General features: G+C 36.1%; 10 protein-coding genes, 1 long non-coding RNA gene and 1 pseudogene across 11 annotated transcripts; 7 read left to right on the top strand and 5 right to left on the bottom strand.

Moving 5' to 3' along the window:
* Positions 1–15,119: 15,119 nt before the first annotated feature.
* Positions 15,120–17,412, top strand: LOC137725542 (L-galactose dehydrogenase-like). The gene is made up of 5 exons (XM_068464268.1): positions 15,120–15,379; positions 15,873–16,101; positions 16,277–16,576; positions 16,688–16,816; positions 17,066–17,412. The coding sequence occupies exons 1-5, from the start codon at positions 15,195–15,197 to the stop codon at positions 17,195–17,197; spliced, it is 975 nt and encodes a 324-aa protein (XP_068320369.1). The 5' UTR covers positions 15,120–15,194; the 3' UTR covers positions 17,198–17,412.
* A 4,101-nt stretch (positions 17,413–21,513) lies between these two features.
* LOC137725547 (auxin-induced protein 15A-like) lies at positions 21,514–22,385 on the bottom strand. The gene has a single exon (XM_068464273.1). It carries the CDS (start codon positions 22,136–22,138, stop codon positions 21,857–21,859), a length of 282 nt encoding a protein of 93 aa, XP_068320374.1. The 5' UTR covers positions 22,139–22,385; the 3' UTR covers positions 21,514–21,856.
* A 3,021-nt stretch (positions 22,386–25,406) lies between these two features.
* LOC137725548 (uncharacterized) lies at positions 25,407–27,285 on the top strand. Its single transcript, XR_011067532.1, has 2 exons — positions 25,407–25,942; positions 26,975–27,285. It is a non-coding gene; the product is annotated as an uncharacterized lncRNA (long non-coding RNA).
* Positions 27,286–41,067: 13,782 nt separating this feature from the next.
* On the top strand, positions 41,068–41,520 carry LOC137726996 (auxin-induced protein 15A-like). Its single transcript, XM_068465949.1, has one exon. It carries the CDS (start codon positions 41,212–41,214, stop codon positions 41,518–41,520), a length of 309 nt encoding a protein of 102 aa, XP_068322050.1. The 5' UTR covers positions 41,068–41,211.
* Positions 41,521–48,482: 6,962 nt separating this feature from the next.
* Positions 48,483–48,916, top strand: LOC137722442 (auxin-responsive protein SAUR21-like). Its single transcript, XM_068461450.1, has one exon. The coding sequence runs from the start codon at positions 48,573–48,575 to the stop codon at positions 48,846–48,848; it is 276 nt and encodes a 91-aa protein (XP_068317551.1). The 5' UTR covers positions 48,483–48,572; the 3' UTR covers positions 48,849–48,916.
* Positions 48,917–51,118: 2,202 nt separating this feature from the next.
* LOC137725711 (pentatricopeptide repeat-containing protein MRL1, chloroplastic) lies at positions 51,119–60,808 on the bottom strand. The gene is made up of 18 exons (XM_068464479.1): positions 59,824–60,808; positions 59,471–59,675; positions 59,021–59,084; positions 58,802–58,946; positions 58,605–58,720; positions 57,939–58,067; positions 57,627–57,800; positions 57,335–57,499; positions 56,775–56,915; positions 55,558–55,657; positions 55,276–55,384; positions 55,077–55,168; positions 53,949–54,033; positions 53,351–53,591; positions 53,163–53,255; positions 52,753–52,801; positions 52,442–52,532; positions 51,119–51,799 (listed from the first exon to the last, which is right to left on the bottom strand). The coding sequence occupies exons 1-18, from the start codon at positions 60,722–60,724 to the stop codon at positions 51,568–51,570; spliced, it is 3,132 nt and encodes a 1,043-aa protein (XP_068320580.1). The 5' UTR covers positions 60,725–60,808; the 3' UTR covers positions 51,119–51,567.
* Positions 60,809–63,352: 2,544 nt separating this feature from the next.
* On the bottom strand, positions 63,353–64,075 carry LOC137724887 (agamous-like MADS-box protein AGL62). The gene has a single exon (XM_068463539.1). It carries the CDS (start codon positions 64,073–64,075, stop codon positions 63,353–63,355), a length of 723 nt encoding a protein of 240 aa, XP_068319640.1.
* Positions 64,076–65,088: 1,013 nt separating this feature from the next.
* Positions 65,089–66,722, top strand: LOC137724886 (putative HVA22-like protein g). The gene is made up of 6 exons (XM_068463538.1): positions 65,089–65,120; positions 65,229–65,327; positions 65,442–65,498; positions 65,900–65,963; positions 66,107–66,316; positions 66,525–66,722. Exons 1-6 carry the CDS (start codon positions 65,089–65,091, stop codon positions 66,720–66,722), a joined length of 660 nt encoding a protein of 219 aa, XP_068319639.1.
* Positions 66,723–78,614: 11,892 nt separating this feature from the next.
* LOC137725327 (uncharacterized) lies at positions 78,615–82,175 on the top strand. Its single transcript, XM_068463975.1, has 5 exons — positions 78,615–79,004; positions 80,469–80,765; positions 80,902–81,120; positions 81,272–81,400; positions 81,516–82,175. Exons 1-5 carry the CDS (start codon positions 78,759–78,761, stop codon positions 81,726–81,728), a joined length of 1,104 nt encoding a protein of 367 aa, XP_068320076.1. The 5' UTR covers positions 78,615–78,758; the 3' UTR covers positions 81,729–82,175.
* A 712-nt stretch (positions 82,176–82,887) lies between these two features.
* On the bottom strand, positions 82,888–84,068 carry LOC137724884 (aquaporin PIP-type-like). Its single transcript, XM_068463537.1, has 2 exons — positions 84,030–84,068; positions 82,888–83,655 (listed from the first exon to the last, which is right to left on the bottom strand). The coding sequence occupies exon 2, from the start codon at positions 83,653–83,655 to the stop codon at positions 82,888–82,890; it is 768 nt and encodes a 255-aa protein (XP_068319638.1). The 5' UTR covers positions 84,030–84,068.
* Positions 84,069–85,459: 1,391 nt separating this feature from the next.
* Positions 85,460–90,903, bottom strand: LOC137724883 (uncharacterized; annotated as a pseudogene).
* A 15,250-nt stretch (positions 90,904–106,153) lies between these two features.
* LOC137724882 (COBRA-like protein 1) lies at positions 106,154–109,267 on the top strand. Its single transcript, XM_068463536.1, has 6 exons — positions 106,154–106,292; positions 106,339–106,418; positions 106,691–107,147; positions 107,942–108,104; positions 108,237–108,484; positions 108,966–109,267. The coding sequence occupies exons 1-6, from the start codon at positions 106,154–106,156 to the stop codon at positions 109,265–109,267; spliced, it is 1,389 nt and encodes a 462-aa protein (XP_068319637.1).
* The last annotated feature ends 16,536 nt before the right edge of the window (positions 109,268–125,803 follow it).

Below are 125,803 nucleotides of genomic sequence, written 5' to 3'. Positions count from 1 at the left end.
TTTGATGTAGTGGGAGGTCACACATGGTACTTCCTCAGATTGTAGGCGCTCTACTGCTTTTCGATCTTTTTGTCGTTTCATGGTGGCAAGAATGTAATTACTCTTGCCGCATACTCTACTGATCTTGTATGGACCTTCCTAGATGAGATCCTTCTTTTTGGAGCATTCTCTGTGGGCAATGATAAATGTTTTTCTTAGGACTAGATCTTCGGGTTGGAACTGTCGGATCTTGGCCCTTTTGTTGTAGCTGGAGAGGAGCTACTGCTAGTAGGCTGCGATGCAGGTGATGATCTACTCGCACTTCTTCTCTGTCAGATCTAAGCTTGTGGCCATCTCCTTACTGTTCTGCTTAATGCTTGGTAGTAGAACGATGATAATTGGCTTGATGACATTGCGATGAATGATTGCTTTTGAGCCAAATGCCAAAGAGAAATGAGTCTCACTGGTTGCTTGTCTTTTGGTGGTGCAATATGCCTATAGACATCCAGGGAGTTCGTCTGGCCATTCTTCCTTTTTGTTGGTGAGGGATTTCTTGAGACAGTCAAGGATCATCTTGTTGGATGTTTCGGCTTGCCTATTGCCTTAAGGATATCTCGGTGTGGACGTGTGCTGCTTGATGCCATACTTTTGGAAGAACTTCGCCATATCTTTGCCCACGAATTACGGGCTATTGTCGGTGACTATGGACTGAGAGATGCCAAATCGACAAATGATGTTCCTCCATATGAAGTGTTCTATGTCCGTGTGAGTCGTGGTCGTCTTGGGCTCTGCTTCTACCCATTTGGTGAAGTAGTCGGTTGCAACGATCATTATGCCTCTGCCCCTAGTAGTAGGCAACATAAGTCCTACCAAGTCGATTTCCCACTGCATGAACGACCAAGGACTCGTATGCGGGTGTAGCTCGCTGACAGGCAGTGCTAGTATCGGTTTGTAGCGTTGGCAACGATCACACTTTTTTATTAACTCCTTAGCATCTTGGTGCATGGTAGGCCAATAGTAGCCTGCGTTAATAGCCTTCTGTGTTAAGGATCGACCTCCAGAGTGATTTCCACAAACACCTTCGTGCATTAAGCTTAGAACTTTCAAGTCATCGTGAAGCATTAGACAGCGGAGATGTGGTCTAGTGTACGATCGTTGGATGAGAATGTTGTTCCACATGTAGTAGCGTGCTACCTTGATTTGGAGCTTCCTAGACTCCAATCTTTCTATGGGGAATGTGTCATTGACCAGGTATTCTACAATAGAATCTTGCTAGTTTGGAGTTGTACTAACCTGTGACACCTCAGCTGCTGGCTTCGCCTCTATGCTTGGCTTGTCTAGATATTCCTCCGGGATAGAACGCTTGAATTGGTGGTCGAAGGCAGAGCCTAGGCCAGCTAGTGCATCCACGTGAGTGTTGTTCGCCGTCAAGTCTTTTGCCATTCGGAAGCCTACCAATAGGGTCTCGTACTCTGTTTCGTGGTTGGGTACTCTGAAGCCTAGAGTGATCGCATGTTTGGGTATCGAATTGTCTGGGGTGACAAGGACTACGCATGTTCTCGAACCTTTCTAGTTGGATGAGCCGTCGACATGCAAATGCCAGAAGTTTCCATTAGGTAGAGTAGGCGCGACTAGGGCGTGCTCGGCCACTTTCCGGGCCTCATTAGGCTGCTCTATTGCGTTGAGAATGCATGGTAAGGAATCGTGGAGCTAGGGCCATGTTACATGTAGCAGTGATGTTCAACTGTCGGTATTGGACCATTTTAGAGCTAAATTATGGAGCAAGGGTCGGCTATGGCCGTGTGACGCGCAGCAGGAGGTAGTGCTCAACTGCTGTACATGTTGCTCCTATATAGAATCTTTTGGGGCGACAAGGACAAAACTTGCTTCCGAGTGTGTCATTCCAATGTTCATCTGCCCTTGGTGTGTCTTTTAGGCCGAGTTGTTGCGTTCGTCAGAAAACTTTGCATCCGTCAAGGTCTACGCCTTTATTGTCGTGCGTCTAGATTGGGCGGACTAATGCATCATAAGGATGACTGCGTGCGTTTAAAGTTAAAACTTGAGCTTTCAGGTTGCAACAACTATCGTCAAAATTAGCTTTTAAATTTCTGATAGCATCAATGAGAGTTTTTGAACTGTGGAATACAGATAGTCGGGCCCTTAGCTCTTCTCGTATGATGGTAGAGCTTATGCTGCTTCAGATACCGTCAAACATATGAATAAGTTCTCCTTTACTTTCGGTTTGGATAGTAGGGAGGTGATGTCGGGTATTTCTTCAAGTCTTTGAATGTGCATTGGCGAGCCTCGTCCCAAAATGCATGTTTCTCTGCCAGAGCAAAAAAATATACTAGAGTTAAATTTTTTTTTTTACGATCAATTTTCCGAATAGCAGATAGTCTATTGGAAGTCTTTTTTGGAAGACGACTCTAGCTATCGAGTCATTGCATCCGACTATCCTTGCCTTCTCTGCTTTGAACCTCTTCACATAGTCACGAAACAACTCTTTTGGGTTCTTCTTGACGTTGAACAAATGGTCGGACTTCTTTTTGATCGAGCGATATGATGAACATTCTTTGGTGAAAACCAAAGAAAGTTCATCGAAACTCCGGATAGATTGTGGCGGCATGGTGAAGAACCAATCTTGCGTATCGCCTTATAGAGTGGTGGCGAATATCTTGCACATGAGATCGTTGTTGTTTCGATAGAGGATCATTACGCTTTGCTAGTGCTTTAAATGTCTCTTCGAGTCTTCATCCCCTTTGAAATATATGAAATGTAGCATGCTGAACTTGCGTCGAAGCTCTACTTACTCAATCTCGTCTGTGAAGGGTGACCTGTTTATGTTGGTCATATTTCGTTGTAGTGCCTCATCAGCGACCTCGTTGCGTTGAAAGTTAAGAAATCGCTTGGTCAAAAGTCTCTTTACTTCTTCCTAAATTTACCTTTGTTAGGGGTAGTGGAGCTCTCGATTCCCCCAACCGTGACTTGATGGTCTAGGCTACTTTTTCATGTGTTTGGCTTGTCTATGCCATGGATACGGTGCGTTCCTAGCAGGCGAGCGAGTGCTTCACAAGCTGCCGGTTGAGCTTGAGCTGGATTGAGTGACTGGTTTTCTCCACTCATCGTGCTGCCTACTCTGATTTAAGGTGAAAGATGTTTCTTGTGGGCTTAGCCGCGAATGAACACTTTACCTAGAAAGTTGCTCATGTTGACTATCTGAGTATGACCCCAATTATGAATGTACACTTGTCCGTGGACCTAGTCGAGAGTGCACGCTCATCCGCACGCTAAGAAGGGAGTATACGCTATCTTGGGGGCCCAATTGGGAGTGTAGACTGCCCGAATGCTCGGTTTATGGCTGGTCAAGTGGCTGCTTGCCAGGACGCTGCTAGAAAGGTTCTTTGTCTGCTCTTGTCCTACTTCGGGACACCTCGTCTGGGGCATGTTGCATCTCGGTGTGCTATAAGAGCTGGTTCACCAAGGTCATTTGCTGCGCGAGGGCGCTATGACTTGTCGAGACAAGACTTGTTCTCCATTTAGGTTGGAATAGCTTGGAAGAAATGCACCTCTTTGAGCAGTGGAAGTGTGGTAGACTCCAGGCGCGAGATTTGAGTTAGGAAATGTCAAATCTGCAGAAAAATGTGGTGAAAATGCTCCCAGTTTGATAGTCGGTTCAGAAATTTGGAGCCGGGACAATTAAACCAATCTTAGATCGATTTGGGTTGCTTGGAAGGCCATTGGAGCAGACTGGGCCAGAGGAGCAGGTTGGGCCTCGGTAGCAGGTTGGGCCACGAAAATAGGCTGCTCGGCAGGCTTGACAGGAGCAGGTCGAGCCACGAGAGCAGGCTGCTCAGCGGGAACATGCTGGGCCACGGGAGTGGGCTGTTCGGCGTGTGATGCACGTGGGTGTGAGGCTAGGGCTCGGCTTGGAAACGTGTTGGGCTTGAAGTGACATGGCTTGGGTCGTGGTTTTGGTGACGTATGCCTTGAATGGCATGACTCGGGCCGTGGTAGTGATGCCAAGGACCTCGCCGCAGGTTATGGCCGTGGTGGTTACTGCGGTGGTTGCCATGGTAGAGCCTCGTAGCGGTGGTACCGCTCCACCTATGATCACATTTAGTCTCGTGGATCACCGTAGTCCCATTTATTGAATATTGGAATTTTCACTTGTGGAATTTTCTAAATTTCTAGCCATTGTATTTCTCTTTTACGTTTTATCAAAGAATCTTTGCAAATAAAAAAATTCTAATAATAAGAACGTGTGAAAAAATACAAGTGGATTAGAAAATAGAGAAAAAACCTTTTTATGCAAGAGTCTTCTGCGAGTGTGGATTTCAGCTCTCAATGAAAGCACCAATTTGTGAATGCAAATTTCCGCCTCCTTCTTCTTGGACAAAATTGCACCTACAAAACAATTAGCACCTTAGGGTCAAGACCAAAAGCCTCACGCGCCCATGATGAATTGGGAGGGGGCTTTGGCCGAAGAACCTCCGATGCCAAAGTTAGAATTTACATAGAAAAGTGTTTAGAGAGTTTTTGGAGTTTTGCAAGAGTATGTCCTTAGGTTTATAGAGAAAATGGGGTTCAATATATAGAGCATGGCCGGTCCTCCTTTGGAGAAAAGGTGGCCGGCCCTTTGGGGTATTTTTTGTGTGAGATGGGTGATTTAATTCGTAATTAATGGATTAATGAGGAATAAATCCATTAATTAGCCAATTAACTCAATTTATATGGAATGTTTTGAAGTTTATGAAATAATTACCTTGTGGAAAATATAGGATGAGGATAGATGAAATAACTTTGAATTTGTTACCTATTTTGGGCACTTTTGACTTGATTGTGGGATGTTTGTCCACTCCTCGCGCATAGGAATTCCGGTGCTCATCAAGGGTAATTTTGTCCTTTTTGCCCAAAAATTCACGTGTCACCTCTTGATTATTTTTGGCTCCATAACCATCCACCAATAAAAAAAATTTGTTTTTCTCTATGAGAACTATTAGAGTTTTAGCCAGAATGAACGTAGTATAAACAAAGAGTAATCGTAGGGTTTAATTATAGTGTTTGGATTTATTGATAAATTTGAGTTTTATTATTAATTTCATTTTATACTTCATAGTAATCATGTAATAGGGTAAAATAGACAATTAACATTTAAAATTTAAGTTGGATGTAAAAATAAGTTACATGGATTTAAATAAAATTTCCCTATAAATTTTTGCTTGCATGAGTACACATATTTTCTCTTTATCACTCACATTCAATGCTATTATTTTTTTTTTTTTTTTGTAAAGTTCTTTTATCAAGGAATTCTCTTTGCCTTTCAATTTTTCAAATGTCACTTGTATGTTGGGTCATATTGGGAAAAGAAAAACTTGGAATGCAAATCAAAAGTGGGATTCTTTGATTAATGATTAATTAATTTGGATTATGGATTAAGGAGAAAATTTTCCAAGTACCTATCACACATGTTGACTTGTAGTTCCCCATTAATAGGCATCTAACACCTATTCTTCTACTTCTTAAGTGACACGAAAATACCTATTTTACCCTCATATTCATTTCACAAAATAATTAAATAATTAAAAAAAAAAACTGAAGGCTAGATTTCATCCGTCGTCAACCCCCCAATCTCCATCGCACATCCCTCATCCCTCCACGGCTCCACCCATCCTGCCTTTCCGCATCACCTCTCTCCCTTTCTCTTTCTTTGTTTCTCTCTTCCCCTTTTTATTTCTTTTGTTTCCTATTCCAGAGTAAGAACAAAAAGGATGTCAGTGAACTGGAGTTGCCGCTGACAATCTCTGGGTTCCATGTAGATGTAAGAGCGGGAAAGAGAGGGGAAATGAAAGAAAGAGAAAGTCGAACAGAGACAAGGGATGATGATGCCAGAAAAATTGCCGACCGGTGATGATATAGAATACCACGTTCAAATTGGTAAAACAAAACGATTCCATCACTAATAAGTACAAAACAGCTCATCTACCACGGTGGATGTTCGTGATAAATTGCAATCTACCACATATATCGTGCCCATTAGTATTCTGGATATGATTAAAAGTCTCTATTTCTACCACGGGCTATGCCCGTTGTCAAATGCAATGTAACCATAGATTGTGCCCATGGTATATTAGAATCTAATACCAAGTGTTTTGGTCATTGTGGATTACAAATTGATCACGGCTATTGCCCGTTGTATAAAAATTTCTGAAAATTAAAAAAAAAATTAATCAATAAACAAATATATATATATATATATATATTTACAAAATTGCTTATTTACTTTATAAAAATTCACATATTCAAATATTACACTAAAAGCTAACAACAAAATGAGTAGTTATATTAAGAATATCAAATCACTGAGTTATGCTACAGTTGTGTACCAAAACATGTAGACTTTGTTTCACTCTAAAACAAACTCAAGTCCTAGTTCCAACCTTGGTCCTCCAATGATATTCATCTTCTCTGCAATCCTTTCTTAAAGAAAACACACATCTCAAGCAAGCCAATCATATTCAAATTTGCAAGTGCCCAAACGTAGTAGTTGATATTTGAATTATAAACCCTCATAAATTAGAACCACCAACAACCTATGAGACAAACAAGGAAAAATATAAAGCTTAGAAATCAAAACTCATCACTTAAGGACATCATATACAAAACAATTCAAATTCACAAAGTCAATTAGACAAAAGGCAAGTAATCATGATCCAAGTGAGTACACGTTGCATGTCAAAAATGTACCTAAGACACCTCATGTATTAGTATCCAGCACATGAAGATCAATGTGCATGTCTTCCTCGATGTGTGTGTGAGAGAGAGTGAGAGTGGAGAGAGGATAATTTTTCACGGGGCTTAAATTATAGTAATTAAGTAGTGGCCATTTACCATACTATGTTCTTAGAGGTCAAGACAACGGTTCACCAAACCTTGCAATCAAAATTTTCAGTCCTCGACATCGGTTGAAGGACCGTGAACCTTCAGTGTGTATTGCAGAGCGAACCTCACTCTTCCATTGATTTAGCATAGTTGTAACTGGTAAGTAATCTCTAGTAGCACCTGAAATTATAAGGACCAAAGAGTCAAGGAACATTGAAACTTCATTTAGCATCAGATACAGTACATACCAACTTTTGTTCAACATCCAGCAAAGGAATCATCTTTAATTCTTCTTTTCCATATAACACTTAGGTAGTCAACTTGTCCTGTATGCCATGATAGAAATATCATTTACTACAGTTCAAACAAGAAAGATAGCAATACCTTATGACACAACTTTTCCAACCAAAACCTTTCTCTGCAACATGATCCTGGAATTCAATGTGGCAGTATAATAAAACATAAAGAAACTTACACCATGTGTAGCAGACTCTCGTGTTTGTTCTTTTACTCTCATAACTCAAACAGAATTATGCAGGAACACTAAACTCCCATTATGCAATTTGTTTAAATCAATGCACGAAAATTAATTCCATCACAATTCATTAGACAATGATAAATTAATCCCACCTAATTTAGGAACCCAACAATTTTCTTCATCATTTCAACAAGTTACCATAACTAGAGACTTAAAAAAAGAAAAAAGAAAAAAAAGATGAAGCTTAATTACCCCAAGTGAAAAGCAACCCATCTGAGGTAGTAGAGATGGTGTGCTTATGATCACAAGCAATGTCTAGCCGCCACCAATTAGCCCTCGCCGTGCACCCAAAAAGCTCCGGAGAGCTGCTTCGGGATCCTTAACTGCTGCTCCTTCCTATTTCGACCCGTTTACTTGGACTTGCAATATCCTCACATGGAAATCGCCTTCTTCGTCGAAATGCTCACCGGCCGGTTGCGACCTAGAAGCTCATCAATGTCAATTTCCATAAATTCCCTTCACAAACTGAACCACAAAGTTGCAAGTCAACGAATTTGACAAAAAATTAACAAAATTTAATCTAATTGAAGGAGAAAGTTGGGAGCTTTACAAAATAGGTTATTTATTTGGTTACCGAGGAAATGGAATAATGGTGAATTGGAATTTATAGGTAGCCAAACAAGAGAGAGAGAGAGAGAGAGAGAGAGAGAGAGAGAGAGAGAGAGAGAGAGAGAGAGAGTAGCGGAGATACCTGAGGACTCAAGGTGGATGAAGAAGAAAGGAGAAAACTGAAAAATGATTGTTGTTGGTGAAATGTTAAGAGAGAGGAGAGTGACAGAGATCAGTTTAACTCCTCATGATTTCGGGAAAGGGAGTTTTGCGGTTACTGGCTGATGGGATGAGATAAACCAATAAATGAAATTTGAGAAGTGTGCGGGAGTGTTGCGAAATTATCAAATTTCAAAGATGTTTGAAATTTTGCAAAATTCTTGTCCCGCCTCCTCCAAATTTTTTAGTCAAGTGTGTGATTCCACCATATATTATGTCCGTGATAGATAAAAAATAAAAAAAAATAAAAAAAAAACCCAATGTTGGGGTTAACAATAATAACCACAAGCATTGTCCGTGGTGGTTTTAGTATATTTATAACGTACAATTTTGCGCGTGGTCATTCATTGTTATTTTACAATAAGCTAAGATTTGTCTGTGATAAAACATTGTTATTACTACGTACTTATTATGCACGTGGTAAATTTGTACTTTTTATAATGAGCTCATAAAGTCCGTGATAAAATTATCGTGGTAGATGAGCTGTTGTGTTGTAGTATATTGAGACATTTTTTTTGTTGAAACCCTTCCACACCTGTTAGCAACCAAGTGCTTAACCTTATACTTTTGTTCTCTTAGGCCATCTCCAACTGAGAGCTGGCCAAATGGCTCATTTTGCCCTCTGGCCCTCTAGGATATTAATATTTTAATGAATAGTACATGGCTATATTTGCCTCCATCGCCAACTGAGGACCCAAGGGTCATATGGCTCGTTTTAGCCATGTAAAAAAAAAACTTGTCTCCAACCGAGGGCTAAAGGGCCATAAGGCCAAACATAATTTATTATTTAAAAATTACAACTTAAATTCAAATCCAACGACTAAGTGACGTCAGCTAGCCATTGGATTTGAATTCCTTTTTGCTATAAATAGGGTGGATATTGGGCTATAATTCACACAACTTTGAATTCAATCTATTTCAATTCAGTCTCTTTCAATTCAATCTCTTTCAATTCAATCTATTTCAATTCAATCTCTTTCAATTCAATCTTTTTTAATTCAAGTTTGCAATGAATTCCAACTTTGGATCATCTTCAAATTCCAAATTGGAAGAAAAATGGGCGCAAATGAGTTGAGAAAATAAAGTCTGATGAAGAAGTTCAAGTAAGGCACAACAAAGAAAACAGAGTAGCAGCCATGGCTGCGGCCATGATGTGTTAGCCAACTGAGGAACAATCTCAATGGGGTGGCTCTATTGCTGGTCGCTCTTACAAACCACGAAACAGAGTGATGACGCATGCCAATCTGATGAACAACTACTTTAACCCAACTCGATATACATAGAAGAGGATTTCAGACGTCGCTTCCAGATGAGGCATCTTGTCTTCAAGCGTTTACTTCGTGATACCATACTTTCGACAGAAGCGGGACATAGTAGGTCGTCCTGGTTTCTCACCTTATCAGAAGGTTACTGTTGCACTTCGAATGGTGGCCTATGGCTCCCCAGCTAATTCGATGGATGAAACCCATGGTATGTCTGAGTCGACATGCCTTGATACTCTTGAACAATTCTGTGACACAATTGTTCAGGTTTACAAAGACGAGTACCTCCGCGAGACAAATCAAGAAGATCTGAATCGGCTCATTCGCAAAGCTGAAGACCGTGGGTTTCCGCGCATGATAGAGTTATTAGACTGCATGCATTGAGATTGGAAGAACTGTCCCACATGATGGCAATGAGGCTTTAACGAAAGGTCGAGAAAGCCAATTGTTATGTTAGAAGTGGTTGCCTTATATGACACATAGATCTGGCATGCTTTCTTCGGAGTCCCTAGATCCCAAAATGACATTACAGTTCTTGGGCGTTCACCCCTCTTCAATCACCTAATGGAAGGTAAAGCACCTCAACTTGACTACTACATCAACAGCCGTCAATACAATATGGGGTAATACTTGGCAGATGGCATCTACCCAAAGTGGGCGACACTTGTCCAAGCAATTCCAAACCCTAGGAATGATGCGGAAAAGTTGTTTACCTTACACCAAAAAGCATACCGGAAAGATGTTGAGAGAGTTTTCGGTATTTTACAAGTACGGTGGAAGATCATCAACGAACCGACAAGAGGGTGGAGTCGAGAAAATTTAGACTCCATCATGATTTCTTGCATCATATTACACAATATGATAGTGAAGGATGAGCAAGATGGGTATATTGATGGAAAGTCCGATGACAACCAAGAAGATCCAAATAGGTCAAGAAAGGCTCGTGCAAAAATATATGATGGGCCTAATTTGCCTTTCAATCCAAGAACTGGTAGTATCTTTATAAATGAGTACATAAGGCGTTATAGAATGATACGTTCTCATGCCACAAATAAGTACCTACAACAGGATCTTGTTGCACATCTTTGGGCCAAAAGAAGCATGGAGTAGGCGCTCAAGTTTTATGTTGTTAAATGTTTTTAAAAATATTGTTTAAGTTTCATGTTGTTAAATATTTTTTTTATGTTGTATAATTTTTATGTTGGTTAATGTTATTTAATATTGTTTCATATTGTTTAATGTTGTTTCATGTTACTTAATTTAATTTAATGTTTTATAATGGCTTAGGAAGTTATAGGAAAAAAATAGAATTTAAAAAAAATATGAAACAAATTTTGTAAAATAGAAGTTATGGGAAAAAAAAATAGAATTAAAAAAAATATGAAACAAATTTTGTAAAATAGAAGTTATAGGAAAAAAAACAATAGAATTTAAAAAATATATGTAAGAAACAAATTTTGTAAAATAGAAGTTATAGGAAAAAAAATAGAATTAAAAAAAAATATGAAACAAATTTTGTGAAATAGAAGTTATAGGAAAAAAAAATAGAATTAAAAAAATATATGAAACAAATTTTGTGAAATAGAAGTTATAGGAAAAAATAAAATTTAAAAAAAATATGAAACAAATTTTGTAAAATAGAAGTTATAGGAAGTTATAGAGAGAAAAAAAAAAGTTATAGGAAAAATTTTGTAAATAAAAATAAATAAATAAAACTATAAAAAAAAAAAATTCAAAAATAACGGTTAGCTGATGTCAGCTAGCCGTTATATTCAAAATTTTTCATACTATTCGTGTCGGTTATAACCGACACTATTGCTCTTAATCCTGTCGGTTATATCCAACGGGAAATCCGACATAGAAGCCAACCCGGGCTGGCTTCCTGCGGCCAGCCCTTTGGCCCTTTCAGATTCTGTGGGGCCCACAAGCCCTCTGGCCTAGCCCTTGGTTGGAGACAGTTTTCGAGCTATTTTCGACCATCTGACCCTCTGAACCCTTCAGTTGGAGATGGTCTTAACCCACGCAATGCTTGATATGAAAACTGCATACATAACGAGGTTCATGACGTTGTAAAACCAACCATACCCTAAAACTCAATGTGCTATTAATGTATAACATTGCTTCGACCGGTCGGACTTGAGCTCATTCCGAGTCACTTACGCCGGCCTGATTAAAGAACTCCGGTAAGATTTTATTGTTTTTGACAAAGGCGATCTCCTAAGTTTAAGATCCGACAAAATGAGGGTCAATGCATGGGATATCAAAAGGCTTTTCTATTGACAAAAATAAGAGTAAACATGTCAATGCATGGTGTTTGCAAATGATTTCTCATATGCATAGCAACTTTTTGGGTGCTGGAAACCAACTCAAAGGTACACAGAAGAGAATAATAGCGTTGAAAAGATAGTACTAAACCGTGTGGTGACAATATATAACAACACTACTTGCAGCGTATACTTTAAAACTTTACAGGATGCACCTTGATGTCAAGCACTTAGAAATCAAATTCAAATATACATGCATCTAGAAGAATATGGAGATTCCTAAGCTGTGTTGCTTGTGAATTGTGATTGTAGCCGGCCAGCTTGATGAGCTAATAAACCAACAAAATAATGGATATTAAACGAGTAAATGACCTTTAAATCTTGATTGTAGCAAATTTTAAGGAGAATTTGATTGAGATACATATGACCAAAACTACATGAATTTGATTGAGATACATATGACCAAAACTACATTTGAACAAAGAATTGTGTCTTTAGAAGTAAACTATGGGCACAAATAATATATTAGAGTCCATTTTTTTTCAATAAAGCTATCAGATAATGTATTTGTGCCTTTTTTTTTTTTTACAATAGGCACAATCAATGGTGCCCTCTATGGAATGAGAACTGTTTCAGTCTTTTGGTGGTCAAACAAACACAAAATTCTCAATTGTATTTTTTATTTTGTACCCAAAGCTCATTTTTCTTGTAGTGTGGACTAAAGTTGTCATCATCCTTAAAATTTTCATGCACATGGTATAAATTTTTCATTATATATTCATATTGTTCAACCTTGTCACAAGATCTCCATGTTTGTATATTCCTCCTTCCTTCCCCCACCCCCACCCCCACCCCCCCACCCCCCCCCCCCCCCCCCCCCCCCCCCCCCCCCCCCGGGGCCCCTCCTCCCTTCCCCCCTCTAAAAAAGAAAAAAAACACTTGTACAAAGATGGCAATTTTCTCCATGAGCTTTGATTTTAACCAATTACTCACTTGAATTCTTACAATTGGCTAATTTTCTCTATAAAATTTAATTTTTGCCGAATACCTCATGAGCTTTTATGATTAGCTAATTTCCCCTAGCGTTTTAGATTTTGGAATTTTTATCCAATTTTCTATCCATCTTGGTCACATGCAGGTCACATGGCAATTGTTTGAACGAAAAAACGTAATTTTATCCCTAATGTGGACAACATATATATATATATATATATATATATTTTTTTTTTTTTTCTTCTTCTTCTTCTTCTCTTTCACTAGTTCACTTTTGTACACCTTTTTGTTTGGACTTTGTTCCTAATGTGTGCAACTACGCATCTTCTCAATGGTCTTGCTTTTTTAGCAACATGTTGGAGTTGTGATGTAGCCTTCATTATGACTTGATTCACATGATCGTCTCAGTTCACCTATTTCGGTTCAAGACCCAAATTCAAATAAGGGGTAATCGGTTCAATTAAGTTATGAAACATATGAATTAATAACTACATGCTCTCTTGTTCTCTTTTTTGGGGGAGGGGAGGGGTGTTATATACCAACATATTAAATAAGATAGGAGACAAAGAAGGAGGATTCTCTTCCCTCATAATCTCTCTCCCCTTCTCTCCCCCCCTCCTATTTGAATGATTACGGTTAAGCCACATTAACATCTTATATTGATTTTCTTATAAAGACTATAAGACAAAAAGTAAAATGTGAAAGGATGGGAGGGAAGAGGATGAGAATAGGAGGGAAGAGAATCCTACTCCAATAAGATATGCCATTACTAGCAAACAAAAATGAAAGCGGTGAAGCGTTGCATGTTGGCAAGGGAGGACAAAAATTCAATGGAGGTATCTTTGCAGGGAAGTTTCCTACCTAATTTGTTGCACAAGTTTCCTGCAATTTAGTTGTACAAATCGTGTCAATCGACTATAGCACATTTCTTTGTGATCATCTTTTGTAGGTTTTCAAGCTGTACAAGTACATCATCTCTAACCTTAGACCAAAATTATGCATGACCAAGAGGACCAAAATTTCGTTATCAACAAACTCTCTCTCTCTCTCTCTCATTTCTTGCTAACCACACAATTGAATAGCAAACGTTTGATAAGTTTTGGTCACTCACTCTCTTCGAGAAATATTTTGTTCTCACAAAAGATGAAATGAACGTTACAAACCTAACAGGTCAAATCTTGGTCTAAGAAAAATTACGCTTAAAAGTTTACTAAGTCAAATATATGAATGAAGATACTTGTGCCCTATTTGATTTTTTTTTTCTTTTTTTTTTGATGCAGTGAGTAATAGCTCTGGTTGTTCATTGTTCAAGAATTCTTGTTTAGGCAGTTCATACCATCCATACATAATGTTTTGATCTAAACTTTCAATTCTTCCAAGTTTCGCAATAGATAGTATATTGTTCCATAGAGGGATAATGTCCAAAATATGAATAAACAGGTGTTTCTATAACTCTATCACCCAATTAATTATGTTCCACTTAATCTCTGTTTCATGACCACATATTATGAACCGAATACCAAAGTGTTTAAGGTCGGCTCGATAAATATTATTTGAGCTGAAGCTCAGCACAACCTCGAACAAAGCTCCTAGAGCTGAAGCATGATTTAAATTTTTTTGAGTTCCAGCTCAGTTGGCTTTCAAATGACCTGATTTTTCTAGTTTGGCTCGGGTGAATAGAGAAGGCAAAGTAGAGTATTTTGAAGCGCTAATAGCAAGAAGTTTTAGCATTTATGCTAATTTAATTTAGTATCGCTTTGTATTTTCTTCCATAATGATATATTGACATTAAAAGATGGGGTCAATAAATTGGTTTTGAAATCATCATTTACAAGTTTCAAATCTTAGACCTTTTATTTACGAATAAAATTGAATTCTATTGGATCGTAGTACTAAAGGCATTTCAAACTAGTTTGAGTGAGTGTTATACCTATATATAGGAATCAGGCATCCTGATTTTAATACGTAATACCCTATTGTTATACTATTATTAAATTCAATAACTGTGAAAGTCATACTTTAGAACCTATTATTTTCTAAGTATCACACGCATGAGTTTAATATATTGAACTCATGAGTTCAATTTGAAAATCACCTTTGTAAAAAGTCATTCGAATCGGAGATCATTTAATCATCCAAATGTATCATATCAAATAAATCAATCATATAAGTATCAAGTAATATATAAATAATAAACCATTCATTTATTTGATACAAACAATTTTTAATTCGAATAATTTTTTTTAAGAATATTGTTCAATGAAAATTGAAATATTAAACGGTTTCATCGTGAAAATTTTATTTTCCAAGTGGGAATGTAAAATTCGTTCAAAAAAAAAAAAAAAAAAAAAAAAAAAAAAAAAAGTGGGAATGCAAAAAACATAAATTTCAGTTTTCAGTTATTTTACCCGATTGGGACGTATTCTCACTTCACTTCACTTCCACTTCGGTCCTTCCCAGCATTCTTGAATCAAACCTCTCTACAACAACATCGAACAGAACAACAAAACAATGGCTTCACAACCGCTGCCAAAGGTTGAACTCCGAGAGCTTGGCAATACAGGCCTCAAGCTCAGCTGCGTCGGCTTCGGTGCCTCCCCTCTCGGCAACGTCTTCGGTCCCGTCTCCGATGACGAAGCCATCGGCTCTGTTCGCGAAGCCTTCCGCCGAGGCATCAACTTCTTTGACACCTCTCCGTATGTAACTTTTGATTCTCTCTCAAGTTTTAAGTTTTGTGGGTAATCCTTATTCTTGTTCTGTATGGATACCAAGAAAATTTGAGGAATTTAAGGAAATTTTCGTAAAATTGAGCATGTTTTCTCATGATTAGATTAAAGAGTAAACTTAATTTATAATGCAGCCAGAAAGATTGAAACTTTGTAAATTGTAATGGGGTGTTTGGTTGGAGATGATTATCGGGAATTTAAAGGGAATTACTGTTCTGATGCTTCCGTTTGGTTGCTGAGAAAATGCAGAGTTGGGATTAATATGACTGATGATCAAAAGGAAAATTTTGGTACTTTTAGAGTTCCCATTGTTTGTGATCCAGAAAAACCTGTTTGGTTGGAGAGATGAGATGTAAATAGACATTAAAATTTGATGATCAAATATGATCTTGTATTTGTTCTAAGGCAGAAGTCATAGAACTTTTTATATGTTCATTTTACCCTTGTTCTTCCAAATTTTTAGGTATTATGGAGGGACTTTGTCAGAAAAGGTGCTTGGTAAAACGCTAAAAGCTCTAGGTGTGCCGAGAAGCGAGTACGTTGTGGCAACCAAGTGTGGACGCTATGCTGACGGTTTTGATTTCAGTGCTGATAGAGTGACTAAGAGCATTGATGAGAGCTTGGAGAGATTGCAGCTAGATTACGTCGATATACTGCAATGCCATGACATTGAATTTGGGTCTCTGGACCAGGTGCTTTGGCATTTCTTGTTTGCATTCTGCAATTTATGTTGGTTTATTTGCTTTAATTCACAGTGTGACATGTAGAGTTGTTCTTTTTTTCCCTTCCTGTCTGTTAGGAAATATCATCTCAATTGATACGTCGTAATGATCAAGCTTGTGTGTTCCCGTTTATTTTGGTTAACAGATTGTAAACGAGACAATCCCTGCCCTAAAGAAACTGAAAGAAGCAGGGAAGATTCGTTTCATTGGTATCACAGGACTTCCATTGGGAATTTTCACATATGTTCTTGATCGCGTACCAGCTGGCACAGTGGACGTGGTCCTGTCATATTGCCACTACGGTATTAATGATTCAACATTGGAGGAGCTACTACCATACCTCAAGAGCAAAGGTGTTGGAATCATTAGTGCTTCTCCACTTGCAATGGGTCTGCTTACTGAGAGTGGTCCTCCAGAATGGCACCCCGCATCTGCTGAACTGAAGGTTAACATTCTCGATGCATGAATTCCAGCTGGTGCTATATTCATGCAATCCTGTCTTCTTTAATGTGATTTGGAAATCATAACTGATTTAATGTGTTTTATGTTCTTACAGTCTGCCTGCCGAGCTGCTGCTGTCTATTGTAAAGAGAGAGGGAATAATATTTCAAAGTTAGCTCTGCAATACAGCTTGTCCAATAAGGATATCTCATCAGTGCTGGTCGGCATGAACTCTATTAAACAGGTTCCCATCCATCATTTGCATTTAATTTGCTCATTCTGTTTGGATTTTAGAGTCGGGGAATATAGATTCCACCCAGCTCTATAGTTTTATAGTAGCACAAACTTGTGATCATGTCAAGTAAATGAACACCTACTTGGTCCTGTCACATTGGCATCACATAGAAAACCCTTTTTATTATGTTATAAAATGCCTACGTTCATAAAGATCATTCATCCGTCTTAAGTTCTACATGATTGTTTAAATAATCAGGTTGAGGAAAATGTCACTGCTGCTGTGGAGCTCGCGACTGTTGGCAAGAATGAGAAAACTCTAGCAGAGGTTGAAGCTATTCTGAAACCGGTGAAGAATCAGACATGGCCTAGCGGAATCCAGCAGAGCTGACAACTTTTCTCTTGTATGTAACCATCTGTATCCTGTACTTATTTTAATTGCTTTTCAGTCGCCTGTTAAGGTTTGTCAAAAATAAATAAAAGACTGTGAATTTGTCATTTGGGTGAGATGTAGAGGCTAAGAGAATCATGAGCCAGATTAATTAGATCCCCAAAAGTATGTTTCAGTATAAGTAGTCAACAGTCAAATTATCATTTATGTAGATCGATGATTGTGTTTCTGTGCATCCATTATTTGTCAGAAAAACAGGTTAAAGATAAACAATAAACATCAATGGAAAAGGAACAAAAATTCAATAAATCTGATTAAGATGAAGTTTACAACAGTAGTTATGTTTCATACATTAATAATTGGCTCATAATCTTGTCACTTATTTAGAGAGGTCCCCGGACAAAAAAAATATGGATTAGAAAAATCCGAATTTCGGATACATGGGTAAGCATCCTTCTGAATATCTGTTACCCTAGCTGTACTTAAATCCATATTGTTAGCCTCCGGCTCTCCTCCGCTTTGGCAAAAATCGATTTCAAGAAGTTATCATTCAGCTGTCCTTGATGTCAAAACTGTATGTTAGCATCCACTGGAGTTAGTAATGAGGTGAAGGAATCTGTCTTCACTGCAAGGGATTGTGATTCCACCCATTGGATGATCATATCCAAATTCTTCTTCAGCCTGACTCAGCAAGTCTTGGAATGAATGGTTGTTCAAGTATGATATTGGAATCACAAACCGCTTTCTTTGGCTTTCCCCAACATAGACTGCAAAGTAGCCCTTGGGAACATCGACGGCTCTTGAAGCAGCCTGGTTTGAGATCGAGTGTCGATGATTTTTCTTTCCAGGCAAACGAAAACCCATGGTGGTCTAGAGGAAGAACAAGCAAAAGAGTGCAAAGAAATTGTAGAACAATGGAAGTGGATAAATGGTGAAGAACTAATGTGAGACTTGTGTTGGTTGTGTAACCAATTGAGTTTATATAGATGAAAAGGGTGGGATATTGGCCATGAGGATTCACATGGTTTGGTCTGTCCACTTTTTGGTTTTTGTGGCGTTTCATCTGGTATTGGCCAAACCTGTAACCTTCCAGACAAGCATCTTGCCCTACCTCATTTAGATAAAACCAAAGTAGCCTATAGATGATATCATGATACAAATTCAAAAACAAAGAAAATAAAATAAAAATCCTACAAAGTTAAACAAAAAATAGTAAATACTAGTAATGCTTTGTGTATAGAAATGTTTCAACACAGGGCCCGCCTTGGGGCGATGCAGGTGGAGCGTTTGCACAGGGCCGGCTATGGGGCGATGTAGGTGGAGCGTTTGCACAGGGCCCTCATGTATAAAGCCCCCTAAAATCTCAAGACCGGCTACGTTTTAGCATGTTTACAATACTTTTAACTTGTTAGCTCTACACCACTTGTCTCGTTTTCTGTCACTTGGAGCTTGAATGTATGTTGAAGGCGGGTAGATTAACACCACGGGGCTATGTGAGCATAGTTCCAATTTCTCTCGGTGGTTTGAACATATGGGTACAATTTTGTTAAGATGGTTTTGTAAGGATAGGTTCTAACCGTGAATTTAACACCGAAATCCATAGAGAATCCATACGGAAACTTTACTTTAGAGTACCTGAATGTTATCCATGCATTATTCGGATTTGTTTCTGGACATATTTCATGAGGAATCATATGGCATTGTCTCCCAACTAATGATATAAGACATGACAGATTTCATTCAACTTCACAATTATATGATATATCATGGCCTACTACCAATGAACACATACTGGCTGCAGAAATTATTCCACCTTGTATATACCACCAGCTGAATACAACATATAACCTAGAGAACACGGGAACTAGGGACTCTAATAAGATAGATAATTGCTTCCAGCAAACAGAAGTTCTCAGCCCCGGGTTTTCGAAATGTCAACCGGATCGACAAGGGACAAGCTAGGTTATCGCCCCATGTGATGTGTACTGTGACAAAAACATGGCGATTAAACTTGGGGCCAGAATTGAAGTTGATGGTAAGGTTGATGGGAAGCACAGAACCAACTTAAGCTGACATGATATCTTTCTGTGATATGTAATGCATTGAAAGATACAGTTTTCTTTTTTCTTTTCTTGTTTTTTTCTTCTCTCCATTTAGTCAAGTTTGATAAGCCAAGGGAAGCGATTTTCACACCCTGCGTATTATGATTTATTGGCCATACATGGAAGATTAGGCTTATCCAAGAAGATCAGGTACTTTAGTCTATAAGACATTTGAATTAGGGTTTGACAGAGAAATGCGAGGGGTAGGGTAGGGTAGGGTTGGGTAGGCATGATTTTGCAACTTGCTACCTTTATACATCAGATTAATTGACCGATCAACTTTTGATAAATTAGTGAGAGGACCGAAGGATCTGATTACTATATATCATCCGTATTATTTCCATCCCTATCTATGCTGCAAAGTAGATACACAAATCTTCACCCCAAGTTTTCACATCCTCTATTATCACATAAATTTCTCATTAAAAATCTCTCAATTATTGAAGGCATATCATTATTCCACATAAAACATGAGTTTGAGCTTGCTATCAATCATCCGGCGATCTTTCTTGACGGGTAAGCAATCGAGGATGAGTACAGCGAATGTCCCAAAAGGCCACTTTGCTGTATATGTGGGAGAGGAACAGAAGAAGAGACTTGTAGTACCAATATCATACTTGAACCACTAGTGGTTCAAAGACTTGCTAAGCTGCAGTGAAGCAAAGTTTGGATTCACTCATCCGATGGGTGGCATCACTATTCCGTGCACTGAAGAGGCCGTCACTGGTCGCAGTTCTTGTTTGCATTCCTTCTAATGTCATGGCCAACATCACTAAACAAAACTCTTCAATTTTGTTTCCTGAAGGGTTGACAATACTCCCATTGTAAATATCCCCATTGTATTCTGATACTGAGAAAATAATTTAACTTTAATATTTCTTTATATTAGCTCTCTTTCATTAGTTCCTTGCCTATTGTATGTATTTTAGCTAAATAGTAATTTTTAGGTTCTTATTCACATACTGCAGAGACAACTGAGAAACATTTGTATAGACTACAATGATCTAGTCCTCATAATCCACTAGTGACACAACTTCAGGCGATATACTTAATTGGTATTGTTAGGGTGACTAAATCTGTAGACTAAATTTTGTAAACTAAATAACATGAAAGTTGATGGTTGAATTATTATTTAAGTTTTGATTAACGTGCTTATTTTTTATTAGTAACACATCTTTAGTTTGCAATTTTAGTCTTTTCGTCTACCTAGCATTACTCTAATTAATTATATTACTGCATTTTGGTGGTCTATATATATATATATACACACATATATATATATATATATATATATATATATATATATATGAAGAGGCACCCCTAGCCAGCTCACCAAGTTTTATATATGATTTACACATCCTTTGAATTGTCTCTCATTTAATTAGGTAACTTATATTGCTTCTGGGGGTAGCTATAGAGGCTAAGAGGAATATGGGACTACAAGTTACTGATATCATCATGTTATATTGTACCGGTTGATTTTTTTTCCTTGATTTCCATTGCCTAAGATGACGGTACATTACGAGGCTGCTACTTTTTAGAGGTAGGCAATGAAAACCAAGGAAAATAACTTACACATTCTATTAGGATTGAAGAGTTAAGGACATTAGATTTCACCCGGCTCTATGGTTTTTTACTGGAATTAACACATGATCATGTCAAGTAAATGAATTACCTATATTCACTCCTGTCACATAGGCATCACATACAAAACCCCTTTTTTTTTAATTTTTTATTATGTTATAAATTGTCTACGTTTATAAAGATCATTCTTCCGTCTTAAGTTTTACATGATCATTTAAGTAATCAGGTTAAGGAAAATGTTGCTGCTGCTGTGCAGCTTGGGACCAATGGCAACGATGAGACGACTCTAGCAGAAATTGAAGATATTCTGAGACCGGTGAAGAATCAGACATGGTGGAATCCAGCAGAGCTGACAGTATTGCTCTTGTATGTAACCATCTGTATCTTGTACTTACATTTTATTGCTTTTCAGTTGCCTGTTAAGGCTCGGCAAAAATAAATAAAAGATTGTGAGTGTGTATACTTTTGGCTAAGAGAAACATAAGCTGGGTTAATTTGATCCCCAAAAGTATCTTTTAGTATATAAGTAGTCAACAATTAAATGAGTTATCTAGATCAATATTGGTTTGTATTTCTGGGCATCCATAAAATAAATATGTGAGAAATAGGCATTAAAGCGAAACATCAATGGAAAGGGAAGAAAAATTCAATCAATCTGATTAAGATGAAGTTTACTACAGTTGCTGTGTCTCTTATACAATCATGGTTGGCTCATAATCCCAGCTCTTTCTGATTAGTGAGTTACGGGTAAAAAAAAATATGGACCAGAAAATCCGAAATTTCAGATACATTGGTAATGTAGGCATATCCTTCTGAATATCTGCTACCGTAGCTGTACTCAAGTCCATATTGTTAACCTCCGCTTCTCCTCCACTTCAGCAAAAGGAACCTCCTTTTCGGCAAAAAATTGATGTCAAGAAGTTATCTTGCAGCTGTCCTTGATGTCAAAACGTTAGCATCCACTCTCATGATCTCATCCACTGGAGCTAGAAATGAGGTGAAGGAATCTGTCTTCACTGCAAGGGATTGTGATTCCACCCATAGGATGATCATATCCAAATTCCTCTTCAGCCTGACTTAGCAAGTCTTGGAATGAAGGCTCGTTCAAGTACGATATCGGAATCACAAACCGCTTCCTTTGACTTTCCCCAACATAGACCGCAAAATAGCCCTTCGGAATAATGTTGGCTTTTGAAGCATCCCGGTTCATTGTTGAGTGTCGATGATTTTTCTTTCCGCGCAAATGGAAACCCATGGTTTTTTTATTTGTCTAGAGGAAGAATAAGAAAAAGATTTCAAAGAAATTGCAGAACTATAGAAGTGGATAAAATGGTGAAGAATGTGAGACTTGTGTTGCTTGTGAAACCAAGTGAGTTTATATATATGAAAAAGGCTATGAGTTAAATTCTCTATTACAGAAGTGAATGGAGCTGTCCTCTTAAGACAATTCACATGGTTTGGTCTGTCCTCTATCGTTATGTGGACTTCATTTGATATTGGCCAAACTTGTAAGGCTGTACGTTCCAGAGAACATATTTGCCCTACCTCATTTACAAAAATATATGAACTTAAGATTGGAGACCTGATTGAGACATCTAGCTATCTGGTATGACAACTTATAACAAAAGCATTAAATAGGAGATGGTGTTGCTGCAAGCAAACCATGGGCAACTAGTCAATTAGTGTGGCTCCATTGAGAACAGTTAATGCCGACAAGAATCAAATTATAGAAGAAATTCTGTTACCTATCAACTGTTAGTGTCGGATGCAATAATAGTTAGATCAAGAGGTGCTTTTTCTTCCAAACAGCAGTGCTTTGGCTTTCAGGATTGAAATGGATTGGAAAAGTCCCTAGATGTATCTTGAATGAAGAAGTGGATGTTAACCTTCAATTTTTGTCCTAGTTAAAGGTACAAGCTGGATTAACAATAAATAAAACTTCGCCTTTCCAACCCCCTCAAAATGGAAGGGAAATGTTTTCTTCATATCTAGTCAGTCATCTATCTTCATATAATACAAATAGGAGAATGACGTACGACTTCTTCATTCAAGATACATGGAATCTAGGGAGTTATCCGATCAATTCCATTTCCACACACCAAACGAGACCTAAGTGATTTTGAATATAAAAGCAAGTATATTGTTTGGTAAATATGAAAGAAAGTTTGAGAGACTTATTTGTGAAGATATTTAGCAGATTGTTAGAGGAGGCGGCACATGTCCAAAGTCATGGAATTACGAACAAAAACATAGAAAACTGTCTTTAGTTCTAGATTCATCAAGTTGTAAACCATGCTTCTTGAAAGTCACATGAAGCATGCCCTACTACTCATCATTCTCATCCCATCACTGCACATACACCAACTTGAGCAACACAAACATGGAAACACACTTGCAATGCCAGATGCTTCAGCACTTGGTTTTTTAATTGTTAAGCTTCTAACAAAACTGCTTCCAGAAAAATACTTACGGTCGAGAAATGCTTCATAGAGAAGCATTCACAAACGGAAACGGACCTGCAGTATAGGAGCATATAAGCAAATGAGTATATGTAGTGTATATGTGAGCATATATAGGCACCCTCTTCCTTGTGAGCCGGTTTTGCAAGGACAAGTTCTACCCACGAGTTTAACACCTAAATCAACTGGGTATACAAATGGAAACTTTAGGTACCTGAGTGAACCCTTTATATTATTAGGATTTGTCTTACGACATATATCATGAGAAATCACATGGTTTTGTCTGCTAACTAATGGTATGAGACTTGACAGATTTCATACTCCTTAAAAGTTATTTCATGGCCTACCATCAATGAACACATTATGGTTGCAGAATTTAATCCATTTCCTATGTACCACGTGCTGAATACAACATATTACCCAGAGAACTCAGGAACTAGAGACTTAATAGGGTGATCAAACTGTGGGTATTTTTCTAGCAAATAGAAGTTCTCCATTCAGTCCCAGGTTTTTGAATTTGTCGATCGAACAAGGAACAAGATCATCACCCCATGTGTGGTGTATTGTGACTAAAACATGATATAAAGTCGGGCTAAAACTGAAGTGGATTGTAAGGTTGATGGAAGCACAGAACCAACCTAGTTGGCATGATATCTTTCTGTGATATATAATGCATTGAAAGATATGGGTTTCTTCTTTCTTTTCTTTTTTTGTTCTCCTTTCATTTGGTCAAGTTTGATATCCCAATATATTGGCCATATATGAAAGATCAAACTTATCCATAGTCTAGAAGCCAGTGGAATTTGACATGGAAATGTGAGGGATAGGTTTGCAAAAGGACTTACGTACACCCTCTGGGATACCACAATGGCAATTCCGGGACAATAATACAATGTCATGTCTCATACGGCACCGCATGATTAATTGGTCTGGGACCAACGTCCATGGAAGTCCTCATAGAGTAGGGCATGATTTTGCAAGTTGCAACCTTTTTACAACTGATTAATTGGCTAATCAACTTTTAGAAAATTAGTAAGAGGACAGAAGCGTCTACCCTCTTACATATGCCATCCCTTTATATCAACGAACCTATACAAATCCATCACCCCAAGTCACATCCTCTTCCTTTGTCACAACTTTTTCTCATCCAATATCTCCTCAAGTCTTAAGCATAACAATATTCCACAGAAACCATGGGTCTGAGCTTGCTATCGATCATCCGGCGATCTATCTTGACGTCTAAGCAATCGAGCATGGCTTCAACGAATGTCCCAAAAGGCCACTTTGCTGTTTATGTCGGAGAGGAACAGAAAAGGAGACTTGTAGTTCCTATATCATACTTGAACCACCAGTGGTTCCAAGACTTCTTACGTTGCAGTGAGGAAAAGTTTGGATTCACTCATCCGATGGGCGGCATCACCATTCCATGCACCGAAGAGGCCTTCACATGTCACAGTTCTTCTTTACAATCCTTCTAATGACATGACTAAAATAAACTCTTCAATGTTGTAGCCTGAAGAATTGACAAATTCACTTTGTAAATATCCACGTTTGTACATAGATACTGAAAAAATTAATTTAATCCAGTTCTTATATTAATTCTCTTTCATAATTATTGTACCGCTCGTGTTTTTATCATATAGATTTAACTTTGTCTAGATGTTAAATCATTAGATATAATTTTGCCTAGATGTTAAAACTACTTTGCTCATTCCCAGTAAATCTAATCTCTACAATCCATTAATAAAAGAACTGCAGAGTAGACATAAACAATACGATTTGTTTTAAATTTGTTTGTATATAAAAATATTGATAATAATACATTTAAAATTAATTTACTACGGCACCATTCCTTTCCCTTGTTATTTCTTCACGTGAACATTTCATTGGAAGACTCTTCCCTTGGTTATTTTCTTCACGTAATCATCATTTATCTCTTTAATATTTTTTATTAAATATTTATTAAATAAATAATTTATTTATTTGTAGACGTTTCCTTTCCTTTCCCCTTGTTATTTCTTCTAGATAGGAATTAAAATTAAAATGACTCGGATACCAAAGACTTATCACTTTCCTTGGTTATTTCTTCACGTAATCATCAATTATCTCTTTAATATTTTTTATTAAATATTCATTAAACAAATAATTTATTTATTTGCAGACGTTTCCTTTCCTTCCCCTTTGTTATTTCTTCTCGATTCTCAGTGTCGCGTTCCAGTTCTCTGCCCCTCCCTCCTCTCTCTCCCCTTTCTTCTCTTTCCCCGACCTCTCCTTTTTCTCCTTCACCAACAAACACAAGGACGAATAGGAACCTGCCCAGTATGATGCTCTTCTCGAGGGGGGTGAGCAAGTCACCCCTGTTCTTCAGAAAGTCTCCCCGACAACTACAAGGACGACATCGGCAAATTTTACAGTGACCCAGGTGCCTTTTTTCAGTTCTTTGTTCAAGTTTTGTCTAATCTGGTTATAGACACCGAATTCACAACCGAACCGTCAAAGTATCGGTACGGACGTACCGATGCGGAGTTCGGACGCTAAATGGCCGAATCTACCAACCATGGCTTATTGACAATACTTAGAAAAGCACCATAGTAATACTTGTAAGTTTTTGAAATTATGTATGTTATTGTTTTCCGTAGCAGTAAAGCTTTATACACTAAAATCATTTACAAAGTAGGGAAGTTGTAAGATCTTTCAATATACCAAAAAAGTATCAAATGTATGACTTTGCTAAGAAGGTTGTCTTGCAATACCAAATTCATATTCATAGTTAGCAAATAGTTTACACTAGTAACTTTACCCGCACGTTGTTGCGGCAGCGAAAAGATAATTATAGATTATGACATTAACATATAAATACGCAGAGATTCAAATAAACACCGGATAGAAAATATAGCAAATATTTTTACAGAGTTGTCTAAATTTATACAACATACATACAAGGCATTTTCAACTGTTCTGTCATCCACATACAAAAGTGGTTATCCTGATATTCCCCTTTGATAACCACCCTAGTTGCTGATTGGTATCACCATTTGAAGATAAAATGTTTCAAAACAGCAGATTGTTTATGTACACCAAAAAATGGGGAATTCATGTTAGCAAGGACTATTTACAGGCAAAAAATATTAGTCAACACTGTTCTGTTTTGGACAACAGATGATAATATTCTCTGTACACCAACACAAGTTTATTCCTTAGAGCAGTCACCGTAGATAAAATATTTGGATAATTGGAAAAAAAGAAAGGAAAAGAAAAGCAAATGTTAATACACATGGAATAAGCTTTGGACATGAATAGATTTATAGTATGGAAGAAGCAGTAGGAAAACAAACTCCCCTAGTTTTTTTTTTCTGTGCAGCAGGGTCTGTTTTAGAGCTAGTTAGGGAGAATTTTTTTTTCAACAGCTTAATCGGAACTTGATCGAAATCTTGCACATCTGCTTCAGAGATCTCTTATGTTTCATTGCGTTAAAGATATTAAAAACATCAGAAAAGTAAATTTAGATTAGATTGAGATCAATTTGAGATGCAGTTAAAAATAATGTTATGAAGAGTATAACCTTTTTTCAGAAGCTGTAAAAAGTGCTCTTCTAACTAGTTCTCCTTTTCTTCTTTTGTGTGATTCCCCAGTTGTCTCAATAGGTGCAGTGGAAGATGAAATCGTTGTAAAAGAGATTGCAATTTCTCTGCTAATGGACTGTGGAGTTGTCGGCTGGATGCTCAGGTCTTTAGAAACGTTGTAGATGAGGAAATAATTTGAGTTTAACGAATTTCTCCTGCTTCCAAACCGGAGGTGAAATTTTTTTCTCTGGCCTATAAGTCTGAGAAACTCACTTGGCAACTATTTTTTATCTGCTAATCCTTGATTGAAGACCAACTCTTTACAGGCCATGCCAACTTTTTCACCTGAATTGCCAATAATCAGAGCATTGATTTCATTCGTCTCATCTTCAAGCACCAAGAACATTTTGTACCTTCATTTAAAAATTTAATGCATAAATTATCAACCATAAACTGGTTAATGAGTTTAAAACTGGATTCATATAAATTTTTGAATGTTAGTTTAATGTTAATATAAAGCATACAAAAAATAAAAGTATGGCTGCATGAAACTGTGTTTCAAATTTGAATGAATCTATACTTTGTTTTGTAGTTGGATCATTAAAAACGATAATTTTTTTTATTATACAAATTTTTACTTTCATTGTCCAAAGTTTGATAGTATTTATCTAAACAGTCAGCAATTATTAATTAAGAGTTACTAATACTTTCTCAAAAATGAAAATATTAAATGCGCAACAAATCTTAAAGCAAAAATGGCATGAGACAACAATTAATCGATGGAATTGACATATCGTGTTAGAGCTATTATCAAGGAGTCGGAATTTAATTTGGATGTTTTTGGTAAATTAGTTGACCACTGGTTGGATCCTTGTACATTTGTTTTGCACATCTAGGGTAAGCGGTGTACCACCATTCATACTTTGTGTTATACCGCTTGATTGACACTTTGCACAAAAACATATCATTCTGCAAAATGTTTTAAAATTTATATTTGCACCCGCTACAATCGTTTAATAAATAAGTTTGATTAAAGAAGCTAAAAAGAGCTCAAACAGTTTTGGTTCGATGCAATTAAATCTAACTGTTGCATATACCTTAATAAGTCAGGATCCAAATAACCTAATTCCTCGATTGTCACCTTCTTTCCAGTTTGTAAAATGTCTGCCTCATTTGCCTGATTGGAAGGAGGGAGCATTCTAATAGGGTGAGGCCAAGCTGAAAACTTGTAATAGTTCACAATATTGAACGTTAGTCAAATGGTTTTTTTTTTTTTTTTTTTTTTAACCATATCATGATTTTGATTCTGAGGACGAATGGACGCACACTGATTTGTATGAATTTAATTCCGTAATGTCTGGATCTATAAAGAAAAGCATTGAACCAGTATTGTTTAAAATGATGTTCTATGTATATTAAATGAAAGTGAAGACAGAGAAAGGACAAAACAATGGATTAGTACACGTTTCAAACAGATTTACACGCATGTGAAAAAAATAAAAAAAAATGCAAACCGTAACTTATAGAGTGTAAGACAGTTTTATAGATTTGAGACGATGTGTACCACAACAAAGAGCAATATGAAAATTAACTTTGGTGCATTGAATACAGCCTGTGTAACATTTTTATTATGGAAATAGCATGTGTTTTTGTAAATGTGATCTCACTACTGCAATATTAACTTTAGGTGGCGAATGATGATAGCGGATATTAGAAAAATTATGTCGGATAAATTATATTTGACACATCATTTAATTAGTGGCGGATATTAGAAAAATCATGTCGGTTATATCCGACATAATGTCCTGACGGATATTTAGTGGTGGATATTAGAAAAATTTTGTCGGTTATATCCGTCATAAAGTCCTGGCGGATATTTAGTGGCGGATTATGGCTTAATTGTGGAGGTTAGAACCGATATAAATTGACTATTTTATTATTTTACTTTCTGGCGGTTATTATTTTAGTATTCTGGCGGTTATAACCGATAGAAATGAAAATTTTATTATTTTAAAATGTTATATTGATTAAAAATAAATAAATAAACACATATTTTAAATTTTTTTTTTCACTCATGACCCTAAGTCTAATGAACCCAATTCTCACGAGCCATAATTTTCTGAGAGAATAATAACAACATACTACAATCTGAAGCTCTATCATTTTTGTAATAAGGATTATGCTCCCTCATAGGCAAGCAACAAGATGCAAAGAAATTCAAACAATTTTTTTCAATGTGTCACAAAGCACATTGTCTGGCACATAAACACACATGAACATCCTGTGTACTCTATCATGTCTGATTTTATTATTTTAAAATGTTATAGTGATTATAAATAAATAAACACATATTTTAAATATATTTTTTTCACTCATGGCTCGGTTGGATATAACCGACACGAACAAAGCAAAATTTTGGACTGCCGCCAGAATAATCTCAAAATTTTTTTTTTTTTTTTTTTTTTGCGATTTTTTACACATGCTATCTCAGAGTATATACAAACATATTTGACGGTTGGATCGTTGAAACTAGTTTCGTAGAATGCATATCCTATTAAATTGATAGATTGATAGATTTAACAAACACTTAAGAGTTAATGTTATACTTCCATTAAGTATAAAATAAGATTTATCCACTAGTGTAAATATTTTAAATTGAAGACCGATTTCATTCATTGCATTCTTATAGGATCGAGGAGTGTAGCTATAAAAAATCATCAAAATCGGAGCTAAAATAACCGTTAAATTGTGATTTTTCGTTTATAACCATTGAAAACTTTTGTTCCGTTACCTAATCTCTGAATGTTTGTTTTTTGCGATTTTTTAAGTATGCGATCTTGGAGTGTGTACAAATAAGTTTAACGGTTGGATCGTTGAAAAACGTTTCGTAGAATGCGTATCGCCTCAAAACGATAGATTAAACCAACACATAGAGTTAATGTTATACTTCCCCATCAAGTTTAAAATAAGATTTTGTGGTATCCACTAGTCTAAATATTTTAAATTGAAGATCGAATTCATTTAATGCATTCTTATAGGGTCAAGGAGTGTAGCTGTAAAAAATCATCAAAATCGGAGCTAAAATAACTGTTAAATTGTGATTTTTCGTTTATAACCGTCAAAAACTTTTGTTCCGTTACGTAATCTCTCGATGTTTGTTTTTTACAATTTTTTAAGTATGCAATCTCAGAGTGTATATAAATAAGTTTGACGGTTGGATCGTTGAAAAAAGTTTCATAGAATGCATATTGCGTCAAAACAATAGATTAAACAAACACTTAGAGTTAATATTACACTTCTATTAAATATAAAATAAGATTTTGTGGTATCCACTAGTCTAAATATTTTAATTGAAGATCGAATTTGTTCAATGCATTCTTATAGGGTTGAGGAGTGTAGCTGTAAAAAATTATCAAAATCGAAGCTAAAATAACCGTTAAATTGTGAGTTTTCGTTTATAACTGTCGAAAACTTTTGTTCCGTTATGTTATCTCTCAACATTTTTTTTTTACGATTTTTTAAGTATGCAATCTCAGAGTGTATACAAATAAGTATGACGGTTAGATTGTTGAAAAAAGTTTTATAGAATGCATATTGCATCAAAACGGTAGATTAAACAAACATCTAGAGTTAATATTACACTTCTATTAAGTATAAAATAAGATTTTGTGATATCTACTAGTGTAAATATTTTAAATTAAAGATCAAATTTATTCATTACATTCTTATAAGGTCGAGGAGTCTAGCTGTAAAAAATCATCAAAATCGGAGCTAAAATAACCGTTAAATTGTGATTTTTCATATATAACAGTTGAAAACTTTTGTTCTGTTATGTAATCTTTGAATGTTTTTTTTTTACGATTTTTTAAGTGTGCAATCTTGGAGTGTGTACAAATAAGTTTGACAGTTGGATCGTTGAAAAAAGTTTCGTAGAATACATATTGCGTCAAAACGGTAGATTAAACAAACACTTAGAGTTACTATTACACTTCTATTAAGTATAAAATAAGATTTTGTGATATCTACTAGTGTAAATATTTTAAATTAAAGATCAAATTTATTCATTACATTCTTATAAGGTCGAGGAGTGTAGCTGTAAAAAAAAAATCATCAAAATCGGAGCTAAACTAAATGTTAAATTGTGATTTTTCATTTAAAACCGTCGAAAACTTTTGTTCCGTTATATAATCTCTAAATGTTTGTTTTTTACGATTTTTTAAGTATGCAATCTTGGAGTGTGTACAAATAAGTTTGACGGTTGGATCATTGAAAAAAGTTTTGTAGAATACATATTGCATCAAAACGGTAGATTAAACAAACACCTAGAGTTAATATTATACTTCTATTAAGTATAAAATAAGATTTTGTGATATCTACTAGTTTAAATATTTTAAATTAAAGATCAAATTTATTCATTACATTCTTATAAGGTCGAGGAGTGTAGCTGTAAAAAATCATCAAAATCGAAGCTAAAATAACCGTTAAATTGTGATTTTTCGTTTATAACCGTCGAAAACTTTTGTTCCGTTATGTAATCTCTGGATGTTTATTTTTTATGATTCTTTACGTATGCAATCTCGTAGTGTGTACAAATAAGTTTGACTGTTGGATCGTTGAAAAAATTTTCATAGAATGCATATTGCGTCAAAACGGCAGATTAAACAAACACTTAGAATTAATATTATACTTCGTTAAAATTGTGGTATCCACTAGTGTAAATATTTTAAATAGGAGCTAAAATAACCATGAAATTGTGATTTTTCGTTTATAACCATCGAAAACTTTTGTTCCATTACTAATCTTTGAATATATATTTTTTTTTTTGTGATCTTGTAGTATCTACAAACAAGTTTGATGGTTAAATTATGGAAACTAGTTTTGTAGAGTGCATATCTCTGTTAAATTTGCCTAAATTTTGAAGTGGGAAGAGTAATTTGTGCTAAATTTTTATTTATGTTTTTCAAGTATTGGTTAGACAATATTTAGTTTGTGTGATGGCATTTTCATTGTACAATTATCTGTTTGTTTCTTCATCGCATATTTTACATGAGTTATTATCTATTAAATCAAACAATTATTTATTTAATTTTTAAAAATGTATTCTATTTAAATACATATTATTTATTTATTTATTTATTATACCAAACAATTATTATTTTATTTTTTAAAATCATAATAAAATTTTGGGGGGAATTTAAAATTTTAGGAGGGAATTTAAAATTGTTTCTATTGGTTATAACCGACAATAATGAAAATTTTCTGTCGTTTTTTATTTTAAAAAATGTTTCTGTCGGTTTTAACCGACAGAAATGAAAATTTTTCAAAATAAAACCTATGAGGTAGCAGAAAAAAGAAATGGAAGCTGAGCCACCCAGTAGAAGACTGAGAGCCCCAAAACGTCTCTCCGATTGTACCAATATAAAAAGAAAGGAACTCATTTGACATAAGAAAACATTTGAGCAATTTAGCTTTTAAATTAAAGGAATGTATTGTTCTCTCACATTACATAAAGTATTTCTAATTTAAGTAATTGACTCCATAATGATAAGTAGTATTGACATTCTTGTGGTGGAATAAAACTTTTTCTATATGTGATTAATCTCTTTCAAGTATGTTGTCAGGTTTCTTGAGATTAATTTAATGTCAAAGGGAGTCATGAAGGAATTAGTGCCTTGTGTTGACAAGACTCGACGCTCGAATCAGAGTTACTTCGGTCAACTTTGCATCTTAATTAGAATAAAAGGGATAATCTTCTTGCCTACAGGTGTGGATTACTTATTTTCGTTTTTAAGATGGCATAGTATGGGTTTATTTCATAGAAGTTGTGAAAATCTTCATCTTGCCTACATGTGTTGAATTAAGTTTTTCATGAAGGTACTTTTGTGACATAAAATCTAGTAGTAGAAACTAGTTGATTTTCTTGCCTACAGGTGTAAATTAATTTAGTTTCATGAAGTTTATTGGGGATAAACTTTCATGCCATCAATTTCAAATATTTCCACTATGAGCCCCAAATAGGTTATGGTTTTAAGGCATGGAAATCGGTTGCATCATAACATATTTTGTTTTTCTTCATGAGACTTGTTGATGCAAAGTATTGGACCCATGAAAGTTAATCAAGGATTGCTAAGGTACGCATTGTTTAAGTCTTAGCTTGTAAATCTTTTCAATTTGAACTGTGATGTCGGTTTAGAGGATGAAATTTGACTACTAGAGTTTCCTTTGGACATCAAAATTGAAATAATATGAAATTGAATTTGTTATGGATGCATAAATTCATGATAGATGCATATAATTGTTTCTAGCAGATTGCGTGTCTTGATTTAAATCGGGTGAATGACACATCTAACGTCACCAGATGACCTGAATTTGGATATGTTCAACATATAGATGTCTAATATGTGTCTGAAAATTTTCGTAATTTTGTGCCGTGTATTTTAATTATGGTGAATTTATTAGTAACCCATGCTCGTAGACAGTTTTACTGGCAGATTGTGTTGGTCCTTTTGAGATGTCACTTTAGGCTACTATTTTGACCAAAACAGCTCCATATTTTTGTTTTATAAATATTAGTATGTCTATTTTGATTAGTATAAATTTGGTAGCAATCAAGCTTGTAATTTAATTATGATAAATTCTAAAGTAAGTGTAACTCATTGCTGAAATTCTAATTGACAACTTTATGTTGGTTGTGCTGTCTATTTATTATGTCTAAAATACAAAGCAATTTTCTTTAGGTACATCTTTGAAAGAATATATTAACGAGTGTTTGCCTAAGTGGGAGAGTTAGTGAATGAAAATTGGGCTTCACACTCGTTAACTTATTTGCAAGCATGAACTCTAAAAACTTAGTGGGAGTTGTTCTAAAATTTTGAGCATTAAGTGGACTTGCATGAATCTATTAAAGCATTATTCTATCTTCCATGAATTTGGGTTACTCGAATATCCATAATATGTTTAAGTTGCACGAATGGATACTTGGTATATGCGTACATTTTTTTGTTACTTGCAATCATTTGGATTTCTCGGTTGATCATTTGTTTTGGGGCTCATAAGGACTTAGCATGAATGTGGACTTATTAATACATATAAGATGGTTGTTGGATGCGTGTTTTGTGTAACAGCGGTGAATGCTTTCATGCTTAGTTGTACCCTTCATTGAGGCAATATGCATTCATTGACCAAGTAAGGCTATTCCCCAAGGCATATTTTCAAAAAATATGATTTAAGTATTGATTTGCAAATTAAGTAATGATGTTGCAGATTAGTGGGAATTTGAGTTTTGCGTTAGTAATGCCTTACATTTGCAAATATCCTATAAGGTATGTATAGAATCCATGTATTCAATTTAATCTCCAGTTGGATTCATTAAGTCACATTTTTCATGTGCTAGTCAATTATCTGATGAAATATATATCTGATATCAAGTTGTTATCAAATTGCATGTTAAATGGCATGGCATGGTTTGTGCACTGCCTCAGTTGTGAGGATTTCCATCTTGCCCGCAGGTGCTGGAAATCACTATGAAAGTAACTGGTATGGTGCATAGATCAGTGTAAAAAAACATATTAATTCATCTTGCTCACAAGTGTTGAATTAATTTGTTTTATGAAGTTTTTGGGATATTTTACTTGGACATGTGCCTATTTGGTATTTTCAGTTATGTCTGTTGGCTATAAACATTGCGTGTATTGTTATTGGTCTAATGAAACTGATGCATGATTGTTTTGGAGATGTATTCACACCAGCATGTTATGGTGGTTTCATTAGATGAAGGATATCTGCATTGGCATATTTAAGGCTTCGAAGAAGCGTAAAAGTGTAACTTGTGTGTTACAATAAGGTGGACCTGAGATGATATAAAGTAAGACATTTTGGTTAACTTCAAGTTTATTTAAAGTTTCATCTCTTGATCATAATTTGTGTTTCATGTGAATGAGGATCTTAACATATGTGATTATGAAGGTTCTGAGTTGTGTCAATCCTACAACCTTGTTAGTTCCATGTTAAGAAATGCATTTGACAGAAGCTACATTAAGGACAAGATGTAATCACTATTACATGGCCACTAAAGTGACATTAATCTCCAATCTCAAGTATAAACATGAATACTACATTTCGAAGACCAAGTGGGAGAATGTTGGATTTATCCAATATAAATCAACCATTAAATGGTCTACTACATGTAACAGGCACGTAATATTGGAGAATAATGTTGATTGTGATTTGATCTCTTAAAGATATCAATCCTATATAAGGTGTATTATATTGGAATTAGGATTGATGAAATCCTTAATTGAATATGATTATGATACTTGACTGGAGGCTAAGAAAGCGAAGTTTAGATTTCCTTTATGGATGGAAACCCTAACTTTTAGCCTATATATAAAAAACACCGGTCCCTATAAGCCATAGAACACACAACATAATGCTTCCCATAGAGTAGTTGTATTCGGCTAGGAGTTTATAGAAGATCTTGGTATTGCCGTGCGCTGCTACTTTTGTGTTCGACTTCCATGACCGCCGTTGGAATCAAGTCAGTCACTTCTTCATTTGTGTTTGAATTGTATAACCTTATAAGGCTAACATCTAATACAAAAACAATATCCTATCGCGAAGAAACTAGACCACCACAATAGTACAGTGACACATTCAACATCAAAATATGTGCATCACATAAGAAAACCAAATGAAGTCATTTGCAAAAAAATTTAAAAAAAATTTAAAAAAAAATTAACCATTCCAACTACAGAGTGACAGACTTAGAATTTAAGCTGCACGACATCAAATTTAACCACCACAAAAATATAGTGACACAGCATCAAAATCTCTGTTGATTGTCAAGAAAGCAATTGAAACCAATCCAAGGACCAAAACCCTTTCGTACATGCATGTGTATTCAGCAAGTTTCTGTCAATCAAATATCTGACAGCAATACAACCCTCAACAAACATATTAAACCAATCGAAACACCAAAACTCTTTCAAGTTACCATGTGTATTCAATTATTTTCTTCGTGTTGAAGAAAGAGACACAAAGGTTGCAGATAAAGAAAAGAAAATCCACAAAAGCAAATTAAGAACTCATAATAATGCAGAAGCAAATTATGTAACAAAATTAAAAAAGTCACGTCACAAGAGCAAAATAACGCTCATTTAGAATTGTCGTTTCATTCCACTTGACAAAACTTATAGCTTAATTCAAAAAATGTGATCACATCGTTTTTGTTTGCTCCTTATTATTAATATTCATACGAAAAAGAATGGACTCAAATCAATTGCACATTTGAACTCACTTTCTTATTTGATATAACACATTAGTATCATATTCCCAACAGACAGACCAATCTAATGCAAAAACAATATCTCATCGTGACCAAATTAGACCATAACAATAATATAGTCAGACATTTAACATCAAAATTTGCTCACCGCATAAGAATACCAAATCAATGGCGGCCAACTGAACAAAAACAGGGGAAAAAAAAAATCAAAACTCTTGTCAAGAACGAAACAGCGGAAAGAAAACCACCTAAAGTACAGTCTAACTATGGCACAATCCCAGAGGAAAAATAGAAGCTCAAAACCCAAACGAAAACGAACAGAAAAACACAATAAAACAGAGAAGAAAACTCACAAACCCAACCCAAAGTTGAAGCAACAAAGACAGAGGCCAGACAAAATGCAAAAGTTGAAGGTAAAACAAAACAGCGGGAAAGAAAGAAGAATAAGAGAGGAGAGCTGAAAAGGCAAACCTGATGGATGATCAACACGTGGCCAAAGCCCAACCAAAAACACCATAAAACACCTTTCCAACGGGAGCAACTCGTGGTACCAAAAATGAGAGGGGCAAAATGACCAATTCACTGCACAATCCTACTAAAGCCGAAAAACCAAGAAGAGAATGAGGGGCAAAACCGGGTGGGCATTGTTAATGAACAGTACTTTTCACCGCGTTTTATAAGAGAGTAATATGGGAAGAAGTACCCCAGTTTACCAAGTTTTTCAAATGATTTAAACACCCCGGGCAATAATAAATGTCATGAAATTGCGTATGTCAGATATCAAAATTGTATGTTACCATGCACTCTCACCTACTTGAGTTAGAAATGAGGTTAACGAGTTTATATTCACTTCAAGGGATTGTGATACCACCCACTGGATGATCATATCCAAATTCTTCTTCAGCCTGACTTAGCAAGTCTTGGAATGAAGAATGGTTCAAGTATGAGATCGGAATCACAAACCGCTTCCCTTGGCTTTCCCAATATGGACTGCAAAATAGCCATTTGGAACTTCTATGACTTCCAAAGGTTTGAGGTCGATTCTTGAAGATTTTTCTTAGCACAAGTAATACCAGGCAAACGAAAACCCGTGCTTCTATAATATTTTACAGGAAGAACAAGCAAAATATCTCAAAAAATTTGCATAACCCAAGTTGTAAATGCATTGAAACAAACCCAAGTTGCCTATGTAACCCACGTCCTCACATCTCCTCTTCCACTGTCACAACTTTTTTCTTATCTCCAAAGATATCTTAACTCTTAAGCATAAAAATATTCCACAGAAACCATGGTGTGAGCTTGCTGTTGATCATCCGGCGATCTCTCTTGATTGCTAAGCAATCGAGTATGACCACAACGAATGTCCTAAAAGGCCAGGCTCATTGGAGAAGGAGGTGAATATTTTGTCAGAGTTAACGGAATATTCTAACGGCGTCAGGTAACGGCCGTTAACTTTTGTTAGGATTTTAACGGAATATTCCCTAACACCGTTAGGGTTTCCACACGCGTGCCAAGCACGTGCTCGTGCATGGCCGGCGCGTCTGGCCATACCTTGGCCAGCGCGTGGGAGGTCAGAAAATTATTTTAAAAATATGGGGATGTTCATGAGGTTGAGTAGAGTCTGTTGGTATATTCAAACACCCCATTTGGGCAATGTATGAGAAGCTATTATCTAAGGTTGGTTATGTGCGTTAAATTGACGGTTTTATAGTTGTTTCGCATATAGGTGAGGATTATCCGGAGGACGAGAGCAACCACGCGAGGCTCGGGGCTTACTATCCTTCTACGTATCAGTGAGTGGGCTTTTGTTTTCAATATATATATATATATATATATATATATATATATATATTGATTGGTATCTTTCCAGAAATTACGTTTTAATGGTTTTATAATTGAAATGCCATGTCGAATATCGTCGATATTATTGTTGTGATTGTGTTGGTTATGCTTTAGTGTCGCGGATGCTCAGGTAAGTCAGGTGAGTATGTTGTTAGTGATAGATGTGGTGTTGATGAGATTGAGTTATAGCTTATATTCCTGCACCTCGGTGATTGTGCTCTGCCAGAGTAGGGCCTAGCCTTCACGTGATCGTTCACCTCCCACACCGTACGCTCACCTTGGATCTAAGGCAGGTTTCAGCCTGTCGTACAAACCACTTTAGGTGGTTCTGACTTGTAGGTGACTTGCGATACATCGCACAACCTTCACATGATCGTAGCACTGAGCGTATTTATATACACCAGCATGTCGTATAGACCACTATAGGTGGTTCCAACTCGTGTGCAGGATAGTGGTTGAGGAGCTATAGTTTCAGCCGTACAGGTCACTTTAGGTGACCCCGGCTGACGTATTGATATTACTGGCATATTATGATTTGTTTTGTCTCACCTACTTGATGCTTATACTATTTGTTTGGATATTCTAACGCGGCGTATTCTGGCATGGCATATTTGAGCTTTATCGTTTTAGCATGATTTGATATACGAGTACGTATAATATTTTCTAGAAAGTATACGGGTTTTACAGAGAGGGGTTATAACTTTTGAGAATGAAATGATTTTGAAAAGCTTTGTTTTTGCCCACTCATGTTTTCTGTTTTGTGCCCCTCTAGGTTTTAGGTAGCTAGGATGTGGGTGACGAAAAAGGCATCGAGGCATTTTTGACAGAGCACCCTTCATGTAGGACTTTCTAGTTCACTTGTGTAGTGTTTGTCTATTATGGATTGCACCTAGGATACTTGAACTTTTACTTTGCCTTTCTCCTTCCATGTTCGTCATTAGTACTCACTGATCTTTTTATTGTAAATTATCTTGTCGACTTTATTTTTCCTCGTATTTTCACTCTTTGACTTCCGCATTGCGCACTTGGCTACGTCAGTTTCACGTAACGGCCAGCACGTCCCAATTTTTAGATCGGGGTGTGTCATTCAAGGTTCTTCTTCACATGCTGCAGTGACAACTAAATAATAATTTGTAATAGAATACAATTATCTAGAGTCCCCACCATTACATCAATAAAATAACTCCAAATAAAATACTAAATTATATACATGTAAAATTAAACCCATACCTTATTTTATTTTGATAGCCTTGATTGTAAAACTTGCTTTTTATTGCTGAATAGAAAAAATCACATTGGTTTTATACACAGAAGTGTCAAAAGCTTCAAGTTCTAACTAGGAATCATGGTTCCAGTTTAGCTTATAACATAAGGCTTCATTTTAATCTAAGAAATTTTCCTCAATAAATTTAGCTTTTTTTTTTTTTTTAAATTTACAAAAATATTTCTTTGTTCAAAACCGCAGCGTTCGATAAACCACAATACTTATATTTGACGTTGATTAGTCCTCAGAGTCTCAGACTTAGAGTTACAGTCATGATCCTCAACAAAAAATGTTACATACAAAATTTATGTTAATTTAGTTCTCTGCTTTAATATTCATCCATTCCTAATCCTTTCTAAAAGCAGTTTAATTTACAAGAAACCTAATAAAGTTACCTTTGGACTTGCTAATAGAATCTTGTGCAGATGTGATATCATGGATGGTACCAAAAAATATGACTTAGAAAACAATAAAATTTGACAGAACTTGGTGTATGGGCTTTAGATGCTTCACAAGTACATAATAAACAATATAAACCACAGGAAATCAAACAGTTGTTTACAAAAAGTAAAAAATAAAAAATAAAAGAGAGAAATTTACATATATCTGAAATGAGATAAGATTGTTATTTGAAAAGCCTGTTGAGATTTCTTAATACGATTAGTTCAACTCTACTCACTCCACCAAGACTGTCCATGTGAATGGATGAGGATGCTTTCCGAATCCTCTTTGTGATGATTTTAGAGATGTTTATATTTTATTTGTTCATTGTGTATCGTGCTGACAGTTTTCGTTAAACTATGTTTATGTTTAATTATAAAAAAAAATCAAAATAATTTATAGCAGTACAATATATGATAAACGAATAGGATGTGAGGATTCTTAAGATCCTCAAAGTACCCGGATGGGATCCAAATCCCATGTGAATGAGTCAAAGAGGGTCCCAAGTAATGGTTTAGCGAATCCAAAGGGAAAGTCTAAGCAGAAAGTAGACAACCAATATATTGGCTTAATTTTGGGAGCCTGTCACAACAAAAAGGCTTCTTTGCTGGTTGTCACTATAAAAAAAGCTACTGAATAGCCCCAAGTACGTCCAAGTTCAGTGCTTTAAGTATATGCGCAATGAGTCAGAGACTCAGAATATCGTCTTTAATTGGATACTGGCCTCTAATGTTAAGAACATGGCTAGCATCAGAAAGGTCTCTGCTTTATTAGTTGAAACATTACTCAGATGACTCTACAGGTTCACTTAAGGGATATCCCTCAACTATATTTATTTGAAGGGCTGCTTTATGGTGTCACTTTTCATTCAATTTCAATGATTTGAACTCTAGTTTTGAGGTCTTTTTTTAAAGATTATTGTTGCAAAAAATTACTCAAGTGCAAGGTTAACCACTCAAATTAATTGGTTATCATTTTAGCGTTTTTTTTTGAAATACCGTGTTCATCTATTTAACATTTTAACTTATATGTCTCATTGGTTTCGGACTTGTCTGATTTTCTTACAAGGATGATTGTTGAATAAAGAATGAAAAATACAATCTCCATGGCAAGATTATTGAAATAAAATTCGGAAGAAGCCCCCACAAGGCGTGCATTAGGGGGCTCACTCTATATATCCCTCAATTTGCACCACTCTTTATTGGTTCCTAAAGTTCTGTAGGGCAGGATGTCTTGGCTAATTAAGGCACAGTCCATGTGAAACTTCACCAACTCCTTCACCTGATATGTTTCTCACAACATTCTCAATAGGGACCTTACAATTTTATCCATTTGAAGGTTTGAAGTCCTCCCCTATATATTTAGGTACTAACAAGCCAATTCAAGCCAAATCCTCATTTCTCACTTAATCACTCAAGGTCTCAAACTTTTTGATTTGATCTTTGTGGTACATTTATTTATTTAACATTCCTAAAGATGGGAATCAAGTTGATGGGGATAGCTCATGCCAAGCAGAAACTTCAGAGAACTCTTTCAGCAAGATATGGATCAGCTGCAGACAGTACTAGTACTGAGGTTCCAAAAGGCCACTTTGCGGTTTATGTTGGAGAAGATGAAAAGAAGAGATTTGTGATTCCGATATCATATTTGAACCACCCTTTGTTCCAAGACTTGTTAAACAAGGCTGAGGAAGAGTTTGGATATGATCATCCTACAGGGGGACTCACAATTCCATGCAGTGAAGACTACTTCATCAGTCTAACTTCATGTCTAAATTGTTCGTAAAATAATCATTGACTCTGTATATGGCCTGAATCCTGATGATGGTCAATTGTTTAACCAATTCATTCTTCTTTCCAACTTCTATTCTACAAGCGAAAGGAATAGATATGAGACCAATGAGTTATCAGTCTGTTATTTATTTTTTTAATTGCAAGTTCTTGGAAATACTATTCCCTAATATTTTTGTAATTTTTAGTTAAGTTCTTTATCCTTATTTCCTAATGTCTACCTCCTTATGGTCTAATTCTGAACTAACAATGTAGAAACAACAAAATGGATAACAGCAAAATGCAGAAGGCTAACCAGAATATGATGTTTGTGATAAAATTTGATTGCCCAACAGTGGATGCAATTCTAGACCAATTCACTGAAGGCTTCCTTGATCTCGTTGGTTTGAGGTATTACATTGTTCTAACTCATGGTTGCCATTGTTCTGCTCAGCTGGCAGGATTACAAACCAACTCCTATACAAGTATTACAAAAGCAAAAGTTTGTAAAGTTTCAGATTTATCTGCAATGACTTTGATAAGGAAATGAAAAACATATCCTTGTTAGCCTTCTACGCTCTTATTTAATCATGTTAGTTATTTTCGTTTGATACATTGAATTTAACGGTTATAAATAAAGAGTGGTGTGTCAGAAATTAAGAATGATGTGCGAAAATTATCATTCTTGATTTATTTATGTGATCTCACATTGGGAGATTAAAAAAAATTGTAAGAGCTAATAAGAAATTGAACTACTTCCCACACATTATTCATTAAACTTTACGATGAAATTGAATCTTTTAGGATTTATTTTATACAAAATTTGGATTAAATTATTGGATTGTGTAATATGACCCTATTAGTCTCTCCTGGCCTAACAGGCCTGTATGTAGGGGTCGCTTCAACATGAGAAAATAGTTATATTTTATTTATTTTATTTTTCTGGTCTGACAACAGTGTACTAAAAATTGTTCCTTATTCTTTGCATGCATTACTGCCTCGCTCAGAGCTTCAGAGATCAATCTCATCTGTAGCGGCAAATGGTAGCTGCGTCTTCTTCTCCCATATTAGATCACGACAGTGATTGCATGCCCACATCCACATGCACTGCATATTATCGATTAACGACTCTCTTACGAATGCACCCTGGACTATATCAACTTATATCGGAGCCAAAATTCTACTAGATATATTATATTTTCCGACAAATTGAAATTTTTTTTTTCTCTTTGACTAGAAATCTAATGCTAAATCCTGATCTAAAAAATAACCGGCGGCAGCATACTAGCTATATATAGAACCTCTAATATGAGATCCAATATTTCCAAACACGAGGCATGCTGGAGGGCAACACATTAGCACAAGGAGAAATTAGGTTCTCATCCTTCTTTTTGCTACTCATTTGATTAAAATCTTATTCATTTGCATTTTTTGATCAAGGTCTTTAGTATTAATAACATCATTAATTATTTCAATAATAAAATATTTTTTATTTCTAAATATATTCATTTATTGTTAAAAATGTTACAATTAGTATATTTATATTTATGACTAAATTTTTTATCGTATATTTTTATTTTTAGTTTATACCCTTTTTTAATTTGCAACCCTTTTTTAATTTGTTCCAATTTTCTTTTTAGTTTTAATTTGTACCCATATATTAATTTCCTTTTGTGCCCATATTTTATAAAGTTTTACTTGTATTTGTACCCATATTTTATTGGGAAAACTTAATATGAGTCCAATTTTATGAGCCATTATTAGTTATAGTCCAATTTTGTTTTAAATTTTGGGTTGGGTCCAGTTATTTATTATCCACTTAAGCTTATTTGTATTTTCTTGCCAAAATATGGTTGGAAATTATCTGAATCACACCTAGAAGTCTAGGCCCAAAACCTTGTTCTTCGAACTCGTGTTTTGGGTTCATTTTCAATGAAACAAAACTCAAAACTGGGTTTATGGCGGTGAAGACATGCAGATAATGGTGGTTTTGATGTTCAACAAGCCGAAAGATTTGGTGATGATGGTGGTTTGTTTCACGGGAGAAAGGAAGAGCCGAGAGAGAGAGTTAAGAAAGTAGAGAGAAGAGCTATAGAAGAAAGAAGAAAAAGAAAGAGAGAGAGTGTTCCAGAAAAGTGGGGGTGGCCCCACGTGACACTCATCCAACGGTCCGACAAAATACCACGTGTTCAATTAATTATCAATTTACCAAAATATCCTCAACGTTTAAAGATTCGTAGAATCTTCGTTATAACTCCAAATTACATTTTATTTGCATCCACGCGTTCGTAGCAACGAGTACTACGAGAATACACCAAGAAAACGAGTCTTACATGACACGACACGTCAGTCAACAAGAGTCAACACTTTGCCTCGAAGGGTATTTTCGTGAATTCACATTTAAAAATTATAAAAATCATAATTTTTAAGGACGGGTCGTTACATTATAATTCAAGTGTGAAACCTTACTAAAATATGACTCAATCATTGTTTCAACATGATAAGTTCTTGTATGGTTTTCTCATACTGCAACAAAAATTATTCAATATCGCCACCGCTTTGAGAGCTTGTTTTTGCGAAATGGGCTTCATATTAGAACTATCATCTTCGACTTCATCTTCTTGATCTTCTCATGGTGCTCTCAATTATAAGTTCGTCAGTCAACAACTTTGAAGTTGTGTTTTCTCCAGGGTAGTTCAAGAGGTCCTTGACACCCATTCCATTACGATAATGTTCACAAAATAGAATAATGTAGTGCATTTAACATTGTATAATCTATTTCTGAGAAAGAAAAAAAAAAAAAAGTAGATTCATGAATTTTACTTGGTTAAAAAAATAGATAGAATTGTTAGTTCATCAACAAGAAACTAAATACAATGTACAATATTTAAAAAATAAGGAATACTTTGATAAATTAAAAGATTTCTTTGGTTCCAAGGCTATTAGCTTATAAAGGTTCAACTTTAATTCAAATAAGAGGTGTTCTCAACTTAACCATAAAGTGAGACATATTAATCTTGTGATTCACTTATATTATAACTCATGATGTTTTATATGGTGTTCAGAATACAACAAAATTTCTCGTTAGGCTCTATTAGCTAGGCAGTTAACATAGTTAAGGCTCATCAAGGATGGTTTTAGAGCCAATGAATGTCAATATTAATCTTGTAGAATATACGGTTTCTACAGTCTCAATGTACCCTCCTAGACGATGTTATTAACTATTGTTCATCTCCTTCGCGGCTTGTATCAAATTTCAAACCACATAGTCTCAACATGCACTTACAGTGGCCACCAGTGTATATGCCGAAAAACGGTGGGCAAATTAAACTAGCTATTTTCACTTTTCAGTAACATGTGACTATGTGAGACGTTGTCCCTAGCGGATTTGGATCCCATCCAGATTCATCTTGTAGGGATCTAGGGATCCTCACATCTTAGCCATTTATCGTGCATCGTGTGGTCAGAAATTATTTAACTTTTTTATTTAAAATTAAACACAAATAATACCTGACGAAAACTGACCACCCAATGTACGATAAACAGTTATGATGTGAAGATTCCTAGGATTCCTATAAAGTGGATTCGGAGAGGATCCTCTTACATCCCTAGCTAGCTAGCTATATCAGGGTAATGATTAATTTTTGAAATTCATCACACATGGACTCCATATGTAACTGACACTCATCATCTTCTGATAGCATTTATGAGTTGGGTAATACTAGGGAGACCAAAATTTTAAAATAAATTGATAAACTAAATGATATGTCACCAATAGAAAATAAACATGTTAACCAACGCTTAAGTAATAATCTAATTATCAATAACAACATTATTTGATTTGCAAATTTGGTTTAAAACATTTGATTTCCCTACCATTATCCTTATGAGTTTGTTTACTAATTTCACACTCACAGTCACGCACTTGCTCACTCGAATGATCTGATCAAATGCATTATATGCATATTATTGACTCTTGCACATCGACATTTTAATTTCTGTTGGTTGACATATAGATATGTAGATAAGGCCATATGCTATGTGGAGCTACAAAACATGTCCCATGATATACTAGATTCATCAATCTAGCTTTTTTCCTAATTTCAGTTTTGTCATCCATGCTAGTCCTTCCAATTGTCGAACTCAACCACACAAAAGATAATTTCATTTCTATATCTCAATTTTAAATATTCCATTAAACTCCATCCATTCCAATAAGCAACAATATATGCATATAATCAGCATTATCATGATATTCATATTATTGAAAATAACAATAATATGTCAAAGTTCCAATATAAACAATTACATCAGTTATAAACATACCAAGTAGAACACATATTTCCCAAAGCTTAAACAAGACAAATACTCTAGTAATGATAAGTTCTCCAAGAAACCTCTACCTCAATTCTAAAGCTAGTGCCTAACTTTGTATTCCAATCCAAGTGCCAAGCTTCACGAACAGTCTCCTAACATCATGTATTTCTTCCACTCTTTTCTTTTCTTATCTCTACACACACACACACATAAACAGAACCACAAATATTCAAACTAATACTTTTCATGTAAACTACATACAACGTATAAAATATTTTGGACAAGTTGTATCAAGTAGTCGGGACTCTGGTGATCGAGAGAAGAACTAGATGACAAAAAAACAAAAGGGAAATTTGGAATGACAAAGTTACAGGTGTTAAGTTTACATGATAAAGCTTACGGACCACCACTACAGTGGTAAATGCATGGTATGTGACGTGCATGTCCATTTGTTTTATTATATAAATTAATGGTAAATGCATAGTATTGAAGTTAAGATGCATTCATGAAATATAATTTATGTTTGTTAACATGATACAATTGATTTACATGTTGCCTCACATTTGATTTAGCCTTGACAATTACCCTTGATAATACTTAAGTCCCTACTGAGCCGTGATTTCGCTCACCTTGTACATTTTAGACTTTGTAGGTTTGGTACAAGATTAATGAAGAGTATATGAGCTGAGATTGTGTTAGAGGAGAGATTTATGGTTTTGCTTTATTTTTATACACTTGTAAGGTTTCTCGGATTATTTGTATAGAGAACTTTATTTTTGATTTGTTTTATTTTATTTTATTTTATTTTTACTCGCACAACGGGCATATGGTTAATTTTTCCGCTGCCTCCATGTCCGGGTAGTTGACACCTTTGGTCATGAGATAACACGAGAGGTAACATGTTAACATATATATACATATATATATTCGATAAAGAAAGATTAGGTGAGATTAGCTCTTCAACAATGGTCTTATGAGAGACACGTACCCCACCACGAAGAGGAGAGGACCATTACATTTAGAAACCCCCTGCTCATCCCTCCTCCACCAAATTTATTGATACTAATGAAAGTAAACGAAAAAAAATCCAAGCAGAAGGACTATGCCAAGACTAGTAATGACAAAACGATCAACGAAAACGATAATAAGGACAAAGCGAAATGTCACGAGCATGTGCAGAGGCTACAAATTCATTTGGAATCGTAAACCACCAGTAATAAGTATAACTATCTGCCCAAATGAAGCTAAAGCATATGCAACCTGATTTTTTTTTCTCTATAAATATGTGCACACATAAATCGCATTTGACGATGTCGCAAGAGAAAACTTTTCTAATCCACCATCGAAAACCAAGGGACGGTATTAGGAGCATAGCCATGGAGTCTGTTTCAATCCATAAATGTTTCCAATCTCTGACTCAAGTCATAAACATGATCGCAATCAAAGCAAGAATTTCTGCAGCAACAAATTTTGTGTGTGATGCAAAAGCACCAAGTGCTCCACCCTCTGATGAGCGAAAAATCCCCCTAAATCCTGCACATGCATTGGTACAAGACCCATCGGTATTAACCTTGAGTCACCCAAACATTGGCAACCTCCAAATGACTAGAATAAAAAATGGACCCACAAAAGAAAGCGATGAGATACCAAATATAGGCTACAGACCACTCAAAAAACACACTAGCGCCGAGTCATAAAACCAAGCCGCTAGCCAACACTTAACGTAATCTAGAGAAGCACACTTACAGATATAGTACACTATTATATAATATTATACTTCTGTAGTCTAACAATTATGTCTGCATTTAGATGGCAGAAAAAAAAAAACCATAGTATTGATTCGATTATTAATAAGTCGTTCTCATATGTATAATGTATATGGATAAGCACGGAGTAGTGAGCATTGGATAATGAGGACAGATGAGACCAAATTTTAGACCGCTGTCGGGGTTGGTTATAGTCAGACGTTCAACTTATTTGGATAATTCAATTCTTCTTTATATAGTATCTAACAATATCAAGGTCTTTTGCGATAAGATTTAACACATGTCGAATTATGCAGGTTGTTTGAGTTATGATAATATTAGTGGGATTAGTAACAAGTCGTTAGCACAATTCTAAAATCTTAAAATAGTATCAAAGTGGATTCATATGATGATCATACCAATTGTTAATAAGATCTCGACCACGACCGTTTCAATTGTGAACAAAACCGAGCACATTTCATCAAATATAAGCTGCAGTTTATATTATTTTTCTTTTTCAAAAGAACATTCACATGGATGTAGCTGAATGCCGAGTTGCTTTCCAATTCCATGGTTTCCGGCGTAGGGCATCCCTGGTTTTGATACGCATTTAAGTTATTTGACATATGGGCCGATTTGTGGACTGTGGCAGTGGCTGTGGCAGCAGCCATGAGTTTCTCTTTATTATTTGGACCTTTACATAATGTAAGGATATTCAGACGAACAAGTGGGGCTTTTCTGCATATTTAAAGTCGGTTAGATAGGCCAAGATGAGCAAACCCATGTGACAATCTTTGATCCCTGACCTCATACTCCAACTTAATCAAAAATTTGACAACTCTATAAATAGAGGCACAAACATTTGGGTTTCACACTACTTCTATAGCTTTTATAACAAGCAGCTAAGGAAAAAAAATAGCTTTTGTATTAAGCAAATTTAGCTAGAAAACCCCATCATTCCAAGTTCAACTGTAAATTTTCAAGTCGTTTTAGGGTTTCATATATCATGGGTATGATGAAGCACATTCTCAAACTGCAGTCTAGGTCATCATCTCATGTAGTCCCGAAAGGCCATGTTGCAGTTTATGTTGGAGAATTTGGAAAGAAGAGGTATGTGGTTCCAGTGGCTTACTTGAACCATCCTTCGTTTAAGGTCCTGCTTAAGAGCGCAGAAGAGGAGTTTGGCTTCAACCATCCAATGGGGGGTCTAACAATTCCATGCAAAGATGAGACTTTCATTAGTCTCATTTACGAGCTGGGAATTGCCAGATTACAAAGATGATGAGATTTTTGGTAGACTTCGGAATGGTGGAGACCTCATATAAGATTTTTGTACATGTATTTAGTAGCTAGGAGGGAAAGTTCGAATTTAATTATGATTTGGTGACTGAGGTCCTTGTTAATTAATTTTAGGATTTGACTACAATACTTACATGTATTTAATTTAACTTTGTACAATTTGAAGTATATATAATACGGCGCTAATAAGTTAGTATGCTAATATAATGTTGATCAGTTAGTAAGTTAATATAGAGCTAAGTAATCATGTCAATCAATATTTCACTATTCCCGATTATTGAATAAATGAACACAATATTGATAAATTTTTTCAAGGAAATATTTATAATAATAAATCAAATATTGGCTAAACCGCTTGGATTTGAGTGAATTTTTGCACGAATGATGTTTTATTTATAACTTAAAAATAAACAGTATGGATCATAAAATTATATTGTAGAATGGACTCAAACGGCTAGTTAATGCTGCATTACCTTACACTGTATTTGCTTAATTTGTTGATGCCGTGTTACCTTACTAATTATACATACATATATACATATATACATATATATATATAAATAATTGTTATTGGTACTCCAAATTTCTCATTCTATACTCCAAACTTTCTATATTTATATATATATATATATATATTTTTTTTTTCCAGGAGATCGATGGTCTATAACTAGAACATCCATATTGTTGAAATGTTGCACCAACAGCTTAATTATGTATTGCCTATGTTTCTTTAGCACAATAACATCACATGGTTTTGTTTTCTTTTATTCGGTCCATGCAGGCTGCTCTTGAATTTAGTTAGGAACGTGCTTTCAGCAGCCTCACATTTTCTTCAATTTGATACTTCAGCAATGGAACATGTGGGGGCATCACTAGAGGTTAAGGGCAAATGTATTTGTTTATTTTTAGGGACCCTTAATAGAGGTAACTCTCCCTCTTTTTTTTTGTTTTTTTTTTTTTTGAATAAACGACGTTATCTATATTAAAAGGATGGGGAAGTAGGCTAAGCCTCATAATGGACTAGTAATAATGTGGTTCAAATTCGTCTTTGGCGAGAAATCGTACCTAAGACCTCTCACTTACAAATGAAGATGAATACCGCTAGGCCGTAGTACTAAGTAACTCAATAGAGGTAACTCTTGAATCCACACTGCATTCGATGAATAATACTTGTATTCTCTTTTGGAGATGAACTCATTCTTCCACTTACAAATAACGTATTTTCACTTTAGAAAGTTCATAATCGGAATCTTTCATTGTCTTAATCTTCATTTGAAAATCATTCCTACAAAAAACCAATCGAATTGGAGATCATTTAGTCATTCAAATGTATCAAATAAATCAACAGTGTAAGTATCAAATCACATATTAGCGATGACCCATTCATATATTTAATACAGTGTAAGGAATGCCAACATTATTCTAATCAAGTTTTTGCAAAGTCTTCAAGTAATGGTACATTGTTTATCTTGGGTTGGATTTGGTACAATCGTAATCACATTACTTCTCCAAGAGGTTCAGTCATAACGCTTAACGAGAGAGTGAGGCAAGAGTAGACTCTATGGAGCTTTGTATCACACCAAACAAAACCCTGGCAGTTTTCAAAAAAAAAAAAAAAAAAAAAAAAAAAAAAAAAAAAAAACAACAACAACAACAACAACAACACCCTGGCTAAAACGTACCATGTGGTTGCTATGGCCTTTTAGGCCTTGTGTCAACAGAAGTAACTTATTGACTTCAGTTGTTATAAGTGGGTTCGGCTTAAAAGGTTCAGCTAAAACCCGAAACTATTTCGAAGCCCATTTGACATTTAACCTCCATGATAATTGATTAAATATTTTAATTAATTTTTTAATCCAATAATTTTCTAATTGAAACTGGTTTCTTATCTTTCAGTTTCAATTACAATTGCATATCAAAACTGACTTGCGTGCTAATTTAACATCATTGTTTTCACGATCTAGTGATATTCTTATTCACTTGTAAGTGAGAGGTATTAGATTCAATTTCGCCAAAAGCGAATTTGAACCACATTCTTACTAGCTTATTGTGAGGCTGTACTCAATCACCTTCCGCTTAATGTAGATAATATCGTTTGTTCAAAAAAAAAAACGAAAATCGTTTGTCAAAAAAGAAAAATATTTTATTTTGAGTTTAAGAGTCACATAAATCGGTTTTCTTGTCTTTCTATTACAATTGTATATCAAACAAAGTAGAGAGAGAGAGAGAGAGAGAGAGAGAGAGAGAGATAGGGAGGGATAACTCTATACTGGTATATATAAATATAAACAAGGTTGACACTGTCATAATCGTACATTTCAACTTCCGTGATGGTATTGAACACAAGTACAACTCTGTACTGCTGTTTTCCCTCACTTTTTATTGTCTTAAAGCATACATTTATGAAAGGGTCATCACCAATTTCCAACTCCAAGGTACCACAAAGACACTGGAATGATGAATTGGCTGATGTTCTTTGCGCTCCATTACTCCTCGGCTGTCGCTCTACTCACTCTAAAAACTCCCGTTACTCTTCTACAAACTCTATGCAAGAAAGAAGCTTCCAAATCCTGTGTCCCAAGTTTGAAGGAATTTATAAGATTGGGGTTTGCCGGTATGCATGCGTACTGTATAGAGCATCAGCCGAGGTTAGGAAAACTGGATTAGATGCTTCTAAAATGGCTACTTAAGCTATGCCCCCTTCACTCCAAGGACAGATTGCCAGTTCGAATGTCCCGCTGCTGGTGTGTGATTCCCTTCCCCAGCTGTAACTGCGAGGAGCCAAATTCTCCTGGTTTTCCAGTGAAAGAAGCAAGCTTTGGTTCAAACCATCTTTTCATGGCTAACCCACTGATTTTAATTTTTCCATGTGATTCATTTCCTTGGTACGGTAACCCAAGCCTTCTTAATAATGCTGCAACTGACTGCCCAATCCTGTCAAACAAAGATGTCTTCACATTAATAATATAAACAATATACACTTCTCTGAGAATCCATGAATTTTGGGCGAGTTCAGATGATGTGCATGCAGTTTTAGTACATATGTTAACCCAAAAAAACGTTTCCTATAAATCGACCTATGGAATCATTCACTTGGACCTGAAACCTGGTTTAATTGACTGTTTAACATAAAGCTTGACCTTTGAGAAGCATTAGTGAAGTCTATCTGTGAGCATGTCTCGAAAATGGAAATCCGAATAAATGTTATATAGCATTAGGTAGCTGATAATTTGGTATTCAACATGATTGAAGACTTCCGTACTTGTGTAGCAGAATTTAATACATGTAGGTTTAGTTGTTGTGCTTATTTATTTTTCTATTTTGAAAAGCCTAGAGAGTAGTCATTACTCATTAGCCACAAATTCGATGATTTGATCTTCAAAACAAATAGCTACAAATTATGCATATATGTTGTCATCTTAAAGGCGCTTTTTCTTATCTTGGTTACTAGCGTGCACTTATCAGTGTGGCGTAAATTCATCTTACTAGACTTACATGCTGTCAGACTAATAAAATAGAAGTTGCATAAAGGCTCATTTGATTGCATACTATAACTGTTTAAGTAATAATTTTCACCTTCCGGCAATGTTGATTGTCTTCCCCTTAGTAGACACAATTTGTGTCTTCTCTACAGGCAGTAAAATGGTCATGTTGGGTAACTTTGCACCTGCAAGATATACCACAGTAAGGGTGTAATTAAGATTTCGGCTTCATACAAAAGAAAGGCTCACCTTTTTATCTTAAATTTCCGTTCTCTGAAATCTTAATTTTCACAATTTCTTTCAATTCAATGTTCTTGGCACAGAACTGACTTGAAAATCAAAAGTCAATTATCGTTTTTTTTTTTTTTCCCTCGAACAAGCAGAAAGATATGTAGTTTCTATTACCAGCAGCAAGTCGATGTCTGAGACCTCTCAAAACGGTCAAGATGTAAACCTGCCAAGTTTGAAACATCATTTCATGAGTAATTCATGCATCACTTGTCCTTTTTTAGGGAGGTCTGGGTCTCTCTCACTCTTTCATCTCACTGACATACTCATCAGATAGCTATGTTTATGTTACTAAAGACAAGCTATCAAATTCAGAAATCTTAAAGGAAAATGAAAATATAGATTCCTAGAAAAGCCAAAGATTAAAAAGAGAATCCAGAAAAGATGTAAAGAAAGGCCTGTTTACTGAGTGAAAGGTCAACCCTTAACATAACTTTCTCTGAGGAGTCTTCAGAAATATCACAAAACATAAACTGTTACCTTCGCAGTTAAGAGAAAGTTGCATGGAATCTAATGGGAGAACTCACCTCCGCAGTATGCATTTGTAACTTCCTTGCGTCAATAACAACAGGACTTGCTTTGAAGGATACACATGGAACAATTCCAAGTGAAGCAGCTTCCTTCAAGTACGGAACATTATGAAAGGTTTTACATTTAGTTTTGCAATAACTCAAGAGTTCAAGAAAAGCACTGAATATTTTAGCTTCCAACTGACCTCCAGTAATGAGAATGCACGAGGGTCATATTCACCAAACCCATCTATCAATGAACAAAGGTTTGAAGGTCTTGAAGGTCTTGATGTGTCGGCAGATACACCAAGATTCTCTATAAGCCTATTCTTGAATGATGCATCGTAAGGGAGCTGCAAGCATCCCAAGACTTGTGATATAACTTCAATGGTAGGAACATTACCAGCTACAATAGTTTTGCGGTAGACCATTAAGGCCAAAGATGCCCTATAGAAACAATGCAATATATAGAAACTGGTCAGACGACTGATTTTAGCCTATAAACATAAATTATGATTTTTATTTGGTACGTAGAACTTTTAGGACAAACACAGAGATACTACTTCTTATTCTCCTTCCCCCCTTTTCTGCTTAGGGATCACAAACCTCTTTATAAAGGTATACCATTACATACAAGTATAGAAGTGACAGTATGGAGATCAGTAATATAGCTTTTGCCGTTACGTGTTTTTATGTTCATGCATACCAAACAACTGGAGAACACCTTCCAAATACATTATTTTACTTTTGTAATCTCCGACAACCAAAAGTCTTACAACCATCACATAAGTCAATGTCAAATACCATTCACTATCAACTTGAGGCCGATCAACCGACAAAGCAGGTTCACCAAGTGCACATGCCTTCTCAGATCTCCGTAAGCACATGCCTTCAAAGAGATGAAAGGTTATATAAAGGTGTAAAAGACAATACACATGCAACGTAAATTAGAAATTAAACAAATGAATGTTTGAACAACAAACAGTGCAACTGTCCAATTCATCATTCCTTAAAGATCAAAGAATAGCACAGAATCAAAGCAATTGGAAAAGGAGATGCATACCCTATCTATAACTCATACGTATCTCCACTACCTAACAATGCTATAATTAATCGTAATTATATCTGTGCATATATTTTATCTCAGTAATGATTACGGATTATAATTTTCAAGTTGTACTTTTTCTTTTTCTTCTCTTTGCATCTAAATGAACATCGCTTTAGAGATCATCTCATTTTGAATTTTCTTACAAAGAGAAACTTGTTATGGGAAAAACATTGAAGTAAACCAGTTCACAATACCGACATAAGTCAAGCCTCGTATTTTTACCAGATCACTAACACAACAAGAAAGGCTCAACCAAACACCATCTCATAACTAATACTAGCTTAAATTGGTATCTATGCACATCAAATAGGGAAAATAATACAACCTAAATATAGTAGAGATTAACTTTAAAGATGGCTAGGATTAGAAAATGGGCCCGCAGTCTCCTTCTCATGTACAAATCTACCCGTAGCATAGACTTGATCGATCAGCACATTTCTATCCATGTTGTAGGTTTTTCCTTTGCAGACTTTTTAATATATCAAAAAAGAATAAGGTAGGACTTTGCCTCTCCCCCCCTCTCCTCGTTCTACCGTCCAAAACAGGCCGTATGGAGTGAGACATCACAATAGTAGGAATTCAAGCTGGTGATTTATTGGCAAGACTAGGCATCTCGTGAACAAAACAAACATAAGTTTGGTAAAGCGTTAAAAGTTCTATTGAAGGTTATAATAGATGGCTTTTTTGGCATCTTCTTTCAAAGTTATTCCCTTATTACAATGGAGTATCAGTTTGCAAATCAATGTGGGGAAAATGAATTTATATTCATTCAGAAGCCAAACCCAGAAGGACAAAGAATTCAGTAACTACTGTATAAAACTCACCAATAATGCATCTACACATGACAAGGTTTGGAGCAACCCCATCCTTTTCGGCTTGAGAAAGGAGCATTTGGCCAGATTCTAGGTCATCCTTTCTACAAACAGGGTGCACAGAAAAACAGGTGCACATTTGCATTTCCATTAGAAATGACATACAAACCAGTAATTATCATAAGCACTACATCAACTCTAGAAGACTCACTTTTCACTTGCCACCATAAGTATGGAGTATGTTATGCTGTTTGGACGCAATCCTAATCCCTTCATTTGCGATAGAACTTCCATAGCCTTCTGTAGTTGATCCCCATCACCTGAAGTGTGAATATTGGCATCTCAATTAAGTTTGCCAATGCACAGAGACGTAGTCTACATAAATGCCTCAGAAAATGTCGCAATTAAGGATTTCACAAAACAGAAGGAAACGTTATCCTACCTATTCCCACATTATTTTGCAAAGACAATACGGAAACATGTAGAGACTTACACAAGGCAGTGATTAAAGCATTGACGGTTGAAACAGATTGCTCAATTTTGGTGTACTTGAGATACTCATAGAGCTCCAGTGCTTTCTGCCAGTTTTTAGCCTGAAACAAAAACAGGAAATGTGTTATAATTATAATTAAAGAATGTTTAGCTGCATTAAAAAAGGTCTACATGAAATGGAAATAAGTATGGAAGTTAATCCCAAGATTTTTTCTCCTCGTCACCTGATTGCACAATTACTCTCCCTGTATGGTTTACCTAGACCTCTAAGCCACTTCAGCACCATGCAGAAGTGACATTTCAAACAGTATGTTAGAATTGTATTGGGTTGAAAAACAACGAAGAAATCGTTAGAAGCTACTATGGAGCATTCTTAATGACAAATACTCGGACACAAAATACTGGGGTTTTTTTTTTTTTTTGAAAAGAAACGACAACACTTTATTAAAAAATAACATGAATTACAAAATAGCATATAAGAAATCCACCAACTAGCAAAACTAGCTAAGACCTCTCAAGAAGATCTATTATCAAGTAACATAACCTCAACCAAAATCATTTTACGGCTGCTAACATATCCCACACTATACGAGAAAAAAGAATAATTCCTGAACTCATTTGAAACTGATGGCCATATCTTACTCTACCCCATAGTTATGCTACCCCAACTCCTTTATAATCCTCAAAAACTATTCGCTCCAACCAAATGTTCCAAAAAACTGCCAACACCAAACAGCCCCACAAAGCTTTAGCTTTCCTCCCCTTTCCTAAAGCCTCAAACTTGGTGCTTAGAAGCTCGAAACAACCCTTTGGAATGACCCAACTAGCTCTAACTTCCTGAAACAATTTCCACCACAACTGTATTGAGTAAGAACAATGGAGAAAAACATGATTAACACTCTCCTCCTCAGATTTACACAAGCTGAACCAATGGGGAGAAATTCAAATACAAGGCCTTCGCCTTTGAACTTGGTATGGAAGGTATGAAAACACAATATACATATAAATATTAATTTATTCAATACAAAATGAAAAACATAGCACAAAATTCAGTCTGGTTTTCTTGATTTTGGGATTTTATTAAATAGTTTTGAATTTCTATTCATTTTCAGTTTGCATGTTTGGACCATATTAACTTACCTATGAACAAATTACGCCTAACTATTTAAAATAAAAAAATTAATTAATTTACCACAGAAATGCCTATGTAAGACATACATTGCTACAGGCTCCCATCAATGAGCTGTAAGATACAGTTCCAACTTGTATTCCCCGATTTCTAGCTTCGTGTAGGATATCAAAGGCAGCATCTAGCTTTCCAGCATGCCCAGCAACATCTATTAGTGCACTGAGAAACATCTGCATGAAGTCCAAAAGCTTATGGAAGAATTGTATGGGAAAAGTAAACCTCGTATGACTGAATAAAAAGATCACACAACACATTAGAATCTGTTTCCTTCCTCCTAAACACAATCAAGGATAGACTTAAGGAGAACACAGCTGTAACTTCCCCTCCTAAAGACCCATGTGATTTCCTACCTCTCTAAACCAATAAAAAAATTCTCCTTAACACGCTCAGAATAATTGATTGAAATGGAATTCATCTGTATTTTCCACTTCTTCTACAGACCATTTTGATTCCATATCTTATGTAGACCAAATAAATTTAGTGACAACTAGATTCTGAAACAAGTCGACCAGTGTTGAGACAATTTCAACTAAAATTTATTGCTCAAGTCAACATGACATGGGAAAGATCTAATGCTGCAAAAAAATACCTCATCAGGGACCACGCCTTTACTAGTCATGTCACTATAGACATTGCAAGCAAATTCCCAATCACCTGTCTGGCTGCAAGAATTAACAGCTATGGTGTAAACCTCAGAGGAGCCCCTTATCTTATATTTATGGACCAACTTATATACTTCTCGTGCCCGATCAACCTACAAGAATGAATCAATCTAAATTGATTAAACATAAAAGAAATAACATGGAAGTAGAAACACTGCATGCACCATAAATTTCAAGAAGTTGACCCTGCAATGTTTGTAAGAAAATGATAAACCTTACCTGACCAGCATTTGCGCATGCCTTTATTAGAGCACCGACGGTAGTGTGATCAGGTTCTATAGGTTGTGTTTCTGCGAGCATTTCTCCTAAAACATCAAAGGCACGATCAACTGCTCCTGATTGACCACATGCAGTAATAAGCGCATTGAATACAACTCGGTCTGGCTTCACTTTCTACTGCATGTAACATTTTATCAGCATGAAAACTTTATGCAGGAAGAAACAAGAAACCATACCCTTTCACAGAAATCAAGAGGTTGATGGAGTAATATTAGTAACTAGAGATTGAGATTGTAAAGTGTCTCAGGGTACCTTAGACCTCATTATCCCATAAGCACCAAATGCCTTGGCCACTTCCCCAGCTCTGCCACAACCATCAATCAGTGCCCCATATGTGTGAACGTTTGGCTCTACTCCAGCATTAACCATCTCATGGAAGACCTAGGGAGAGAAAAAAAAAACATGTAGTTGAAATACCATGGGAAACTCAGAGCAAGACGCCTATGCAGAGGTTCTGTTCAAGACGTATCATAAAAAGAAGACAACAATTTACCAACTGGGCATTCATTAATTACAAAAGTCATAAATGGAAAACATAGTGAAAATATCAATACTTAGTTTAAGTGAAATCAAATTTAAAGCTTCAGAAAAAAATAAAAGCTGATAGCTAGAATTCCAATTGAGGCATAGATGAGAATCAATTTATATCGATCTTCAGGTATTACTAACAGAAAGTCAACTTGATGGTCTTCACTTAAAGGACTGGGCATATCAGCTTCAATTTTTTCAAGTAGAAAAATTCTGAGGATCAGAAATTCCTTCTCCATATAAATTATAAAACAAGCCAAACAAGGAGAACTTGCCAGCCCTGGCAGTAATTGGGAATTTGGGACCAAAAGAGATAATACTTTGTTTGAGAAAACTTCGGTTAGAGATTCAAACAATCTAAAAATACAAACAGAAGGGAAGATATCATACATCAAACATCGTGTACACTTTTCCACTTTTACCGCATGTTGATATCAGAGTGGTGTAAAGTTTGCAGTCGGGCTTCAGTCCAGCCTCCCGAGCAAGTCTCACAACTTGGAAAGCTCCTAAAACCACAACAAAGATATCATGAACTGACTTTACGCTAAACGATTAATAGCTCTGATATAGTGTATAAAAAAATTTACCCTCTGAATCTTGAGAACTTGCACAGACAGTCATGAGCATATTGTATGTACTCAATGTTGGATTTGGAATCAGTTCAATGAAACGAAAAGCTTCATCAACAGCCTTTTTCGATTTGCAGTTTTCAAAAAACCTTGCATGATAAACCTGATGCAAGAAAACTCAATAAAATATAGAAAATGAACAGACAAGAACGAATCATTAACTGATTACATCCTTACCTTATTCATATCCAACAAACCCCTTCTTTGCAAATCTTCAAGCAACTTTAGAGAGTCGGCTAACCTAAAAAGCCCGTATTATTCAACGATCAGCTTTTAGATAAGATACATGGAAAACAGACAAACTTATATGGACAATCAAGAATCTATGTCAAAATAACTCTATTTGGGATCTGAGAATTCATATCTAGGGATTTCAGTAAGTTAATATCTAAAGTTCATAAGGATGTTTAAAATGCAAAGAACTGTGTTATTGAGGGGTATAACCAAAAAATTACGAAAATTCACATTGGTTATATTTAGTCATTTCAATTCAACGTATAGTCATTTCAAATACATTACACTCAGTAATTTTATTGTTGTTCAACCAATGTAAAGTTACTGTAAAAATCCAAAACCATTCTTACAAATTCGTAAGTTGAAATTGAGCTTGTGAAAGATAACATGTACCTCCCATCCTTAAGCAAACGATGGTAGGCACCTAATTGCTCTGATAGAATATCTCTGTCATTTGTAAGAACACCATTTGGGTGGGGAATCTGGGTAGCCGAATGTCTTACTTCTTGGTCGCTTGAATATCCACTGCCATTTCCCAAGTCCTTTCTGCTGTTAACTCCTTTATAACTAGCACCATCTATCTTTCCTTCCATAGACTCTGAACAAATACCCTTTTTATAAAGTCAGTAAAATGGGAAAAAAACTCAAATTTCTAAGACTTCCGCAAATTAATCCAAAAAAATTACTTGTTCAAATTACCATATAGATATCAATATATGGTCTGTTTCTTCTGGCAATGGCATTACCTGTAATGCGATCGGAAACTTGTGGCAGTAAACCGGCCCCTGTCACAGTGCTGTTTCGTAAAAATGAAGATAATTTTTTACCATTCATGCTTGCTTCTGATTTTGTCTCGGACTTGTTTCCCTCATAAAACATGTGAAGCTCTTCCCTCACTGATTCTCTATGAAGCAAAGGAAATCCAGTAGCTTCACCCACTTCACTGACTTCATCCACTTCATCTTCTTCATCGCCTTCATCGGTTTCCTCATCACTCACAGAATCAGGCTCCAAAGCCACGCCGAAATTAGATTCGCCTACTAATTTGGAGAACTCCTCAGAAATTGGGTCGTAATCAACACATTCAGACCGTTCCTGTTGCTGCAGCTGTGCCAACTCTGCAGAGAAACGAAGCGGTTCAAACACCGCGGTTGATTCGAACACCAAAGGAGAAAGCGACTCCTGCGCTGAATTGTGAAATTGCAGCACCGGCGTCGGCGCCGGCGTCTCAATTTCTTCAACTTTGCCGCTCAAACCATCAAAACCAAGAATCTGATTCTCTTCAATCGGAGCTTTACCGTTAACCTCCCTGATCTCTCTGCCCCCAACATCAAAATTCTTCCGGGGCTTGACCGAGCGATTGAAGTAGACGACGGAGGCAGCAGAGAAGGTGACGACGGCGACCACGACGAGGAGGGAATGCGAATCCAGAGAAGCTCTGATGAGAAACTTCGAGGGAGGAGAGCGGTGACCTCCGTCCAAGCTCCTGCGTTCTCTGTGGGAGCGGAGACCGCCGGCGAGCGGGCGGAGGATCTGGCCGCAGCCGAGAAAGTCTCTACGAATCGATCGGCGATGGGAAGAGGAAGAAGAAGAGAGAGGAGTGCATGAGATTAGGGTTAGGGTTTGAGGCTTCGCGGAGAAGCTCATCTCCTAGAGAGAGAGAGAGAGAAGAGAGAGAGAAGAAGAAGAAGAGCGGAGGAAGAAGCTATCAGAAATGGTGAGTGAGGAGAGGACTGAGAGAGAAACGAACCAACTGCCTTTGCTTTTAATTTAATCCGTTATTTTTGTTGCTCATCCATTTGATGCTGATGTGGCAAAATTCCTGGTTCCGGTTTGGCTTTTATTATTCCGCATTCTGTTGGCTATGAATTGTTTTTGGTTTGCGGGCTGTCGTCACCTGCCGTCTTTGCCGCCGATGCATTGAATTCTTATTTTTGGACTGCGGCCCAAGATAAAGCAATTCTTTTGTAGGCCCAAAAATATCCAGTACGATATCAATTTTTGTAGCCATCTTTCTTTCTTTTTTTTTTTTTTTTTTTTTTTTTTTACTTTAACGAGAAGTTCTGATTCTGTTTACTTTAACGAAAAATCATATTTTTATATTAAAAAGTCAATTATAATATTATTCAATTTACCCTTTATTTTGTCCTTATTGTTAAAACTCAAAATTTTCAAATCTTTTTCATTGTTTTTTTTTTTTTAAAAAGAATGATGAATTAATTTAAAGAGATAATTCGGTAACATCCAAGGCTTCGAGAGTCATACAAAAGAGTGTTTTAGCTTGGGAAGAATATACCCCTCCCAAATATAAAGATTATTACATTTATGCTTGATAGAAGTAATGGCATATGTGGTAAAGTTTGATTTCCTATAAACGTGGTTCCACTCAAGCGATTCGAACGAGGAAACAATCTATTTTATATCATCAACAATGGTTCTAATTCTCCAAGGCACTACAACCTTTTCAGAGACGACATCAATGACCATCTTCGAGTCTCCTTACACTATGATCTTCTTAAGCTGACGATGTTCTGCTAAATTCAAAGCATCTCGAAAAGCCAATGCTTCTGCCATGGTAATAATATTAGGTCCAAGATGACGAGAACCAACAAAGGCAGGCTATCCCTGATGATTTAGGACTAGCTTGGTATTGATGTGCTTTAAAAAAAAATCCTTCTATTGTGTTGTGAGAATAAGCAGTTGTGAAATAAAGTAGTAGAGTGTTTGGTAAACTTTTTTTTTGTAAAAGTGCTTTTGGAAAGAAAAAAAAACAGTATTATAATGTTTGATAAACTTTTATGTAAAACAATTGTAATTATGTGAAATGAGTAAAAAGGGTATAATACTAGATTTGCTATTAATTTAATTTTCTTAACAAATAAAGGTGAATTACTAAATATACTTTCTTTTTAAAAGAAAAATATTTATAAACTTTATTTTAAACATATAATCCAACATTTAACAAGAAATCATAATCTAACATTTAACAAGAAATCATAATCCAACATTCAACATATAATCCAACATTTATGCTACTTCACGTTTTCAGCTTTTTTTTTCATCCAAAACTGTGAAAATAAGCTGTTTTTAAGTGTTTACCAAACACCTTTTTGAGCTCAGCTTTTTTTTATACCTAAAAGCACCGCAATACCAAACCAGTACTTATAATGATAAAACCACTGCAGCTGAATTTCACTCCAACGAACCATCAAAATTGAGATTGTAGAAACCTTCTGCAGGAGCTTTCCATGTGATAGGGTTGGCAACATTTTCCGGCTTGTTGGGCTTCTGTTTCAATTTTGCATTCTGGAAATCCTTGCCAAGTGTAGCATTCGTCCTTGGACTACGAGTCAGATGAGGCTATCATTCCACATTTGACAACAAAGAATTACAACTTTATTAAGATTAGAAAGATCATCATTATCTAAGGCTGAAAGCCTATTTAACCAGTCCTTAAATGCTTGTAATTGAGGATGAATGAAACAAATTAATACATAATTTCCAAACTTCTTAAGCTGGGGCACAATAAAGAAAACGGTGCAACTGGTCTTCCTTTGCATTCTTACATAAGGGGCAAAGAGTTTGACCATTAGGGTTGTGTTTACCTAATCTTTTGTTTGTAGAAAGTCTATTTCTTATAACTAACCAAGTAGAAAATTTAACTTTATGTAGTATATTAAGTTTCCATACTTTGTGTAGCAAGTCTTTGAAAGGTGCACTGCGATCCTTATCAATTTGATTTAACAAAGAAACATCCATTTGGAGAAGGTCTTTAAATAAACTCATCCTCCTTATTCTGTAGCAGGATCAGGATAGCTAATAAACTCATCCTCCTCATCCTCCTTAGCCATTTTTTACTAACCTTTTCTTGTTATATTGTTGAGGAAAATTATAATTTTTTTGTTGTGTATTGGTTATACTGAAAGAAATGTGCTCTTATTTCATTTGCAGGCTTGTTTATTTTGTCACTTTTTTCTCACTATTTACGCGATTTCAAGAATGTGGTTTTCATTATTCAATAAACAAAACAATAAAAATTACGTATGTGTATATCAACCTTTAAGCACATGAGACTGTGAAGATATAATTAATAACTTAATAATTAATTGCAGTATCTGCAAAACGATCGCTACTATCACATGATAGAAGGCACGTTACAAACTTTTTTATAATTAATTGCAGAAACTACAAAACCGTTATTACTGTCACACGATAGGCGACACATAACTAACTTTTTTTAATTAATTGCAAGAACTGTAAAATGATTGCTGTTCTTTAGAGAAACCCTCCACCAAGACTAGGGTTCCAAGCACTGAAAGGCCAAGTAGAAGTGTTTTCATTCAACCCACCACCAGAGCTACTACTAGGCTGATTTGCATAAGTCTGCATCATCTGATCATAAGGCCCAGCAGCACTATTTGAGGAAGAGCTCCCTACAAAAAAATTATTATTATCATTAGCGGTCTCGAAAACTTGGGGCAAAAGCATTTTGCCTCTAGTCTCGTTCACTTTGCACCCGAGCTCCTCCATATAAGTTCTTAAAAACTCAAGCCTGTCGGTCTCAATCTCTTCCAACGGGCGCTCCCACCAGTTCTCTGACATACTCTCCTTCATTGTTTGGCTTATGTTGACCCCGAGCTTTTTTTCGTTGTCAACTAGCACCATCACCTTCGTGAGGTCTTGGCTCAAAACATTCAAACTCACGTTCCGGTAAGCCTCAAGCATCTGTTGCATATCATGACCCATGGTCAGCTGGGCGAGTGAGAGTCTGCCCTCAAACCTATCAATCAATGTCTCAAAGCACGGGTGACCAAAGGAAAAGACTTTCTTGCCCGGTGAGAAGACCATGAGGGCAATCTCTGCACCACACAAGGTGCAGAGCTCACTGGCCTTTTTGAAAAGGCCATTCCTCCTCTTGGAGAATGTGACTTGGAGACTAGCCTCATTCGTAATCTTTGTCATTGGCACTCTTTGGCGACCCCTACTCGTCCTAGCCATGGCTAACACACTCAATTGATTGTTGTGTGTAGTTGGTGGTAGTGAGGGAGGTATTTATTGTGTTTTGAGTACATCGAATTTGGGACTGAGGGAGACAGGTGTCTTTAGCCACCTAATAAGTTATTAGTATTGGTTGTCATTGTTCTTTCTTAATTTGTATTTAGTTACTAAGATACTAGTTTGGGAAAAATGTGAATCACTTTTTTTAGCATAGATGGTAAATAAATAACTAATTTTTATTGGCTAATTATTGACTCATAGTCAGTATGACTGCTTACAGTAGGGAGTATGGTTGGAGTACAACTTTTTTAGAGAGCTTTTAAAGAAAATTTTGATGATTTTAACAAAAAAAATTACTATAAAATAGAGAACATAATTGGAGATGCTATAATGCTTTCTAGCACCCACCAAAATAGGATTATAATTGATGTTTATCTTGTATTGATAATGAAGTTATAATAATACGTTATTAAATATAAAAGCTTCTCATTAACAATTATAGCTTGTATCATCATAAATTAAAATTTAAAAATTAAAGTAATATTGTTTAAAAATTTTACCATTAATTTCTCTTAAACAAATCGAAATTTTACACTATAAACACATGGGTTAAGATTCCTGGACCGGCCCTTTTTCTAATGGCTCTCGGGGTGCCCACATTCTTCTAAAATTTGTCTGGGCCTGCAAGTTGAGTAATAGCCTAATCTGATCCAATTGCTCAAATTTGCAATTTGAGTAGCAGCGTTTCGGCCCGTGGCACCTTTTCGTGCGACGTGTTTGAAACAAACCAAACAAGACCTATAAGTATGAGACGGTTTTTCGTTCCCCTACGAACCTTTCCTTCTGAAACTCACACTCACTTCAGTCTTCAGGGTCTTGATCCTCTTCTTGTTTTCAATTTGGTTAATTTCTTTACGAATTACTTCTTTTACGTCGCTGTAATTTCCTTTTTTTCACACAAATGCAGATACAGAAGGTGCCAATTAATCTGTACATGCGATATCAGAGTCACAATGGTGGAATCTTTTCTTCCAAGGGTTTTTGTGTAAGTAATCAAATGAACTCCGTTTAGGTTTGTTCCAACCCAGGTGTACGTTCTTAGTTCCTGGAAATTAATCAATTAGTAATATAAATTTGTTTCTGTTTACTACAGGATGGTGTTTGGTTACGCTTACCCGGCGTATGAGTGCTATAAGACTCTGGAGAACAATAAGCCAGATATTCAGCAACTTGTCTTTTGGTGCCAGTACTGGTATGTATGCATAATGTACATGGATAATCACTTTTCATATTTTGAAATTATTTTGATCATTCATTTTTTTAATTGATATTAGGGTTTCTCTTTCGATATGGGTTTGTTTTGCAGGATACTAGTTGCTATGCTTACTGTATTGGAGAGAATTGGGGATGCCTTATTTGCATGGTAAAGAATTTGCTTACAAAACTCAGCAATATTTCTAGTAATTTTTTGTTACGTACAATGAAACTTTCGTACATTTTTGTACAGATTAATATCTCATATAATGCGTGTGGGGAATAGTTAAAATGAATGTAGCTAGTAAACCTATGTGTTGACTTGATATACATAATTGATTCTTTTCAGTTTTAAGCCTTTTCATCTAATAATTATTTACATTGTCACGTTAAGTCAAGTCTCATAATTTTATATTTTAATACATACGATATTATCTAAGGTGAAGAACTTAACATAACTTTTTTATTATATAATTTTCTAGTTTTTGTGATTTGAATTTAGTGTTCCATCGGCGTTTAATTTCCCATTATTGACTCATTGTTCTCCATCTTTTTTTTTTTTTTTTTAAGGTTACCAATATACTGTGAAGCCAAATTGGCATTGTTAATATATCTCTGGTCATCTAAAGTGAAAGTAAGCATCATCCTCAATCCTCTCAAATTTATCGTAGAATTAATCATGCTTTTTTTATGAGAAACATGACCTTGATGAGGTCGGGCTACTCTCCATATTGTCAATTGGTTTTATGATACTGAATGTTTTAATTAACTTTGCAGGGAACGAGCTATCTTTACAATCACTTCTTCCGGAATTTTGTTTCACAACATGAGTTAGAGATTGATAGCAAAACATTAGAGTTTAGGGTTAAGACTGGGGATATTGCAAACTACTGTTGCCAAAAGGCTCTGAGCTATGGCCACAAAGGTGTTTCTGAGATTTTTCAGTATGTGTCTTCCCATTCGGAGTCACAGCCTCGTCGCGACCAGGTTTGTAGATGTTACCCTAGCTAGTGTTGTTTTGTTAGGGCTTTGCTGTAAGAGAAAAAATGTATGTTTAAAGACCACAGATACATATTTCGTGTACATAATCAACATTTGCAAACAGTGTGGCAAATGAACATTTTTATATACCAAATAATATATATAATAATGTGAAGGTATATGGATATTTCATGTAATCTTGTTGTCTCTGCAGAAGCAAGGCCAGTGTACTGAAAGAGTAATTGCTTCTGGCCAGTCTGAAGCTGAAGCAACAGACCAAAGAACACGAGAAAGCAAATTTGAAGATAAACCAACTGAATCAGTGACATCGTCTGGAAATGGAATGCCAATTCCCCCCAACAGAAAACGATGGTTAAGAAAGTTCATGAGACGATGCGTACGTGGGAATTAGGCATTGGAGGATATATTCCAGTCTGCATCAGCCTTTACATATATATGATGTGTGTGAAGATAGAAGTGTAGACGTAGTATGTACCTAATTGACAGCATCATTTTTTGTATGTATAGGTAATGGTATTAATAGACATTATCATCACCAAGGTACATTTTATATAAAGAAATTAATCGGAAACTGTGTATGTGTATAAACCATAAAAGTGTCAGATTGTGAAAAGCATTTGCAACTTAATAATTACCTTTATCATCAGTAAAGCCATCGTCACTGACACATGATAGAAGACACGTGATTAACTTTTATAATGAAAGACATGTGTATAAACCATAAAGTGTCAGAATGTGAAAAATTTAGTAACTTAATAATATTACCTTCATCATCGGCAAAATGATCCTCTTATGCGGCATCTACAAAACGAACGATAATTGTTGTCACGTGATAGAGGCACGTGAATTTTTATAATATGATCGTATTAATCTTTATGAGGATTCTTCCAATGTATGCTTGCAGTTGTAAACTGTAATTTGCCTATAATACAGTGGGCTAAAAATCCAGATATTCTTCTTTATGGTTAAAAGTTAAACAGCGTGCTGTTGAACCCTTTCCTATTAAGCTTTGTCATACTTTTCAATGAAAACTAGTATTTGAATAGTCTTTCATGAAAAAAAATAAAAAAAAGGAAAGGGAAAACCACACACACACAAAGGAACTACACCGAATATCATTACACAAAACAAATATCATTAGATATGACATTATACTTAATATTGCAAACTCAAGAATAGTATAGCAAGTTGGTCCTAGATAAATTAATTTTCTAATTAAATCAGATGCCAATTCTTATAAACCCAATACATCCAAGCACAATTTTTTAACCCAACTTTCAAGTACCCTTTGTTGTATTTGTTTCTTTATTGGATCCAAACAAAAGTAGATCGGTTAACTTCATTTTACGCCACAAGATTTGGTGATCATTTGCAAAATGAGTCATTAGATTTTAATTTTTGCATTTCACATCATGTGGTTTCTGAATTGCACCAATTTAACTTCTTCATCAATTTCATTGTCTAATTAGACGTTACGTGTTGATGTGGCATAGACTTGCTAATTAGACGATGAAATTGATTGAGAGGTTAAATTTGTACAATTCAAAAATCAAGTGGTGTAAAATAAAAAATTCAAAACCTCGTGACTCATTTTGAAAATGACCCCTAATTCTAATGGTGTAATTGTAAAATGAAGTTAACCCAAAGAGAGATGCTAAGAAGACACTCTCAAAAGTGGGACTCTCAGACACTTCATGTTTTTGGCATAATTTTGCGTGCCAACATTATAAAACATTATGCAAAAAACATGAGGTGACGGAGAATCTATAAAAAATCTCACTTTAAGAAAGTCTCTTTAGCATTTCTCTAATTCAAAATAAATTTTCAAAAGAACAGTAGATAAAAGACATAATATTTCATTAACTTGACTAGCCAATAGGCTTATTTGACATCTGTTCTTCATAATAATTTGAAATCAATAAACAAAAATAAGACCTAACAGAACAAAAGCAAACTAACAGAGAAGACATAATATAACTTTCTCAAAGTGGAACTCTCCGACGCCTCATGTTTTTCTGACATAATATTTTATAATATCGGCACGAAAATTGTGCAAAAAATATAGGGTGGTGGACAGAAAATCCCACTTTTAAGAGAGTATCCTTAACATTTCTCTTAATCAAAATCATAACTCTGTGTTTTATGCCTCTGACTTAATATTTAAAACCATCATAAACCTCTTCCATGCATCGAGATGCCAACCAAGAAAGTTATTCAACGCAGCACTGCTAGTGCTAGCCTGATCTACAGAAGCCTGTACCATATGATCATTGCCATATAAAAGATCGAATCCAGCATTCTTAACATTAAAGTTAACCAAATATTGGTGGCCAGAAGCCCAACGACTCGACTAGATGAAGTGCTTGTTGGGTTTTTGGAAGATCTGACATTCGTATCATGTTTTTCATGTTCATGTTGTTTTTGTATTATATTTGATATCTTAACGGATCGTATCATGTAACACTCGTTAAAGTAAACAGATAAAATGACCCAACTCGAAATCGACTCGATAATATTAACAGGTACTATAACCCGACATGTTACCCATTAAGGAAAATATATTTTAAACCAATAAATAATCAAATGAAAAACATAATACTAAATAAGTATAAACATATCATATTATCACATTCAAAACATAAAAACACATTTGTCTTTCAAGCAGTACATATTTACATACCCAAAATAAGAGCATAATAAAAAAAATAAAAAAATAAAAAAATGAACATTAGAACATTACAAAATATCAAATGTTCAAAAGATTTGCAAAATTAAGAGAGTTATGTTTCAAGGTTTGGAACCTTGCACATTTTCTTACAATCAAACTCTTCAATTTTCATCAATCACCATGGGAAACGGTATTTGTGACATCCCACATCGCCCAGGGAGTGATCCTTAAATATATATTCCCATTTCTACCTAGTACGAGGCCTTTTAGGAGCTCACTGGCTTTGAGTTCCAACGGAACTCCGAAGTTAAGCAAGAAGGGGGCTAGAGCAATCCCATGATGGGTGACCCACTGGGAAGTTGCTCGTGAGTTCCCAAAAACAAAACCGTGAGGGAATGGTAAGCCCAAAGCGGACAATATCGTGCTACGGTGGTGGAGCGGGCCCGGGAAGTGATCCGCCCCGGGCCGGGATGTGACAAATTGGTATCAGAGCCTAACTCTGGGCGTGGTGTGCCGACGAGGACGTCGGGCCCTAAGGGGGGTGGATTGTAACATCCCACATCACCCAGGGAGTGATCCTTAAATATATATTTCCATCTCTACCTAGTACGAGGCCTTTAGGGAGCTCACTGACTTCGAGTTCCATCGGAACTCCGAAGTTAAGCGAGAAGGGGGCTAGAGCAATCCCATGATGGGTGACCCACTGGGAAGTTGCTCGTGAGTTCCCAAAAACAAAACCGTGAGGGAATGGTAAGCCCAAAGCGGACAATATCGTTCTACGGTGGTGGAGTGGGCCCGGGAAGTGATCCGTCCCGGGCCGGGATGTGACAGTATTGGAACTTTAGCTTGATATATTGTCTTCAAGAGTTATATTGATGATATTTTCAATGAGGTTTTCTACAGTAGCACTCTCTTCTCATTTATCATATGGCTATTGTTTAAGTAAAGTCTTTAATAGTTTTTTAATTAATGTAGAAGTGTGAAAAATATAGAAAAATATATAAACACTCGTAATGATGAGCTTTACAATTTTCGTGAAGGGCTTAACTTTGAAATGTGCCACTATAATCATATAAATCATAGATCAAAATTTAACCGTTGATTATTGTTTACATTTATGCTTCATTTTTCTCACCAAATTTTGTTTTTTCAGATTTTGTTTTTTGAAAACATGATCTATTAGAGGATACAGGAAGATGAACGGTTCAGATCGTTGATATTATGTTCAGAGTTTAACCATTAGTGAAAATATTGTTTGGTGTTTATAAAGTCTTTACAAACTATATAACATCGACTCATATTTCAATTAACCGTAAATATCTATTAAAGATCTAAACCGTTCATCTTCCTACATCCCCCAGAAGATCATGTCTTCAAAAAAGAAAATTTTAAAAATGAAATTCAATATAAAGAATAAAGCCTAAACGACAATCGATGGTTAAATACAAATTTAAGGTTTAGGGATTATAGTGTCGGATTTCGAAGTTGATTCCTTCACGAAAATTGTAAAGCTTGTCACTATGAGTGATTGTGTGTGTGTATATATATATATATATATATTTTTTTTGTACATTTCTTACACTTCTACAATAACTATTATTAATTTTATTACTTTTACGCTCAAATAAAAAACACTATTCATGAAGGTTTGAAGGGTTTTAAAAATCTAAACAATAATATAAGTATAACCATTGTCTACTTGTGGAGGAATGATGAATCATGAGTGTTTATATATTCTTTCACATTTTTCATACTTGTAGGGATGTCTTATTGCCTATACTAATACTATATTAGTTGATTTTAATTTTGGACAACAACATATTAAGTAAAATTTATCCTATTAATGATAATATAAAACTCTCATAATAAAAATAAATAAATGAATAAAACTTAATTTTTTTAACTTATATAGAATAATAATACAAAAATATATATTTAATATAGAATATACCAATATATACAATATGGCTATTGTATTTTATAATAAATTTTTTTAGTAATTAAACTTTAAAATTATAATTTATTTTTCTTAACGAGTCGAAACGGGTTACCCACGTGTTACCCGCGTGTATACCCATTAAGAACCCGTTATTAACGGGTTCTTAACGAGTCACCTGATAATGACCTGATTAGTTATCGTGTTGACCCGAAACCTGTTATTTTTATGTCGTGTCATCGTGTTGTGTAAGAAACTGTCGGATCTAGTTTTTGGGCCTGTTATTAGGATAAACTTAATTCAAATAATAATAATATGCAACAAAAAAAATGATAATAAATATACAGTATGTAATTCGATTATATATTTAGTTAGTTGTAATTAATAATGCTACAAGAACAAAGGGAAAAAAAAATTAAATTAGTTGAATCCTCAGCTGCTTGTGTACTGCTTTGTAGGATCATCTTTGTGTTTCTTCTTCTTCATGACGGTTCACGAGAAAACTCCTCAAATGTTGAGTCTCTAGGAGCATTCACATTGATACACCAATGACGAAAGATGGAGTGAGGGATTCGATTGTGCTAGCAAGATCACTCATTTGGAATAATGTATTTGAGCGGCACACTATGGTGTTTTGGCATAGGATTTGTTTTTTTTTTTTTTCTTTTCTGAGGTACAAAACTGATTTCACTTAGCTTATGAGAAAAAAGACAAAGGGTATATATATAGACCTCACCCCCTATGCCGCACCTCCTTTAGGATTTGACATATGCTTCGTGTCTTGTGTCAAGCCCAGTGATTTGCCCATTTTGGGCTTGGTACTTGGACCCCTTTTAATTAAATAAACCCAATGTTTATTTTAATTAAAACATGTCCAATATGCCCAAATAATAAATCCAATATAACTAACAATTATTATTTTTATCATCATCCATATAACATCGTTAGTATTATCATAGGTGTGACCTTTTAGGTTCTAATTAAAGCCGACAATGAAATTAATTAATAAATTAATTTAATTCTACAAGTCAATAGTGACACCTAGCAGCATGTTATGCCTATCCAGATTAGATAGAAGTATTTGTGATACAATCAAGATACTTTTTCAAACCTTGATTGTAGTTACAATGCAATATGATCCTTTTATCATTCATATCCCGATCAAGATTTATGTGATATGGATTTATGTCAAATCACATGTAGTCTTCTATGATCACCTTGATGCATCTCATGTTGAAGTAGTTCTTACAAGCATAGCTTGATCAATAAGGACTCTACCTGGGCAGAGCTTTTTGAGATGGACTTTCAAGTGGCTTTGAGAGATATCTCCCTTTATTAAACAATTACCAAAATGTGATAGATTTCTTATTGCGCATTCATATATCCCATACTCATCTACATGAACCCAAGCAACACACTATCACGCTCTACGAAGTAATGAGGGGCACTGAGTTGAAGTGAGCACAAGATATGCAATGATGCCTCATGTCTAAGAACTATTTGCATACTACAACCCGAAGCTTTGTAACGTTTGACGCATGGTAAGCATCCATATGTTCAAGCTTCTTGGGCGGTCAGCGATAAGTGAACTTGCTCAACAGATAATCACATGTATGTCCACCACGTGTCTAACACGCATAGTACGAGATCATACTAACCTTATGCCATATATCCTGACCTTTTTGGATAGTCAATGTCCATTTGACTTTTCAAATGGCTAGGAACTTTACTTAAGGACTAAGTGACTATAGAATACAAGTATATTTGCCCTAACCTTGTTTAGAACGTTGCTTCCATGCATACGTTAAATCCTACGGACTTATTCATGGTATATTATCTCTAAAATTTAAAACCAAAACTCGTGAATTAATAATATGAAGTTATTGCATAATATCCAATATCAACAATTGACATTTTGGGCACAACTCCAACAATATTCCCCACAAAAAAAATTAATATTATTAGCACCGTTTAATGCTTGGCCAGCAAGCATTATGCATCCAACCTCACCAGTTGCTTTGCACCTCAGATCTTCCAAACAAGTTTTGAGAATTTCCAACAACTTGACATTCCCGATCTCATCTAGCGGTCACTCCCACCAGTGATCCACCGTGCCCGCATTCATGGCCTGGGTCATACGACCATTGAGCCTTTTTTGTTATCGACCAACCCAAGCATCTTTGTGAGGTCATTGTTGTGCTTATTCAAGGTCACATTTCAAAACGCCTCGATCTTTTGTTGCAAATTGAAACCATGGCAAGTTGACTGAGTGAGAGTTTGCCCTCGAACCCATCAATCAACACCTCAAAAAAGCATGGATGGCCAAAGAAAATTACCTTCTTGCTCTGTGTTAAGACTTAGGGCCATCTGTATATCACATAGGGTGTATAGCTCACTAGTTTTTTTATTTTTATTTTTATTTTTATTTTTTTTATAATTTTTTATAATTTTATTTTTAACAAACAATATTATCTACACTAAGGGAAAGGAGGGTGGGTTTAACCTCACAATGTGCTAGCAATAATGTGTAATGTGGTTCAAATTCGCCTTTGGTAAGAATCGAACTTAAGACCTCTCGCTTACAAATAAAAAAGAATATTACTATATTGTAGTATTAAGTGGCAACACATTAGCCTTTTTGAAAAGGTCATATCTCCTCTTGGAGAAGGTGACTTGGAGACTGGCTTTATTCGTTATCTTCCTCATCGACACCCTTTGGCGACCCCTAATATTTCTAGCCATGACTAACACTAGAAATTTATGGTTGAGGGGGCCGAATTTCCCTAACTAGAGGGGGTCGAATTTCCCTAACTAACCTAGATAATTATCATTCTTTGTTGTCATAATTTTACTAAATTCATATGTAGTTACTAATATACTAGTTTGGATGAAAATTGAATTCCTTTTTTTGTTAGCACACATGGTAGGCACTTCATGAATTTTCATTTTATTCATACCATGTTGAACCAATTACAAACATTTCTTACTCACTAAGAAAAAACATGGATGCATAGGGAATTAAAGTGCTAGATAATATTTTCCTAGAAAACCTAATCTTATCTTCTTAATTAATTCTTATCTATGACGAATATGCTTTTAATTTAACGCATATTCGTCCAATAAGGAGTAAAGGAAATAATTGAGAAAATTGTATTAATGATCCCTCATCTTTAATCCAATTGAGCAATGGTCCCTTAACTAAAAATACATGACCATTAGTCCCTTAACTCATCAAAAAGAGCAGCTATGATCTTTTTCGTTAACTCCATCATAATTCGTCAAAATGAGTTATGTTGGAATGACAATTGCTATAGTTGAGTTAAAGTTGAGAGACTTTTATTGCTCCGATTGGATTAAAGTTGAGGGACAATTTCTCTAGTTGGGTTAAAGTTGATGGACCATTGCTTCAATTTTTCTCATTTGGTTTTCCATATTTGCCCCTCGATTTAGCCTCATATGTGTGACACGTGACTCATTTTGACAAAAGTTCTAACGGAGTTGATAAAAAGGACCATAACTGTACGTTTTAAGGAGTTAAGGGACCAATGATCATGAATTTTTAGTAGAGGGACCATTAGTCCAATACGATTAAAATTGAAGGACTATTACTATAACTTCCTCGAAATAATTTGGCTGAAATTTTTAAAGAAAGCAATTTTAAGAAAACATTATAAACCTTGAAATTTAAGGTGTTTAGGGAGGATATAACAATTAAACTTAAACTTAATTGTGATGCGGCATGGAATGGGAAGAATGGAAGAGGAGCGGCGCCGGGGGGGTGGGGGGTGGTGGAGCAGCAAGGGATTTTGATGGGTTACTGAAATTTGCAGGGGGCACGCTGCAGTGTGACTCAGTGAAGATGGCAGAGATGGCAACAATTCGCGAAGGTCTCCGGGCATGCTGTAGGGAAGAAGTGCATGACTTAATCATTACTAAATACGGAGATGAAACTTGATGCTAGTGCGGAAGGTTTAGTTTATGATATTTGTATGTTGAGTGAATGCGTTTGTTCCGTGAAGTTTTTGTTCTCGCCGAGAGAAGGCAATAGAGCGGCACACTCCGTGTCGGTGTTTGTTCTTAAAGAGGGAGGCTCATTCGAGTGAGATTGTATTGATCCTTTTTTTGTGTTTAATACTTTAAACCGATGATGTAAACCTTTGGATTCGAATTTAATATTATTTATCTCTTTGACAAATAAAAGACAATTAAACATCATATTCTTGTTAAAATTTTAATTAACTGAATGGTACTTTGAATACAACTAGGGACTAATGTTTTAGGTGGCACACCGCCTTGATGACTTTGCAGTCAAAGGCAGATGCACACTGCCTGAATCTGAAAAATATTCATGAGAAGGTCTTTTGAAGATCTCCGAATGTTTTATACGGATCCTTTTTGTACTTATCAAATGTTTAATGTAATATCTGTTAGGCATATCTCAACAAGTTGTATCAACAACACCCAACAAATTCTATCGATATCCCTCATCAAATTGCTTTAGCATATGTCAAGATTTATTGACATGTGCACAACATAGTCTAACTAACGACAACAAGCCATCCAACGGTTCGACAAAATGTCTTAGCTTATAAACTAAATTCTTTTTACGCGCTTCGCGCTTTGTTTGTATTTAAAAAAATTTGAACCTTTATTAATGGGATCCCCAAAATTTGAACCTGGATCCGCCACTCTTCGCAGTAGTATTCTAATACATACATGAATAGAGGACTTAATTATGTGTTAGCCATTAGATTTGATATTCAGGAAATTTTAAAACACACATGGATCTCAATCGTTTTTAACTTGAGATACCACATTTCATAATCAATTTTCAATGAGAGCATTAATTTTGTTTAAACGTACGCAGTTTTAAGTCATCAACTTATGCAATCTCTTGAACAATGAACATCTCGAATATATTTTTGTAAACTTTCTTATTAGAAAATTTTAATTGCATTTCTTTAAGTGACCTACAACATTTCATAATTAATTTTACATATAAGAGCATAAATTGTACACTAGGTTAAGAATTGCTAGCAAGGTTGGGCCAAAGGATAGCTGAAGTAGGCGCCGGCCTAGGGCCCTCACTTTGGAGGGTCCTTCAATTTTTTTTTTTTTTTTTTAACATGTACAATTCAAATTCAATAAAAATATGGAGTAAAAAATAAAAAATAAAACAATAGACAATTGAAAAAGAATTTGTTGAAAAGTTAGATTATCTGAACTTAATTAGTACATTTGCGTTTAAAAACGCGAGACGTGTAATATTTAAGTAATGTTTGTATACCCTTCTTATTTTCATATTAGTTTTAATGATATTTAATGTAGAAATAGAATTTTTTCATGTATTTATAAAAAAAATTTATACATATTAATGTACAAAAGGTCGGAAGTCAGAGAATTTTAAGGCTTCACTTTGAAGGCTCACCTAAGGCCTTCAAATTCTGAGGATTGGCCTTAGAGTTTATGTTATTCCAAGTTGAACCATAAGTTTAAATCATGACCCCAACCACCAATCCAAATTGCGTCATTATATAACTCACTACATCCAACATATAAGAATCTATTAAATAATGAGTGAATATAGAAAAACAATGATCCAACTGCACATAACAAATAATAATCAGCGTGTAATACCGACCTCGAGTTTTGACATGACAAAGTTATCTCATAGCACGTTGGCAAATTACACTAAAATCTTTCGAGACAATCATAAATTAAGTGATTGTCTACTTAAAAAATAAAGGAAAATTAATAAAATGTAAAAACAAAAAAAATTTAGTTTTAATAAAAAATAACAAATAAAGGTGTATCAGATAGTACCAGAAAAAGGTAAAAATGTAATTTTTCTTTAAATATGAACCGTATCAAGAATATTTCGTTAAAACTCCTAATTAAAAGAAAGCATCATCCAGACCAAATTACGACACAAAAACTTGCACTCACTAATAACAAAGTATGTGATGGTTGTTTGCAACCCACACCGTATTAATAAAAAAATCATACTGTAATAAGAACGTAACATAATTCATGTATTATAATATAACTAAATCATATACCATATGTTTCCCACCACCAGCGAGGCATATATTTGAGAAAAATCGAAGTCATATCATAATATTTGAACAAAATCTTACCAGATAAACTGTAATGTATCAAACGATAAATTTTGTTAAATTAACAACGAAATTCAAATTCACATTATCCACTCCTTTTTACCATGATAGTCAAAAGGGCACGTGCAAATTGTAGTGTAATATCTCCGAACAGTAACTCGCTCGCAGTGCATCTCGTCCAACGTCATGAAATCCACACCTCCATCCACAATGAATCAGACCCTAACTTATTTGGTACCCACCACGTGTCGAGTATGCGTACATGACACGCAATCCAAGTAGATTAACTGGCAGACCGACTTGTTGGGCCAATAGGAGTCGACAAAAGTAAGCACAGAGCGAAAATCTCATCCCCGTGGGCTCCACATAGTCCGTCAGTCCCTGGGTTTGGTCGGTTGAGTTTAGTCTCCCAAACCTCCCCACGTGTCGAATCCACGCACATTTGAATTTGCAACCACAGACCACCCTATCCGTCTTTTTTCTTTGTTCTTGTTTGCTTCTGTTTCATACGTGTATCTGTTTTTCTAATTCACCTTCTTTTTTTTTTTTTGACTTTTTGGTCCCAGTACAAAAGTGAACTGCACCGACCAAAACAAAAGTTGATGTGCAGGACGTGGGAGAAACTAAGAGAGACCATTTCCAATATTTTATTTTGGTAATAACAAGTTTCAAAATGATTAGTGGAGGAAAGGTATTTTATGCCGACATAGTTTGTAAGATTTTCATCTTTTGTTTTGTTTTTATTTTTTATTTTTTATAACTAATATTAAATTGGTAGGAGATAACTATGTGACAATTTGGATAAATATACCCAATTCTATACTCGAGGTGTAATTCAATGGACTTATTTATTATTCTTTTTTAAAAACAAACCAGCTAATGGTTTGCCACGACATTTCATTCTTACAGAGGTATAATTCAATGTAACACGAAAAAAAGAAGTGGAAGTTGTGGAATTCATCTCTTATAGGATATTCAAGAACTAAAACACCACATATTTATATAAGATTATTGGTCTTGTATTTAATTAATAATAGAATTATTAGAATTACTCGTAAGTAAGAGATCTTAGGTTCGATTTTCATCAAAGGTAAATTTGAATCATTTTATTGGTAGCCCATTGTGAGGCTAAGCCCAACCCCTCTCTCTTATTATAGATAATATCGTTTGTTAAAAAAAATTATCATAATTACTTATTGCGCAAATGAAACTTTTATGCGTCACATATATTTGGCGTTACTTCTGTTAGCATCCAACGTTACCGAATCAATTAGGAGTTTAGGATTAGTATACATAAGGAAGAAAATCAACTTGATTTTTATAGAGAACCAAATCAGCTAGAATTAAAGATAATATAAACAAGTGATAATGCTAGAGAAATCAAAATTTTTAAACAAAATTTACAAATTAAATAACATGGTAATAGATGATTAATTATTACTTAAATAGTAATTAAGGTGACACGTATATTTGCAAATTTATTTTTATTCCAGACATATATTTGAAAATGTTTCTAGATTAAAGGCCGTACAATCTCTCTCATATTTAAGCCTAAGCCAGAACTCAGAAGAGTGATCCCTGAAAAAGCTAAAGCAGAAAGAAGAAGCTCTTTCGGCAAAAGCACTGCCAACTCGTGTGAGTCACGAGAGTCACAACAGGGGGGAGGAAGAAAAGAAGGCTCACAAGAAAGAGAGGAGAGGAGGGGGAATGGAGAAGAAAAGTGAGAGTGGGAGTGGTGGTGGACAGGTGGTGGACGGTTCGAATATAATGGAGTTGGTTGGGAACGAGGAGGTGTTTAGTAACTTTGTGGAGCATAAGTTTGAGGAGCTCGACAGGGACAGAGACGGCCACCTCTCTTTGAACGAGCTCCACCCTGCTGTCGCCGATATTGGCCTTGCTCTTGGCTTGCCGGCTCAGGGTTCTTCCCGGGACTCCGATCACATCTATTCTGAGGTACCTACTTAGTTTCCCCTCCTTAAGATTTCGGCTTTCGCAGCCGATTCTCAAGTAAAAGCTCCCTTTAGTTCAATGAAAATCATTTTCTTTTTCTATACAATATAACTAGGAATGCGGATATTATTTCCTTTATTATTATTTTAAAAAAATTGGTTCGCTCAAATGATTCCCAATTGATTTTTGTGTCAGACATACTGTTTTTAATATGTTATCTGCCTACTCGTCCTCCCACGTTGCCACCACAATGGTCATCTATTACTTATCTTCACTGTCCTTTTTCTTTTGCTTACTTATTTTTCAGAACATATTTATTTATTTATTTATTTTTCAGGAAAATAAGTCATATTTTTTATGCCAGCACGGGTAGCTGTTTTCTTATCAAACTAGAATGTTGTGGTTGGTAGGGAAACTTGTAATTAACAACGGTTGAAATTATGCAGAAATATTGTTTGGGGGAAGAATATTTGCCTTACCATTTTCTTTCATCTTGCGTTGAATTGTTGTCTAATTACTTAGGGAGTTGAATTAATCAGATGATAGTTAATTCTTGGCAGGATAGCCTAAGCATACTGTATTGTCAATATCTAGTAATCTTTTTTATGGTCAGGCTAATTCTACTAATCTACTAAATCCTCATATGATACTGCAAACTTACGACAGATAGTCAAAGTTAGAGTTCTAATATGAAATGCAGCAATCTTAATTACATCAGATATTATATGACTTTACTCTTCAGTTCCACCTCCCTTTCCTACCTTTTTTTTAACCTTTTATCCTCCTCTGCTAAGAGGAATCTGGTGACGAACTATGTCGAAAATTTATATTATTCAAGAAGATTTAGCGTGACAAAAGCCGTAATAATATGTCATGATGTTCTGTGATGGAGCCGGTGCCTGCCTAATTTTTAAAAGGCAGTGGTTCTGTGGGGGAAGGAGTAGAAGTCAAAAAATATTTGTTTGAGGGGCTTGCTTTTGAACAAAGTAACAACCTTACCTAATCAGCTCATCATGTAGCTTCACTTTATATTAATACAAGTACATGACATCTTACTAAAGTAATGCCGCCCCTGTTCAGCGCGTGAATGATTGAGGAATCGGAACAATTCTAAAGTCAAATACAATGTTACATCGCAGAGAAGTTTTTGATAAAAGTAATAGTTAACATCTAAGGGTTGGCAAGTCTGGATCAGATTAGACATAACAATTGAGAGTATTATCCTACTTTGGAAATGGAAGCATTGTATTAGTAGTATGCCTCTATACGTGTTGGGTCCAACGGTCACAGGTACTCTCATGTCCGCATGTTTGATTTGAGTGATGCCATTGCCACACGTTAGTGTTGTACCGCATTGAAAATGAAAACTGATTTGAGTGATGCCATTGCCACACGTTAATCAGCCGAGAAACCAGTTAAACTAGATTTCTTTGAAAAACATTAATGGCTTTGTTCCATTGTTCTTAGGTATTGAATGAGTTCACTCATGGGAAACAACAAAAAGTGAGCAAGACTGAGTTCAAAGAGGTTCTTTCGGATATTCTAATAGGCATGGCTGCTGGTTTCAAGCGAGACCCTATTGTGATCCTCCGTATTGATGGAGAAGACCTCCTAGAATACATCGATGGGCCAATTTTTGAACCGGAGCTGGTGGCTACATATTCTGAGATAAAGTCAGCTGATGGAACTCTCCGTGACTGTATAATCAAAGCTTTGGAAAAACTCACGGTTGACCAAGGGATGCCCCCTTCATTGGATTCTTGGGTGATTGATCTTCTCTAATTTAAGACTTTTCAGTACTAACAGTTCGTCCTACAAATTTACATGTTGCATTGAACATATACATTCTTGACTGCTTTTTTCCATCTTTTCCTCTTTGTTGGTTTCTTTTGTTCTTTAGATTGTGAGCAATATTGTGGAACCTGCTCTGCAATCATGCACTGGCCATGATTTGGACAAGCCGGTTTCTCAAGATACGTTCATAGCAGAATTCAAAAAAGTAGCAGAGTTTGTGGCTCATCGTCTTCAGGAGCAGCCTGTGATTGTAGCCCACAGTGAGAATGACTTTGATGGAAGCGACATCAAGAGATTGTTGTCCAACAAGTTTGAATTAGACAAGGTTTGCCTCGTAAAGATGCTTCATCCTTTTGTTTCTGACCAATTATACTTATAAATGTTGTTGGAATCTATGCCCTTTTAAGTATTCCCTATTTTTCTTAGAGTGCCCTGACTCATCAAAATCGCTTATTACAATCTCTTGTGAAATGCAGACACTGAATGCAGCTATTGAAACTGTTCCAAAAGACCGCAGTGGGAAATTATCCAAAGAATATTTGCGTGTGGCACTGGAAGCGGTGGCTCCAGCAGCTGGTCTGCCACCACTTGGTGCAGTTGAGCAGGTTCTCTCTAAATTGAAATTTGAACTCAGACAGCGTTTTCCTTCTGTGCTTCCCAAGCTTGATCATTTTTACCTTCAGCAGATGTTCATAAATTTTTTACAACGAAAATCTGCAGATGGACAAGGTTGTGCAGGATGCGTTCAACATGTTTAACGCAGATGACGGAAAGCAGCTTAAGGAAGACGAGTTCAAGAAGACACTGACTGAAATCCTGGGGAGTATCATGTTGCAATTGGAGGGAAACCCAATCTCAGTTCACTCAAATGCGGTTGTGCACGAGCCCCTCACCGCTGCTTCTACTCTACTGCAGCCCACTCCCGACTTATAGATCATAGCTCTCCTGGATTATCAAGCGTAACAAAGATAAAAACGGCAATAAAATTTTTGATTAAGGAAATGGTTGCTACCACAAGTTTGTGTTGCTTAGTTATCGTAATCATGTTAATGAAATGCTGTAATCATGTTAATGAAATGCTCTTACTGTGCAAATTTAGATAGGGAATGTCCACTATGTTGTTACTGATTTCCGATGTTTGAACTTTGAATGCATCAAGGGTTTGAGCTAATTAGTGAAATAGGTACTAAAGCATATGGAGCCAGAAACTGCCAAAGTGTTCATGCATGGTAACTCTACTTGGTGTAATCGGTCTTTGCGAGATGCAAAAGAAGCTTGTGATAATTTATTTACCCGTCTATCATACTGCTGTGTTTTTACCGTGCGTAGAAATGAAAGAGCATCTTAAGATGATAGTCTTATGGGGCCGAAAAGTTTACATATACGTGAGAAGATTGTGTAACTAACTGCATAACACTAATCAAATAATTTTCCCCAGAACATAGAAGGTCTTTGTGTTTCGCTTAATTCGAGTTGCAATTGCATTTGACAAGAAAAGGTGCAGAGAATTGGGTGTGTGTTGTGGTGGCCGCAACCATGGTGCTTGCTGTTTGTGTTGACGATTATAACCAGGAGGGCCACGTACCCGGTAAAGAAGACAGACAAGAAGTACAAAACCGATATAGCTTATGTATAGGTCTCATTGTCTCAACATATAAATTCAAAATGTTGATTTTCTACTACTAAATGGGTTTCATATCCACAAATCCGTGCTTTAAGGATTTCTCATGCGCCACAGTAGTACCAGTAGGCAGTAGCTTATTCAAATCAATGCAAATCCTTCATATAATTCTTGGAGAAAAAATAAATGTCCCATAAAACACATAACTTGATCTTGCATGATTGCATCTCATTATAGGCATGTGAGCCCCTTTTTAATTTTCGCTCGAGCCCCTAAAATCTGAGGACCGGCCTTGTATGTAAGTGATTCAAAATATCTTTCGATTTTGATTTGTAATATGCTTAAGCTCTACTCTTGGTAAAAATCCAGACAGACAATTACCAACCTATGATCTACTAACATTGGTGATCAAAACACCACTTAAGGTAGAGCTCAAGGTAGAATGTTTTTACGTGTTTAATTTCAAGCCCTTCATACATTTCTTTCTCCCTTCATAATCTCACGCTCTTCTTCTAGTGATGTTAAATCCTGCTTTGGCAAGTTCAAAGACAAACAATGGTACACGCTACAAGCCAAAATTGGTCCAACCCAAAAAACCCAATGACCATCCCACAATATCCCTCCTTGCAACAGTGCTGCCCCTAAGCACCTCGCCGGATTCAGTCCTACCCCGGCGTACCCAGAACGCCCGGTTACCGTTACCGACACAAAAACTGCAAGTGCCATAGACCCAGCCACCACAACGCACACCATTGGTAACCCTAATTCTTTGCTCCTTCTCTTGTCAAATGCCACTGTGACTCCAACAAAGAGAACCACAAAAGTGCAAGCAACTTCTAGTACGAAAGCTGTTCGTGTCCCCACCCCAGATGTGGGCCCACTTCCATGGATTGTGCAGCCACCTAAGGAGTACTTTTGTACTGCATGTTGGTCCATCACAGTCTTCATTATGAGAAACCCTAAAACTGAGCCAAAACATTGTGCCAAAATGTAGACGGAAGCACGAGCGAGGGTTATGGCACCCTTGAGGGCAGCTATAAATGTGAAAACTGGGCTCATGTGGCCGCCCGATAACGGAACTGTCACAAGGAGAAGGAGGAAGGCTATGATGAAGACGGAAATGGGGACAAGCAGTTTCGGATCAACTTCACCTGAATCCAAGCATGATATGATGGAAGAGGTTAGGCTGAATACTAGAGAAGCAGTTGCTACTAATTCTGTCAGAGCTGCTCTCCACATCTGAAACAATTTGAATCAAGAGGGCACACATGAGTTTAAATGAGAACATTAAAGTTTATAACAATGACAAAACATTGAACTTTTGAGATCCTAATAGAACTGTTCTTCCCTAGACATGACAGTTCGTTCTTTATCAAGGACGGATTGTGGATATGGTGTTGATAATTTCGTCGATTACACATTGGTAGATATAACATGTCAATAACAAAATGTACTGACGTGTTATCATTACATCATCAACATTATCGACACAAATATTGAAATTGTTGATACAATGCTTTTTATAAAGAGCAGGCATCATACACAAAGTATTTCTATTCAACGGAGTAATTGTTAGACATTCTGTTGCATATGAAATTATAAATCAAGCTGACCTCTGGTGAAAAGTATTCATGGGCACCAATTGCAGCAAGAAACTTTGGCCCCAAGGAATTTCGGGCACTGATTGTGTCACAGCTTCCTCCAAATGATTTGGGCAATTTTTGATCAGCTTCAGTTTGGATTATGACAAACTCCGCCATCGCCTCAAATTGATGATATGAAAAGAAAAGGGTTGAAGGGTTTATATTTAAAGAAACACAGAAGAACATAAGACGATATATATTGGGGGAGTCCGAACTCCTAATTAGGGTCACTGAAACAAAATGGGGTGAACAATATTCAGGGTAGAATGTTTTTCCATTACATAAGTTGTAGGGAAGTTGCCAAAGAGTTTTGTATTTAGTATTTATCCAAAACCTTGTGAAAGATTTTGATCTGTAAAAATTCCAAAACTCTTAGGTTTTTGCTCTTCAAAGAAGACAGGCAGCGGCCATATGCATGTCTTTTAATATGTAAATTAGACTGAAATTTTTGCTAATACCTTGGACGTGGAAGTCGAAATATATGAGGATGATTTTTAAGCAATATAATTGCAGGCATATTCACTCTGCATAGACCAAGATTCTGAGCTTAAATCGATGAACATTAGAGTTAGATAAAACTACACACGCGCGCGCGCGCGCGTGCACACACACATGCATTGGACTAGAAAACAAAGCTAGAATTTGCAAGTTGGGATGGTGCCAATCTCTTGCAATTGGAACCAGATCCCCTCCAGATCCAAAGGAACTGAGTCCACTCATCAAATGATTCGGACTATTGAAATTTAGGGTCAATAGCTACAAACAGGGGATGCCTCTAAAAGTTATAATAATTGTAGCCGTTGAATCAAATTTCAATGGTCCGGATTATTTAATCTTTGGACTTAGTTCATTTGGATCTGAAGGGGATCTGGATTTAAATAAAGTTAATTGTTATCTAGTCATCAATTAAAGATAACCGATTCATCATATAAACACATTATCTTTGTTAACCAATCCCAACATCTCATCACATTTTTACTTGTCAATCGAATTAACAAGTTCTTTCTCAACTGTGATTGGTATTTAATCCATGAAGGTGATTAATTTAGAATTGTTGGTTAGTGTGAGTCTCGTTTCCTAAGAAAAAATTTATAGACAACATGATGTCATTATGACAGTCTTTCAAACAAGTCATGCACTATCAAGCATTTTAAGTTTTATATGTGATAGTGCATGATTGTGATACTACCATGATAGTATCTCGTTGAATGAAAGTCCATTTCAGCCTTCGATGTGCACCAATCAACAATTAGGAATTTATGAGTCGTTCACATTGACAACTTTTGCTAACATTTTCCCTAGGAATCAAACTCACTACCTTAATTGTGAGGAAACTACATTTGATAACAAACAAAAGTCGTACTCACAAATTTAATACACAAGATCCTCCAAAAATAGAATTAATAGTTACAACCCATTTCCTTAGGAAGTGTCTTCACAATGTTCAAACTATCATGCTTGTAGCCATTCGTGTGAAAATGTTGACGTGAAATGATCTTAATGTAGCAATAAAACGCCACATGCAAGCAATAATGAGCCCAACCCAAATTACCCAATCCCGTTCTAAAGGCGGCCCCATGAATAAGTGCGGGGCCGAAGCATCTAGCCGGGTACATCCGACTCCTGCATACCCCTTTGCGACTGTAACGGTAGTTGAGATTAAAACAAGGAGGCCGACGACTATTCCGACGATAGAGAAGACTACAACTCGGCCCAAATTATGGACTTGGCGGTGGTGGTCAAATGCTATCCAAATCGAAGCAAAGAGAAACACAAAACGTGCAAATTATCTTAAGCCGAAGGGCTTGGGTGGTCTCAATGTCCATTATGATGGGCCCATTTGGGCCTGGGGCAATGACAACGAGGGTGCAACCTCCGACTGAAAATGTTCCTTCGATGCTGTTGTTCACCACTGCCTTGAGTGCTAGGACACCTAGTACCGCCCCAGCGCATTGGCTCAAGGTGTAGACCGCAGCTGTGAGAGGGAGATGAGGCCAACGAGTGTCTGAATAAGGTTACAACGGGGTTGATGTGACCGGCGGAAATGGGATTGGTGGCGTGGAGAAGAATTTCGACTGCGATGAAGTTTGGTATTGTGGTTTTGGTCTCATAGGAGGAGATCCCTATTGTGTCTATAGTAAAAACAAGCACTGCCGTGCCAACTCTCTTTGCCTGAGATGCTCTCCACACCTGCCAATAATTTGGTGGATTCAAAGTCTCAAATAGGTGTAACCTACCCTGGTGCATCTGAACGTTAGCAAGTTAGTTAGAACAGCGTGCTATTTTCTAAATTTAAGTTTGAATCTCTCTCCTCGTATTTTAGGTTAATAAGAATATCTCATATGAATCCACTGATACATGTTGCAAGAACCATTTAATTATAGTTAACTAATCCATAATCATAAAGTTAATTAGGAACATGAATTCACTAAAGTTATATGGTTGCAATTAAATTCTCCTCCGCCACGCCTTCCGTCATCTGCGGGGCCACGGATTCTCTCCCCGTCGCCATCGCCGAGAACGAGATCGAGATCGAGATCGAGATCGAGCTTTTACAGAGGCTTCCTCGACTACACGATGCTGCGAGGACGAGATCGAGCTTTTACAGGTCTTCCTCGACTACACGACGCTGCGAGGCAATAGAGGCTCGCACCACAGCCCAAACGACATCGCTTTGTTCTACGACCAGATCAAGTGCAAGCTCCAGCTCGACTTCAATTTTTTTTTTTTTTTTTTTTTTTTTTTACAAAATTTGTTTGTTTCTGCGGAGAGATGAGAAGAGTGGGGGAGTGGGATGAATGGCCGGGGAAGGTGGGGGAAGACCGGAGCGGGAATAAATTTTTGATGGGGATAAGGGGTGGGGTGATGGGTTTGTAAGGAGGGGAGGAGATGAACGGAGGGAGGGGGAGTCGAAGAGGTGGTGGAGGAGAGGTTGGGGTGACCGGTTTTGGGTGAGGTGTATGTCTGGGTGAAGTGGGAATAAGGGGTGGGGTGATCGGAGTGGGTGGGAGTGGTTTTGGATTTGGTTAAATTAATATTTTATTAATTTTTTTAATAGAAGGTGGGTTCCGCCTCAAGTCATTTAACAGAAGAATTGACAGACAACTGAAGGAATGTATCATATTACAATAAATTCGAAGATAACATATGACATTAAAACTTTTTAAAAACGAGATATGAAACTGTTAATGATCCAATAATTAAGGTAATTCTGTGTAATTTATCGTAAATATTAATTCTCAATATATGCTAATCTTCAAAGAAAATAACTCGTGGAAGCCCGACTTTTGACTCAAAGTGAGAGGGCGGAGCTTCTTCCCTTCACATTCCAATGCTCTGACCTGCAAAATCATTTGCAGAAGAATCCATGGCACACTAGATAATTGTTTTAGTTTTACTTTTTATAAAACGATATTCTATTTTAGGCTATTTTCATATACGATGTTGGAATTCATTGTCCCACATTGGCAATAGAGCTAAAGAGAAAGCCGTTTAAATAGAAATGCATTTCTCTAACTAACATCGAGGTTTTTTGTGATAAAACCCTACACCTGAGGATTGTGCATGTGGTAAAGTGGGGACAATATCAGTGTTGTTGGAGTGAGCCCTCGGCCCCTCAACCTGAAAAATTCTACATATGGAAACAAAGATTTGAACTGGGATGCAAACACAGTAAATACACACAACCTTGACCAATTGGCTTAACCCATGTGCTCAAATTAGAGAATTAGAAGGGAAAAAAAAAAGGAAAACAAATTAAAAGTGCTTAAATTTTTTTAATTTTAACGATAAAGACAAAATAAAGCGTCAAGTGAATAGTACTAAAATTAACTTTTTAGTGTAAAAATGTGAATTTTTTTTTTGTTAAAGTAAACAGTACCATGAGTTTTTAGTTAAAGTTCCCTTTAAACTGAGATGCAAACACAGTAAATACACACAGCCTTGACCAATTGGCTTAACCCATGTGCTCAAATTAGAGAATTAGAAGGAAAAAAAAAAAAGGAAAACAAATTAAAAGTGCTTAAATTTTTTGAATTTTAACGATAAAAACAAAATAAAGCGTCAAGTGAGGAAGAAAAGGGATGAACTCTCTCATCTTCCGCTAATGGCATATTTGCTCCATTTGTTTTAAGATTGAAATAATGGATTACGTTTGAGGTCATTAATGTGTGTCTATATAGTCAGTTCAGAGAATTTTTTTTTTGATAAAAACATCGATGCTTCATTCAATCATAAAAGGGTAGAACAACGAAGTCAGTTTACAAGGAGGATTCCTCCAAAATCAAATCTGAAATGAGGTCTGGGGTTCCTCAAACCAGTTGCAATTAGATCCAGAAAAGATACCAAAACGGGCTAGTCGATGAGTCACATTGTTAGCTTGGCGATGGACATGGATAGAATAAACTCCAGTGATAGAAGCCGGTAAGTCTTCAATAATAATCCCAACATCGGAGAGGCAAGGATAAGTATCTTGAAGGGCAACAACAATCTGGAGCGAATCACACTCAAGAATGAAATTTTGAAATCCCTTTTACATGGTCAGTAACAGGCCCGCCCTAGCAACCACAGGCTCCACAAGAAGAGGAGAACCTTTTACAGCAGCAGCTGCCACTAAAAAAAAAAGGAAAAAAGAAAAAGGAGAGTAAATTGTGGCAATGGTCCATCAACTAAAAATCTATTATCATTAATCCCTCAACTCTTCAAAATGTGTAGCTATGGTTATTTTCATCAACTTCGTCAGAATTTTGTCAAAATAAGTTATTTGGAAGGACCATTGCTACAATTGAGGTCTCTCAATTCATCAAAACGTGTAGTTATGATTATTTTCGTTAGAATTTTATCAAAATGAGTTATGTTGGGAAGGACTATTGCTATAATTGGGTTAAAGTTGAGGGACCATTGCTCCAATTGGGGTTAAAGTTGAGGGACTACTTTCCAGTTGGATTAAAGTTGAGGGATCAATGGTAATGAATTTTTAATTGAATGACCATAGTTGCACATTTTGATGAGTTAAAGGACCAATGATAATTAATTTTTAGTTAATGGACCATTACTTTAATTGAGTTAAAGTTAAATGACTATTGCTACAATTACTCAAAAAAAAAAAAAAAAAAAAAGTCAATTCGTAGATGTGTGTATGTATACATAACGGATTTAATTTTGCCACCCCCTACTTATTTATTATGTGATGTACACTACTTTCTAATACCAAATTATCGATAGTCCCCAAAATTTCAATATGCGCTCCTCTTTAGTGAAAAGATGAACAAAAAATGAGTGCATAATATATTTTGAAGTGTTAATAATAATTTCCGTTTGTTTATATGAATTTGAAGTTCATATATAATGTTTTGTTGTACTTATGTGTACGTCTATCATCTGAACTACACTTGTTTTCTTGAATTCTTTCTATCCTAGAACAATTAGACAAACTCTTATCAAGGACTTCCTAGCCTGCTGTCGTCAATGGTCCGCTTCCTTGAATGAAAGTTAGTCTTCCCGATCCACGAATACTACCCGTTGTCATTTACTTGTTTAGCGGCTTCTGTCTGAAGGCATCTGGAATTGTCTGTTTCGGTATTAACTCTTGTAAACGGTTGCAAACACTCATCTGTTCACGAATATGGTTCCCTTCTTTTATGTGAGATATAGCTTTTATTCAATTTGGACGAATACCTTGAAACCTAATTTTTTTCTTATAAGATATACTACTTCTCGGTCGAGCTGTCTCGTAACGATCTCTAAGGTCTTCGGTCAAATTTGTCTTCCTTCCTGTAGTAGTTCACTGGGCTGAAGTTAGTTCGATATTATAAGTTATTATACTTAATGAGTAAATTTAATATTTTGAATGGAAAATACAGTTGTAAGCGTATCGCATTAAACGGCAAAGTTTGTTTGAATCAACTGGTGCCATGCCACCGTTTCTAAAGTCGCACTGCACTTTAGAATCTTTCCAAATAGTAAAGGATATATTCCATTTTAGCGATCGGATTTATGTATTATATCCCGTAGCCGGTCCAATGCTTTACGAAATCCCGTGTAAGATTAAAATAGGATATCTTGTCAAAGTTACTAAATAGGATATTGTGTCCGCTTCTTTATAAGTTACTAGTTTCATGCACGTGCTTACGTGCGTGCAAAAAATATTTTTAAATTACGGTATTCTACGTGCGATTATAATTTTTTTTTAATAACATTATTACTAGTTTATTGTAAGGCTAAATCTATATCTCTTTCTTAGTGTAGATAATATTGTCTGTTAAAAAAAAATCATTTGACAACTAATTGAATCACATTATTATGCGCATGCGAAAAACCTTTACGCCTCTTAAGATGTATTGAAGGTGTTTAAAAATAGAAAAAATAATATTTGATAAACAACTGATTGAATCACATTATGGCTAGCCCATTGTGAGGTCTAATTATAAAAAAATAAAAAAAGGAAACTACCCAAAAGAAATTAATTATAAAAAAAACACTGTTTATATAACGAAAATACCCCTGCATTATTATTATTATTATTATTTTGGTAGAAAAGGAAATACATTAAAGAGAGAAGCCGAAGCCCTTAGGCCAACCCGTCTGAGTACAATAAAAAAGAAAAGTTGGGTGAGCAGCCAAAGGGATAGTTCCATCCCAAACATGATCCGCTAAAAAAATTGGCTTCCTTGAAAACATGCTTCCAGCAAATGACCTCAAAGAAGTCCGCCAACCGACGTATGTCTGCAAGAATGGTCTTCAATCCAGGGGGCATGAGCACCACAAATAGCCTTAATAACCAGCTTAGAGTCACCTTCAACGATGATGCGCTTAAGACCTTTTGCATTTGCCATCCAAAGGCCATCACGGAGAGCCAAGCATTCTGCCACATTAATGGTATTCTGACCAACCCTTCGCGCCCCAACAATGATAGGGGAATCATTTTCATTTCTAATCACAAATCCCTAAGCAGCCTGCTGGTTAGTCACCGATCCGTCAAAATTAAGTTTGACAAAGCCAACCTCCAGAGGAGACCACTGAATTAGCCAACTGGTTGTCAGATAGTCCATTACGTCCCTTCATATTAGCTGCCTGATGCTCTCTGCCTAAACTAAATGCTGAGCAGACGAGAATAGTATAATCCGGATTCTTATTTTGAAAAACGACATGGTTTCTGTACTTCCAAATCTGCCAACAAATCAAGAGTACCATACTCAACTCACACAACTCTTCACTATTTTTGGTGTCCAAGGAGTTTAACTAATCATTGAAATTAAGGTTTTGATTCATTTTTAAAGAGTTAGAAATTGCAGGATTATTCCACACTTGTGTAGCAAAACTACAATCAACAAAAAGATGGCTAATGCTTTCATTTTCTAAGTTACACATAGGGCATGAAGTAGGCATATTATTAATATATCTCGCCAACTTGTCTCTAGTTTGGAGTTTTCCTAGAATGAGAAGCCAACTAAAATTTTTTACTTTGTGAGGTATAATAAGGTTCCACATTCTTTTTAGAATCCTGCGCATTATTAATAGCGGAATTTTGTATCAAAGTTGTGGACTTGACAGAGAATTTACCATTTGCATTTGGACCCCAACAACTTGAATCACCTTGAGGGCTTAAAGGTAAGGGAATACTACAAATCTTATTAACCACCTCAACATCAACCATATTATATAACAATTGTCTATTCCATTGCCTATTAACAACAACCTGGCTTACTTTCATTTCAAGATCAACATGGGTAATCTGGTTGCTAGATAAGAGATTGGTATGTGGGAAAGGAAAAACCCAACTATGGTCTAGAAAAGAATATTTTCTCCATTTCCCACCACCTACCTCAAACCCATCTTAATAACATCCCTCGTCTTGAGGATACCCTTCCACGCACAAGAATAGTTTTGTCTAACTTTATTACTTAGAAATTCTTCCTTCTTTAGATACTTATTCTTAACAATGTGGACCCATCATTTTTTCTCCTCAGTCAGGACTTTCCACCCCAACTTTGCCAAGCAAGCATTGTTGAAGTGAGCACTCTTTCTAATGCCCAACCCTCCATTCTCTTTAGGGCAACAAACTTTGTCCCAAGCAACAAGGTTAAGGTTGGAGTATTTTCCCCACAGAAATTTTCTGTTCTCTCTATCAATAGCCTTAGTCAGCTTTTCAGGACATTTAAAGCAAGCCATAGTACAATTAGGAACACCAGAGAGGTTTGCTTTAATAAGAGTAAGTCCCCTTGCCTTAGAAAGCGTATTGGCCTTCCAACCAGAAAGTTTGTTCTAGACCTTGATAATAAGTTCCTTGGCATTAGTTGGATCATTCCAAAAAATTATATTATGAATCCCTAAATATTTGCCAATAATGGTTTTATGCTGGATTTACAGAATATTATCATTCCTGGATTGATTTCGAGTGCTATTGGAAAAATAAAACGACGACTTATGGAAATTTATTTTTTGTCCAGAAGCATTAGAAAAATCATTAAGCACTTTGGCTATATTTCTGGTTGCATTATTTGTAGCTTTAGCAAAGATCAAACAATCATCTGCAAACATCATGTTCGTGACTCCAAATGGGGTTGCTGGCTCCAAATGGGGTTGCTTTTGAACTTTTTTGTTTGGGAGGTATTTTTGTCTTATTATTTTGGGTGAAGCCCGTGACCCCAAATGGGGCTGCTGGCTCTATATGGTAGTATAGATTTTACCTCTTGAATTAACACCCTAGTTCAAATCGACGCCTACATTTTTATTTTTTTAATTAAAAACCTAAACTTTTTAAAATTAGTCAATTGACTAACGTCAACATATCGTCATATCAACAACATGCACCAATAAAAATATTCCATGTGGAAATTAATAAAATAAATTAAACTACATATATGTAGAAATGAATTAAAAAAAACCTAGCTCAATTATTCATCCTCTAAAAGGCCCCAAAATAATATGACCCCCGCACATGCCCAATGTAAGGAAAGAGACCCTTAATACCACGGTTGGAAAACAAAAATAACAAAGATGAAGGTGTGCAGATATTCGAAACCATGCAGAAATGGATGGAAAAAAAAAAAAAATAAAGTAATGCTACACTTACCATATGTTTTAGCATCCTTCTAATAGAGGTAGAACTTACCAACACATATAAGTCTCATATCTATTAAAAATATGATACAAATGATAGTACAAATATACGTGGTAAAAATAATATAATTGAAAAAATAACGTTGACAAATCCTCTAAGCACTACCTCGTTTAACAGTCTCATTTCATTAACATGTACTACTTGCACAAAAGGTTATTAACATTGGGAGGGCCTTAAAAATTCGGGTCCCTTGTGCAATCGCACAATTCACACATCCTCAGGATCGGCCTTGCTTCTAATTAATGTACATTGATTCTATAAAACCCAAATATCATTATCATTTAGGCATAGAAATCGGATAGTTGCTTTAGATTCCTGACAAATAGAGTATTCTCCTACGTATTTTCACACGTTAATTCTTCGAGTTGTGTTTTGAGTGTACAGAATATATGAAGTTCGTCGGAGCCCAAAAATTATGCTTAGACTTTGGATTATAAATTGTTGAATCCTATGAGACAAACACCTACTGAATTGTAATCACAAAAGCATGAGTGAAATTCTGTCTTTAGGACATTAAATTTATGCAAGCTTCAATCTATAAATTTGACAATTTTCTACAACTCTAAAAATAAAAATGTCCTTAATTAGAAAGTATGATCAATTCCAAAGCCTAGAGCTTTAGACATTGGCAACAAAAGATGTTGCATTTGACGTGGAGCCTAGCCCTCTTCTTGAAGAAAGAAGCATCATTGCAAAGATCTGATGCAATTGTGGGATGAATCTCTCCAATTTCTATGAAAAGATTTGGTTTGATCATTGGGCTAGATGATTTGTTGTATAAATAGTATATAAAACAACATCAGAGTTATGAAAATTATTGATGATAATTAGAAGACGACGTTGCAAACAATAACAATTTTCTACCTTTTTTGGATCCCAAATCTAGACAGTATGATTTCTATTCGGTTTTTTAGCTAAAATGATATTTGAAATTGGTATAACTCCTCACTTTGATCCTTGACTTTTGAAATCAATAAAAGTGGTTACTGAATTTGTTCACCATCAATCATTTCAGTTATTTCGTGAAAAATTCTGTTAAATAAGGATCAAAGTGCCAAAAATATCCTCAATTTAATAAACAATGAGCCAAAATGATTTGACACAAATTGAGGATATTTTTTGTCATTTTATCCTTATTTAATAGAGATTTTTTCACGGAATGACTAAAATGATTAATGGTGGACAAATTCAAGGACCATTTCTATCGATTTCAATTCTCAAGGATTCAAAGTGCAAAGTTATGCTAATTTCAATGACCATTTTAACTAAACAGCCTTTTATTCTTCTAATTAAACACACCATAAAAGAAGAGTTTTACTATTTAAACATCATCACCTATTTAAGTTCACTCTAAATTCTATTTATACCCCACTAAACTTCAATTTTAACTTTTTTAAAAACGCCATTTTGTTACCAAATTGCCCTTAAATATACACACAACACCCACAAACCCTAATCTTAATTTAACCTCAAATGTAATTATGCTTGTTTTAGTTTGATTCAAAACTACAAAAATGTTTTTAATTGTGTAAATAATGATTGGACTAATTACTTTTGCACAGGCTATGCATGTCACACAAAAGGTTATTGGAGTATAAGTTCCAAAGGGGGGAGATAAATAGTTGTGAGGATATATATGTAAGAGTAGAATTACTATTTCATCCTTAATTATGAAAAGTACTATAAACTCACATTTTTTTTTGTCGGATTTAAACTCACATAATTAAAAATGTGCATGATGATCATTTTACTCAACCAAAGAGAGTTTTCTTAATTAATAGTATAGCTGTGTATGGTTTCATAATTAAACATTTTCTAGAAAACAAAAAAAAAATTTGCCAGGCAAAATAAGGTTTTCTTCGCCTAAATCTTTGCTTAACAGATATTTGTGGGGGCAAAGATCGCACGAATGTTTGCTTGAAGACTCTTAAAATTTTGTTGGGCAAACTATGTTTTCGGATGAAAAGTTTCATTGGGCAAAATGCGTTGACCAACTTGGCTTGACGAACCGAACTTGCCCGACAACGGTATTTCATCGAGTTCTAAAAATAAAAATATTAAAAACACATTTGCCTGATAAAATAGTCATCGGGCAAGGAATTTGAAAAAAAAAAAAAAAAAACACAAAGTACATGATTGACGAAAGAATTTGTCGAGCAAACATTTAATTGTTATTTTTAAATTGTAATTTAAATTATATTAATCTCAAAAGAAATCACAATATTACAAAAAATTATTTAACTATATTAAAACTGAAATAATCGTACAAATGTATATGAAAAATATCCTAAACTAACTACTTTTAGTGTGGTGGTTAAAGGTCGCTCGGATGACAAGGGAGGCAAATGCCAGAGTCTACCATTATCTGTGCCATCCCAGTAATGTTTAGCTGAAACTCATCATTCCGCTGGTGCACAACTTATTCCTGAGTTCTTCTCGCTAGCACTCTTCTTCTTCTTGGTGTCGTATAACCTTTAACATCATCTCCAACTGCTGCAGTTTGGAAGACGTCCCACTTGGAAGTTGAGAGCCAGATGAAGAAGATCCCTGATGTCCCGAACTTAATCCGCTTCTATGCCACGAAGTTCTCGGCCTTTCCGTTGCCCAACCTTGTCCATTAGCAACTATACAGACACATATGGATCAAGTGTTAGTTGCCTTAGTGGCATGTTCAGTTGCTGCTAAGTGACGTTTGTGAGGTATTCGTCTTTGTTCAGAGACTTAGAAACCTACAAAAAGGAAAACCAATTAAAATTATAGATCATAATTTTAAAATTTTTAAGTGTAATGAAATTTGAAATTAAAATTTTGAACAAAATACTTACATAATTGTCATCTTGCCATAATTGGCATGTGTATCCCCTAGGCATTGACTTCCGGGAAAAGCAATTTGCATACCACCTTCGTGGTGGAGATGCATAAATCCAAGTAACTTGTAAAATAGAAAACAGTCATAAGCAAGCTAAAGATTGGGATAGGGGATAAGCCGGTCAGAGGCTCTTTAACGGTGAATTAGTAACCTATATAAGACTCAAGTAATGGGCAAGAGAATAAGTACACAAGAATTGCATTACCCGAGATGAACCATAGAATAGTGCATTTATACCAGTCGATGAGATGACCTTTTAAGATATTAGGATTCTTTTAGGATAGTAGGATCCTTATTAAACCAAGAGAATCCCAGATGATATCTAGGAAATAGATATTGCATCATCTTAGAAGTGTGATTACTTGCGACGCACGCAAATCCTTATATTGTAAAAACTTTAAAATCATTCGAAACCCTTTGATTCCTTGTTGGATTAGGTTCCGAATATTGTGGAATAAGCATGGTAAATCTTAATGAACTTCGCACACTGATTCCAAAATGGGATAATGGTAGCATCACTACTCCATTTATTCAGGTCTATAATGTAGGCTGTTAAGTCTATCATCGGACTTCTAAGGAATGCAAATTCAGCCGTCTTGCTCCAGCCCTAGAAAATCATGGTCCCACAATTGCCCCAACTACTATCTGAAAGGATTTGTTCCCCTTGAGGATAAATAATTACCCAAAGACTCTGCCTTTCGGAGTAAGTCGAAATACATAGCGTTTTGATTCTTCTGACATGTGGTATTCTGGTTTTAAGTGAACTTTGTGAACGTTGAGTTATTCTATATTCGGGGGCATTACTTCGTTAACCATGTTGTTGGAACTAAATTTGCACACCAAAGACCAAGGGGATGAATGTGATGATCAAAGGCTTTCCATCAGTCAAGTTTACAAGCAATAATAAGACTCAAACAGTGGGCACAATGATTGTGTTACCATAGATGAATCCAGAATGATGTATTTATACCAGTCGAGAAAGAAACATTTTTAGGATAAAATCCTATATTCAACTAGAAGAATCCAGGAGTAGATATTGCATCTTCTTGGGAGTGTGATTACTTATGGTGCATGCCAATTTTTAGATTGTAGAAACTCCAAGAACATAGGAAACCCAGTTGATTCCATGTTGGATCAGGTTCCTGTATCTTGCAGAACAAGCATGACTCAGCAAAGTCATTCAGACTTCACCCATTACTCTGGAACAGGATAATGAGGGCACCACTTCTCCGTCAATCCAACTTCACTCAGAGCTGTTGAGTCTATAACAAGACTTCTAAGGCACTTGTATTCTAACTTGCCTTACTCTGGCCCTAGAAAATCATGGTCACATAATTGCTCCTAACTATGTATCAGAGGAACTTGTTCCCCTTGAAGATGAATAGTTATCCATAGGCCATGCATTTCAGAGTAAGTTGGAATAGATACCGATTATTCTTTAATCTTCACATAACAAACTGGTTTTGCAAAGTAGATGAAACATTCTGAATTCAAACGTGTTATCTCGAGAGCTGTGCCATAAAAATTATGCCTCCGGAATAAGTGAGGTCATGATTGGTAGGCTATGGACACGGGCGCATGGCTCCTTACCTGGAAATTTAGTGCACCATCATGCTTCCGAAAAGTCAATACAACTAGTAAAATTATGTGTTATAACATTCAAACCTAGGCTTTACACCATTCAAAAGAATAGTTGAAAATGGCGATTTGGAAATCATCTAAGGGTGACTTTGAACTCTGACCCTGAGTACGACTAATTCTATGTCGAACCAACATACTAAGATAAGTATGCTTTGCGACACCATGTGTTTAGCAGGTTTGAAGGGGGGCATCGAAACTAAGCAATTCCCAAAAGGAACTTGTTTTAATGGAGTTCCAATACACGGAAATGCTTTGGCCAAGTCAACCAAGGTAGTCTAATAAAAAACACTCAGGTCCGACGTATAGGGTTTGACAAAAGGATTTCAAAGGTGTTTTCGACCCACATACAAGCGATTAAATCATTAAAGAACTTATGTTTAAGACTCATTAGGGACAAACATGCAATTCGAACTAAGGAATAAATCTTCGAACTAAGGAATAAATCTTCTCTAAGTATCACGTTGTCTATATCAAGACCCTTAACCACAAAATGGGGGCAAGAAGAATAGAAGAAAAAAGATAAAGACTGGAGGTCATTTCAGACGCAAGACGACACTTTTGCATCCTTAATCCGATCAATACACTAAGGTAAGTGCATAGTAAAAGAATTTCCATGGGTTTCATGCCTGATACTTAAGTAAAGTGGTACTCCGGCTATCGTGATGAAAATTTTTAAAGGCACTAAGTTTGGGAGACAGTATTTTTCCGGATCAACATTACCGCACGAGGGTGGTTTAAGCTCGTTCCCGGGCCCACAAACTTACTCGTGTCTTGCCCTGTCACTCACTACTTCAAAGTTGGAAAATCATTTTTTCTTTCCTATAAGGTACTTCAACGATTAGGTCTAGTTCTTTGATCAAATTTTGAATGACTTTCTAGTAAGATCATTCCTGCATTTCGGTCATACTTCTGATGATTCCCAAGGATCCAATATGACCACTTAGGTCTACGTTGCCACGATATTGCTTTATGGAAATAGGTTGGCAAAAGTTTGGCTCGGCTTCGTTAACTCGAAACGCCTTTCTATGAGAATCTAGCGAAGCATTAGTTTACTTCAAAAAGATTGTTAGATTAAACTATATTCTATAATGTAGGAGCAAAGTATGGGATTGTTAGATTAAACTATATTCTATAATGTAGGAGCAAATTATGGGAAGTCCCAAGCACTTAACCATTTGGGCAAGAACTACTCAGAAAAGCTAAACATCGTTCGACAAAATCATGCATTTGTAAAGTAAAGTTTGGCAAAAAGAAAGCCCGAATCCCATGATTGGGGCAGAGAAGTTCAAATTATGGACAAGATAGACCTTTATCCTAGCGAAATTGAAGGACCACATGATAAACGTGGCAATTATAGCTCATTACTAGCAGCCACATCTGTAGCACCTGCTGGATCTGTTGCAGAAGGGTTGACAAGATCAACATTGGAACTAGCCGGGTTAGCTCAATGCCCTCTCGAAGGCAGAAGAAATTCACCTTTTAAGAGATAGTAAGCTCCACAGCTTTCGTCGTAAATGAAGAAGGTATAAACAAGCTGCCTCGTTCTCTGCTACGGTTTGTCGGAAGGCCTCTGTGTGAGACTTCTCGCTTTGGTTCGTTTCTCGTTGAACTGTGTCTAAGTTTGATTGAATGATGGCACGATCAGCATCCAATAAGCTTCGTTTGATGCCAGTCTCTATTCTGCCTCATCTTTAGTCATTAATGCTTGAACCGACATTGCTTCTGCGTTTTGCAACCGCTATTTCAAAGCATTCTTTTTAGCATTCTATGAGTGCTCTACATTCAAGAGCTCATACTGCCTGGTTCACTCTTTTAAGCAGTTTCAAACTTTAGCATTTTATCTACTTAACTTCGAAGAAGGGCTTTAGTCCAAGCATTTGCCTAAAAGAAAATATTCACCACTATATTCAAAAACCTAGAAAAGAGAAAAAAAAAGAAAAAGATATCATGTTAGAAAGAAAGAAGAACTGTTGGAACCCCCAGTCCCACATCGGACAGAGGGAGAAGAGAAGAGTGCTTTAAATAGAAATACCCCTCTCTAATTAACATCGAGGCCTTTTGTGATAAAACCCCACACCTGAGGATTGTGCAGGTGGTTAAGTGGGGACAGTATCGGTGTTGTTGGAGTGGGCCCTCGGCCCGTCGACCTGAAAATTTCCACATGGTATCAGAGCCAGGGGACGGGCCCGTACTGCCACGTGATTGGGTGGGTCCCCATTGGCCCCGCGTGATTGTCCACGTAGGCCAAAGATGCCACGTGTTTGGGTGGGTCCCCATTGGCCCCGCGTGATTGGGTGAGTCCCGACATGGCTCCACGTGGTTGCCGATGTGTGGAAATTCACGTGTGACTCATAAGTGGGGTCTCACGTGCGGGGGAGTGTTGGAACCCCCAGTCCCACATCGGACAGAGGGAGAAGAGAAGAGTGCTTTAAATAGAAATACCCCTCTCTAATTAACACCGAGGCCTTTTGTGATAAAACCCCACACCTGAGGATTGTGCAGGTGGTTAAGTGGGGACAGTATCGGTGTTGTTGGAGTGGGCCATCGGCCCGTCGACCTGAAAATTTCCACAAGAACTAACCGCGTATCTGTGATCTGATAATACTTCTCCGCTAGGTGATCAACATTAGTGACTATCTCACTAAAATCGGCGGATGAGATATTCAAGTAGACCAAAGCTTGAGCCTACCTAGTGTCACAAAGACTGACTGCGTTGATGGGAAACATCTTGGAACCACATGCAGGTTTGGTTGTAAAAAACTGCCCTCCCATTGTAACCACTTCAGGAGGGATAGACAAAGCAAGTGACGGTCCCTAGGGATCGATAAGTGCCCCCTTATCTACTAAATTTGAAGCATGAACTTGTTCAAGTATCAGATCGTGAACAATCGAAGTGAAGACCTATTCTTGAAGACATTGGTGTTGCTGCTGTTGTAGCTCTTTCTATGACTGTTCTTATGCCACAGTGAGAGAGGCTTGATCCAGATAAACCTTGGTGGAATTCTCATCCTCCCCAAAAAAGAGTTTGCTTCCTTCTTCTTCACCAGCTGCTAGAGACTTTTATGGACCCTCTGTAGCCAACTTTGATTTAAGGGGAATGCAGTCGCTGATTACTAACACTTTATTTATCTCTTCTCAACAAATCCCAGAACTGCTTGCCGATTTGGGCTTTTTTTTGGGAGCCTTGATATGATTCTCTTTTTGCTCCACACATTCAAGTCTTTTTTTCTACTTTGGCACTAACCTATTATGGGTCCTGAATGGGATGATTGGAGCAATGGTTCACAATGGTGTTTGCCATCTCTAACTCCAATGCTCAAGAGAAATCTCTTGGAACACTCTATTAATGAGCACAGGCGACGTTGTCTAATGCTTACGACATTATTGTTTCAGCTGAGATCAACAATAGGCATATTGGGGACTCTAGCTCTGGAGATGTCTCCCTCCCAATTCCTATCAACAAGAAAGATATAGTCTTTGTCCTGACCAGGAAGATCAGTGATGTATGCAGGCCACCAAAGGTTTAACCTGGATTGGATAAAAATATCAAGTTTTAGTGTTCTTCCGTATTGTATAGAGCATACAAAATTTTTGAAGACCAAGTTCAGCGCCATACCAATCATTTAAGCGCTTAAAACAGGTAATGATGCGAATGGAGGTGGGAGTGAGGTTGCAGAAACCAATCTTAAAGCAAATCAAAATCTATTTCAACAAAGGCGACAACAAGAACTTTGGCCCCAAATCCAAGTACCAAGTATGGATCCTGCTATAAGGACGTCTAGGGTTATAGGGTTTAGGAAAAAGCCCTCTAACGTCATGCCCAACCTCCCACCAGACTTTGCAGCTGCCCAATAGGTGACTACGAGCTGGTTTGGTATTGCTGTGCTTTGAAAAAAAATTACTTCTGCTGTGCTGTGAGAATAAGCAGCAGTGAAATAAAGCAGCAGAGTGTTTGGTAAACTTTTTTGTAAAAGTGCTTTTGAAAAAAAAAAAACAGTATTATAGTGTTTGGTAAACTTTTATGTAAAACAGATGTGAAAAAAAAACCGGTTTTTCAAAACTGGATTTTGCAGATTCTTGTTTTTGGCTTTTTTCACCCAAAATTGTGAAAAAAAACTGAAGCTGAATGTTTACCAAACACAAAAATAGCTCCCAGCTTTTTTCAGAATTACATCAGTACCAAACCAAGCTTACGTCATTTAGAAATTGTCACGCCCGGACCTAGGGTTGACAGAAAATTCCCGATGCACGAATAAAATAAAATAAAATAAATAAAAAGAAGCTGAAACGGTGTGAAAAATAACATTTCTCTTCTAAAAAGAAGCTCAAGAATTCTTTACAAGGCCAAATAAATAAATACAACTTTCTAGCCTCACATCTAATATCCATCCCCGACTTCCCACCTTTCTCAACTTAGAGGCGAATGGAAGACCTATAAATCTATTGGATACTAAACCAATGCTCTGATACCAACTTTTCACACCCCGATTTCTTGTTCTTCCTTCTTTGATTAAGGGCGTGATGAAAAAAAATAAAATAATAAAACTACAACTAAAGTAGAACTAGATGAGAAAAATCCGAAAAGAACTTTTATTCAAACAAAAGTAAATTACAAGGTAATATTACAAGAAAGTAAAGAAAAAGAAACAACACATTCTCAACTTATTTTTTCACAAGACAAGTCCAAACATCTACAAGAAGACCTCGACGTTTCTGGATCACATATTAAACTTTTGGTTGGAACCCTAGCTATAACAAATTCATAAAAGGTGAGCCCTAAAAGCTTAGTAGGGGTCCTATGTCTAACATGTTTTATTACTACATAAGAGATAAACTAACTCAAGATCGAAACACATATAAAAATGAATGAGATAAATGCATGAATTTAATTCTCCTTCATTTCTGCCTCACCCATTAATCCACATAATAAAGCAAGTAGCCTGCATGTCCCATACCATGCATTCTACGTACAATAAAGACCCTGAATGCCCTCTTGCATGAACTAACCCCCGTAACACAATCAACCCAAAAATACCACTTTTGTTGATCGTCTTGTTTGTCTCTCGGTCGCCAGATTCCCCACTACTTCAAGCCATTCTTATAAATTCCAATTTTCCTCCTTGACTAGTCCATACGAGAATTGAACTCAACTGCACAAAAGATATTTTCATTCCATAACCCAAGCCTAAATATAACCACAAACTCCATCACTCCAATATGTAATGAAATGCAATATATTCAAAATAGAAACATTGTATGCCAACACCAAGAGTTAAATAATTAACTTCATAAACACCATCACAATGATATTCATCAAGGATACCAAATTCAGGATTCACTAATATTGTATAAGTTAATTAACTTATCATTGATCGAGTAATTTTCTTATACAATATTACTGAATCATGAATTTGGTATCCTTGATGAATATCATTGTGATGGTGTTTATGAAGTTAATTATTAATTTTTTAACTCTTGGTATTGGCATACGATGTTTCTATAATGAATAAATATTGTATTTCATTACATATTGGAGTGAAGGAGTTTGTGGTCATATTTAAGGCTTGGGTTATGGAGTGGAAATATTTTTTGTGCGTTTGAGTTCAACTCTTGTAGAGACCAGTTAGGGAGGAAAATTGGAATTTATAGGAATGGCTTGAAGTAGTAAGGAATCTGGCAACCGAGAGATGAACATGATGACCAACAAAAGTGGTATTTTTGGGTTGATTGTGTTCGGGGGTTAATTCATGCAATAGGGCATTCGGGGTCACTATGCTAGAACGCATGGTATGGAACATGCAAGCCTGCTTGCTCTATTGTGTGGATTAACCGGTGGGGCAAAAATGAAGGAGGATGAAATTCATAAATTTATCTCATTCATTTGTATATATTTTTCAATCTTGAGTTTGTTTATCTCTTACGTAATAATAAAACATGTTAGACATAGGACCCCTACTATGCTTTTAAGGCTCGCCCCTTATGAATTGGTTGCAGGGTTCCAACTGGAAGTTTAGTTTGTGATCTAGTAAAATAATAAGTTGAGAATGTGTTGTTTCTTTTCCTTTACTTTCTTGTAATATTACCTTGTAAATTACTTTTGTTGGAATAAAAGTTTCTTTCGAAATTTTTCTCGTCTAGTTCTACTTTAGTTGTAGTTTTAATTAATTTTTTTTCATCACGCCCTTAATTGAAGAAGGATGGAAAAAAAAATCGGGGTGTGACAGAAATGCCTTCTCTTCCTCCTTGTTGTGAACCCTAATCATCGAAGGATCAAAGTGAGTATCGAAATTAGCATGAGAAGCGGGACGAACTGATGAAATGGAAGCCATTTCTCTGAAATTTTGGGATAATTCTAATAAAAAAAGAAGTTTTAGGTGAAACGAAGATGGAAGGAATTTGAATTGAAGAGTGAAAGGACAGTTGATTTTTTTTGGGTAAAATACCGAAATTAGGGATTTGGTAAAGAAGAGAAGGTGAGGTTCGAGGGACATTTAGAAAGACATTTCAAATCATCTACTCATTGAATATGGACCAGCTTCTCTCGGGGTCAATGAATCTGACGGTTAAAATCAGTGAAGAATATCGGAGGTAAGTTTTCTTGTTTTTTGTGCACACGCAACAAAGGGAAACTTCATCATTGAAACATTTATGGCATGACTCTTGAGACAACACTTTTGAATTCGAAACGTCTCCACTAGTCCACAAGCAGCGGATCGCCATATGAAGATAAGACTAAACGGTGCATATTTCTACTTACTCTAAAAGGCATGGTCTTTGGATAACTATCCATCCTTAAGAGGAACATGTTCATTTCAGATACATAGTTAGGGGTAGTTGTGGGACCATAATTTTCATAGGTCGGAGTAAGTCAGATCAGAATAAAGCTACCTCAGAAGTCTGGTATGGACTCAATAACTCATAGCGGAGCTAAATTAACGTAGCAGTGGTGCCATCATCATCCTCCTCAAGAGTAGCGAGCGAAATCCGGGTGATTTTGTTGAGAATGACCATGCTTGCTTTGCAAGACATGAGGATCTAATCTAGCATGGTATTAGCTAGACCCTCTATAAGTTCTTACAATCTAGGAATTGGTGCGCCACAAGTAATCACATTAAAGAGGATGTAATATCTACTTCTAAATACCTTGTAGGATTCTCCTCTCCTAGCAGTGGTGCCATCATCATCCTCCTCAAGAGCAGCGAGCGAAGTCCGGGTGATTTTGTTGAGAATGACCATGCTTGCTTTGCAAGACATAAGGATCTAATCTAGCATGGTATTAGCTAGACCCTCTATAAGTTCTTACAATCTAGGAATTGGTGCGCCACAAGTAATCACATTAAAGAGGATGTAATATCTACTTCTAAATACCTTGTAGGATTCTCCTGGCTTAGAACAAGGATTCTATCATAGAAAGGTCTCTCTCCCAACTGGTATAAACGTACCCATCTAGGGCTTGTCTTTGGTAGAGAAATCATCGTACTCTAATTCTCACTCTCTAACTTGGCCGTCGTAGAGCATTTGTCCGACACACCCTTCTTCCTAGTCTCTGGCTTACTTATGGTTGTTTGTTGTTTTACAGGTTACTCGGATTTGTGCCTCCAACATCTACGACGGTGCGCGAATTTGGTTTCAACAGCTAATATAGATTGAAATGCACTAGGGGTGTAGCATACTTGGTTAAAAGTGTTCGCCTTAACATTCAAGGTTTCAAGTTCGATACCCCCTAATCGATGGTACAAAACAAAAATCCACAATCAAATGCAAATTAGGGATCAACTCTAATTGAGCATCTTTATCACTTATAACGTCATCAGCTTTGGCATCTATCTATGTTTCCTTTCAGAGTCATATGAAATATTCGTGTGAGATAAATGATTTGTTTAAGAAAAATGGTACGCAAAGAGAATGAGAAGAGCGTTCCAATATTCAATAAATGAATGCTTTTGAATCCAAATACATGGATATATCCATCAAAATGCCACCATTATGCTTCAGTGAATTACATGATAAACAGCAACAGTTTGAATTTACTTGTTTTTGTAATCCCATGTAGGTTGACGCTTAAGTTTATGCAGTCCTCCTTTTTAATAACTCCAGTTGAATGGGAATTTGAATGAGACAAGAGGGTGCTTCCAAATATGTCAAGTAGCTAAGGATGAATGGGTACTGCATGGTATCTTGTGTCTATTTTGGGTTTAATATTATCTTCCGTCTTCATCTCCAAGGAACCAGCTCATTTGGATTTGTCTGCTTATATCCAGTTGATATTTCCGATGTTTCTTGTTTGATTTGAGCAACCGAAAATCTTGAATGAAATAGGAATTTGGGTTTTCATCTAGATTTATGCAGAACTTTCCTTTCAGCTTGTTTATAATGTAAACATCGGGGAACAGGGTTTTCTTCATTGCACTATAACAACCTTCTAACCATCTCCAACTTTTGTTTCTCATGCCCATACAAAAAATGTCTCTCATCCTTTCTTGCTTGTGGCCTTCTGCCCTATTGTCCGTGTTGTTAATTGCTATGTGCAGTTTATCAGGCATGAACACAAGCCATTATATTGATCACAAGCCTATGTGCTGCTTCTTGATTCCGTTTTTGGGTGAGAATGATTTTCTAAATGAGATGATGCTTTGTTTCGTTTACAGATTGCTATGACCCCTTGGATCCAAATGGAAACTTTACGGTTACCTTCGACACATATGATTGGGCAGATGATGGCTATTTGGTTAGTATTCCATAAAAACACTTGTATGACCTAGAAACATGTTGAAACTTTGATTAAAAATTCATGTCCTTCCTGAAAAAGAAAACATTTGAAAGTGTTTCGTATTGAAGCACTCGGCAAGTACTTCTCCAGAAAAACACTTGTATGACCTAGAAACACTAAAGAAACCCTTGATTCTATTACCGTACATTTGTGTATGTATTTGATGCTTTTCAAGTCTTGAACTTAATTATATACAATATGCAATAGACTAACAGAAACTTTTATTGCAGGCAAAAGTAACCATCCAAAATTTCTACCAGTATCGTCATGTGGACAAACCTGGTTGGCAGCTTGGATGGGTTTGGCAACAGAATGAGGTGATTTGGTCAATAACCGGTGCGTTTGCTAACGATCAAGGAAATTGCTCGGCGTACCAGACTGATATACCACACTCCTGCAAGAAAAATCCTGAAATTGATGACCTCACGCCAGACGCCTTGTTGGACAACAAATCGGAGGACTGCTGCCGGGGTGGTGTACTTGATGCTTGGGCTATCAACCCTTCCAAGTCATTATCTTCGTTTGGAATTAAAGTCGGAAATTTGGGAGGATATCCTTTTAATGGAAATCCACCTCTCAATCTTACTTTGAAGGCACCAGGTCTTGGTTACACCTGTGGGCCTCTTTTGAATGTTGACCCCACAGTTTCTATGGATTTTGGGGGTAGACGCCAACGTCCAGTTTTCAGTAAGCACTTTAATTAGCCATTACATGCACGTATATTAATGAAAATGTTCTCTTTTCAGACTGATTGATAACATAAAATGCATGTGTCAAAAACTGGAAAACTGGATTAGCTCAATTTTGTTAGTACTTACGCGTGGTTCATATTCATAGTCCGTTAATGTAAGCAAATCTAATATGCATAAGTCTATTTTTTGATCAAAAGGACAGTATTGCATTTCATAGTAGAACAAAAGGAGATTACAATGTTAGACCATTTACAATTACATAACATCTTCCGCAATCACATCAGCTATAAAGTCTGGAGGTGTATCAAACCCAAAAAAATGGACTAACAGCTCCAAGAGCGAAAGGGGCTAAACAATGGGCAACGCCATTGGCTTGACAGCGGACGTGGGTGTAAGAAGCCTCAGGGATCTTTCTCAACATGTCTTTGGAATCTTCAATAAAATGGCCAATAGAAGACTTATTAATAGCAGAATCCTTCAATGCCGAGATGATCTGAAGCGAATCGCTTTCAAACATCACATTTTGATAGCCCCTTGTCGCCGCCAAAACCAAACCATCTCTTAGAGCTAGATCCTCGGCATGCGGAGGGGATGGAACAAAGCTATAATTTTTAGCGATCAGGTTGTGAATAGTAGAGATTTTCTCTTGACGTACAGGTTGTGAATCATAATGGTTGATTGTATAGAGTCATGCATGAACATGATTCATAGTCTGACGACGTGATTTAACTATGCTACTTCTGATTAACTTAATTTGAGGTTAAAGCATCATCAACTACTTGTTTGCAGGAACTTGGAAAGCAACATGCACTTATTCCAGTTTTTTAGCTAGTGATTCTCCAGTCTGTTGTGTTTCACTCTCTTCATTTTACAATTCTGAGATCACATCATGCCTCAAATGTAGCTGTGGATGCAGACCAGTAACAGACAAAAAGATGGATACATGCATTAGGTGCACTGTTAATTATTTTTACTGCATCATAACACTGAGAGATCGAAATTTGCAAGTTAAGTTGAATTCCACTAATCCTTCGTTTCTGTATCTCTTTCCTCTTTATGATAACAGGCAAGCCTACCCTTTAAGAACGTCAGTAGCATATGATGGGCATGGTCTTGACACAGTGAAATGCACTGATCATATGTGCCCGATTCGTGTTCACTGGCATGTTAAGACTAACTACTTGACTCACTGGAGAGTTAAACTTACAATTACTAATTACAACTATATGAAAAACTTCTCAAATTGGAATGTACTGGTCCAGCACCCTGGTCTCAGCAAGGAAGCAAGAACATACAGTTTCAACAGTACAATTCTTCCTACTGGGTTTAGAGGTACTTATACTCTATTTGATATTTTTGCTTCAATAACCATGAAAGTAAAACTAAGAAATGTTGAACATCAAGTTGGTTTTATAGATTAATTTTAGTAGAAAGAATATGTCTATATCATAACATTGTGAATCTGGATCACATGTTAAATAGAATCAACCTGATCAATAATCTAAATTCACACCCTTGCTGCCAAACAGCCTGACAACTACATAAATATGTCGTATTGACGATTATGGTCACCTGAAGTGGAACCAGGATATTGTGAGGTTCACATAGACCTTGCAACCTTGTGAGAGAGTTCGGATAATTTGGCCAAGACTTACTAGGTAGTCAAAACCCTCTATCAATACTCAATAGGCAACTTGTGATGATTGAAGTTACGTTCTGTCTGGCAACCTAAATTTGACAATAGAACATTACTGTTTATTCTATAACCGCTTTATTCAAGCAAATTCTAGTTTCTCATTGAGGACTCTTGCAGATGCAGCTGCCCTGTACTGGGGCATACCCTACGTCAATGAAGAGCTGATTGCAACAACTGAGGTTGGAGTGGGTTCAGTCTCAACAGAGATACTTCTGGAAAAGGACTCAAACTCCTTCACATTAAAAAATGGATGGGGTTTCCCTAGAAGACTATATTTCAATGGAGAAAACTGTCAGATGCCCTTACCAGACACTTACCCAATGTTGCCAAATGGCAGCTCGAAACCCAAACCATCACATTTCCTCTTCCTTCTTTTGATATTTTTCATCTCCCAAACCCTAATTTTTACATCTGTTTGATGAATAAAATATTGAACCTTTTTTTCCGACAAGCATTGTGCTCTTGATGGTTATCTTGACTAGAAATTCTTTACTTCTAAAGTACATGTTCACACAGGATTTTTACATTTACCTGAATTGTAATTTATCTCTCATAGTGTTTGCTGATTGGTACAGTTTAACACTATTGCCAATTCATAATGTTGATCATACTTTTTCTGATCATAATTTGTTGATGTATATTCAATTCATATGTTGTTCTTTATTTTTCTCCAATAATGATAATTAATTACTGTCTATCTCAGCTTGGTTAATAAACTCATGCATGCATCCTCTTTGATCGTCTCTAGCCTTTTCCTATCGTTATCAAAAATACGTGCTCAATTTGCTTTCCACTTGATAAACTTTACCACCAAGCTCCAAATGTGTAAATTCCAAAAAGATATGACAAATGAAAGGATCTCACACAAAAATTTAAAGAGCGCATATGTCGTCCAAAAAATTCACAATTTCAAAACATTTTTAAGAATTGAGACATCGATTAGGAATGCTTTCTCATATTACAAAATCATATGAAAACTATATGATCCTATAATTTGTAGTCAATATTAAAATAATACTAAGAAAATTGGACAAAAAAGTATGACACTGATTTTTTAACAATCAATATTCTATGGTAGTAAAGTATAGTATCAATTCCATCACGAAACATGGTTTTTTTTTATTATTTATTAATTTGAAAATTTCATTCGGTAATACATACTTGACGCCAGGGCCCGTCCTTATTTTTTTTGGTGCCCGGAATGAAGGCTAAAAAATGTGCATTTTTTCAATAGACAAACATATATTAAAAAAATTTCTTCAAAAAAAAAAAAAACATATATTAAAAAAAAAAAAAATTAGAGGGTTGAAACCCAGTTAAAGCTTTTTTTTGGGGGGGGGGGGGGGGGGCAACTAGGCTCTCATGCCCATATTTTTGTGGGTTTTTGGGGGGGGGGGTGCGTGGGACATAGTACCTAACCCCCGACGATTAAAAGCAAAATCATATACAACCAATCCAAACAAAACTCTTTGAAATTACAACCTTTAAGAAATCATCTTCTAACAATTTTTGAAGCAAAATCATCAATTATATGATCATACTTCAAGTGTTCAACCTCATCTTTTTCAATGCATAAGATTGCTAATCTATTTAGCCTATCTTGAGTCATAGTGGTCCACAAGTAAGATTTCAATAATTTCGATTTTGAAAAACTCCTTTCTGCATATGCCACAGTTACAGGTACATAAGTAGTCAACACATTTGGAAATACATCAATTTCTCTTACAAACTTTGCTATTTTCATGGATGTCCAAGGTCTATTAGATTGAAATGATTCTTCAGGTAACACTGTTTGCAATATCTGTAATTCAGAATATAAGACAGCTTTACCTACATCAATCGAATTTCCAAGATTCAAATGTGCTTCAAGATTCGTGCAACATTCTTTTAGCTCTTGATCGTTCAATGAAATTAACTTTGTTGCACTGAGTGTCACCTTTTAAACTCGTGCGAACAAGGAGGGTTGTGTAGTGTGCAGTTTAGGCTCATACAGGCGAGGAGCATTGAGTGTCGCCTTTTAAACTCGTGTGAACAAGGAGTGTTGAGTGTCGCCTTTTAAGCTTGTGCAAACAAGGAGCATTGTTGCCATGTGCAGTTTAGGCTTGTGCAAGCGAGGAGCATTGTGTGCAGTTTAGGTAGGCGTCGTTAGTGTAAACCTCTTGTATTACGTAAGGTTCATCCCACTTTGATGTGAACTTGCTTTTTGTCTTGTGAGTTGTGATGATGGGCCTTCGTAATGCCAAGACAAGATCTCCAATTTGGAAGGACCTTAGGCAGACCTTCTTAGGAATTCCGATAGATGGTATACTAACAGATACTGCCAAGGAATCAAAACGATTATTGGTTTCCTAAATCGAAAGGGTTGGAAAAAATGACAAGATAATAGTAGTGGAATTGAAGAGTAAAGTCTTTGATGGTACACAATTACTAACACAATAGCCCTACTTCAGGGCCACAAACTCGTCTCCGAATCAGGATTTTCCTTGGCAGTTAGGTTCTTTGTATAAAGTCTAGAGGTGGTTGTCGAAATTTTCTTCTAGAGCGTCTATAAGTCGTCTAAGATGCCCAAAATTTAGGGAAAAGCTAACACGTTTTTCATATTCGATGAGGTGGCAAGATTCGACACTTAGGTTCAAGAATCATGAATGCTTACATCATGCATGTGATGAACGCAATACTGCCCAACTTATGCTCTGATACCAAACTGACACACCCCGACCCAAGATGTCCACTTGGACTCCGAATCAAGCTGCGTCGGCCGACACTAGGAGCGTAACAAAGCCATAAGGTGTAGTGATGTGAAAAATGTGAATAAATTTAAACCTAAAAATGCCTAAATATAAGAATGCATTGGTGAACGGGAATGAATTCATTTCACACGTGATGTAAGAGCATAAATAAAGTACAGTAAAGTATAATGAGAATTATACCATCGAAGGTAATCTACAATACCAAGAATTGCCAAGAATCCTCGTCGATACGAAAGCTCAGCTACTAAAACCTGGAGGGGCGAAAAACAAGGGTGAGTGAACCTAAAAATAAAGTTTTATAAAAACCTTTTCGAAAACATTATAACCCCTCGCCGTAAAACAAGTATAGTTTCCAAAATATACATACTACGTATAGTAAAGAAAATACTTATTGTTAGCCTGCAATATACGTAAAGAAAATACTTACTGTAGCCTGCAATATCTCAAGAATTCAATACAGCATAATATTTTGTAAATAAACACATGACGCCCATAATCACACAATCTCGCATAAGCAAACATATCATATCAAGTGCTCATCGACACATGCTAACACACGAGTTCATGCAAAGATATTCTGACATGAACAGGACTGGGTGTAACAGTGATATACGTTATAGTACTACAATCATGTGAAGATTGGCGTTATGTGTAGCACATATGAGTCCTAATTGCCTATAGCAATCTAGGACAGGACTAGCACCTATAACAGATCCAAAGTGAGCATACGATGCGATGTGCACATACACGTGAAAGATTGGCCTTGGCCTAGGTGAGTATGAACACCGGTGCAGCAAACGATGAACATATAACATAAATATAGTCATGCCACAGTGATTCGATAATTCTAGTCAGCATATATTATTCATGGCTGCAAATATAATTAAGGCATCCTACACATACCTATGCATCCCGTAGGATTCGGAATAATTTCATAAATTCCATCATTTTGCTAATTCTTGTAAACATTAGTCTAATCTAGGCATATGTAGAAAATTCTTTTTCAAATGTATAGATGGAAAATAACAAATATGTATATAATATATAAAAGAAAAGACCCACTCATAGATTATGTCGTCGGGTCGAACCCGTCTCACGGGTTTCGAAGATCCTTACAATGCGTTCACCTAGAAACAAAACCATTAACGTAAATATATAACGTACTAACGTATAAACGTGTTTTTCATACAAAGTACGGCTAATAAAGGAACTATTTTAAAACAGTCAAATTTCGAAAAACATACGGCGGATTTGGATTCGGCATGTCGAGAAACCTAAGAAGAGACCTCGGCTTCTTCCACTCGCTGCCACAAGGTGGGTGCACGTTCCACTCACGGTGGCTCCCTCACGTGCTCCCACGTGTCTACAAGTACATGGTGGAAAATAGCCGTGAAAGATGGCGATGGTGCCACCATACTTGCGTCTATGTAGTGAGGAATGTGAGCAACTGAGGCAAATGGTCTAAGGTGTGGCATGAGGACTCGTCGGAGTAGCCATCATTGTATGTGGCTGGTAATAGTGGCTCAGTACACTGTGCACAGTTTGTAGAGAGAGTTTGAGAGACTGTTGGGGGAATAAGGGGTGTAGAGTGAAAGAAGGAGTTTGCAACAGAGAAAGAAAGAAGTGGGGGAGAGGAAAATCATGGCAGTAGGCAGTGGTTTGTGATTAGTCTAGGTTTATGGTGGTGGTGCTTGCTGTTCCAGCTAGGGTTGTATAGTGTGGCTTCTGCATTTTCAAAAAGAAATAGATGAGAATGAGCTGAGAAAGAGTGTGTGTGTGTGTGTGTGTGTGTTTGTGTGTGTGTGTGTGTGTGTGTGTGTGTGTGTGTGTGTGTAATGGTAAAGAGAGACTGAATGACAAATAGGAAGTAACCCGAGAAGGTGAGAGACACGGAAGAGAGAGAGAAATGGGGTGTGGGCCCCACTGGCTCACAAAACAATACACAAAATATCTTCCAAATATGAAATTACCAAATCGCCCTTTACGTTCGTAAGTCCGTAAAATCTCTATTGTAGCTCCAAATTCGATTTCGTTTACACCTTGCATTCATAATAACGAGCACTACAAGGATACGCTAAAAGAATGTTTCACACATCTCACAATACACTGGTCAACGAAGGTCAACATCCTTACATCTAAGGCCATTTTCGTCAATTCACTCATTTAAAATTAATAAAATCCCAAAATTAGGGACGGGTTGTCACATGGTGCAGAAACACTGCGGGATATGACTATTGTACAAGAACCGTATTATGTAGCTGGAGGTCAAGAAATCAATATACCCATCGACTCCATTATGATTGACCTCAAGGATCTACCGCGATACAATGCACCCGAGTGCGCGAATGACGATGTTGAAGTGCCTACAGATGAGGAGGAATGAGAGTCTGATTCTGACGATAGTGATGATATTTATTCTAGTTCAGACAAGGATTAATGAAAACTTGTGATGTAAATGTAATGATATTTATTAAATGGTATTTATTTTTTATCCAAACAAAAGTTTCCTTTAACTAAAAATATAAATTAAATGTACAAATATGCGTGACAACGTTTTGGAAATGTTTGTTGCGCAAATATTTTAAAATTCTTCTTTTTTTTTAATTTAAAAACTGGTCATGCGACGAAAATTAGAACAATGTCGTCGCACAAACATGTAAAAAATTGAATTTTTTTTTTTTTGCCAAAATTGAGTGCATTTGGAGTTCGGCGCCTTAATTTATTTCCGTCTCTCTCTCATTCTCTACATGCAAAGCTTAAGCTTAACTCTATCTCTTGATTATGTCCGAACTTACTCTCCTCTCTCTCTCTTTCGATTCTCTCCAACTCTCATCACTCTTCTCTCATCACTCACTATCTTAGTTTCTCCCTCTCTCGCCCCCTCTCTGTTTCTCTGTCTCTTTGTCATTCTTCCTCTCTCAGCCACCGCACTCCGACGCCAGACCATCTCATCGCCACCGCAACAAGACTAGGTTAGTACCCAGTATCCCTTAATCCATTCTCCCTTAATTAGAACATTTAGGGATTTAGGGTTCGAATTGGGAATCCTGGGTTACTACTTCAGGGTTCGAATTGGGAATCCTGGGTTACTACTTCAGGGTTCGAATTGGGAATCTAGGGTTAGGGTTTTCGAATTGAGAATATTGTGTTATGGTTTTCGAATTAAGAATATTGGGTTATGATTTTCAAATTGAGAATATTGGGTGGTGGTTTTCGATTGCTTATAGTTTCTTCTAATATATGGCGACCTTCACACACACATACGCAAACACATTCTTTTTTTGTTTTTCAATTGCTTATACTGCAAAGTATTCATACTGCTTAAAGACATTTTCTTTATATTTCATGTTGTTGTTTCTGTTTGCATATCTTAGACCATCTTCTAATTGTCTAAATAAATGGAAGTAGTGTGTGTCCAGCGCACCCATGTTTACTTTGGTTCTCTGGATGGTTTTTTTTGTTTACTTTGGTTTACCTTGAATATATTTTCTATTAGTTCTAGTAGGTAGTTCTCTAGTTGGATATATTTTGGTTTACTTTGGTTCTCTGCTTGACTTTCAGTTCAGATAGATTGGTATTGTTTTGTTACTTTCTAGATTTTCTACATGAATACTACTTATGTTGAGGACCTAATTTTGTCAACAATGAAGTAAGACTAAGCTCATGAGCTTATTACAAGTTGATAGGATCCCTTTTTTTACACCCCCCATGTTGATTGGTATGAATTTATCACAAATGCAATTTATTCCGTTAGTATAGCTTCTTTCGCATCCTTATATCATCTTCTTTATATATATATATATATATATAAATATATAACTGTTTATTCATCTTTCCAATATTTGAATTTATTTAATTCATTTGTTAACAGCATTCCTAATAAAATTCAAATTTTGGGGGTGGAAGTCTTACTTTAGAAGTTGCAAAGTTTAGGCACTGAAATTTACATCACAACTAAAACTTATCACAAAAGTTCTTAAAGCAACACTTGTTCTACTACTTCAATAGAGATTAGAGACGCAAGTTCAAAAGTTAAGGCGGAAAAGCGTTCATTGGAAATTGCTCAAGTCACTATTTACAAATTAAATAATAAAATAGGAAATGCTAAAGAAATCTGGAGCTAGTTTCATGGCAAGTTGTTGACCCTAAAAACTACCAAGCCTACATGGCGCATATGCCAAGTAATTAATGAGCTAACTACATCCTTTGGCTGTGTGCAAGGCATGCCAACTCGACGGCCTAGCTCGGCTGGTGAGTAAAATATGTGGATGTGGCGTTGAGCGCGCTGCTGACTTCTTGATCTTGCGACTGCGGCCGAGGAAGGAACATGTCTCGGCCTTTGAGTTCTAAAGCCTGAAGACAAGGCTGCTAGTTCTATAAAGTTCAATATCAAATTCGACTTTCAATGTGCTGAATGTAGTAACTTGTAACACCTCACTTCACCGAGAAGGCTAATGAGGTGAGCTCTACTAACAAGGATTCGAAAATCCTTCTCGACCGAGACTTTGATAGGTAATCAGTCGACCTCGACGCAGTGCTATTTATCCAAACTGAAGGTGCTCCGCAGACGGCTGATTCTACTGCAACAATGTCCAAACTGAAGGTGTCACCGGTTGCCTTCACAATGCTGTTTATCTAAACTGATGATGTGTTGGCGAAAAAGAAAATAAAAATCTCAAGGTGTTTGAGAGGTTTCGCGTGGAACGAAGGTTTGCACAGGATAGTTTGTGTGTTGAATTGGAGGAGCCTTTTCCGTTGCCACTGCGTCTTTATTTATAAGAACATATTTTCTAGCCAACCCATGCAATTCCAGCCCAAAGCAAAACACTCATTTGAGATAGTTACCACAGAAGCCTTTGTCGTCATTTTGATATCCCAGAATAGTTGGCAACTGCATTTTCCTTGTATTCAGACTAGATACACTAATCTCCTGATAAGACTCGTATTTAGAATTGTAGCCAACTTCAAACTCCTAGGCACCACACACCATATCTTATCACCTATTCACCAGATCATCTATGATTCTACGTGCATGAATTGCATGGAAAATGGTCTCCTAATTCCCTACGTACATGCATGAATCCAATCCTTTTATCTCCAAACCCACATGCACCACTTGGAATGTGTGCAGCATTAGGATTGCTACTTGGTCATAATCATCACCAATCTTGTTTATCAAATCCCACTTGTAGCTTTATCCCAAATCAATTGGATCGACTAATGTTAGGTTTAAATAATTTAATATATTACTAAGAGATAATATCATGATTAAAATCACAATATTATTTCTCAATAATAATTGAAAATCATTTCAACCATTTTGCCGTTCAACGATCTAAAATTCTGCTTATTCAACAGTCTCAATTGCTCGGGCCGATAGTGTAAAATCAGGTCCAAGCACAAGTATACAACAAATAGTACACTGATCTGTTCAACACTTTAACAATCAACAAATATATTATTTCCTAGCAAAATGACTTCCATCTTTTTATTTCAAAAAGATGAGTGGTTTGAGAGAGAAAGAATGGAGATTGAGAGTGAAATGAAGCAGCAATCCAGGTTTAGGAGGATTTGTGTGTTTTGTGGGAGCAGCCAAGGGAATAAGAGAAGCTATCAGGATGTTGCCATTGAACTTGGCAAGGAACTGGTATAAAACAATGGATTCTTCTTATTTTCTTCTTTTGACAAACAATAGGATATCCGTCTAAACTACGGGGGATGGGTTTCGACTTAGGTACAGAGTGAGAGCACATTTGGGTTCAAATATAGTTTTCTGGTGGTTTTTTGATAGTTGGGTTTTTGGAAAAATTTTAAATTTCTGTTGTCATTTGGATTTGAATGTGCTTTTTTAGGATGTTTTTGTTCTTGTTTCTTGTTTGTATGAGATGGGTTTTGCTAGGAATTAGTTGAGGTTGCTAAAACTTGATCATCTTTATGTTTTTTATATTTTTCATGTTATGTGGCACTGCATTAAGAATTTCCCCAAAATGACTTCCATAGTTCCATCTTTTTATTTCAAAGGACATTTGGTACATTGTTAGTAGCATTGTAAAAATATAGTCTTGTTTGAATTTTATTAAGGCCATATAATCTAATATAGCCTCATATCATGTTTAGACTTTTTAGTTCTTCTATCTCAAGGTGTTACTTTTTCTTTATGATAACTTGTTCTAATGCATTTTGGTAATTCCTACGGTTGCCCATCTACCCTTGGTGCAAGTCGCAAGTCTCAAGATTTCTTTGAAAAGGTACCTGCTAGAGAAAAGCATGTAAGGTCCCTTTTCCCTGAGAAAGTGATAAACAGTATTGAAAACGATATCGGATGCAATATATGTTTTGCGCGTGTATGGATCATTTGATAATTCGATTCCTTCTTTAATGGTATTAATGAATTTAAAGAGATACATACATATATATATATATAGCATTTTGCTTCAAGGTTAGGATATTTTTTAGTATATCCAAACCAGATTAATTAGTTAATGCTAATCATTATTGACTTGTCAGTCTCGCATTCTCTGTGTTATGGTAAATCTCTGGTATTCATGATTTTTGCTACTTTTCTTAGCCATAATCTGTTCTCTCTAGCTTCCTGGCTGTTAATAGGTCAAAGTAGTGGAATGTAACTTTTTTATTTATTGTTTTTGTAGATGTCAAACTTAATTTCAAACCTCCAGGCAGCTAGTATGGTCAGTTAGACACCTTCTCCAGTAGGTAGTGCTGCTACCCCATCCCAACCTGATATAGGAAGGACAGGTGTACCTTCGGTCATGCTTATCAGTCCAACGGTGTCTACAGCTCCTGCATCATCTACTTCTTTGGTGACGCATTATGTACTAAGTGCCTGACAAGCTCATCGAAGGCCCCAGAGTTCTAAGGAGGTTGAGCAGTCTGGTGAAGCTTCCTCTGTCCATGGAGAGGGGTCCCAAATAGGTAATGCATCTTTCTCATAGTATAATCAAAATTTTGAAAGTTTTTTTTGGTGGCTGTGAAAATTGAAGTAATCAAAATTTTGAAAGGTATTTTGGTTGTTGTGAAAATCGAAGGGCATGTCATACTCTAGAAACTTGGAGGACTGAGTTGAAAATGTATAATTCTGTAAAACCCTTCAAGGGTTTTGGGTGCAGGGCAGTTGGGAAGAAGGTTTTGGTTGGGACATTGGATTGATGTGGAGGTAGGAGTAAACTTTTGAGAAACTTACTATATCCTCTTAGGTCCTTCATTTGGTCCAGTCATATCTACTTTACTCGACCCAATTGTTAAGGTGCATTGTGCTGGACATTTCGTTATGCAAATGGCATGATTGATAAGCTTGCTTTTTGTTTCATGATGGTCAAAGCAACATTGACATTAGTCTTTAGGCATGCTTGAAGCTTCAAAACTGTCACATTCCCATTAATCAGAACGAACTTACTGAGAACTTCGCTTTGAGTGCTTTGCACTTATTGTTGTGACTTCGTGTAATCCCACAAACAAATGTTTTCTATATTAGTAGAACCATTACTGTAACCAATTTAAGTTGGCACACCTGGCCTTGGAAGTCAAAACTTGTTGCAGATTCCCAATGTGAAGTAATATCAACAATTGGAATTGTTGGGTGGATGTGTTGTTTTTGTTGTTATATTGTCTGAAGGTTTTAGGAAATGTTATAGTATTAGGGAAGGTTCTGCCGAATTTTCGGTAGAAAAAAGAATTCGTCTATTGTTTACTTTGTTTATTTGGTAGTTCTAAAAAAAAACTAGGGGACCATGCAAACTTCTGAAGATGTCACAGACCAATCGCACCACGAATGAGAAGATCACCATTACGTGGGATCCTCGACATCGAACGGCTGCAACAAAGGAGCAGCACAGTGCGTTGGCCAGTGACATTGGCTCGATTATCATGAATCATTGCCCTCTCCTGTAGGAGTCATGGAAGTTGTCCCACATGAAGTCAAGATTGTCATTCTTCACGAATTATCGGTTAGTATTTTCAACCTCAAATACTAAATTTTTATTAAACTATACAAATATTATAAATTTTAACTACTATTTTTTTGTTGAGTCTTGCAGCATCACTATGAGCTCACGAACCTCAATGCCAATTGAAACCAGTTTGGTGGAGAGGGGCCAAACGGTTCTAAAGAATGTGGCTTCCCAGCTTCCCCCAGAAACCCTGATTGAGGAGGTGTTTCCCCCTGAGTATGCCGGTTTTCAAATCATGACATACACACTCAATCAGACCATCAGTCGTAAGCATAGGAATGTTCACCAGGGGCTTAGGAAAGCCTGCCCTCGGACCCTTTTACCTCATCCTCCAGACAAAGAACAGAAGAGTTTGGATCGCTAACATCTGAAGTGGTGGACCTAAAGGAGCAAATTGCCACCCCAGCTTGCGACCCAAAGTAGTTTGATGAACCAAATTCGTCTCGCCCTTCAAATCTCTAGCATTCGGTTCCCCAACATTAAACCACCTCCAAGAACGACCTCCCAGCCCTTTCGTGCAGCATCTACGACCTCCCAGCCACCCAACACAGTATCAACAACACTAGCAAGCGATTGTGACATGAAAGACTACCAATTTTACTTTTGTTTTAAATTGTTTTCAAATTTAAAAATATTTTTTCCCTTGTATGTACATTTTCAATAATTTTTTAATTCCATATTCTTCTTTACATTTTCTATTTTTAATTTCATTAAATTAATTTATACATAAAACAATATTATCAACATGTAAAAAGAAAAACTAAATAATAAATAAATAAAATTTATTTTAAAATCTTACTTCGACGGCCTCTATGTCCGTCGCGCAAGGGTTTAGGGGTTGAACCCCGGTTTCATCGTGCAAAGTATCAAGCGCAATGAACACTGCTTCGTTGCTCTTCATTTCGCGCAACGACCACCAATTCCATCACGCAACATTCATTTTGCGCGACGAAGCACTTTCCTCCATCGCCCAATGTCTGACGTCACGAGCTTTGCGCGACGTTGTGTTCGCCGCCCAATGTTTCCCCTGACTGTATTTGCCTTTGAAGCGACAATTTTCCCTTCGTCGCCCAAGCAATTATGCTTACTAGTTTTATCTGCGTGCACGTTGATGAAGTGTATACATATATTGTACATATATCACATGACCATGTACTATTCGTCTCCCAACAAAGTGCATGGTTAGTAGAGAGGTTGGAGTTTAAGTATAGTTGTCCTCATGAAGAAAAGAATGAGGTGCTATTTGTACTCCTTTGAAATGAAGTAGCTAATGTTTTCATATTACCAATTGATTAAATCACAGACCTGGATGTTTGTGGGTGTGGGTATCCCATATGCTTGGTCCTCTTCCATCTTCTTTTACTGCACCTTCATACTGAAATATACACACATGCATGCACGTAAGAGTACTACTCCACACGCAAGGAAGATGTCAACATTATAATTCATGCATAGATGATAACTGCATGTTTAAAATACACCAAGAAATGGTAAAATAATCCCAGAAGATATATATATATATATACACACACACACACTGACCTAGTAAGATGCAAAACCTGTGCCCAATATGAACCCTGGTTCAAAACTGCTGCAATTGAGAAATTTGTAATGAACAGGTGAATCCATATTAGCAGCTTTGCTATTTGTCAATGCAAAGCCAATGAGTAGCAGCACACCAAAGAGCAAAGATCGTGAATATTTCGTTGCCATAACTTGGGAGTTTTGATATCGATCGAGATAATTAAGTTGTCTCTTCCTGGAATATATATTGCATGGGGTTTATATATATATATATATATATATATATATATATATATATATGGAGGAAGGGAGGAAGGGATATGGTGTCTACGTACTTGCTCATGAGAATAGTAAAGGGTTAAAATTCGAAAAAAAAATTGGCTTTGAACGTTCTAGTTTAAAGTCCCAAGTCATGGTCTGCAGTTTAAAAGAAAGCACATTTCATGTACCCAAAAGTTGCGTATGTACGTAAAAGAAAGGATAATCCTTGCATTCCACCTACGAGCAATGCACATATTCTACAAATTTGACATTGGGATTGTTCAGTCTCTTAATATTTATTTGAAGATCATCTAAACAAAAAGAATTATTCGAATTTGAGATCGTTTAGTCATCTAAATATATGAATCATATCGACAGTGTAGACACCAAGTAAAAGATTAATAATAAACTATTCATTCTATTGATACATTTAAATAATTAAACAGTCTTCAATTTGAACAGTGTTTTGTATATATGATATCCAAATTGAGATTAAGAAATTAAGAACTTAGATGATAAAAAAATATATTATTTACAATATATACATATATATATATATATATATATATTCCTAAAAGAATAGGTAGGACTTGTGATTATGTGAAAAGTGAGATAATGTACACAACTCCTCGATCGATCTCATCTTAATTTGAAATGATCAAATATCCTTGAGTTTTCCAACAAAGGAAAAATATTATCTGCGTTCGGAAACAAAGAGTCATTTATCTGCATGTTTATATTGTGTCTGCGAACTGTTGACGGCATAACTTCTGAAGGTCAATATGGACGATCAGTGATGAGATTTTTCGTATGCGCCAGGCTCCAGCTACAGATACTTGTTCAAACAGTAGAAAATTATTTGACCCAATAAAAAAGTAGAAATTTATGACCCGAATTCTTTACGTAAGTACATAACCGATAAGGTTGAAGAATTTAATCGTTGAATTAAATCTTGATCTTTTTCTTCTTGTTAGAGTTTTAATATTGAATGCGTCCTGCTATCAAGGGCGAACCTATTATGGCGCAAAGAGGACGGCAGTCCCTCTTCTAGCCGGAAAAGAAACCCAGGAATCTGATTTGCTGTGCTGCCACACTTTTGGTTCTATCGGAAATGAGGTCTGGTTTGCTGAAGCAGGAGGAGCCTCGTTGTCCCAACGAAGAAGATGATGCAGAGAGACTCATTTTCTCTCTCCCTCGTGGCAAAGCAACATTTTTGTCTTCTTTTGTAGTTGTGATCCTATGAGCTTCTGCCACCTTGCATATTATATCAGTTACCACTTGCATATCACTCAGCCTATGCTTTTTAGCTCTGGTGTGGAATTGTGATGTTTTTAAAAATAAATAAATAAATAAATAGGTTATTAAAAATTTTAAAATATTAAATGTGTTTGGCAAAACAAAAAAATATATTTTTATAAAAAATTTGTTGTCAATCACTGTAGAAAAGTTTACCATGCTTGTAAAAAAAATGTTTTTTTTTCAAAGTATAGTAATCGGCGTCTATTTAATAAATTTTTCAAATAACAATTATACCCCCACATATTTTAAAAAATTACAATCATTGCCCTTACATAATCTCTTTGACAATTATTATTTCACATTAAATATCATATCATGTTTAGTCATTCAACATATTCACAACAATTTATATAAAAGTTTACCAAACATTCAAATACTATTTTTATTATTAAAAGCACCTTTATCAAAAAGATAAAACAAACACTCAACACTTTATTTTACAGCAATTTATTCTCAAAACGCAGCAGAAGCAATTTTTTTTTAAAGCACAACAATAGCAAACTAGCCCTTATTCATGTGTTTAACACCATTAATTCTTTTAAAATTTATAATAAATTCATAAGACTTCTCAAAAATATTTCGTAAAGCACTACACACTAGTAATCACTTGAATTTTCATCACATACCATCAAATTACTAAGATACTAATTAAAGCAAAAATTATAATATTTTTATATGTTGTATGTTAAATAAATCCAATTTCCTAAATTAGACACGTATTTATATAATACATAATAATTTACTTAAATCTGCCTAGTCCGTCTATGCCTCACCTAGGCGTTAAGGCCCAATCAGGTGTCCAACTAGCGCCTAACTTTGTTGCTGTTGCGCTCGACGTTTCTTTTTATTCCCTGAAAAACCAACAAAACAACACCATTAGGCATTTAATTAAAAATAAATAAAAAATTATATGGGGGACATAATTCTTCAATCTTCACCCGTTTCCCTCTTTCAAACTCCACCAATTAGAGCATACCCTATTGTATGACTATGACATGCAGAAAGTTACTTTCAATTCATTTCATGTGTTTCAAAGAGGTAATATGAATCTATAGTCCTATTGTAACAACCCATTCCCAATTTTACGGTTTATATAATTTTAATAAGTGAATTTACGAAAATGCCCTTTGAGGCAAAGTGTTGACTTTTGTTGACTACCGTGTCAGTTCATGTAATACTCGTTTTCTTGGCATATCCTCGTAGTACTCGTCGCTACAAACGAGTAAGCGCAAACGGAACATGATTTGGAATTATGACGAAGGAGATATTAGCATTTAAAGTCAAGGGCATTTTAGTAAATTGGTTATTTTCTAGAAAGCCCTAGATTTTTGGAGCTTAATCTGGAAAGCCACATGTGTGGCCTAGATTTAAAGAAAGAAGAAATGGACAGTTGGGAGAAGAGATAAAGGAGAGAAAGGAGGGGCGGGATGCCCCATTCAGAAGAAGAGAGAGAAAAGACTGGCCAATCAGAAGGAAGAGAAGGGAGAGAAAGGATGGAAGGAAGGTGATAGGACCATATTCATGCGACTTAAATGGCTTGTTCTCGTGCATTTACGTTATGTTTCTTTAGTTATTTTAGTCCTTTAAGCTATTTTCGTGTGTTTGTAGGTCCAAAGGGCTAAAGGAGCAAAAAGATGCATTTTGGAGACTTTTGGAGCACTTTTGGGCTAAGGATGGATAGCTTATGCTTGGTGCCAAAGTGTTGGACGAAATTGAAGACCTAATTGAAGATCAAAGTGTTGGAACCTTGTTCCCTTTAGTTTTAGGACATTTAAACCTTTCCAATTTCCTTAGCCGTGCATAACATTCCAACATTCCACTCCTTCATTTCAGCCACACTCCCACATATCATTACTTATCATAACCACATATCATATCACTTATCACTTATCATCATCACTTATCATATCACTTATCATAATCACTTATCACTTAACATGCACCCATCACCTAACACAAAACCTTGCAGCCACATGCATTCCCCTTTTGCACATGCTTTCCCATTTCATTATTCATTCACCTTAATCATTCCCTCACATGTTTTCCCAACCCATTGCAGCTGATGCGAGAATTATACGCACACAAATTAAACCCTCTTTTTATCAATTGTAGTGAAGAATGTAAGTAGGGATCGTTCTGGACCGGGGATTAGGAGGGATTGTTAATCACTTGGAAACTGACTCAAATATGTAAAAACAAGTTTAAAACACTATACTAGACTCAAAGAATGCAAAACTAAACTTTAAAACACCAAAACAAACCAAAAGACTCAAAACAGCACCAAAACACTCAAAACTGCCTTAAAAACACAATCTGGGCAGTTTTGAACACTAGACACAACTTTGGACGAAAATTGGTTTTACTTTGACCTAAGACACTTAAAAACACAAACTAAAGTGATTTCTAACTACTATGACTCAACAAGGTGAAGGGGGATTGGTTTTGGACGAATTTAAAAACAAAACAAACTTTTTAAATTAGAACAGATTGTAAAACGAATTTGATGGAATTGAATGGATGGAAGCTAGCTAGGGGGTTCATCTCCACACATGTTATACTTGCATATAAAACGATTTCCAATTGCTTTTCAATTACCCATGAATTCTCAACGCCCCAAGTTAATTAGGTTCGCTTAAATTAACCTTCAGATTTTCCTAATGTTATTGAATTGGATGATTGCATACGACAACCCAAAACATTCCCCACAAGTCCCCTACATGATTGCATAATAGAGGTACAAGCAAGAATCATTAAGTTCTATGAAAACCATAAGCATTGACGAAGCACTTGTTACTATGATTGCATGAAACTTGTGCCAAGAATTTACTTAACGCGATTGAGATCATCAACCTTTACTACTTGTGAATATAATTCCATAACGATTAGGTGAAATTTCCTTATATCCTAGCATCCAATTTATGCATGATAATTAAGCGTGCACTCTCAACCAACACACACAAATCAATGTAATTTACATAGATAAGTAAATTGAATTCACAACTTATGAAACGCAATTAGAAGTAATCAAATCATATAGCAAGTATGTTCATGGTTTCGAATCCCCCCTAGCCAAGGGGGGGTTTAGTTCCTCATACGCACAAAACAAAGAGAATTGAAATTAAACATTGAATTCAAAGGAAAAGAAACACCTAGA

Source organism: Pyrus communis, chromosome 2 (genome assembly GCF_963583255.1).
Source record: "Pyrus communis chromosome 2, drPyrComm1.1, whole genome shotgun sequence".
NCBI lineage: Eukaryota > Viridiplantae > Streptophyta > Magnoliopsida > Rosales > Rosaceae > Pyrus > Pyrus communis.
Note: the sequence above shows the minus strand (reverse complement) of the source record. Positions and strands in the feature narration are given on the sequence as shown.

What these genes read in the sequence shown, in the direction of transcription:
- LOC137725542 (XM_068464268.1), top strand. Translation starts at nt 15,195, where the DNA reads ATGGCTTCACAACCGCTGCCAAAGGTTGAACTCCGAGAGCTTGGCAAT. An exon ending in CCGCATCTGCTGAACTGAAG is followed by an intron (nt 16,577 to 16,687) that starts GTTAACATTCTC and finishes ATGTTCTTACAG; the next exon opens with TCTGCCTGCCGAGCTGCTGC. An exon ending in GCATGAACTCTATTAAACAG is followed by an intron (nt 16,817 to 17,065) that starts GTTCCCATCCAT and finishes TTAAATAATCAG; the next exon opens with GTTGAGGAAAATGTCACTGC.
- LOC137725547 (XM_068464273.1), bottom strand. Translation starts at nt 22,138, where the DNA reads ATGGGTTTCCATTTGCGCGGAAAGAAAAATCATCGACACTCAACAATG.
- LOC137726996 (XM_068465949.1), top strand. Translation starts at nt 41,212, where the DNA reads ATGGGAATCAAGTTGATGGGGATAGCTCATGCCAAGCAGAAACTTCAG.
- LOC137722442 (XM_068461450.1), top strand. Translation starts at nt 48,573, where the DNA reads ATGGGTATGATGAAGCACATTCTCAAACTGCAGTCTAGGTCATCATCT.
- LOC137725711 (XM_068464479.1), bottom strand. Translation starts at nt 60,724, where the DNA reads ATGAGCTTCTCCGCGAAGCCTCAAACCCTAACCCTAATCTCATGCACT. An exon ending in AAGTTCTCAAGATTCAGAGG is followed by an intron (nt 58,721 to 58,801) that starts GTAAATTTTTTT and finishes TTGTGGTTTTAG; the next exon opens with GAGCTTTCCAAGTTGTGAGA. An exon ending in AAGGCGTGGTCCCTGATGAG is followed by an intron (nt 56,916 to 57,334) that starts GTATTTTTTTGC and finishes GACTTCATGCAG; the next exon opens with ATGTTTCTCAGTGCACTAAT.
- LOC137724887 (XM_068463539.1), bottom strand. Translation starts at nt 64,075, where the DNA reads ATGGCTAGGACGAGTAGGGGTCGCCAAAGAGTGCCAATGACAAAGATT.
- LOC137724886 (XM_068463538.1), top strand. Translation starts at nt 65,089, where the DNA reads ATGGTGGAATCTTTTCTTCCAAGGGTTTTTGT. An exon ending in TCTGGTCATCTAAAGTGAAA is followed by an intron (nt 65,964 to 66,106) that starts GTAAGCATCATC and finishes TTAACTTTGCAG; the next exon opens with GGAACGAGCTATCTTTACAA. An exon ending in CACAGCCTCGTCGCGACCAG is followed by an intron (nt 66,317 to 66,524) that starts GTTTGTAGATGT and finishes TTGTCTCTGCAG; the next exon opens with AAGCAAGGCCAGTGTACTGA.
- LOC137725327 (XM_068463975.1), top strand. Translation starts at nt 78,759, where the DNA reads ATGGAGAAGAAAAGTGAGAGTGGGAGTGGTGGTGGACAGGTGGTGGAC. An exon ending in CCGATCACATCTATTCTGAG is followed by an intron (nt 79,005 to 80,468) that starts GTACCTACTTAG and finishes CATTGTTCTTAG; the next exon opens with GTATTGAATGAGTTCACTCA. An exon ending in ACAAGTTTGAATTAGACAAG is followed by an intron (nt 81,121 to 81,271) that starts GTTTGCCTCGTA and finishes TGTGAAATGCAG; the next exon opens with ACACTGAATGCAGCTATTGA.
- LOC137724884 (XM_068463537.1), bottom strand. Translation starts at nt 83,655, where the DNA reads ATGTGGAGAGCAGCTCTGACAGAATTAGTAGCAACTGCTTCTCTAGTA.
- LOC137724882 (XM_068463536.1), top strand. Translation starts at nt 106,154, where the DNA reads ATGTCTCTCATCCTTTCTTGCTTGTGGCCTTCTGCCCTATTGTCCGTG. An exon ending in CTTCTTGATTCCGTTTTTGG is followed by an intron (nt 106,293 to 106,338) that starts GTGAGAATGATT and finishes TTTCGTTTACAG; the next exon opens with ATTGCTATGACCCCTTGGAT. An exon ending in GGGCAGATGATGGCTATTTG is followed by an intron (nt 106,419 to 106,690) that starts GTTAGTATTCCA and finishes CTTTTATTGCAG; the next exon opens with GCAAAAGTAACCATCCAAAA.